The sequence below is a fragment of the Atheta coriaria genome, unplaced genomic scaffold (genome assembly GCF_025399875.1).
Source record: "Atheta coriaria isolate IRGN ID8LTWV9N9 unplaced genomic scaffold, Caltech_Dcor_3.1 hic_scaffold_7_pilon, whole genome shotgun sequence".
Classification (NCBI taxonomy): domain Eukaryota; kingdom Metazoa; phylum Arthropoda; class Insecta; order Coleoptera; family Staphylinidae; genus Dalotia; species Dalotia coriaria.
The window spans coordinates 4,200,859-4,311,930 of record NW_027045449.1 but is presented as its reverse complement, the minus strand read 5'-3'; the positions used below and the strand labels follow the sequence as shown (position 1 = coordinate 4,311,930).

The 111,072-nt window shown below is 38.8% G+C and overlaps 7 protein-coding genes and 2 long non-coding RNA genes across 15 annotated transcripts; 7 read left to right on the top strand and 2 right to left on the bottom strand.

Moving 5' to 3' along the window:
• Positions 1-35,340: 35,340 nt before the first annotated feature.
• On the top strand, positions 35,341-74,687 carry LOC135795265 (homeotic protein spalt-major-like). Of its 4 annotated transcripts, none has more exons than XM_065306877.1 (8): positions 35,341-36,279; positions 67,323-70,511; positions 70,608-70,741; positions 71,083-71,271; positions 71,372-71,738; positions 72,017-72,168; positions 72,369-72,542; positions 72,603-74,687. In XM_065306877.1, the coding sequence occupies exons 1-8, from the start codon at positions 36,195-36,197 to the stop codon at positions 72,855-72,857; spliced, it is 4,545 nt and encodes a 1,514-aa protein (XP_065162949.1). In that variant the 5' UTR covers positions 35,341-36,194; the 3' UTR covers positions 72,858-74,687. The 4 variants fall into 4 exon arrangements, with proteins under 4 accessions (XP_065162949.1, XP_065162948.1, XP_065162951.1 ...); XM_065306876.1 differs by having other exon boundaries at positions 70,605-70,741; XM_065306879.1 differs by lacking the exon at positions 72,017-72,168 and having other exon boundaries at positions 70,605-70,741; positions 72,603-72,740.
• LOC135796293 (uncharacterized) lies at positions 46,253-46,865 on the top strand. The gene is made up of 2 exons (XR_010549306.1): positions 46,253-46,421; positions 46,553-46,865. It is a non-coding gene; the product is annotated as an uncharacterized lncRNA (long non-coding RNA).
• A 205-nt stretch (positions 74,688-74,892) lies between the features above and the next one.
• On the top strand, positions 74,893-76,394 carry LOC135795267 (peptidyl-prolyl cis-trans isomerase, rhodopsin-specific isozyme-like). Of its 2 annotated transcripts, none has more exons than XM_065306883.1 (5): positions 74,893-75,054; positions 75,398-75,599; positions 75,680-75,885; positions 75,962-76,110; positions 76,172-76,394. In XM_065306883.1, the coding sequence occupies exons 2-5, from the start codon at positions 75,455-75,457 to the stop codon at positions 76,278-76,280; spliced, it is 609 nt and encodes a 202-aa protein (XP_065162955.1). In that variant the 5' UTR covers positions 74,893-75,054; positions 75,398-75,454; the 3' UTR covers positions 76,281-76,394. The 2 variants fall into 2 exon arrangements, with proteins under 2 accessions (XP_065162955.1, XP_065162954.1); XM_065306882.1 differs by lacking the exon at positions 74,893-75,054 and adding an exon at positions 75,187-75,343.
• Positions 76,395-76,945: 551 nt separating this feature from the next.
• Positions 76,946-83,487, top strand: LOC135795266 (solute carrier family 66 member 2). 2 transcript variants are annotated; one of them, XM_065306880.1, is made up of 5 exons: positions 76,946-77,387; positions 77,548-77,684; positions 77,818-77,883; positions 78,788-79,004; positions 80,421-83,487. In XM_065306880.1, the coding sequence occupies exons 1-5, from the start codon at positions 77,185-77,187 to the stop codon at positions 80,611-80,613; spliced, it is 816 nt and encodes a 271-aa protein (XP_065162952.1). In that variant the 5' UTR covers positions 76,946-77,184; the 3' UTR covers positions 80,614-83,487. The 2 variants fall into 2 exon arrangements, with proteins under 2 accessions (XP_065162952.1, XP_065162953.1); XM_065306881.1 differs by lacking the exon at positions 77,818-77,883.
• Positions 83,488-84,797: 1,310 nt separating this feature from the next.
• LOC135795759 (ubiquitin-conjugating enzyme E2Q-like protein 1) lies at positions 84,798-95,097 on the top strand. 2 transcript variants are annotated; one of them, XM_065307542.1, is made up of 2 exons: positions 84,798-85,145; positions 92,393-95,097. In XM_065307542.1, exon 2 carries the CDS (start codon positions 92,416-92,418, stop codon positions 93,181-93,183), a length of 768 nt encoding a protein of 255 aa, XP_065163614.1. In that variant the 5' UTR covers positions 84,798-85,145; positions 92,393-92,415; the 3' UTR covers positions 93,184-95,097. The 2 variants fall into 2 exon arrangements, with proteins under 2 accessions (XP_065163614.1, XP_065163615.1); XM_065307543.1 differs by lacking the exon at positions 84,798-85,145 and adding an exon at positions 87,802-88,066.
• A 1,084-nt stretch (positions 95,098-96,181) lies between these two features.
• Positions 96,182-96,904, top strand: Nedd8 (Nedd8 ubiquitin like modifier). Its single transcript, XM_065307160.1, has 3 exons — positions 96,182-96,393; positions 96,462-96,592; positions 96,668-96,904. Exons 1-3 carry the CDS (start codon positions 96,376-96,378, stop codon positions 96,771-96,773), a joined length of 255 nt encoding a protein of 84 aa, XP_065163232.1. The 5' UTR covers positions 96,182-96,375; the 3' UTR covers positions 96,774-96,904.
• A 34-nt stretch (positions 96,905-96,938) lies between these two features.
• Tango6 (transport and golgi organization 6) lies at positions 96,939-103,539 on the top strand. Its single transcript, XM_065307158.1, has 5 exons — positions 96,939-97,101; positions 97,283-99,513; positions 99,570-99,774; positions 102,710-102,861; positions 102,977-103,539. Exons 1-5 carry the CDS (start codon positions 97,044-97,046, stop codon positions 103,238-103,240), a joined length of 2,910 nt encoding a protein of 969 aa, XP_065163230.1. The 5' UTR covers positions 96,939-97,043; the 3' UTR covers positions 103,241-103,539.
• LOC135795478 (uncharacterized) lies at positions 100,080-100,626 on the bottom strand. The gene is made up of 2 exons (XR_010549080.1): positions 100,498-100,626; positions 100,080-100,441 (listed from the first exon to the last, which is right to left on the bottom strand). It is a non-coding gene; the product is annotated as an uncharacterized lncRNA (long non-coding RNA).
• Positions 103,254-110,306, bottom strand: LOC135795476 (uncharacterized). Its single transcript, XM_065307159.1, has 4 exons — positions 109,639-110,306; positions 104,354-104,704; positions 103,844-104,290; positions 103,254-103,779 (listed from the first exon to the last, which is right to left on the bottom strand). Exons 1-4 carry the CDS (start codon positions 109,709-109,711, stop codon positions 103,574-103,576), a joined length of 1,077 nt encoding a protein of 358 aa, XP_065163231.1. The 5' UTR covers positions 109,712-110,306; the 3' UTR covers positions 103,254-103,573.
• Between the last annotated feature and the right edge of the window lie 766 nt (positions 110,307-111,072).

Sequence of the window (111,072 nt, the reverse complement as noted above, 5' to 3'; positions counted from 1 at the left end):
TGCTTGATTTACCTACAAAAAGTAATTAATTATACTAATTTCTTTAAAATGTCGCCATTTTGATTTAACATAACAATTTTCTGTGAATTGTAAAATGTGAAAACTGGAAGTTCCGATGCGAATCGGTGAAAGATACGAATCTGAGTTATGGTTTACGGCAATGACGTTAGTTGGCGCGCACAACATACTCCCACACCCGCGGAGAGCCTTTCCGGCCGCCATCTTCGCGGCGTTTAATTAATATTCGTAGGCCGAGCGCGCGCGCTAATTACCGCCGTAGACGAGACGCCGAGATATGAGAAGAGCGCGGCCACGCGGTTGGTCGGCTTTATAAAATGTAATTATTCAAAAAACAGAGCAGACAGCCGAAGGAAAACGCGCTGGTAAAGTTGAGATATCTTCAGCCATAGCTATTCAACGTACTTACCCACTACATGCGCACATCTAGCAGTAGGTTATAGAAGTTTAGTAGGTAGTACTTGTGAGTGGTGCTATTTGTAGTCGTAGTCGGACGTTGATGTATTTCGAACGGCGCGCGTTTCATAGCGATTTCTTCGCTTATTTTATGCTTTAATTCGTGTCTCGCAATTAGTATAACTAGCCTCGACTATGCGCTATTAAAGCGACGCGAGTAAAGTACAAATACATGTAGTAGTGCTACGCTGTGTGCGCATGAGTTCGTACACCTTACAACTTACAATATCATTAAATAACTTCCTGGCGAATAATATTTCCAACAGGAAGAAAATCTATTGAAATTTTAAAGAAGTAGCATGCAATTTGAAAATGAATGATGATTAATGATTTAATGATTTATCGAATGGTGTACGCTGAGCGAATGCAGCAGCATGTAGACTTAACTGCGCCTCATCGAATCATCGTGTGTCCTGTTATCTAAAATCCTATTCGGTGGCGATTTGCAGCGGTGCACAATTCGGTTGCGAATTAATGCATTCGTACTTACATTCCGCACTCATACTCTCGCGCACTTACCGTCCGCGCACGGTATTCCGTGTGACATCCGCGTGTGAGTCGAATGACCGCGGTCAAAGTGCTGACATGATATTCACATTTGCCGTCGGCGATTATGGCCGTGCGCGGTGCGGCGCATCCTAGGCAGGTAGGGCGCGGGCAGGAAGCGGCGTTACACGATTACACCATTTACAAGTGCATCCGAATATGCGCATTGTGTAAAACACGATTAATAACTTAATTTTCTTGATTGCTCCCAAATACACCTACGGTATTCTCGCGTATATAACGGGAAATAATCAAGTGCACAATTGTCGTTGAGTGCAATACGCATCAACAATTTTATTAGCATGCATTGTTTCGGTTTCTTCAACTTTTTGTGTGTGTGGGGATTTCATAAAACATGTTTTTCCATCATGATACACTGAGTAAGTAATTAGCGTACGAGTTTGAATCACTTTGAGTTCATTCAAGTAAGCGACACGTGTAAGAATAGACGGATGGCGGAAATAAGATTGTAAAGAGTTTCCGGACAACGGGACAGACTAAGAAACGCACACAACCTGAACGAAGACGATAAAATTTAACAAAAAAAAAACCGCACTTGGCGATGAAGCGACAAAAGGCAAAAGGTACATAATAATTTGTGACATTAAGAAAAATACAAAATTATATAAACTGTGCAATAGGCAATTGAATTTTAGTTTTTAGTAAATTTTTATAAATTTTGAGAAGATTTTTAATCAAATTATTAAAAGATTATCTTTATTCCAGCTAAAATATAATAATTTATGTTTTGATATGTTTATATTACCACATGGTATTTAAGTCGACTAAGTAAAGTCAACTTAATGTAAGTTGTATAAAAATTAGCATATTTTAAGACTGTTTTCGGTTATATTTACGGTTCCGGATGGCTCTTTTTATTATAATACATTGTAAGTCGCACCGTTTAGACTTTTGGGTTGAAATTTATAATTTCACCTGCTGGCTGCGAGGTGCAACTGCCGTGTGCGACGTCTTGTAACTTTTGTTGTAGCGTGTAACCTTTTCGAGTTGGTTGCGCTGCGTATTTATTCTGTGCTGGTTTCTCGTGGGCGCGCTTGATTGTGTGACGAGGGTGCGCTTTTCCCGGATATAAAAAACCGCTAAAGGGTGAACAGGTGGAGGAGCGAAGCGTGCCCGTCTGCGAGCATTAGCACTATATCATTCTTCTTCCGCCCACGCTCTTCACACAACAACATATTGTATGCAAATTATTCAAAAATGTTAAATTTCTATTTTAATTCATACACATTGAGTTATAAAGCAGTCGTAAAATTCTATATATAGGTATTGCTAAATTGTAGTTATAATGTTGTTGTAATGTTGTTGCTTGTGTTCGCTCACCTAGGTTGGTCAGTTGGTCAATTAGTTAGCGAGCGATGTAATACACGACAGCGATTTAGATGTCATTAAATGATTAAGTGTATCATGCGCATTAATAGCGATGACGCCGAGTTGACCGGCACGAACACCGTGCCCCGATAATGATCTTTCAGATGGTCGGCGCGATGCGAAAAACGTGCTTACACAAAAAAACCGCAAAGCAAAACAAATCGCAATCGGAACTTTTTGGATCTTTTTGCGATGATAATGTATAAAAAGAAATAATATCCCATTTTGAGGCGAATTTTTCTTATTGATACATTGAATGTGGACAAACGTTTTCGATCTGAATGAATGCCTGGTTGGATTTCAATGATTCAACTGTAGGAAAACGATGAAATGCTCGAATGGCACAACATCCATCGATGCGGGTGCGTTTTTATTACTTCTTTTCAGCGTTTTCATCTATCGTTTTCATGTATGCCCAAAGAATCGAACCATAAAGTGCCTAAAGCGTCGCGGTTCCATATAACAAAAGTTGATGCTGGCTTTTTAAACAAAGAGACCTGCTGGCTGATCGACAACATTAGTTGTCTTGTCTCATCTATGCTTAAACAATATAGAAATCTAACGACTTTAATACGATGACACTTAAACTTTTCAATTTTCAACACTTGTGGGAAATGTCGATGAAATCGATCAATAAATCGACACGTCCAGACACGTTTATTGTGTTGTGTTCGCTTTCCAAACTGTCAAAAATGCGTCCATATGAAAAACACTTTGCATTCGGACACGCCGGGATTACGGAAACATCAATTTGAAGGCATCTAAATCTAAATGCATTGCTTAACGGCTCGAATTCTATTAGCAATCGCCTCGTACAGAGATAAAAACAATAAAACGAGCTATTTAAAGACACTTTAGAATCATCCGACGATCCGATACATTCAAACACTGTGAGTCCGTGTGAATTTGTTCGTTTTTTTGAAACGAGCGAACGCGCTTTTTGACGACACGAATAAATATTGTTATAAATGTGATTTGGTAGTTTGCGGCGTTGTCAACGCCACACGCGCTAATCGCTACGGTTTTTTTTCCGGCTGTGTTTCTGTTCGTTTCCCACACGATGCGCGTTTTATTAGTTTTATTACGCTGCGAACTGGCTCTGTTTATTTATTCACTCAACGTGTGTTCACCTCAAATTATAATCCTGTGACCCACCACCACATTAAACTCACACAAAGTGAAAATTTGAAACAATTTCAAACGATTTCAAACGCTTTGAAAACGTTTCAGATGCGCTCAAAACGAATGAAAAATTAACTCCAACATGACAGTTATTCACTGTTTACTTGTAATCCGCGTGTTTTTAATCTCGCGTTGTTAGTTTTTGGGAGCCGTGCCAGGAAAAATGTATCCACATCGAAATTTATTAATATCACAAGCAATAAACTAGCCAATAATAACAAGCTTATTGTTTGACTTGACGACCACGCCGAAAAAATAACACAAATAAATATAAGGCGTATTTTTTAGGGGTTTCTGGGGTAAAGATCATACTGATGTGTGCTAAACCAGGCAATAAATTTCATATTTGTTTTCAATATCCTTGCGCGCTGCAGAGCACGAAAAAAACGAGATAACTCAAACTCCGAAGTCAAAAAAGCGCGGAAACCAATAAAATCCGGGGCGAAAAAAGCCGGGTCATAACTTATGCTCGTGGCTTACATCCCCCACAATATGACGTTTCTTCTCATCCCTAAGGAACACGTAGACATATATAACATTTTATGGTTGGTCTAGTTTTTTTGAATTTTCTTTTTCGGGCTCGTTTTTACCTCGTTCATGTCACTTTCAAAAATTATTCTACATATTTTAGGTAAATTTTCACATCATAAAAATTGACTAGTGAGGGAGAGACTGGATATTCCAAAAAAATATAATAAATCCATATTGATCTTGAATCTCCTGAGACTGGAATGTATATGGCATAGAATCATGTTTCATGAAAGATGGAACATTTGTGTGAGTTATGATGCAGGTACTGATTGCTTGTTAATACCTGTAATATTTTAGTAATATCTCAATAAAACCCACACACTAACACGCAATCGAGGGTAGTTTTGTGGCGGTGGTGGTTTGTCTTGAGTGAGCTGTCTCACTCGCCATTTATCGATCCGGGCAAACATTCAGCCGCGCTTTGAATCATTGAATCATACCAACAAATACAGCAACGTGAAACTCACCCCTACGCCTACGCAATAAGCGCCTCTTTTCGTGCGGTTATCTGCGCGTTCTTATCATTTCTTTACCAACGCTCAGTGGGGTAGTTGGATTCATAGGTCATCCGTGCTGTGCGCCCCCGATTCCAAACTACGCCGTGTGTAAAACTGTTTGTTTTATTTTATTTGCCTGCGCGCTTCATGCATGCGATATTATTTATTTTTGTGGTGGTGAGCGCCATAACTAACGCGGTAAGATTATCATCGCGCGCTGCAGATGAATGATAATTATTTACTCGAGCTCTAAATTTATTTATAGAGATACGCGCTGGCGAACGTTTTGTTCGTGTGTGCCTTCCACCTTCGATAAGGGTGACCCGAAATAGAAAACAATTAATTTCGTACGTGTGTGATTTTATATCGCGCACGGATTGTCTTCTATACGTTTTTGTACTCGCGGGGCGCACACAAAAAATCCAATTATCTACACAATGTCCAGTTAATTATCTAAGCGGCAATTAATTTTCTTTAAAGTTAACATACTTAAATCTCTTTATTTTATAATTTTCGAGCATGAATAGAAGAAAAAAAAAAACAATACAAAGTGAAAACCTTAAATTGCGATTGTTTCCATTTTCATTAATCCTACCAAATTGATTAATGAAGTGTAATGAAATGAAATGAAATGCATTTCGGTCATTAGCGACGTCACACGCAGGAAGAGAAATAATAAATGTCGTTACCATTATGTATTTAAGGCTCGCCTAAGTGCACCCGGCATACAATAATGCGCAAACGTTAATGAACGCTTGAATCGGGGATACTACCAAGGGTTTGATTAATACTCTCGGTTGCGGAGTCAATACAATCAAATTAATAAATATATTTCCCATTGACGTTATTTTAAATAATTGTAAAACATATTTAATTCAAAAAATTTATGATTTAAAATAAAATTTTTTTTGAATATTAAAAAATTAGATACCACTGCTTTACACACTTTAAAATGCTTTTGAAACTTAATTAAAATATCATTTTCATCATTTCATGCAGCAATAAATAGGATTATATTAACTCGGGTCCCCTTTAGTTGATAATCCTTCATAGGTACGAATTAAACGTATGTAAAACGAGTCATACTGCAATCTCGCAGCGCAGACTCCTCGAGGGTCGTATATTAATGAGGGCGTCGAGCGTGAAATGACGCCGGACGCCGCGACGCTCTATTAACGGATTAGAAGCGGAAAGCGGCGCTTCATACTCGCTCATACGCGCTGATATAGTTTTCGGAAGGGGCGGCGCACAGGCGGCAATCCGATCTCCATACGCTCGGTGCGAGGCTTACACGGCCGACACACAAAAAGAGACAAAATTGCCTCGCATGCCTCGTTGCTCCCGAAGACTTCCGCGCGGATTATGCCACCTACCCCTCGAAAATCGTAAGCACATATTCAATCTGTGAAAATTCGCAAAGCCCAAGTTCTAAGAATTTAAGCTGATGATATAAATATTTTCCAATTTTATTTGCGAACGCCTCCAAACTTAATCAAGGATTATCTCAAGTTGGTTTATGTCAGCATTAATCTTGATCATGCAAAATTTTAATTTTATAGATTTTATTGATGCTTTTTTTTCTTCGCAGAGATTGATGAAAAATGTTGCTTCCATTAGGAAGATTAACGAGTGCACAATTTTATATCGCGCGCGCATTTCCATAATGAAATAAAATAAGAAGTCGTAGCTGGTTTTCCACTCTGGGGGCGGCGGTAATAAAATATAAAAGCAAACATGCTAAAATGCCAAGAAGACTGAAGGTTCTCAGCTCGCTTTCTCTTCATTTCTCGTCATTGTCCTCCTCAACTGCTAGTGCTTTATGTTTTCTTCTCTCCTTTTTTATATTTTAGTTATAAAGTAAAATACACGAGTGCAGTGGATGGCTAGCGATGCCCGGATGGCTAACAGCTGTATATTGTGAAATATTTTCATCGAGTTAGCGGAAAATGCTAGGAAAAACAGACGCGCCGAGTTGAGTGCTCCACATGAAACACATGAACATATGAAGCTGGAGCCTCGACGCAGAAGAAGAAGCATCGACAATAAAACCACCCTTCGTATATACGTTCTATACTGGTATACATTTCCCCACTTACACTTTATGGTTTTGGCGCAATGACGACGAGAAAATAAATCAGTATCAGGTGCACTAACCTTCCATACTTTTACACGGTTTTATCTTCAACGCACGACTCACATCCGAATATGTGTTGGTATCATAAAAGCTACTTTTTCTGATGACCAGCCAAACTTACTTTTTTCTGAAAAATTAATAAAAAATAGATTTATATTTTAATTACTGAAATTAACGTGACAACCATTTAATATGTAAATTTAAAAGTACGAATTTAAGCAGATGTTTTTGTTCTTGTTTTAGACAAGAGGGATATGTGTGCAATGTGCATATTACTAAATTAAACAGAGTGCAGGTTGCATTAGGTTCTGCAACTTAACAGCTTAATGGCTCAATTTTAATATGCACACATTAATTCACAATTATTTATGCCTCGCGAATCCATGACGCAGTGAGCAAACGCGCCCCTTTTTAGTCCACATTGAATGGATAAGTCAAAAGGGGTAGTTTTGGAGGGTTGCATTTTACACGTTTTATTATTATGCTTATTTGCTGAACAAAATTGCTGTGAAATGTGATGTGAAATTATGATTAATATATATGTCATACATTTGAATCGCTTGGTTGTAATTTTCGAATTTATTGTTTAATACTGAAACAAATACGAAACAAGTTCGTATTGTGCAGTGGCAAATAGAAAACACTGGAAACTCTAAATTAACTCGTCGAAATGTCTCAATGAAAGCTCGCTGGCTCGTTTGTAAGCCCATTGGTGAAGGCCCGAAGGCATTTTATATTTGTCAGTCGCGGCTCGTCGTCGGATAACAATTTAACACTCAATAGCCCAGGTAGTAAAAGTGCGATTGTTATTGCTCGCATCGACATAACGCGAATAGCTTCTATCTTCGGCGCGTCCTCGGGAGCCGCGGAGCTGGCGAAGGCTTCGCTGTGCGGCAAGCACTTATCTTTATCTAATGGCGATTCCGAAACGCGCACCGGTCGCTATCGCGCGACAATTACACACATACCCAGGACGCTCGACGAGCGCCAACGAGTCCAACGAGTCGCGTGAGTAAATTTTGAAGTCCTTAATGATATTCAAACACAAGCGCAGAGCACAAGACAAAATCACAATCACAGACGTGCAGCAGCTTTGGGAAATGATTTCGGATGTGTGTGTGTGTGTGTGTGTGTGAATGTACGCACACGCGCGCTCATGAGCTCGTTAATTAAATTTGTTAACGTGTTAATTCGTAAATTCGTAAATTTTTAGTGATTTCAGTAAATGGTGCGTGTGTAGTGGTAGTAGTAGGACATGTTGGTGTTTTGTAGGTAATTAATTCGAACGCTTTGTGGACATTAATCGCTAATTATTAATTTAGAGTGCAAAACAGCCATAAACGCGGATGTAAATCGAGAATTTATGTAAGAAACGTCGAGTGGCCGAGAACCGCGCCGGGTTTTATCGATTAACACACATGTTTCGACATTTTAAACAATTTATATTTAAATTTCAAAAGTTGAACACTTTTTTTTCTAATTAATTACTTACTGATTTTAAATTTTTAACAGTTACTCAAAATTGTCTTTAGTCAAAAACCGTGATATTATTTCTTGTCAATTTATTATACGATGAAGAAAAGTATCAATGCTGATAGAAATAAAATGTAAGAATTACGATTTGTAGAGACACGCATTTCGATGCCGATGTCGATGCGAGATTGAGTCGGTTTCATTATCGGGAGAGCTCATCATATTTTAAAGGGGAATGTAATTTCATTTGCTCCATAAAATCTAAGCCGCTCTAAATCTGGCGGCGCGCGCTTGCTGCCGCTCGTCGGGGGCGGCTCACAGACGCCATTAAATATGAGCTTACCGAAATGTAAAACAGTCGGAGGGGGTTTTGCATTTCGCCGGCATAAACTGCCGACAAAACGAGGCGCGGATTCCGAGTTTATGTGTGGACCATCCCGACGAGATATGTGCAGCTCGCTCTCGTATATTTTCGCACAGCGTATATACACGTGAGGCGCGCACCTTCTTATGCCTTCTTCTAATCGCGACCCCTTTTACAGCGCTCGCGCATCCGGGAGATCTTCATCCCGCATACAAAAGCGGCGCTCGTCTCGTCTCCGCGCGCGCTTTTGTTTCGTTTGAACGCGTGTGCTAGTTAATATTCAAACGGGGTAAGTAATGCGCAATACCGGCGACGACCGCCCCCGCGCGAAGGGTTGGCTGGCTGTCGAGGGCGAAAATCCATGTTTGCTGCATATTTAATTAATAGGCGCCGGGCTTTTATTCGTCGAATGGATGGAATATATAAAACATTTTCATCGCGCCCAGCGACTACCCTTGCGCCACCCCCGCAATAACAATTCGAGATAGTGGCGCGTATACGTTTTCTGCCCTGTGTGCCGCGCGCTTCCTTCATTTTATACAAATTTTCACACAGCGCTCAATGTCGAGCGCGCTGGTTGTGTTCCGCACGTTTTACGGCCGCTGACGTCGAGGCGAGGGTCGTTAAAATGTTGGAATATATATCGACTTTCGGCGAATTAAATAATTCGCTGCGAAACACGTGTGAGATAGAAGCTATGCGAGAATGTTGGAAAAGTGGAATCTGAAAGGATGTTATTTATAGATGGGAGGTGTTCATTTCTCTTGGTGAGCTACCGTCGAGGAGAGAAAGAAAGCTGCGAACATTATCTATTCGCCAACGCTGCGGCATTATCTATCTGGCTTTACGCTCATCCCGCACTCATATTTCGTGCAACTCTCTGGAGTAATATTCGACAACACTGTTTTTCACATCTTCTCCAACGCCTACATGATAGGTTTATAGCACAAGCTAGTCTATAAAATAGCATTTTCAAAAAATGCTTTTTTTCGTACAAATAAACTCGTATATTTATCCTAGAGCAAACACTGTCTGCGTTGAAGAATAAAACGAATAGCAAACTGTCGATTGTAACCGAGCGGTTGCAACCAGTTGCAGCACTTTATACACAATTCAGATTATGGGCCCGCCGTCTCGGATAAAACGCTCGCAGGGCTCGCAGCATCGGAGACGACGGCTTCCAAAACATTCTCGGCCCAGTCTCGCCGCCACTATCGCCTCGTCCTCGCGCTCGTGCCGCGACGCTCCGAGACGCAGTCGGATATTATCCTTACATCGATAACAATCCCGACTATGGCACCGACTACAGCTTCCAACGACTACAACTACAACCGACCAACGACCCGCACGCGGTAGGATGGGAGCTGCGAGTGAAATTGTTATGGTTTCAATTTCAATTTCGATAACGTTCAGTGTTGTTTTTTTTCTTTTTGCGTTTCACTTTGCTACTTCAATTTTGTGAATATTACCAGATATGAAAACCGGTATTATTTCTGCGTAACTGTTTAATCTTAACGAGTACCTCTAACGACGACTGAAACAAATAAGGCAACGATGAATTGTCAACTCGGAATCAGAATTTCTAGTACTGAGTGTGTAACTTGGAAAAATTCTGAAACTGAACCGCACGACGAGTGTATTGATTGCGTGCCGCCTTTGAATTCGTGCGCGCTGTCGACGCATGTATCTTGCAATGCTTCATTGTTTCGTATCTTCTGATTCCTGCTTATGTCGTTAGCTTGTAAAGCACGATTGTGTGGCCAGGAGGCTGCGGCCACTTTGCTCACCGCGTTGTTGTTACACATCGCGCATCAATAAAAATATCGCTCATGTGTAACTGATTGACGTGATCCACGAGCTTTCAACACTACCAACAAACAAGCACACAAACCAAATGTTTCAGAAAAACAACAAATCAATCAGTACAAGATAATAAATCATATTTTTTATAAATATATCTTTGTGTTGAAGAATTTATAAAAACATTTTAAACTCAATTTTGGATTAATTTGATGGATTAGTGAGATATTATAAAATTTGATTGCGGTTTTCGGATGGCAGTAGATTTCGTGTTAGTTATTCCGCCATATTTGGAGTCGTAATGTGCCAGGAACGATTGAAAATTGAAAAGCTGAACCCGGGGTAGCACGACGCACTTTGGGCATAACGAGCCGCAACAGCCGCGATTGCGATGCGCGGCATGCGTCCATGCCCCGGCAAACGAGTACAAACAACACAACAGGTGTTTTTATATACAGCCGCGACGCTCTCGTTAACCGCGCGCCGCGCGCGGAGCTTTTTTGCCCCGCGGTCGCGCATTTGCAATACGAGCTTGTCGTACCAGCCGGCTACACGGGTTTACAAGCCTGGGCCGCCCGGCGGAGGACACCATCAAAGAGCGCGTTATTTATTATTATTTCATTTCCCGATCGGGATTTTTTCGCGTTCGCTATCCGTCATACCAGACACAGTGCGCGCCGAATGAATGAATCGCGATATGCGCTGCCGATATGACCCGCTTTTCAATGGCCTTTCAATGGACCCCGAAGCATCCCGAGGTCCTTTTTATAAACGCGCCGCGCCGCGAGCATCTTAACACCATCTTCTTCGCTATCGGTACTCACGATCGCCTCCGCAGTGCGCGCAGCAATGTGGCATTTCGAAGTGACCAAACTGACGCGGTTATATATTTTTTTCTTTCATTTCTCATCCTGCAACTCTTGACCACAGCAACAAGTTTTGAGTTTTTTCATCGTCGGGATTTTTTTCTCCGGTTTAATTTTCGTGTGTGTGTGTGTTTTATAAATTTAATCGTCGATAAGTTGGGTATATAGTTGTCTGACCATAAAACGGTATGATTAATGCGAGTATGCGCGTCGTTGACAGCGCTATGTGTGACATTAATATGAGCGGCGGCGCTTTTTGTCCGATTGCACTCCGGGGCAAGTACGCGCGACTCTTGCGATGCGATGCGACGTTTTTTCGAGTGTTATTAAACGTCGTCGGACGCGCCAGGTGTGTGCGATGGTATCGGCCTCGCGGCCGGTGTCGAGATATGCCGACGTCGGAGGTCTCCACACGACTGCCAGCTTCCGAGACCGAACCTTCTTCGTGTAGGCGCGCGAGACGCGAGATCAAATCGTTTCAAATGGTCATCAACATCTCTAAATAGACATTTATCCAACCAAGCACCATTTAGTTATAACATAACCTCAACAGTGCTACAAACTCTATTAAAACCACGTCGTTTTTATACATAACCAAAATTTTGTTCACTTTGTGTGGGTTTGAAGTATCGGTGCTGTTTTGCTACGTGTAGATATGTTTCTTCCGCCTTGTCGTTGTTCTTGTTTATGACGTGTCCGAGTTATTTGTATGCAGACACTTACGTACTCGCAGCAGCAGGGTGAGAAAATGCAATATGTCAATGGGGGATACACGAGGGAAATATTACGGTAGCGCCGCACATCGCACTTTATTGACAGGCGTAGAGTGGATTGTTCCCCGATCAGGCGAATCCACCACCGCACTCGCTGGTCCAGCACCACCATCCCCATAACTCGTACAAACATTCGGACATTCGCGTATGGAAAATAAAAGTCCCAACAAGGACGTCGCCGATATTTATTTCCTTTCGCATAGTTTTATTTTTATTGGATATTGGATTGCTTTTGTTTTGGTGCGAGTGGCCAAAACGGGCGGACGCGTCCAGATTTTCAGGACCCCAGGAATAGTAGTAGTTATTGTCCGGTATAGTGGCGTGAATATTCGAAACAGAGCAAACGATTTCCAACTTTATTGGCCCTGTGTAGTGCGTACTGGACCCTTTTCATATAATTACTTTTTACTCACTCGGACGCACCATAAAAAAGTGCAAATATTGGAAAATATCACAATTCCCTCTGGAAATCACCGGCGTCGAAAAAAATATGCGCAACATAAAAATAAAATATCCCATTAAAACGCGGACGTGTAAAATTTTCCCACATATAAACAAGAAAAAAAAAACTGCGCGATGAAACAAGCCGAGAATTATAAGAAACGTCCACAATTTGCATTATACCCTTCGCGAAGAACTTAAGTAGATGGCGCGCCGACGCCGTCCAATACATCGTACGCGCCTCAATATTTATTACACAATTGTATATCTGTTATTTTTCAGTGGATGCCATTAATTTCGCGCGCGGGACCGGCTTTATTATATCTCTCTCTTGGTGTCGTTAGCGCGCCGCGGTGTCGTCTCGTAGCGCAGAAAAAAAAAGAACGAGGATAATGACACACACGTTCCCGGCGACTTTTCTTTAGGCAAAACAGCCAGCGAGGCGGCGAGTCGAGCCAAACATCGGCCGCATCGACGTTATTTCAATCGCGCGACGAGGACTAGGAATTTATTATTGCCGACCGGCGATAAGTTTGCCCAATACATAACGAACACGATCGAAAACGCACAAACAACCCACCAAACCAAACGATACATCCCATATGGATATGTTTCGAATCCGCACGTCCAAACACACCGATGGATGGGATGACTATGAAAGAATTCTTAGCAGCAGGAAAGCACACACTTTTTAAACCCGGTTTAAAAATTGGAGTTAACAAATATTCAGCTTTATCTAATCAGTATGCATAATGTTATGTTATTATTGAATTTATTATTTTATATTTGTTTGAATGGAATGATTTAACAGTTAGGTCGAGTTTGTCCAGCGTGTCATAAACGGTTAGCATTAATAAGCATCATTCGAAATGACAGAAATTAAATGCAGCTCAGGTGCGGTTTGGTCGTGTGGCCGCTCGACGATGGGAACGCGAACTTGACGATGCTCGATGGCACTTTCTGCATTTGTGCATTTCTCCGCGCGTGCGTGACTTGCTTACACATTGTGGAATAATACACAGTTTCGTCAATTTTGTATGCATAACCAAATCGTTTATTATAATTGCAGGCGCCACCACATACACCTACAGACGCACGTTCATAAAGGTTAAAACCCAATATAAAACTATATAATGTATGTAGTTGAGTTGGATTTGAAAAGATTTTGATGTAGCCTGTCATAATCTGATTCCCTGGAGGGCAAGGAGAGTAGTGCTGTTTCTGTAGTGGTATAAATATTTTATGGATTTTCGCTGTTCGATGCATTATGCTTATCCTGTTTGCTTCTGATCGGATCTTACGCTATTGACAACTTAAGTGTTTTACTACTACTATAAAAATATGTATGTACAAATCGGAATTTACTGTTTTTGTGTGAATTGATATGACTCAATAGATTGTATGACACAATCATGTTAGATCGTCCGGCTATTGACCGGAGTGGCATGCAAGGCGATGCATAGAAGAGGCGGCGGCGTTCCCGTTCACGTAACAAATCGGAAACTCATACATCGGCAATTTCTTTAAGGTTCCCTCGGGGGTGGCCGCGGCCGAGCATCAGCCATCAGCGTATTCTCTTTATGTTCTTAGGAAATTATACCTTATGTCCATCCCCAGATACCTCCGGACCATCCCGAAAAGCTCACGTAACTCGGGCTGTGGACATTACTCGAGAACACGAAAAAATCATCCCTTTCTAAGACGCATTGGGACATCAAGTACATCACACAAGAAGAATTCAAACAAAGTGCAGATATAAAATAAAAAGGAGCAAGCGATGCAAGTGCTAGTAATGCAACAGAGGGTGGATTTTCAATTAATAAAAGTAAATACAGAAAAAAACATGAAGATTAGAATGTGACAAAGTGCAGATTGTACTGTCGTTTTGTCGCATTGTCGAAATGAGCAAGAGGTGTACATGAGAGGGTGGTCCGCATATAGGAAGTGCGAAAGACAGCTGACCCTCCCTTTCAATAATGCAAAACGCCGGCACACTCGACGTATTTGTCGGCCGGGTCGTTTCGGCGATCTGGCTGAAATAAAGTGTTACAATTATGGGAAGCGCACATATGACAATAGCATCATCCGCATCATCCCTATCCGAGCGCCAACTACCCCTCTGGCTCCGGCTTAATCCTTCTCTATATGCATGCATGTGTAGTACATGAATCCACAATATGATGCATAAATTATATACAGACCCAAAAAATATGACAAATTTAAACGTACTGTATATTCGTCACTTAACGTGACGATTTTAAATGAAGCACGCTTGGGGGAGGGTTAAAGCTATGCGATTTTAATATTTAGATTGGTTACACCTTTTATGCGTAGAGGAAATAATTTAGCAGCATATTTACCCCCTGCAATGGGCTTCAGGGCGCAGACTTTATCATTTTCCAGCCCCCTCTGTTTGTTTTGAACACTTGTTCCTTTGACGAGTCGCGCTTATTGTTATTGAGCGATCGACGAGTAATATGCATGTGTAAAGTCGACACTACTGCAGTGCAAACAGTCGAGCGCTTTGTTCGCGTGCGTCGCGAATCGAAATTATACAATCGCCTACCAAATGGAATCGCACGCGCGGCTTTATTCAACAGCCAAGTGGAAAATTAAGGGATGAGCGTTAAAATTTAGGGTTTAATACTGCTGACAACTTTGTTTTATATTTTATCTTTTTTTTTACATTTCAATATAACATTTCAATCATGATAATTGTGTGATAATCAAAATTCTATCATAATTTGAGCACATTTGCTCACGTCCGCAAGGCGTTCAGTTAATAATGCGATGCACGTGAGGCGACGAAATAATAAATTGTAATAATGTCGAATATGCGCGCCGACACGCCGGAATCCGAAACGGCTAATTTACTCGTTTATTATGCGCTGCACTGGAGGTGACTCGCAGTGGGAAAATAACGCGCATGACGCCGTTAAAAAACGAACAAATTTCTTGAACGTGCTGTCAATACAAGTCCACTTGAAATGAACCAACGCATCATGCTTATATATCTGTACATCTTCTAATCAATTAAATACTAATGGCAAGACATTAAGGTTAGATGCACGGAAAGCTAGTTCAAGACTGTTCGATTCCAGCAGACACTATAAGTCAACAATTATCAGATTCCCAGAGGACTGCCGAAACTCAGAGCAACGCACGGCGGAGAAATCTTATTTTGGAATCATAGCATCTCACACATGCTGTCTTGCTGTCCGATTGGAAGATGTCTTAGTCAGGCTTTTGCGCTCGTGTTCTCGATCTGCAATCACGACGAGATGGCGCAATTAAATCTCCCTTTTATAGTTGATAGAAAATTCGGCCGGTTGTACAACACGTCGCACAATAAAAGTAAAAGTGTGTATGTCGTTCGCCAGCAGCGGGGGTGAAAATGAAGCGAGGGAAAATTACCTAACTAGCGGGCCAACTAACAACTTTTTCTTCGAGGTTCGTCGGCGGAAAACTAAAGGCGTGTAACGACATTGAGCCGGCGAAATCCCCCCCAAGGTAGTAGGGAAAAAACGGAAAACGCATATAGAAACAAAAACCGAGCAACTGGATTTAAACCTTATATGTATGGAAAAGAAAGGAAAAGCTACAAAAGTAGCTGGAATGGCTAAAACATCAAAAAAGTTTTCGCGAAAGAAAAAATAGCTAAAGTTCTAATTGTTTAATTAGCTTCCAATAGTAGGTGTTAATAATTAACAATTTATTTTTTCTGTGAATCACAGTAAATTCCTTTTCTTTAAAATATTTATTAATTCACCCTTGTCATAAAAGATTATTATGTCTAGCAAATACGTCTTCTAAAAGCATTGCCCCGAGGATAAAATTTTTCGCCCTGCGTTTACCTTCATCAGAAATAAGAAACATTAAAGATATTTATTTAGCTGCCAAAGATAAAAATCAAAACAATGATGATGAAGAAACTGAAAACGCTGGAAGGATGAAATCCGATACTAATTAATTAAGAAAACGCCCGCTTTAAATATGCACCTTTTATCTGTTATTATAATTTCTTTGTTCGGCCGTCTCCAGCTAGAAGGGGGAGATCGATGCAGAAACGCCGCATTAATAATGGCGCAAATTCTAATTGCCTCGGCGTTAATGTACGGATTATTCCATCCGTTACGAAGACAAGCCCACGACGCGAAAAGAAGATGGAAGCAGTTGCGTGGAGCTCTGGGGAATTAAGTTATTGTTGTTTATTAAAAAAGTTTGAGCGAAGAAACAAGCATGGAAACGAACTAATTGCACCTCGTTTGTTCGCCATACGCACGATGGGCACATTTGAAATTATAAACAGCTCCAGCGATTTTTACAACTTTTGAATATACACCATCATGAAAACAAGTAACATTTCTTAGAATTTGTAGTTAAAGCATAATTTTGTGGTATAAATGTTTTTGTTACACTTTGTATTATTCACATACCATGAAGAAACCTAAATGCGCTCTTCTTCATGTTCCGCGACCGCCTCGCACTGTGTAAAAAATATCACTTCCTATTTCTATATAATGAATATATGCATAATAATGTTGTCGGCTTGTGTAATTTACAACGGTCTGAAAAGTATTTTGAAATGAGCTGAGCAAACACACACTAATGCCGCCATCGAAAAATACAATTGGATGTTTATAACGCCATTGTTTTCGAAATGTTTTTGAAACGCAGATACAAATTGCCGTTCCATGCATAAACATAAACAATAAACGCAAAAACGCGCATCGCAGTTACAGTTAACACACAAACCTGTAATTAGTACGTCGGTGGAGTTAACATACAAATGAACAAATGAACAAGTTAGCGAAACAACCGAAGTAATTTTTTACCTCTTCAACTTTCATTTCTAAACTAATTTATTAAATTAATGTGTAATTTAAATGTTTTAATTCTTTGTTTTCTCTAATTGCTGCGATTTTTAGGATTTCTCTCCGTGGACGATAATTATTATCATTAAAACGCTGAGCAAAACAACAGCAAACATCAAAACGGCATGAATCGGGGCGGCGGGGTGGGCCGTCCGGACAAAAAGAGTAATTAACCCTCGGCATGGCATATAATCAGAATAAAAAACGTTGAAAAGACGTCGCTCCATTCATGCGTTTAGGACAACCTGTGCGTCCGCCAGGCCAGCACAAAAGCGAAGAAGAAAAAAAAGGGGTCGTCTGGGGTTAGCGCACAAAAACCTGCCAAGGGGTTAACTTATTTTGCACCCTCGCAAGATTTCTATTCAGTTTCAATTGCACGAGTTTAATACAATCCCAGAAATATAAACTTAAACAGAGAGGAAATCATCAGATCAATTTTTAGAAATAATTAGATAATGCCTTAAATGCGTAGAGGTAAATCTTGGTGATTTTTGTTGTGAATTATTTCACTTTTGTAATTAGCACCAAGTAATCCAGTTAACGTTTAGCGGCGTTAATGGTAATCTAATTTAATTTAAGAAAATCGTTTTTTGACTTTGCATTCATTCACGAGCTGGCGCGCACAGATCCGAAACTAGACGCATTCTGCGAACTCATTCATTGCGTTATTTACGACTGCATGCGGGCATTGAAAATGAGCACATAAAGTTGTTGAAACGCCGCTGCGAACACGGAAAAAGTACAAATGGAGTCGAAATAACTACGCGCGCACCGCGCCGAAGAAGTCGAATTAGCCGGACATAAATAAAGCGCAAAACGAAATGCATAAATGCCTCAATGCCTCGGGAACGCCGGCAGCAATCAAACGCGAAGAAAACTAAAACAACGAGCGAATTCACATGGAAAACCAAAGTGAAACGAGATGCAAGGCGCTTTGAAAACGAGTGCAGAAATTAAACTCGACTAGACTGCAAATCGGTGTGTGAATGAATGATTGAATAAACTTACTAACATCAAGAGATTTAAGAATATACAAAATTTAATTAATTAGTATTTTGATATACCTACATGATGATATCAACATTTTAGGTAACCTGTTTTTAAGAAAAAACATAAGAATGTGCAATGTTGTTATAAATCGGATTAAAACCCCAAACAAGTGAAAATAAGAAGGGATGAATAACCAACTGGTAAGAAGCTTAAACCTGAAATGCGAAAACCGAAAAGGACGTGCTCGGATTTACGGCTTGCGAGTGTCGGACACACTTTTTTTAATCAACGGATTATTACTTTCCTGAAAACTTACTTTCAGCGTTTTGGTTTGTTTGCGTTTATTTTCGTATTTTATCGCCGGCGTGTGTCTCCCAGTCCAACACGTCCATTCGCATGCTGATGCGTCGACATAAATCCCAATCGAACTTAATTAAATTTGCTTTGTTCGGACCAAATCGACGTTATGAACAGATTGCTGCTGGAGTTTTAATCAACGAGATGAGCAGATCACAAAGGTCAGTAAATACTAATTAGTGACCTGCTCATTAAATTTTGAACCAATATTAAGAAGACGAAGAAGAAGAAGAAGAGAATGGAGGAGAAGCAGTAACAAAAAAGAGGAAAACAATTGAGATACTAGAAGCAAATCTGTTGCTGATGCGAATGTGAACGTAAGTTTAGTGTAAGCATCGAGCATCTGAGGGTGGTTGAGGTTAGAGGTTGTGAGGGGTAGTGTTGTTCAGTGGCAATCAGTCCAAACTGAAAGCATACAAACACGTGGACATTTGTTGGGAGTCGAGCAAAACGCAAAGTAAGACAGAGCTGATTGAGGACGAACGAAGTGCGCTCATCTGATTATTTCCGAAGTGGAGGACAAGTGTCAAGGATAAAGAACTAAAGCCAGAATAACAACACAAAAAATCCACCAATTTTTTTTCTAATTTAAAAAAAATTAAATATTTCAATCAAAACTTACTGAAAAAAGAAGAAATATTTATTTATTGATAATATTTATTTAAACATACTGTAAAATACTATATGTCCATAAGTATTATTTGAATGTGTTCCCCAAAAAGCCGAGTAATTGGACACAGCTTTCGATGGAGGCGGCGGACGGCGGCGTGAGATCAGGGATCAGGTTATGACCCCGGTCGGCGCTCGTGTTTCCGCAGCTCTATCATTATATAAATACACCGCTGGGAACTGGAAGACCTGTCACTCATTTATCTCGCCGCCTCACCGCCACCCGCGAGGGCTAAGAAGACACCCCCGATCATCAGACTAGACTAGCACCACAAAACTAGCAGCGCATTTAATCACTGCTATCATTATTGTACGTCGGATCATTTTCGTTATTATTATCAGAACAGCTGTTTCGCAACAGTCCGAACATTAGTAGACTCCATCTATCTACTAATTAGCCGGTCTTCTACGAAATATTCCTCCATGATGAGATGAAGCGGAATGATCATTAAGCTTCAGTACATTTTTTCTGTTATTATTTTTATGTCGGTACTTTTGACACTTGACAAAAACACCTTCATGCATAAAATATTCCCAACACAATGCGGTCGGATAATATCCACAGAGCTACTGCGTAAAAAGACCCGGATCATAACTGTATGAGTTTACAAACATGCGCTAAACGACCGGCGATTATAAATAATCGCATTGTTAACGGGGCGGTGCGCTTCTTGTGCATTCTTATACAACACTGCTCGACTGCTACTTGAGCAGCAGGTCCCAGGACCGGGGCGGATCAGCGGCGAGAGTCCGAAAACGTAACACCTACTTAAGTCCTTTTCATAATAGCCGGTTATTATACATAAATACAGGTGTACAATGCTACAAGATATCTACCGCCAGTTATACAATGTAAAAAATACCTCAATTGAGTTCTATCCAAGTCTAACTCATCTCATATCAATTGTTTGAGTTTCGTCCTCTAAATCCCGAGCGAGACATTCAATCGAAGACTAACCCTTCACTAAGATGTTTGAAACATGTTTCTCGGGGATGGTTAATACTCGTGCGCTCATTCAGATCAGATGGTAAGTCTCGGATGATGGGAGGGTTGCCGAATGTAGCGAAAACACACCGAATCCGAATTTGATAATAATCCACGTACGATTCGACGAGGCAAAGTCTTGTTTCCAATTAAATGCACAGCGGCCATTAATTGTATCGCAGATTAATGAAGAACCGAAGTTTCGATGCGGTACAAGTTTGAATATCAGCCAAGATTAAGACGACCAACAAGGCCAAATGGACTTTCTAACAAGTTCAAAATCTATCCATCCACTACATTGTGTTTTATGAATTAAGCTTTCTAAGCTTCCCACGAGTGCTCAAAACGGAATTCGGTTTAACTCTTCAAAGTTCAGCTTGATATGATAATCGTTTGAGACTTGCTTAATACTAATCATCTGATTTAAAGTTATTAAAGTTATTAAAGTGATATTTAAATTATTGTAGCCGTGTGCGACTTTTGACAGTTGACGAGCGATTTAAACGCCATGTCGTGCTTCGACGACCGAAAATATATTTGAAATTTAATATCGGTGGGTCGGTATAATGATACATAATCAAAATCAGAAACAAAATTCAAATGGAATGCCCATTCAGATATGAAGGTATTACCTGACGTCCTGATGACCCCGAGTGCGGAGTTAATAGTCGCGTTTATCGCTTCTTTTGGGTTTTAGGAATGACAGCAGAAATTATTTTGTGCACGTATGGAAATACAGCATATGTTTGATTGAAGTTGAAATGAATGTAACCCCTTAAATTTTTGTAAAGGGTTAAACACGTCAGACGTGAACAGAAGGTATATAATTACACACATTTCGAATTTAATTTTAAACCAGAACAAAACGTTTCTTTCGCCTCGCATCAGCATTTTTTCGCCGAGACTACTCGTTCAGTTGTCGTTTGCATTTGCGCTGTATTTAGTTAATGCCGATATGCGAATTGTGCTCGCGCCTGAAAATCCGTCTGACAATGTCGCTCGTTTTATTTGCGCGCGCGCGCGGCGCTCGCGAATGCACGTCGTTTAAAAATGCGTATTCAAAATAAATTTCTTAATAAATCTGTCCGTGAACGATAGCGTTCGGCGCGGCGTATAAATTGCCGCCGAGCCCTGCGCGATGTTATTTTATTCTGTCGCTTCGTTTTCCTTCCTTTTTTCGCATCATTCTTCGATGCGCATGCAGCGATCTCTTACCCGTACAGCAAATATGCTTCAGTGTGTGTATGTGTGTACATCACGGGGACGCGAGAAAATGTTCCATCCCATTTTTTTCCACGATGTATATTCATTTCGATCTTATATTTTTCTTTCGCCGAGAGCGCTCCAACCCCGAGGAGAACACGCGCCCTTTATATTATTCGTTTTGCGTCGACCGTCGAGAAATGTTTCGTTTCAATTATTTTGTAACTCATTTATTCGCGTCGCAGTCGCCTTTTTTCCAACTCTGCGCTCGCGAATTTAATGCTCATTCTTTTTCAATTTATTTCAATCATCGCCAGGCATCCAGGTCCGTATCAAAACATATATTTCTACCCATATTGTTCAAATTTAAAAAAAAATCAATTTTTATCCTTCTCTGTGTAGATTTATAGAACAGAAACACAATTCAACTTTACATCTTAAATTTTAAGAATTTCTTGCAAAGGACGTGTATGCGGATGGCACGTCGTTCGTCGCCGCCGATATTCCGTAATCGAGTACATAAAGCAAGGCGAATATAAAACTCTAATCTCTTATAACGCACGTAATACGTATGCGACATACGCGACATGTCGCCGCCTCCCGCGTGACGTCGCTATCAGATGTCATACATGGAAATGCACACATTGCGCGCCCAACAAAAGCGACGCCGAAGAAAACGAAGAATTCTTGAATACGAATGTGCATCAGTGTAAATCACACACACAAATAACAAAAGCAAACGAAAATCAAACGTCAAAAAAAGTTAAATCAAAGTGCACAACGAAGTTTGCTGTAAGTGTGGTTATGTTATGTTAGATAATGTTTGGTTATGTTCGATTATGTCGACTGCGCGTTATTTACGGCCGGTGTTATTTGATGGATTGCTAATTATATTTGGATTTTCTTGACTTCTGGTCATGTTCGCTGAGTGCGCGGCGTTGTCCTCTTTAGCAAGCGGAATGAATGTATCCGACGCAATGGCCGTCGTAGCAGCAGCGCGCATAACGCGAACAAACGTCTTTGCCTTTCTCGGCGGCTGTTCTTGTAGATTGTCAAACGTTTAGCGGCCCCCAAGAAGACTTATTGTAATGAGCAATAAATATTAGCACAATTTATACACTAATTAGTACTTGTTCGGCGGAGCGACGTATGGAAATTCTAATAAATTCGGATACCTTCGCTACCACTTGCTACACACATAGGTATCATGCGTCTGTGTGAAGCGTTGAATGTTTGCAGCGTTTATATCGCTATTATTTGAATTTGCAGCGGTGAGATTTCTATGCGAACACTATAGGGCGCTGGGCGCCCTACGGCGACACTGAATATAACATGAAATACCAACAAGACGGGGGCTCCGGCTAGCCGCGCGCGCGGCGTGCTCTTGCTTCTCATACGCGGGGCGGTGTGACGAAAAAAAAATCGCCGCGCATATAATTTGAATTCTTTTTATTTGCGCCGTGCTCGTGTGCTCGATGCTCACGACGCCGCCGGCGCGGCGAAACGGCGATGCCGCGAATAGTTTTGCGAAATTTACGCCGGCGCGAGGCGATGTTCGGCGCGCCGACTCCTAAGTCTCATTGTTACGCGATGAATATGCTAAGCGACACTTTTTTCTCCTTCCCCAGACGCGCACACTGAGAGAAATCAACGCACGAAGCCAACTGCAACTGCACAATTCTATATTTACTCATAATGGAATGAATATTACCGTGAAACTTTATTTTTATATTTACAATCATTCTATGCAAATTTGTTGGCTGCGTAACTTTTTGACACACGCTAAATTGAATATTTAAATAAAAAGTCGTAATTTTCACATAGATTTTACATTCCTTTTATGCCCATTCTTTATTTCCCATTTGCTCTTCGCGATTTGCAATTTCCAATAAAACTTTTCAATCCATATGTTGTGCCATCGACATCGGGATGTTCGAGAATGGAGAACAGAATGAAAGTAATATAAGTGCGAAGCGCCCGGCGAGGGGAAGACGCGCATATCAGCATAACCCTATTTTATTTAGCATTCGCCCGGATGAGTATTGAAGGCATCCCCTAAATTCAACCCGTGTTCATATGTTCATGTCAATGTTATCAGTACTTTTGTACTTACGTACTTCTAATAACAAAAATATTCACATTGTGCCAACATTACAACGGCCGCCAGATAATCAGTGATACGAGTGCCTTAGATTTGTTTTTGATTATTTTCATGTCAATAGACATCATATTATTTATGCTAAATTATGTAGGTTAGCTAATTAGGTTTAAATTGTACGCAGTTATAAATAAACGATTAACATAGATTGGTTTTATCACATTTTATCAAAATTAGCATACTTGACTGCACAATAAAGTTGAGTAATTAATCGCGACCTCAAATTCCCCCCAAACAATAAAACATGCAACGAAAACGTTCGAAAAGCACACGATTCAACAAAATTTTCCTTTCTTTTTATTGCGATTACACGCGTTCGAAACCAGCAAATTTCTATTTTAATTGTGTGTTATTTGAATTGTTGTTCGAGTAACATTTAAATGAGAAATAGGCACAAAGAGAGAAACAAAAGAAAGTTTATTTAGTTGTTGTTACTTTTAGTAGGTACCTACCGACTGGAAATAATTCCGATTTGCTAATATAGAAATTATTCACTTAGAACACTCATTTCTAGATTTGGAGCGTGTTGAATGGTGGGCGAGTTTATGTAGTTATTATTTGTAAAATAAGAACGAAGATGATAATTCATTGAAAACAGCGCGTGCGTTTCGAATGCGGCGTCGAACGCGAATTGAGTCCTTGCATAATTGCCTAGCATTTGCACGCGCACCAATGGCCAATATCTTTTTAAACGATTCCATTGAATTTAAATGTGATAAGGTCTTTTGCACCGCGCGGGTCGAGAGCGCACGAAGAAAGAGACTCAATAGACATGTATGTACTTAGTACTCGTACATACGTTGTAAGTACGCGTACGCATTTTCTTTTTTAAATGTATTTTGCGTTTAATGCGCTGTGTTTACGTTTGTTTTGCTTGCATTTTGTTTACGCAGTGATAAAATGAAGTGACGATATTTTACAGATAGAAATTTTCCACAATTATTAACTAGTTAGAAAGTCTATTATACGATTATACACTATAGAATTATTTCCTGTCGTTGTTGAAGCAGGGAACTATGAAATGGCAAAGATATATTGAGGCTTTCCGACAGCGGTAATTATACCGAAACAATATTATGTGCAACACGGGGATTAATTATCCCCAATACACTGAGAGGGTGTTACAGTCTTCTTGTTACGGTACTGCTGACTCGCCGACTGCAGCAAAGGCGCCGAGATGCTGACTACTGCACTGCTGGGAGAAATTTCGACATTTCGACATTCGACGTCGACATCGATTGCCCGATTTCAACATGAGGAGGAAGTTGTGCCGAACTACCGAATTCTGAAATTAATTGCCCAAAGTCCAAACTAAATGGTATTACAATTACTTATAACTTGCATACGCCTAACTCCAACATAACCTAACAATCAATATTTTACTCTACAGATGGCGTTACATAAACATAGAAAAAAGTAAGTGCCTCCATGATGAATCCCGTGTTCAACTAAATAAATACGTGTGTATGTTTCTAATTGTGTGGCATTATTCTTTGTTGCCTTTGCTCGTGCATGTGACATCTTCCATACGGAGATAGATCTAAACAGGTATCTCATTATGCTGACTGACTTGTCAGCCCCGTCCGTGATTCCTTCCCCAAGTAACAGTACATGCGTGCGTTGCGTATGTCGCGCATGTACCGATGAATAATAACAATGCGCAATGCGCGACGTGGCGATATTTTTCTGACTATAGCTTCAGACGACACCAACCGTGACAGGTTTATTGCCTAGTCTAAACATCATTTAAATTCGAGCGCTGCGTCATCTCGGCGTGCAACTGTTCAGCAACTTGCTGCGTTACTGCGCTTCCCATGACATTGTTTTCTAGGCACATGGATGTGCACTTTGTACTTGTCCATTTTTTCCCGTTTTCCCCTTTTCGAACATTGATATTCTTCCCTCGGTAGCAGCGCGTCCAAAAACGAACGTTTGCCTTTCTCGGAAAATCTGTTTACCTATCTCAGTGCTCCTAATAATAGCCTAAGCTATTTAAATTTATGTTTTCAATATAACGTCGCAAATACCTGCTTTAATCATTTTTTCCTTCATTAATTAGAATAATAGCATTGTCATGTATTATATTGATTAAAAAACATGTTTAGTTACTTTTAATTAAAATTTAAACAATAATTAAACAGTAAAATGTGTGCCGCAATCGAAATTATCGCACTTTGCACACATAACTAACGCCTGCGCATTACAACTAATCATAAAAAGTTTAAACATGAACAAAGAACGCGAAAACACGAAAAACCTTTTATTTTTATTTATTATATTCGACAATATGTGCAAATGAAAATAATTGCGACATTAAATATGTGTCCGAGTGTCAGTAATAATTAAGCAATCAAAACCATTCTTATTATATGAGTAACAATTACTTTAAAACCGAAAATAAAACCCGCATTAAAATTTAATGTAAGTAGGTATCATTAAACTTAAATTTAAAGTAAAGTGATTCAGTACGTAAACATTTTTAATGTTTTAACTTTATTCTAAGATGTTCAATGTTCTCGTGATGATTAAAAATTCGAATAAAAACCCCGGGCATAAATAAAATTGTTAATTCATTCGTTGATTTTTTCTTTCCTGCTTGATGCGAGTCTGTGCTCTTTGACAGCGCGGCACTTTGAAGACCCCGCCGCCTTTTTTTCATCACCTTCCATCCGGAGTCACCACAAGCTCGCAGGATGCGGTATCCTAGGTAGATACGCATGTAGGAGTCGCCCCGACAGCCGATTAAGGCGACTTTGGTGGCGTCCACACTGTATCTTATAAGTGCTAGACTTTAATGGATACTACGCGAGTTGAATAATATTAATATGAACACAACATGTACACAAAATGAGGATTAAACATCCCGAAACGTGCACACGCTAAGTATCTGAATATATACATGCACATTGTTTGGATATTATGGACATTAGAGTGTTTATTCAATTGTCAAATAGTGCAACAAATCAACGTCGTGGAATTACCTGACTAGAATTTTCTTGTGTCTAAGATGGAATTGTTCACAAGAAAATAAAATCCATTTTGCATCTTTGAGTGATGCCTAAGGTTGCCCACTTGACGTTGAATGCTTATAAGTTGCCAATTAATAACTGTGAACTGACATGACGTTGCCGAGATTATGGCGAGAGTACCATAGTTCGATTTTCGATTGAATGTACAACTGTGATTTCAACTGCAGTCCAACACATCAACGACTATGGTAAAGAATGCACGTTTGTCGACTGGATATTGTCGATTAGATCACACTCATCAGTCGTCAGCGGTGAACACCTGAGCCGAGAAACAAGAAAATCACAAATAGAAAACGTAAGTTCTTCTGTGCGGTACGGTTATGGTAGTTTATGCAGTTTATGCGCGGTGTTATGCATTTCTGGAAAGTATGCAAGTAATGATTTTATGATAATGCTCGTAAAAACTTTTAAGGATCACATATTCACACGCGCACGTTGAAGTTGAATGGAACGTGAATGAGATAAAAAGACATCAGCGTGAAAAATCGAACGCTGCATGAAAAGATTAATAACTCTTTGCTAATAATGTCTGATTACATGCAGTGATAAAAATAATTGCGTGCGATTTGCATACGAACAATATAAGCATTCAATCTTAGTTTGAAAAAGATTTGCTGATTTACATAGGCTTTTAACATTCAATCTTGATATTTCTTCAAACATCAAACATCAAGTACCTACTTATACTCAACTACTTGTATTTCATTATTTTGTATTTTTTAAGGTTATGAACGCCGCTCGGCACAGGCGCATTAGTTTTCCATATTAACGCGTCACAGTGCCATCTGAGCGGCCAGAGTAATAACATGCACGACAATATTGTCTGGCACATTATTTCTCAAGTGTATTTTAAGGTGGTGGGGTAGTAAATGTATAGAAATACCTTATTTAATAGAAATTAATGTACTTTCCTATACAATTGAACATTTTCCCACATTTATTTGTACTTGTTTATACTTATATCTAGCATTTACAATTGTGTTAGCATTGAAAACCGTTTTGAAATGTGAAATCTACCAAATCTGCGAGCACATACCGCGAGAGAAGAGAAATCAATAAAGATAAAGCTATTTCTTTGCCCCGTTTCGTCGCACGGCGCATAAATAACATAAATGAATAGATAAATACTTGTTCATTACCGCAAATGGCAATAAATAGTTGTACTACACCTGTTTGGTATAAATTAAATATTGTTTTATATTTTGAAGGACACTTTCAAGTCGCGGAGAAAATGAATATAAATAAAAGTTGTATTTCCTATTTTTTCACATTACTCTTGGGAATAGAAACAAATAAGTAATACATTTGTATTTGTATCTATAGTTAAGGTTGCTCTACGTGGTGTGTAGAAATTTTTTATTTATCTAAACTAACATTAACAAAATGTAAAATCTAATTCAGTTATTTGTTGTATGAACTGAAACGCGCACTTTTTTTTCTAGTCAACTGTAAATTGTTAACTCGTTCATGGAATTTCATAAAAGTCGAACAATTACAAGTCCATATTCGCGCCGGTGGCCGCATGAATAAAACGCGATATGCCGATTTTACGACACGGTGCATCATAACCCGCCGCTGAATTTGGCATTTTATCGACGACGTGTGTGCACGAATATGGCCCGACCGCAATTAACACTGCTTGCCGACCGCCACATAAATTACTAAGTATTCGTTATTAATTACACATTTATTTTATTACCACCTAACTAAGTATCTAAGTTGCAATTTTAAATTCTCGTGAAAATGCTGAATCATAACCTTTAACAACCACCACATTTTCTGACATTTAAGTTTATATTTGGTTATGATGGGTTATGCAGTATTATGACCATAACCTTGTTGGTGTGCTGTCGCATTAGATTTTAATTGTTGTGGCCACACAGCAAGTACTAGTCCAATCAACTCCTACTTTTACCATGCTACTGAATAACATCTTGAGTTCAACCAAACCGAATGCATCCAATGGACGAGCGCATTAATGACCATTCGATGTTTGCTATAATTTATTGGCATCTCAGCCTTTTACATCTTGCTTCCTCACATATTGAAGTGTATTGAATATTTAATCTCGCTTAAAATAAAAGAAAATAAAAGCTTACATATGAAAATTTAAAGGTTTGAATTAAATTTCATTAAATTAAATTAATCGAAAAAAATATTCAGCATGAAGTGCTTCTAGTATTGAGGTTTTTTTGTGGGGCAAGTCAAGTTGTTCAAGCTCGACTTGCATGGCATATTTATCTGGGGTATTTTAGATATTGGAAATCGAATGTGTAACACGTATTTTAATTTAAGAGATTTTTAATTAACTCAGAAGTGACTTACGGGACCACCTGAAATGTCTGCAGCGCAGGATAATATACAATGTGTTCGAGTTTATGGTAAAGTAAAATTTTTATTTTTTAAACAAAACACCCTTAAAATATTTATTGCGTTAACTTGAGTTCTTCTAAAATTTAATGTGGTTCTTATCAAGTGTTAACAAACCACGACATACGAAGCAATAAAAAATATTTCTTTTCTTACATGTTTCTAGTTTTATGTGTTTGTTTGCTTAGTTTTTCTAGATTTGGTGGTTTTAACTTTTCTTGCTTTTTGTTGAATGTGTATTTCTGTGGTGTTATAATTCTAATAGCATTGCTTTCTTTTCCGATAGGAAAAAGGTCATTAAATTTTTATTGTCTCGATTGATCGCTGCATCGATGATGGCGAAGGTGGAAATGACTAAATATTTATCAATGAAACGGTGATAAAAAGAACGCCTTTGCCCAACGCCATTAAATCAAACATCGAGTATAAAAGACCATACACGAAACGAAATTCAAATTATAGAAAAAAACGACAGGATACAATATGCATTAAAATTTTCAAGAAATCTTTTACTTAAATCTCGAATAAAATACGCTTTGTTTTTTGTTTCTTTTTTGATTGCTTTGGGAATATTTGAATATTCCACCATTTTTAGTTGTTTTGTCCCGTCGTCAACTCCTTGGATTCGTTTATGTTTTATATCTTCGACTGGGGCAATAAGTTGCGCGCCGGCCATCGCGGGCGAGTCGTGACACTCTTCGGCGACGCACACCGAAAACTCTAATTGGATGGCCGCGGCGCACCGATATAATATAGATTTATGTCCTCTCCGAAAACTGGCTTCGGGCGTGTGATTTGTAGGGCGGTTTTCCGGCCCACAAACAACACGACGCAGAAAAATACTCAAACAACAAGCGATGACCGAATAAAAACTTAATAAACACAACAACAAACAAAAAATTAGCAAAATGATAAAAAGAAAACAATTAAATGAAAGAAGTTTAATAGCATATTTATAATAACATTAAAAATCATTCATTCGTTTAGTTGGAGTTGACGCATCATGTCCCTTTTTCGGCCTCATTATGAAATAAATATATTACACAAGAAGAGGACGCTCTTTAGCGACACAACAATGTCCCCATGGCTCATGTTCTCGTTGCGCCTCGAGCAGCAAACGAGCAGGTTGTATCGCGTCCGACGACGTTGCGGTCGCACTTTTGTCTTCTGCCTCTTCTTCGTCTTCGTATGCATCGATATTCATTCCCATGCATACGAAGAAAGGAGGAGAGAGGCGACTGCAGCCGAAACGAAAGGAAACGGATTCATATATGTTTATTAGATTGGGACCGCAATAAATTACGATTGATTAGGATTTTTGGTGTGATTATATCTGACGATTGTCTCCGAAATGAGCCATAAATAATGGCCCTATATTTTACCTGAGCGCGACGAGTATCGTCGCGAGACATCGACGACACAAGGCACAAAAAGTGCTTTTAGGAAACGTTTAACCATAACATAACTAAAATTGTAACTAGTGACCACTAGAAGACGAAAAAAGGTAAAAAAATAAAAATTCAACCACTCAGAAAACAGACCGGAGAAAATTTTTGATAATTCCATGAAAACTTTTTTTTTCTTTACCTAAACTAGTAGCTAATTTATCCAAACAAAAATTAAATATTTCTATACAAAACTCATTTTAACACATTAAATATTTAAATTACGGGACACCGAAAAGGGCCTCAAAAGATCCACTATGAATTTTGAACGAAAAAACCGAATATTCTTATGCCGTCAAAGAGACGCATGCGAAAGCGGTGGGACAAATTAATTCAAATATTCCAGCATAAATATTAATGGGCCGCTTTATGGAGTGGCATTATTGTTGTTCCGCGCCCGTCCGGAAGCTATAAATTATTAAATTAGATGCTTCCATGTCAGTGTACGCCGTGAGATGTCTTCGAAAAATTCTATTACGCCATAAACTTACACTACTCCTATGTTTTCTAAACGAAACATTTAGTTTCGTTTTGTTTTCACATTATTATGAGGATTATTAGCTTAAAAATAGAAATTCCACACTCATACTAATGTTGGTAAATAACAGTTACTTTAAAGTTGTTTTAATGTATCTCTCCATTTAAAAACGTAATGTTTTTTTCTTGTTTTCCTTGAATTTTTAGTTTTGTATGATGATGGTGATGGTTGATGGACATTGCCTATCACAGACATTAAACTATCATGCGGCGTGGTCATGGTTGATTGGACCAGTTGACTCTTCTTCCACTTTTTTTCGATTTCAACCGAAATGTGTAAACGCGCGTGAGTTGTTTCTGTCTGAGCTCGGCGCAGTCCACTAAATATCACGCTAGACGTGTACAATCACGATGAACAAGAAAGTTTCATTCATTATTAAACGCTGCATATAGTAAAAAATAAATTCAGCAATTTTTGCAATAAATTTCAAGGAAGTTAAAGTAACAACTGAAATTACATCATTAACTCAACTCGGATTGTTAGATAGTTGTAAGGTAGCCAACCTGTGTTAGCAGCTCGCGGGTCAATGGATGTCCATCCACTTCCACAGTGCACTTTGCAATGCAATGCCATACTTTACCAACTTGTTTGTACTTACTTGCCGGTCGCATCCATGCATCGCCGGATTCATAGCGACGTCCGAACAATTAGTTATAATGAAAAAGGGTTCTCACAACTTTCCGAACCCACAACAACCTGAGCTCTAGTGCAGTTCAGCAACTCTCCGCTGATTTCGCCGAGTTGCCAACAAAGAAATTGAATAATTATGTCCAAAGGGCTAACTTACTTACTCACCTTTCTAGCTGCTGGTCAGTGTAAGTATCTCTCTGTATATGTAGCGTAGAAAAATCGTTAAATTATCGCTCATTGCGCAGAACGCGTGTGCATACCATCATTACTTAACCAGAAATTATGCATTTCGTGTTTCGCTAACCTACGATCCGGACGTGCTCTGTGTGGCCAAACGCCATAATAACGCAACGGTAGTGCTCATATACACGTGTATGTGTGGTTATAAACCGAAAGCCAAAAGCGGCTCGCGGAAAATTATGTCTCGCCCGCATCGCGACCGACTTGTGCGAGTGTTGATGTTGAATGTCGACCCTTAATCATGCTACATATATACCACTAGAACACTATCGTCTATTTCCAATTGCATTACAATGCATTTACATCAGACAAAACGTTTGAAGAGTGTAATTTAATAGTGGCGTATGTAATTTACGTACCACAAGTTACAATTACACAATTAATTATAATATTCATATCAGGTGGGCGAAAAATAACCAGAAAAAAATAGTATTGGTGCCATTAATCATGAAACTTTCTATTTTTCTTATACAATACAACAATTGTTGCTTTTTGCATGTTTACCTGACTATTTAAAGTTTGCAAAACCTTCGCATCATCGTTTTATTCATATTCAAACTTTGAGTTCTTTCGAAAACCAGTTATAGTTAGAGTTATCTATTTGTGAAACTCTTCTTCATAATTTCCAACAAGTACGAAGCGTGAAATATGTAGCGAAAAATATTTCCACGTCAAAGCGTGTTTGGGGCACGTTTAGCAGCCGGGAGCGTGACGATTCTCGCATTTTTCGAGATTCTATTGACGCGCGCGTACGAAAAGACTGACTCATTTCTGAAATTCTTCAATTTTTCAATGCTGTGCACAGTGGGGGGACGTACTACAACGAAAAGGGTATCAACCCGTTACAGTTATACTTTTCCAGTTGCACCAAGGTGACTTTTTTTGTTCGAGTTATACCGAATCGCTTTCTAAAATGTAAAATCTTAAAATTTTACCGAAATATCGTTAAAAGTTGGTAAAAATCGTTTGAAACTAGTTTAGTACAAAATAATCTTAATACATAATGTTAATTTCGTGTTTACATTACTAAAGTATATTATTTATTATAAATTAACGCAAATTTAACACTTTAAATAAATTTAATTTTAATATAATATTTCTCAAGGTCGAAATGAAGATCAATATTTTCGATTCTCAAGTCCAAATATACAAGATTATTCGTTAATTTATGTGCGCCTATTAAAATTCACATTCTTTGCCATTTCGCATCAAGATAAGAAAGCGTTATTTATGTCCAAAACACGTTTTCGTATATTAACCAAATTAATAATGCGCGAATATCTGCTTGTATCAAATATGAAACTGATTAAAATTTAATTCGACGCATTTCGGTAGCTCTCGACATGTCGACATATTAATTAATAAATCAACGTAATTTACGTCCACAGCACGTTTCTGCATTAATTAATCCCGCAGTAATTTATTAGTTAGAAAACTTGTCACATCATATTTGCGTTTTGCGTTGAGTCGAAATAAATTTGTTCCAGTTTTCAATCGCATTGGCACTTGCGAGACGTGAAGTCACTTTGGTTGAGCATGAATTATTTATCGCGGAATGCGCGCCACGACAAACACCTCAAACTCACTTCTTGCTGAGCCGCGCTGCTTGATTTCGATGACCACCTTGACGCGCATCTTCCTCCACTACTGTATTGCTGAATGAGTAAAAGAAACACTGTGCGGCGACAAACGACGTCACGTCTGCAGACGAGAAGATGATCACGATGGACACAATACCATCGCGTCATCATTACAAACACTTCAGACGTGAAATCAGTAATAATGATTTAGGTTATGTTAGGTTATGTTATGATATGTTAGGTTATGCTTATATATTTCTGATTGAATCAGAGATTCAAATACATTGTGAATGTTTGCTCATTGTATCCAATACGCGTTGCACTTCAAGGGTGTTTGCTGTTTACCATGTAGCACACCATGTTTGCCATCAATGATATAGACTTATATATCGTCGTGTGTATTCGTCGATATTGACGCACGTCGCGCGCGTATTTCCATTTTCGTTATATTACAAGCCATCAAATCGATCGCGATCCCCTCGGCGCGGCGCCTCACAAGGGGTGGTAGTGGTGGTGGTGTGATGGTGGCTTGTGTGCATACACACGCTCACACACCGCCAACGACCCGCCACATCAACTCTATTACTTATATGAAACTGACTCGTTCACGCTTTTATTATATCAACACGCGGCACGACGATACACCTTATAACGCCGGAATGGCTTTCCATCCATCTTGCACCATGAGGGGCAACACAACACAAATATGTAATTATTCATCAATCGCGTGGTTATTTATTACGTGGCGTCTGGGGTGACATCAAAAGCATCAAATTAAATGTCGTTCAATCGCGCAATGAAAACAACAGCTTAGTGCAGTTAATAAAAAGTGGGCAATTTACGTACATACAAGAGGTCAACCAAACATACATTAATAACCCTAAGCAATTGTGGTTTTACTGCGTGCGTCATATTTTTTTGGTTATTTATTAAAAATTCTTTTCGGACAGTTTTTGGTCAAGTCGCTTGCTGTGCTGAAGAGTTTTCAATGTCATGCGACATTACAATAAAGGGTGCTCGGATACTCGTCGCTGGCTCGCCAGTTTTTTATGTGGCTGCTTGGCATGCGTGCCCGGCTTTTCGAGCGTAGACGAGCGAAGATGCGCACCAATAAATATGTCAGCCGGTGACGGGCGTCCTTCCCGGACATGCAAATATTTAATGCGATATGCACTCGCGGGCGCAAACTGCAAATATTAGCAATTCCGAGCGACGAGCGAGCGATTTACGAAATGCAATAATATGGTGTGTCTCCTTCAAGGCCCTCTAGCTTCATACAAACGTCATCGTCATCCGAAGACACACACCGAAAAACGTACGACATGCGGTGGTCGTAAACCGGCCGCATGTGCGCGCTCGCGATGACAGATACATAATATTATTATGGAAATATTAATACCGGTGAACACACAGAAGTCGAGCCAGGAGGAAGAAAGAAACAATAAATTTCGATTGTTGCGCGAGCACGTCATGCGTACCGCGCGGAGACAATAAAGAACATTCCGAAATACCTTCAAATGACAACCACCAGAATAGCAGCACACAAAAACGATAAAAAATTATCATATTTAATAAATTATTTATATCAAAGAGGAAGAGGTACCTTCAATTTTTTAGGTTGCAACATTTGAAGTTTTGCATTTTGGTTGGATTTCTGAATGAATGCGGCGATGTGGTGTGATAACTGGTATGACTAGAGCGATGTGAGGTATACCCGATGTTGGATTATCCCTACCATCGAAGTAAAGGTGAGGCAGCGCGGCCAGGTGAGTGAGGAAGGCGGGCCCGCACCGATTCGAGGGACGTAACCTCGCCGTCACCTTCTTCTCCGACCGGCTCGGCGTGCCCGACCCGGTGCGAGCTCTGTCAGTCACTCACTCACCGTGCCGCTGTCACAAGAGTCGCCCACGCAAAGCGCGCGGCCCGGCAAACAATAACCATCACGCGACATAGTAAAATTATTATTTCTGTAATACAACAAGTGACTTTAATACTGCCGTGTTTGCGTGTGTCTATGGATTTGATCAGTGCGGATGGTTGTGATTCAAACAGTGTAACGGATTGTAAGGGTTGAATGCGTGCTTGTAGCGCCGCTCAGCGTCGACGCAACGAGTGACCGCGGGGTGAGCACACACACACAATCACGCGCACAGCAGGACGACCACCAGCAGGAGGTGGAAAGGAGCGCGTCGGCGTCGTCGAGCGCGGCCGACCCGCGCCGAGGGTAGCGTCGGCGCGCAGCCCGCCCCGACGTCCGGCGTCCCGCCTGCCCCCACCACACGCGCGCCGCCGTCGGCAGACAGCATCCCGGCGCCGTCGAGCTCGCACGTCGCACCGACGACGACGCTCCCAGCTCAGCCAGCCAATCGCATCCGCCCGGGCAGGACGCGCGCGACGGCCGCACACATGAGCGGTCCATCATAACACCGCGCCGCCAAGCATATCATAACTCGCCGCCCGACCGCCGACGAATACGGAGCGCCGCGACGCTGACATACCCGCCGCCGCGAGTGTGAGTGTGACTGTGCGACATGTGTCCGGCACGCACCTGAGGACGGCAAGGACGAAGCGGCCGACACGCCGTGTGTGTGATTTCGTTCTGTTTTGATTTCCTGTGGACGAGTTCTGTGCAGCACAGTGCGATAGTGCTAATAACATGTCGCGACGCAAGCAAGCCAGACCCATCAAGCTGCAGGAGGACGAGGAAGTCGCTGGAATTCCTGGTGCTACCAAACCTATCGGTAAGTGCCCGCAAAACGGACATAAACAAAACAGAAAAATATAAACAAATCGTGTCGTGTTGTCATCGAAATACTGCGGAATCGTTTAAGACACACACAACTAGAATAAAATAATGCAGCTGAGAGATCGGCCCGATAACAAGAATCACACAGAACGACGAAACTGAAAACGTAAACAGACTCGAGCTGATATTTATTATTTATTAATAATGCGGCCTGCGCTCGTCGGTAACATAATATCGCGAGATTGACGATAATACCTGACCGGAGTTTATGTTCGTGCGCATCGCGTTCCCGTGTGGTACTTCTCGTGAACTCACATCTTGAACTTCTTCCAACAAACTTCCAGCAACTGAAAAATCAAAGAGAAAACAAAAATTGTACAAAATCAGTCTACATCTAAAAAAATTTCCGTTCGACATTAACTCGCGCACGTCCGTCCGCACAATGCTCGCGCGTCGAAAATAAATAGAATGGAAATTACAAAGGCGCGTGAAATGCGCGGCCTGCCCGCGCGCTCATGTTATTAATATGACAAGTGGTAAACGAGGTATTTAGTTAAAAGGACCGCGCTGGCTGCAGTGTGTGTCAGTGTGGAAAAACGCGGGAATAAATAAAGCGAAAACGAGCAGGATGAGGAAAACGAGGAGAAAGGAGATTGCGAGGGAAATTAATTTTCGACTGTCCGTCGAGATGTTCGGATGTCGTGGACAGCGGCCAAAAATTATTGTTTCACAAACTCACAAACTTAGAGGTACTCAACGCTTAAATGAAGTTTACCGTCGCTTGACGTTAAAATATCGTGAGTTAGCATTGAAATATATTTATAGCAAAATATTTTAATCGCAATAAAATAAATTGTTGCTAATTGGCGAGTGAAAAAAATTAAATTTCAAGAAATAGTTTTCTTGGATTTTTAAAATTTTCATTCAGCTACAGTGACTTTTATGTTTAATATAAACCTGCACTGTTTATCCGTTTTCGCTGGAAAATCCTGTCGCTGCTCGCGGTTGGTGACATAAAAATAAAGTACATCGCTAATTGTATCTGTCACCGGCAAAGATTCTTTGGCGCATTCCGCGGGCATCAAAGCAAAGCGATCGGGAAAAAATGATCGTCCGCGGAGCGCGCGCTCGCGATATAACTCAAACCGGCCCCGTGAGAATGCGCCAACGACAGCTACCCGTGTAACGCGTACATCAAATCATAAACGCTGCAGCTCCTCCAGTCGGCTTTTCTGATATTATAACAAAAACATATCAAACGTAAACGTAGGAAGCAGAAGAAGAAGACAAACTTCGAGGTAGCTGATCAAGCTGGCGAGCTGGTTGTTTTTTAATTGATGATGAACGATCGGCACCGGACAAAGGACCATAATTTGTTGTCAATTTCTCGTGCGCGTACGCATTGTATGTAGTGTGTAATTGGTGTCGGTGCGTTTTGATCTTCTTTTTGTGTCATGCGCGCGCGGACGCTGATTTTCGGTACGGCAGCTCGTAAAACGCTTGTTCGAAAATTGCTCCCGCTGGCGGGGACATAAAGAAGATATTGATACACGTTGTCGTCCGATAGGCGAGCACGTCGCGAGAATTAATATTACATAATTCGTTTTTAATAGCCCGATGGATTGACAGTCGAACCTCGACACGTCCCGGTTCTGTTCTGGTGGTCCTGTCACGTCAATCTGAACCTTGTGCAAAACCAGCAAAACGTCAATCATGAACATACAAACCAACTTTTTGTTTTTTCTTTTTTGCTGATTGTGAATGTGATTTATCAAAACCGGAGATCGACGAATCGTTTTTACCAACGCCGCAATCAAATTGACGTCGTATGATTAATTAATTATTGAAGCAAATATCCGATGATGAAAATGAGAAGTCGTTTGATCATGTGACACACGCATGGCTACTCAATATCGGCGTGTTAGGCAACCAGTTACGCGCTAATACAATTTCCAATTCGAACCCTTTTCGGCATTTAATTGCGTCCGACCATATTATTAACGCGTTTACCCCCTCTGTCTGTCTCGCTGCGGGGTTATAGGCCCGCGCTTCAATCTTTGATCACACAGGCCGCCCAGTTTAACCCCTTTTATAACCCGCTCTCGACGCGCGCGTAAGCCCGCTATTTATTTATGCATGGCCGAGTATAACAGACACCCTTCTAATGAGATTATGATACGCATACCGTACACATAAGTGTGAGAGAGATATTATTGCGGGGACACCGCCGCCATTTTGCAAAATTAATCTCAAACTCGAAATATATTCATCTGCTCATCTGTTGACATGTCGTTGCGTTGAAATTATGAGCTGAAAAAAATGTCTAGACGCTGCCAAAACGCTTTTGGCACACACAGCCACAAATAATTTGATGTCATATTGTGTTTTTAAATTTTCTACTAATTTATGATTTATCGATCTTGGCAATCGTTTAAATCTTTAATTTTAGATACTAAACATCAATCAGTGTTAATGCTGTGCAAAAAGTTGGTATAAGTTTAATTTTCGCCGTAAATATGCAAAATAAAAACATAGAAATTTTAATCACTGGTGTGTATGCAAAAACATTGAACATTAATAAGCGTAATGTCGAGAGGTTAATAGCCAAGCGCACGCCAAGTGGCTATTATGACGCAGAAGAAAGAATAATGCACAATGCGCAATGTGCAAGATATCCGCGCGTAGTCAAGCGTTGTTTCCTTCGTTTGAAACACTTTTTTAAAAAGTTTTTCACGTTTCTTAGCTTCCACTCGACGTCTTGCTCATATACCCAACTTTTTCTGCATTTTCTATGAATAATAATTACGACAAACATTAATATTTCTTTTTACGATTTGACTTAATTCGATTTTGGAAACATTTCAAGTTTTTTTTTGCTTTTGCTTTCATTTGTTTACATTCGTGCCGCTTTTATTCTTTTATGTGACTGTTTCGAAAACTTTTTGAAAAGTGCGAGTGATTTGTGTGGCTAACTATGTGGCCAAATTTTGACAATGCAAATGACAGGTATAGATGCAAATATTTGTTGCGGTCACAACGGGCGGTGGCGCTATAGTGTCACTGAATTGCGCAAGAGAAAAACACATTTGCTATCATGACGAAGGTTTACACGTCGGGTGAAAGTCGTCCTCAAGTTTTGGGTGAAAAGTTGGCAAGTTAAAACTTCTACCTCAAATATCGGGGTCGCCCTATCGGTTTTTATCATTGCCGGCCTTCCGCCGCGCGTTTTTCAGTGTTTTATGCTTTTTGGCCGTTTCGTTTTTGTTTGTTTGCCGTGACGATAAGACGTAATTTATATGCGTCCATCTATTTATGCATTATGGGCATTATAATTGCGTACATCCGCCTCAGGTTGACGAAAACGCTTTACATTTTTCAACAAAACTTTTAATGGGCTTTTATTGCGCCCGATTACGTCCGAAAAAAAAAACCAAAAACAATACTTGTACAAAATACAACGCAATGACAAAACACACACACGATACATAAATAATTAATAACGTTTTCTATCTATAAGTGGCAGCGATTTGTAAAATTACTTCAGTTTATATATCAAAATGATAATAAATATTCAACTAGTCTGTGTAATTATTTATTCTGTCTATTTTTAAATGTTCACTACATATATAATTCAAAAGTGTAGGCAACTAATAGATATAACCTATAATTAACCTTTAAACAAACGCACAGAAGTATTATCTTTATTTGTAGAATTTTTAAATTTGAAAATTTTTTCTAAGTGAAAATTTATTTGAAGTTTAAAGACGAAAAGGTAAACATTTTGCATCGCTAATGGAATAATGATTTACGTTCGAAAGAGTCGGGCTGCGTTGCTCCCGTTTTCCACACCGGAATTTCAGCCGCATTGGAAATTCTAAAAACGTTTACCGTAAACATATTAAACCACCCACAAGAATCTCGACGATCGTGGCGGCGCTATCCTTGCACTTGGTCGCAACAATTTCGAAATAACCACACAGAGTCGCCACCGCGTGTTAGTATAATGCAAAGATTTACACGCGCACGTTTCGCACGTTTGTCGCAATTTAGCACTCTCGACGCTCGAACAAAACCAACCGATCGGAATATATTACATATGCGATACATGCCGCTAAGTTTTCTTTTGTCTTCACGACGAAATTTTATGTTGAAGACTAATTATATTCACTAATGTATTTATGTTGACGGGGGATTTAATATTTTTTTTGTTTTCACGCGTTTTATGTAAAATTTTCAATAAATTTCATACTGATTTACGCGCGCGTGTTCGTCTTTGCGGTCGCGCAGAGAAGCGATTTGCACACAAAGTGGTTCGTGATTTAAAATCGCGCGCCGCGAATTGACAGGTCAGTCTCAGGCGAAACAAGTTTCTTTACTTTAGGCCGAACCTCTTTTCGCACACCGTCTTATACTACAAAGTGTCCACAAACGACAAACGACAAATTTAATATAATTTCTATCATTTTCAACTTTTTCATAATATTAAACACTCTGTATGGAATATTCCGTAGCAAATTTCGATTGTTGATTTTTCAATCGATTTGTACTACATTAACCCTGAAAATATGAATAATATTCCTTTGTCTTTCATGGTAGCGGCGATTTTTTATTCTCGCGCGCGGTTTTATTATTTCAAGCTGAAAATATTTCCCATGGCTGTCGTCCCCGCAAAGGGTAAAAACAAGTGGAAGAAATAAAGGACTAAACGATATGCGTTATAACGCACGGACGACGTCGGGTCCGTCGAAGATGGTGCGATGCGATGCAAAGCACGAAGCAACACACAACCAAAGAAGAAGAAAAGAAAAGAAGGTGTCCGGTCGAACAGCGTGGGCTTTCTGTCGGGACCGCGGCGACATTTTTCCTCCTCTCAGCCATTCCTTCACCCTGCATCTCGCTTAAACAATAAAATTAATAACTTGCGATAAGATCGTCCTTTTTCGATGTTATTAACAAGATGTATCCATAATTCGTTTCTTCACTTCTTCTTCATCCGAGTTTTCTCTCACGCGGCAATGACATTAACATTTCTTCGCCTGTATAATTCTTCGGCCGTATAATTCCTTAATTCCTTGCTAGTCGTCGTAATTTGGACACATTATACACCACCGGCCAGATGTCCCCAGTGTGCGTGCATTCGGAATGAAATGATAAAAACCATTTAATTCATATTTTACTTTTGCAGCACTGATTTATTTCGGATAATGTGACAAAATAACCGTTAGTAAACCGCCACAGTTGGTCCCCAAACTTTTTTTCACTCCTCACAGCGTGCAACGCAGTTTTTTTATTCAATCTTATTGTATTGCGATTTTCATTCCGCATATTTGGTTTTAATCCTCTATATTTATCTAAATCCTCTTCGTATTTACCACGCTACAGTAGCAAATTTTATTATTTTATTAGAAACGTTCATATGTAATGAATTAAAATAGAATCTGAGAGTTAACAAATTATGGAACGATGATTAATGCGCGCTGAACTAAATTTATACACGTGGTCGAACGATGGCGCGTGTTTAAAATATTTTTCTTGCTGCCGCCGTTTAGCGGGCGTCGCGACGCCGCTCATTATACAATGGGTTAGATTATGACGTGCACACTTAGACATTTAGTAATTCTTTGCGATGCCCCCTGTTTGTGGTCGCGAGAAAAAATGCCGACGGCTAAAAATATAAATAAACGCATTTTACCGCGTCGCGCGACGATTATAATTAAGTACGAACAAGTGAATGCATCACAAAGCATTAGACAAGGACATAAATTTGCTGGCTTTACCAAAAGAATTGAAAACATTCATGTTCTAACCAAACTACGAAAGAAAAAATAATTTCGGACATAAATAGTAATTGATATAACCTAGAAATTATTTTCCATGTTATTTAAGGTGAAATGGAGATATGCATATGATGTATTACACAAGTCGACTAAATGACTAATTACAGCGTCGTTGAGAGTTGCGACGCAAAGCTTTCGGAGAGAGTGGATTTTTCTTTCGAAGTCGTGATGATTTATCGTAGGTCTTCGCCGGTGTCGCAGCCTAAGCGTGACGGTAAAACGATATGATACAAAACAGCCGAAGAAATAAATTCGAAAAATTCATCCCGTACAATTATTCATCATATTATGGTAATTATTCATTTAAAAATCAGTCAACGAGTTAAAAGTTTATTATTCTACGCATGTGAAGCGTTTTCTAGTTTCTAGTATTTCCGTTTTCCGATCGGCGTGCGCGATTAGAGATTTTTCGCTCGAGTGTCGCGTTTGCGTTTTAATTGAAATCGATTTTTAATTGCAATAACCGTACGTTTGCGTTGTTAATTTATGTTCGACGCGTTTATCTGCGATCGCACTACATACTCGGGGAGAGCGCGAGCGCGTATTTATGCTGGCGAGCGAGCATTTGCCCACATTGTTGGAAAACGTGCGCGTTGCGCCGAGCACGCAGGAGCGTACGAAACTGATTGATATCTGCGTTAAAAGCTTGTACAAACTCTCGACTAAGCTTGGAAAACGGTAGGAATATCATCCTACAGAGTGTCATCACAATAATCAAACACTAATATCTCTAAAACACTAAAATTCAACAAATGTGCATGTAAAATTTTAAAATAATAAGGGGGTGAAGTTGTCCCCGGGTTTTATTTCTTTCTGCTTTATTCATGTCATGATGTCTCAATAAAAGAGAACTGGTACAATGTACAATGACAATTTCGTGAGCCGGTATTAATATTACCCTGATAGTGTAAACAATATGACAGGCAGGCTAATTCGGCGTGCATTCGCATTGTGCGCGACGCAAAATAGAAAAGCGGCGCGGAATTCGAGCAGAAAGATTCGCTCCCTCTTCGAGATTGCGACCCCCGATTTGGGCGATTTCACGGGCCAGCGCATCCCAATGCTCATGTCATCCGAACATCCAACGAAACATGTTACATGCTGCATATGCACACACGCGCAACAGTAAAAAACTAACGTAACAAATTGTCACAGCGAATATAAAAAAATAAACATGCGTTGTACCTCAATTCAATTTTATTTCGCGCGCAAGTTTAAGTGTAAAATTTTTATTTTCGCGCTCTGTGCGGGCTTGCATAATGCATAACACCTGCCTTTAATCCAAATATTTATAAGTAATTATTTGCCATCATTCGTCATTAATTCCAAGCGAAATGAAATAATTCCGTCTTTATGGCTCGAATCTTATGTTACTTCTGTTTCTTCCCTTCTTAATTCATAACTAGTCGAGTTGCCAGCCGTTCCTAATTACCGCCACGCTTCTCCTGCTATGCCATGCACTTACAGCAAGCTTTCAAAAGCTCTCGCACCACACACGTCTGTCATAAAAGCGCGACGAGCTCATTTGTCGCATCAACGTTGCGTCGCGCCTCATGAGCCCAACGCCAACTCTTTCTCTCGCGCAGATATCTCATAATTAATAACTGCACTTGTATGTCATCTTCGCATCATTACCTCTACAACAACCATCAGTACAACATCACTAAAAAACTAGTCATTAGGTGCATGCAGAGGATTATTACCAGTATTCCCGTGCTAATTTTGCTTTCTGTTAAATGTCACAGCTTCACACGACGCATAACTAATAACACTGCGATTAATATAAATATGACTGTCATAATTAACGCGTGTTCTTGCTTTCAATTAACTATGAAATATCTTGTCTCATAATTTAATCACAAATACTTTAGATTTATTAAACCGCGGTAATACTTAGTAAAATAATAAATTAAAATGTTTATTGGTTTGGAAAATTAATGGAAACCTGCAATTTATCCGCGCGTGCAAAATTAAATTGCGTTTTCTAGGAATTTGTAAGTAAAACGTGATTAAATTTAACAATTAGCTACGAATATTATATTAAGATGTCGCTACTTGCTACAAACAACTCTTCACTATTTTAATTAAATTCAATTTACATTATTACAGTATTTCATGTCAACATATGAATGTATGAAAAAGTGTCGTTACGACACGCTGGAACAAAATACTATGACACGTCTGACGCACGCGAGTATTTAATACGAAACAAGACATTTGATTTTCCACCGTCGGCCGCATTTAACCTCTTTTATTGCGTGCATGTGTGTGTGTTTCCACCTGGTTGTCACGCCATTTTCCACCGTTCCAAGCGACTAGTGCACGCGACCCGCTGTAAATTTCAATAAAGACGTGCATAGTGTTGAGTAGTGTTGCGCCTAAAACGTATGCACCCACACTCACATTCACCGCACTGGCTCTCACGCAAACAGTTGCATATACTTACATATTATGACGTGTTCGAGTATGTGGTTGTTGCTGGAAATGTTGGAAATGAGACGTTTTATGGCTTTATGAAATGAAACGCATTATTGCGCATTGTTTCGGACGTTTAGCTCGCCGCACGCGCACATAACTGGCGAAACGCTTAATTTAACATCGTGTACACTGGCAATATAAATATATATATATATATACCCATATGAATGGAGCAGGCATTTATAAGATGTCAAAAGTCAAATAACTTTATTGAAAAATTTTACTTTGTGATTTTATGCTTTTATTAATAATAAAACGCGTCGTAAATTTAAAAAAAGAGACTCGAATTTAAAAATTCCTTATTTATACAATGCGTCACTCAAGATGACCAACACACAGACACATATGTTCAGAAGAAGAAAAAACAGAGCCGAAATCTATGTTTTATTGTTGTGTTAAATATTTCTTTGCGTCAGCAGTAAACCTGCGAGTCTTCATTATGAATATTGTTAGTTTTGTTAGCGTTTCGGCGACGTGTCATAAAAAGTGGGCGCTGCGCCGTAATTAACAACACGAAAATTAAATTTTATAACGAATATAATAATAATATTCCTTATTCCGCTTTTATTTTTTATTATTCTCCACCGGCTTTGATCTTACCGACTCATCACAGTCACCGACTGCAGAATTTGTCAAAAATATATTTTAGAACTTAATTTAGTGAAAACTAATACGTTTTCATTTATGCACCTCATTGGTTGACAATTACATCATTTTTGTTGATGGAATTTTGAATGGATTGTCATTGCATTGTGGTGGAAAATATAATATAACACACGCCCGATTGGTTTTCCAACCGGGGAATCAAACATCAGTTTTGTCGTTTGTCGTCCGGAATCGATGACAATCGCTTGTATAATGGTATAATGCGAAATGGGTTTAACATGCTCGTTGACAAAACGCACAAGTTTTACAGACCTCTCTCGCAGGTATTGTGCCGCTGAACGATCGTCGAGTACATTCGATATTTTGTCAAGCGGCTATTCAGCTTGTAATAACAGAGAATTGATGCGACAATGTGAAGATGACAATGCCATCAATTCCATCAAACTACTAGAGACCTAGAAATAGATCAGGAGTACAAATGATGACAATAGTAGCTTATACTTGAGAAGAAATATCTTCATTCAAAAATTTGTGCCGCAGTTTATGGTGCAAACACAAATATTCAGTAAATCAAGTTTTATTAATACGATTCGCCGAACTACTTGAGATTGAACTTATGACTGTTCATTTTAATCAGTAATAATATTTTTCTGCTGCTGCCGAAACTCAATATCTAAACTGAAGCCTAACTGCCTGACTGCCTGAAGTAGTTTTCGTTTCAGTATTGTCTCAATATCGACGTTGCGATGTGTTTCTACCCCATTTGCTTTGCGCCCTAATATTCCTAAAATATCGTGTGCTCCGCCGGCGGATAGTTGCTGGCCGCCGGCGTAAACATGAAGGGTTTCTTTGGCATGCAGTCTTATTGAAAACAACATATGGTTCTTCCAGGAAATTAAAAAATCTCAGTCGTTCGCCATAAAAGCGCGCACGAGCACATTCAATATGTTTCCCCCGAAACATAATATTTTAAATACACGCGTCTATTTTTAAATTTCGTCAACTGCCATTTGTCATTGTTTGTCATCTTCTGTCACAACTCATCAAGTAAGATATGATGAATACTTGCAGGCGAACTTGATCGATTTATTTGTAATAGCACGAGTTGTAAACCTCATTCCGATTGCGATTCACTTTTTACCAGCTGCGTGAGCGCGCGCGTTCAACATTCCGATAATGTAGAAAATGGTTAATTAGGAATTCCTGTCGATTCCAGGTAATTGCGTTCGTGTGCGTCGGTAATTGGCGAATTGTCATGGTACTCGCGGTTTAAAGACCACCACGGTCGTACCACAACAATTAATATCATCTAAGCGAGTGTCTTTTATTACGAATAGCATTTTTTAGCAAAAATACTTGAAGCTGAAATACATCAAAACATCCATCGATGATGCCATTGAAATATTCTCTGAATGCCATGCACGAGCGAGAATTTTCCCATTTTGGTATTTTAATAACCCTTGCTAGAGGAAAACGCTCAAATAAATAAATATTTTCAATATGTGCGCGACTGGTGGAGGATGCACACATTGATGCCTTCCTCAGGCGAAGAAAATATACAAAGTGTTGTAAAACCTCAACAAAATCAATTTTTACGAATTTTTATTTGTATGAAACAGTTAGTTTTGAGAGGTGACAGAATATATTTTCCTGACGCGCTGTTCTTGGCATTGTAAATATGAAATTCGAGACGTGCTTCCCCCCGGAGGCGGCGTGTGCGATGGAGCTTTCGAAATGCTAATATATCCTTTACGCTTTCCGCAGCTAAATAAATACCGGGGCGCGTGAAATACAATATGAATGCGTGATATAACCTGCTGCACAAATACGAGGGTGAAGATGCAACATTTACAAACATAAAACTTTGAAAAATAAAGATTTCAAGAAATTTAATTTCTAACATGCTGTATAAAAAGACAGTAGCTGAAACTTTGAGTCGTTTGAATCGTTGGCAATATCATACGAGCAATCATCATACGAAATGCTATGATGCTGGGTGTGTGTATGCAGTTTTGCGCACATTGAATATGTGTGTTACGGCTATCGCCAACGGTTTGAAGTTACACTTGTAACGCAATCTCGAAGATTAGCGTCGCGAGTCGCGTACTCGAGGACCGGGCGCGCGCGCACACGCGGCTGCTGCCTGCTGCCGTGCAAGAAGCAGTCCGCAGGAAAGCTAAGCAGCTAACCGAGCGTTGCGCGCTCGTTCGTGCGCGCGTTTCACATCGTCTTCAATAAATGTTTCTGTCCATCGCCGGCCGTTTCGCCGAGAGGACTTACACTGCAAGCTTTGATTTTTCACCAGGTTTTAGTAAAACGAGTAGCTGATAGAATCAAATAAATGTTTCACTGTGGCTTAAATATTTTCAAACATAAAATGTTCAAAAACTACACATCTGCTGTTTTTGAAAAGCTTATAAATTTTATTAATTAGACTAAATTTCAAAAGGAGAATTTTTCCCCTCAAGAATGTGGATTGATTAAATTAAGATATTTTTTAGATTATTTTTGAATCTTCAGGTATAAAAATCTCAAAAAGAACATTTTTTGAGTCCAAAAAATTTAATGGTTCGGATTTTCAGACCCATCTTTTATTAATTTAATAATAAAAGTTTTTATACTCTAATTAATATGGACGACTACTAAAAACAAACAGTAGCATCTTTTCTATCCCATATTTTATGGCGTTTTTAATTTTTGTTTGTGCCTAGTAAATATTATGATTGGATATTTTCCGAATGAGTGGTTGCTTTGTATCTGAGCAAAAGTGAAGAGGGTCGCATTGGACCATGAAATATGTCGTTTTGTCAAACAATCAACGAACATGCATGTCAGTGCCATTTTCAAGTTGATCAAACATTACTTCATTTCTTACTGAACACATTGTATTGAAACAATATGTCACACATATGTTAGCAGCATAGACAAACATTTTATTGATTTATTTTAATGTTTAGTATAAAAATTAATGTTCCACTTGGATGGTTATGAAAATGAGTGAAAATAAATTTGCCTAATCCATGAATCACTCTGGCTTTATGAAGATTATTTATGAAAATCCTAAAAATACGCGACAAAAATGTAAAGTGTGCAAAGATTAACATGATAAACATAAAGAAAAAACAAAAAATAAAACGACAACGACATTTTAATGCAGTTTAATGATTCATGAAAGCAAAATTATGATGATCACATCCGTTTTTCTAAAATTAAGATTTCTTGTGAATTTTTTACAAACAACAGACACAAGTTTTGCGGTTTTACAATTTTAGCTACTCGAAAATGTGTTAATGATTAATAAATTCCAACAAAAACATAACATAACACATGTTGTAATTATTATTATAAAGTTGAAATAATCAAAATAATTTACTCAAAAGTCTATAAATATGCAATTTTTTGCTGGTGAATTGAGTTGTAATGGGTTTGTTATGTCATTTGATGTAGGCAAAGTTATAGATACGTCGATTACACATCGAAATTAATTCGACTCATCAATATACACACTACACTACACTCAGTTGTGAAGTGGTGGTGAGTGTTTGATGTGCATGTTCGATTCGAATGTTGTTCGTGTTCGTGCTCGCTGCTCATGTTGCACGACATGCGCGATGTGCATCGTGCAACGGTAAGTATTTTTGGCAGCGACACGAAGGTTAAAACTCGACTCGTCGTTATTTAGTTCCTGATGCCACTCTGAATGAATAGCAACAGTATAATATCAACTTCTTTCCAATCTGCCTACAGTAAGAGTATCTATAATGTTTTTTTCAAAAAACAAATGAATGAAATAATAATAATTTTAGCTTGTTATGTTGTCCATTCAAGAATCAAGTTTTCGGTGAGTGGTGAATGGTGATGGTGGCAATTATCAATATATACAAGAATAACACGTTATCGACGTTTGAGATCTTTATAGATTCGTGTGGAGAGGAAAAAAATGCTCGAATTTTATGACTTGAAAAATTCTTCAAAAAATTATATCCCTGCCTAAAACAATTTTTTTCGTCGTCGGGAATTCGAAATGGCTTTGGGAAGTCAGACGACTTCTTGCAAGAGGCCATGCCCAGTAAAACTGCAGCGGCCTGCAGCGGGCTGCAGAAGAAGAAGAACACCGCGTGTCTGTGCGCGAGCTTCTTATTCAGACGACGGGAACGCGCAACCGCGATTTTATCAGTAATGTGTGTGGGTTATTTTTGAGGTCGTATAAATCTTCGACTTCTCTAATTAATGCCGGCCAATGCTTAAAACTGAGCCGGGCACAGCGACAGCTCGACATCGAAAACCAAACAAGTCTGTTTACAATCTACACCGTGCACATTCTAAAAATTGTCTACGAACTGATATCAACATACTGTATATTTTGTATGTGTCTTATTATCGATTATAATCCATTTGCTTTTATTTGCATCTTCTTCATAATTGGCTGTTTATATATTTTTGTTTGTTGCATTGCTTCCAGACAATGCCTACGTTGAATGCTTTAATTTTGCGTGACTGTAATCGCACATCTTGCGAAAATATTTCACTCGTGTTTTCAATTTATAAAACCAAAGCTACGCTCTATGCATATGCAGGGAGAAGATATGACCGTATTAAATGAATGTATGAATGTGTGTATGAACATGCAATCTAGATACGGGGCGCTGAGGTGTTTCTACACCTTGCTAATCGCTTAAATATTAAAATGCGAATGAACAGGTCGGCAGCCGAAAGTCGACGAGTTGACTTAATTAAAAATTATTACAATATTATGAGCACGACGTCGACGCGACTGGTGCGCCGCGCGGCGATGAAATAATTAATTCGTAGGCGTGCTTCAGGTCGGGACACGTTTCGCCACGTGCAGCGTTGGTGCGCTGTGATCAATATTTTATACATTTATGTCACGACGCATTAAAATGTGTACCTCGCCGAGGAAAATTATGTTCTATTAACGTCCAATGGAACATGTTCACATGTTCGTGAACTTGAAATAAATACGATGTAGGTACTTACAAAAAATAAAGATGAAAAAAAGCATGTGACCATTTTGTAAAAAACGGAAGTTCATGGCCGTCTATTCAAAAATTATTTAATTAAACGTGTAAAACTAGGAAAACGTTGAATATGTTGAGACATTTGGAAAATCTAACAAATCATTTTCTCCTCTATCGTGGTGTTGGTGCTTAGTATTAACTAGCAACACTAGTATTGCTAGCGATATCTGGTCTTGGCGTGTCGCGATCATCCATCCACGTCTGGCCGCATTCGCGCGCGTAATTATAAATGCCAGCCAGAAAGGGAAAATGTGTAAACAACTAATTCGCGAGCGTAATAAATTTGTTTGCCGTTTAGCGTGCGCGCGCGTGAAAATTTATCCACCACTTGAAAACGCTGCTGCCTCAAGTAGCGTCAGTCAGTCAAACAAGAACATGACCAAACCTAACAGCGGCAGACGAGTCAACGCAGATCGCAGAACTCGTGCGCTGCACAAATTGCCAAAGTCGAAAACTCGAATGCTCAAACAGCAAGAAGAGAGACATTAAAGACGGCTATAATTAGCGCGACGGCAGTTGTCTAGAAAGGTCCAAAAAGAAACGATCACGAATCAATTTCAACCGAAGAAAGCTTTGGATTTCTATACATTCCTATAGAAAATTAAGTTTTTATTCAATTTCTAATTAAATCTAACTAAATGTATTTTTTTATGTTGCAGGTGAGTTTCCATAACAAAACAACACATCTACCTGCGCAGACAAGTCAGTTGTCCGCCATTATTCGGTATGTTTTACATTGATTTCCGGTTGGCGTGATATATGCAACCAAACAAGCGACGCGTGTCTTTTATTGACTCGACACGCCCCAGTCAAGAGTCTCAAAAACGCACGATTAGATTGATAAGTGAAATGCCCGCCTTGTGGTTGGACGTCAAACTAAGTTTACTTCCGGTTTGGGGCCGTGAACTAACAACTCCCCTTTGAGCCTTTAGCCTAATTCGAAGCGTGTAAAATCATAATGTATAACAAATTATGAGCGCGAAACAATAGCCCTTCTCTCCATGGGGTGACCCTACAGTAATATCCGACGTGGCGCGTGATGTATCGCATCCTGAATAAAATCGCCCACCAAAACACAGCGTGAGGCCGTGCCGGCGTTTACATCGACTTTGCCACCGTTTAAATTACCGAATTTAATCTTTGCGCACGTCACAAGATTAAAAAGTGCGTAAAATTCGTTACTTACAACGTACAGCCTACAAACCTACAGCACGCTCGTATTTTGCGTAAATAATTACCTCAATTAAAACGAAATTTTATCAGCGATGCTTCGAATTTAAATACAAATTATGTACGTGTTATTTTTAATTTAAATTTAAAAAAACCCAATTTTTTAAATGTAAATTAATGTGTAACAAGACTCGTGTTGACATTATATTGAAAATATGAATAATACACAACGAAGTTTGCGAATTTATTATTCGCCGCACTGCGGCTAATAACTAAATAACTATTTAATTAGAATTAATTGCCGCGGTACAATAAATAACGCGCGTTATGTGAGTGGTAATTGCGTCGATAACTCATTCGCCTATCGGTAACAGGGTTATGCAATGGTCAATGTTGATCATATTTGTGCACTCACATACCATATGTTTGCATTATCAACAAATTCAAATGTTTATCGCTTAAAACATTGCAAACCTTCAGCAATATTGTGTATGGTGATAAAATCAACGTAAATTAATACTAATTACGAATTATTAATAAATAACCTATTGGTTTATTGCGGTTATTACCGAATCAGCAATAATAAGTGTCGTTTCGTGTCGGAAATTTATTCCAAAGGCGTAAACGACGTAGATTCATAAATTTTCATCAAGAAAATTAAACGAAACGACCACGAATTAAATTAATATTTATCGATCGCGCTTGAAATTAACACACACAAGAATTTGTTGAATCATGTTGAAGGATGAAATCGAATTAATTATTTAATGAATGATTTAATGGAATAACAACGCAATAAATTTTCCTCCGCCTGCACAGTGAAAACAAAAAGATATAAAATCTGCGCGGTGCGTGCGAACAAAGAGGCAAGGCAATCCAAGAAATCCAAAGGGGTGCGGTTTTTTATTAGCACTCACTCACAACACACGTACGGCAAACAATAGGGGTTGGCACGTTAGCAAAGACAATCACTAATAAAGTCATCAATTTTCATGATATACTATCAGACTGCCATTTTTGATACCTTCGATGAACATTTAGTACTTAATTTCGTAATTGAAATCACAATCAGCGCGCTCTAACGGTTAACCATTGATACATTTTGATATGATGAGAACGGAAGTCTTGGCGGAAACGCATGGCAGTTTTACAACAGCGCCATCTGTCTGCAACAATAGAATTATGCATAAAATGTTGAAATCTTCACACAACACTGTGAAAAAAGTACTTGGGTGCAATAAAAGTTTACAACCCTTACAAAATTTCAAACTACATTGTTATATTTTGTTACGTGGAAACCCTTTGACTGAAAAGGTAAAATTTTAACCATGCAACAAATGCAGATCGTTATAGATTTGTCTTGTTTGACATCTTCGGGGGCATTTGCCAAAAAAATGCCTACCGTGCAAATGGCAAGCAGATAATTTATTACATTATTGCGGCAAGGTCAGTAACCGTAATAAAAAATTATTGTCAAATTTTCGAAGTCAAACCGAGTTACTCTGGATGCCATAAACAGGTGCGAGGTATACAAACCTTTCACAATTCAAAAATATTTCCAAAGAGATAATAAACAGAGTTAACTTTATAGTTTAAAGTGCAAAAAAGTGACTTCCATGGAAATTCCACGAAGGGTTTGCATCCTTTACAAAATAGAACTTTTTGTTGACTTGTCCATTTTACGTTCAGTTTTCGGCATTTTGTTTATTTTAATGTCGATAACTCGAAATTCGTATGAGCACGATGAATAAATTATGCATTCGTGTAGCGGACATGAAAATTCATCGTCAATGCGCCAGCGTCGCGTTTGCGCTCATGGACGATTTTATCGATCAGACCGCAATAACTATACGAGTGCGGTTTAAATTATGTGCGCCTCCCTATCGTCATACAAAATTGCGCACAGCACGAATTCGCCACACTGATTCGTTGAATTTTCAGAATTTGCTAAATTACTAAATTACAAAATTATAAAACTCTGCATATATACGCGAAGGACGGAATTGAATACAATTGGGTAATGCTGGTTTTAATTAAAATACGATAATTAATTAATTTTAATGTGTAATTTCGCCGAAAACACGATTGAAATATTTTTTTTTTCGTTTGGTAATTTTGTATTAAAACTTAAAGGGTTGCTTTAATTTGAAATTATCTATGCATGTTGTCGCCTGCTTAAGTTAATTAACCGCATACAATACTTGTGTGTTATCTCCCACGCTCCTTTTTCAGTGTATAGTCTAGTTTAACACTTTGTATGCGCGTTGCAAAGATGACCACTGGTAGATTATTATAAATTATCGCGATTGCCGTAAAACTAACGCTAAGCGCCAATTGTCGTCTACAAAGCGGGCAATTTGTACCTGTAGGTACAGGACGCATGCGTGCTGGTGCTAAACGTGAAAATGAGACGTTTTGTTTCCACTTTGTTTCGGTTTTGTGCTCGCTGTTTGCTTTTCCGTGTAATCCGAGTTCATAAAATAGAAAATCACGACGTGGCCGAACATTTGCTCTTGGTTAAACGTCTGCCGCCGCTTCGGAGGAATCAAGACAAGAGTATTTATGTCCGCGCGAGCATGTCCTGCGCGCACACGAGACACGGAGGCGCAGAGAGAGCGTGAGAGTGTCGTCGATTACGTAGTTCGCGCTTTAATTTTTAGTCGCCGCCGCCGCGAAGCTTCCGAGAAGCTCGTGATCATCATCACCTGCTGCAAAAGAATACCTACTGCTGGAGGCACGCGCGCGCGATCTCTTCAGCTGCTTGCGTTTCATTTGAATACTGCGCGCGCGCGCGCACACCACCCCCGCCTAATTAGCATGCAACAAAAGTATTTAAGTATTCCACACGAACAAGCAACTTTTGTTATGAAAACACCTGTTTACATTTATTCATTTTTTGTTTGTTCAGCAGACATATTCCAGGTTATGTAACTTTTTGACACTGCGATGGAAAATAAATAGATTTTCCAAGCAGGTGGGCGAAAAAAAAATAGAAAATGCTTTAAACGTCAATTATGTATATTACCTATACCTATACTATTGCAGTAATCGATTCGAATTGAATAAAAAAAAACCAACTGGATGTCGACAACAGAAAAATGTTCAATTAAAGATGTACGCCTGTGTACAGCGGGTTCGTAATTTACGACGCACGTTATTTATTAGTTATTTACGAGGCCCACATTTTTATTAATTCGATCGTTTGTATTCGGAGCGCATCCGAAAGCAATTTTTTCTTTCTGTCGGTTTTTCAACTCAATTCGAAATGATGCGATGTGAGAGTGCATCGTAATGTAACGTCATAAACTACTGCCTAATTTGAACGGCGACCAGCAAGTCAATCGCCATCGCATGTATGACAACCGAAAATCGCCTAGTTTATGGGGGAATAATAAACTGTCTAACATTTGTTTATCAGTTGAAAGAAAAAAAGCGACCGATGCGCTTAATGGACGTGTTTAATGTTGCGTTACACTTCGGAAAAGATAAAAACTGTGTTTATATTATTATTAAATAGAATACTATAGTTTATTCGTTGCTGCTGTCGTATTTGTATTGCTGTGTTGTGTGCGATATTATTTTACGATTATTGTTATGTTCATTGTTGGCTTGGAGCATGCGCGAAAGAAAATATCGATTCGTATCATATTAATGCATCCATTTTCCCATTGTCCCCGCCGCGCACATCTCGACGTCTTATCCAATTTTATCCAATTTCTTCAACGCCCGGCAATATATTTATTATAATCGAATATGCAGCCAGCGTCGTGCAATATCAGCTGATATTTAACAATATTGCCAGCAAATTTGAACCTTTTACTATTGTTTTCTTCATTCTTTCGCAACATTTCCTTCGCCATTGTTTGTATTAGCTTAGCACAACATTTCACGTCAACTGACAATCACATATTCACATATTAGAAAGCGAGTATTTATAACATTCGATCAAATATACAATTGAACTGACGATGCACGCGGTGAAATAACTAGGAGTAGCGATAAATTCGCCGCGTGAACGCTTTGGCTTCGTATCAATATTTGAAAATTGGTAAAACGTGCAGCTCGCGGCCAGACCAACAACACACAACTATGTCGTATATGCGAAGAGAGATAGTTATGGAGCTTTCATCTTTCGTCCAATAAATAACGCGGCGAATGCTTCATCTGCGTACTTCTTCGTCGAGACCCGCGACTGGGATGACGATATGTAAAATGCATGCATGGTTGGCTTCCATACTTCAGTCGATAGCATCTTGGGAACTTGGAAACTTAAATTTTTAATTTTTCTGTCTCTGTAATGTAAGCTAACATACTGCTTTTCATTCACATGCGTATAGATAACGGCGTACATGGTATGTGATATACAACCAATACGTAAAAATTGAAAATGTTAATTAGTACAACTGCTGATCGCAAGTCAACTTAACTTAAGTAAAAATTTAAGTAATTTTTCGTTTCTCGATTGATAAATAGGTGAATGGTGTGGAGAAAGGTGGATTAATATGTTTGCATTGCATTAATATTATCGACACTGAATAATAATACGTTTTAGGCTGTTACATTTCCTGTGTACGACGATTCATTCTGTGTGTCAAAATATTGTTGTTCACCTGTTCGCATTGGAAGGTTCGAAGCTTGGAAGGTTTCGGTCGTTGCGGTTGTGGCCCACGCGACTCGAGAAACCCCAAAGGGATTTATTCTTTCACTTCCTAAATGTTCTTTTGTGCGCGCACACGTCGCTACATTAAGACCATGTTAACTTGATTAATTGCCAGCGCACGCTTAAAATGTTACATATCAACTCATTTCAGATAAAAACGAAAAAGAAAACGTTGTGTGTGTGCTCAGCAGTTGTACCCTCCAGCAAAAGTTACATCTGTACTCATATCGCCTTCATATCTCAAGCTTTGGTTGTTACACGAAGAGTGAAAAATGAAATTGATATGGTAATAAGAAGCGAAAGCATAACAACAACTCGTGCTGAATAATCAGCTGCTGCAGTGCAGGGAGTTTCGGTACTAGTTAGGACAACTGCACAAACGTTGAGAGTTGAGATAGAATTACGATGATATTTTCGGGCACAAAACTAACTTTTCTCGAGCAAAAGGGGAGAAATTCGTTCGTTCGGTGTTTACGCAGCAAAAATCCCCATTCGGGTTATAAATAACTTGCGCATTTGTATTCTAATTCTAAAAGTAAATTAAAACGAATGCTGGAAACTGGAAAAAAATCGAAAACAGAGATCGAATATCTTCCTATAAGCACGCGCACAAAGTTATGCTATTTTTAACATTTGAAATCTTTTAATATCATAAAGATATATGATGTTGTATTTGCAGCTGCCGAATATAGTATTAATCCGTGCCACAATTCTCTGATTTGTGTAGTTAATTATGTCGTTTTGTAAATTGCATCAGATTGCACTTTTAATTTCTATTCAACATTCGTTTACAATTGATCGGTTGAAAAGTGTCACTATACCGTTCATTGTTAATTGTTATTTAGTAATGGTTATTATTATCCAGCCGCCCCGACCGGAGCGAGCTTTAATTGCGGCGATGCGTAGGAGTGCACGCGTTCGCGACAGCTGCACCATGTAAAAATCACAAAGCGCTAAGTACTAAGTACTGATAAATTGGAATATTTCGGAAATTCGCTTGGGCAGCTGCGCGACGATTTTTGACCGCTGCACCAAAAGGCCAAAACTGACCGCTGTCGCAGTTCAACTCCATTCACAGCTCGAAAATTTTGGATTCTTAATAGCCACGCGACAACACCCCCACATGTGTGAGATTTACAAAACCAGGGGTGTTCATAAGAGGGTGTAGTATACCTACGTTGCGATCGTTAATGACATTATTGAGAACTTTTGGAGTATGAGGAAACGCTTGCCATAGGTACATGAACAATGCGCGTGCGATTTAGCTGCGGATAATAACTATGACCCTTTTTACGATTGCAGACCATTTTGTGCTGACCAACGCCAACGCGGGCGTTAATTACAAGTCGTTAAATGAGGTCTCGTTAAAAGTGTGCACGATTTTGATGAAATTTATGTTCGATAATTAAAAGAAAAAAACTTTTTTGCGAATTAGTAAATATTTCTATTTAAATCATTTTCTACAAGTACAACAATTTCACTTTCTTTAAAAAGTCAATGATGCAATGCATTTTTTATGCGTTTTTCTTATTATTACTTATTACTAAACATAAAATCAAGTCCATTCCGAAACATTAAAATTTTAAATCTCTTAGTGCGAATATACGAGCAATTCTAATTTGATACACTGGATGACGCGCAATCTATATGCTAATAACTTCAACTCGCTTTGCACTTTCACACATACGCGCACACAGCACATTTAACTCGGAACGGTGGTAAAAAGGGTTTAACCTGTGGCAATACTAATCAATGACCCCATAACACGACGTGCGTAAATTGTTTCCACGCAGCCATTTTTTTGTTTTCGTTTTTTTCATTTTATTTTATTTACCTCCGCGTGAATGGTAAATGTTGGACGAACGCTCCGAACGCAAGACATTGATGGGTGTAAAGACGACGAGGCGATCGTAATTGGGCATAAAAAATATACTTATTAACGCGATTCGACGCGCCGAATAAACCCTCTCGGAGCACCCGCTTGTGTTTTAATTAACCACGCTTTGCCCACTAAGCACGGCGGAGTGTTCCCACGATTCGCGTTGCTATTTAACTTCGTCTGGACAGACCAACATGCACAAAACGCGAGTAAAAAAAGCATCTTCATTTGCGATTGGTATGACTATGTTTAGTTAGACTTTTACAGGGCTTTGCTATGGCTAATGTTGGAGTGAATGCTTTAAAGTAAGGTTAGGATGTGCGTACAGGCGTAATTTCCTAATGGCGTTCGCGTGTGCAACACAAAAATATGCTCTCTCAAGTGAAATATTTACGAGCAATTTTCCACACATGTTCCATATTTAAGAAGCTTGCTATGCTGGTCGGCGGCGCAAAGTGGATAATGCGAGTTGACAAGCGACAACTGAACCGCCTCAAGGCATACTCACTTCCACAGAGGGGAGTAGCAATATTTGGGGGAATTGCAAAACCTCTAAAGACGTTTTCACTTTCAGTCAACGTCTAGGGTTGTGGGGCTTCCACGTTGTGAGAGGGCAAAGTTCACGCCAAGTAACCTACCTCAACACTAAACAGCACGAGTAGCTACCGAATATTACAACTTGGAACTCGTGAGGTGTAAAAATAAACAATCAACGCACGCACCAGGTGCCAAATTTAAAAGTTCACGAGGACAACTTAAACCCATCTAAATATAACTTTTATAGAACACATTTTCTTGTTTTATGAAGAATCCAGAGACAAATTGTTGATATATTCCGATTTAGATTTCTGGAATGGTGGGCTCCTGGTGTTATCGCCTTGTTAAATGCGACATTACAATGCGGCGGATCGTTATCCGGCGCCGTTATTGCAGAATCGTGAATCGTCTACAACCCACGCGTCTATACCAGGGTGGTTGCCTATGTCATGTTCGGTAGCCGGCACGTTTCCTCATCTGCATATTACAGATTCAACACCTTAGGAGCCACAATCGTGATGATATGGAAAATTTGAAAACAATGTGAAAATTAGTCCTCGTGGTATATTTTTTGATTCGTGGTGTGTGCATATGCTCTGGGGGGCACGGGATGTGTAAACCAACTTTGTGGACAGAACAAGTCCGGCCAATATGTAACGGTTGAAGATATGGCGCGTGTACGTCGTTATTCACCGCATCCACAAGCGTCTAGACACACACATTCACACACCCATACTATGACACATACCTACCATGTGGTTGTACCTACCAATACTTTTCCGATAGCATGAGAATCGAATCGAGAATGAATCGCATAACTAATGCATGCGCTTGAAGCGCGCCATCAATTCACGAGTGCACACTGCATGGGCATACCCTCAACTCTACCACCACCACCACCACCAAGATATTCTAATGTACGCGGAGCAACACGTTTCGTTTTAATTAAACTCGATCATTAAACGATTGCTGCGACTTCTTTGGCTTGTTGCAGGTACTTTTTTCTTCTTTTTCTGTTCCTGTCCTGGTGGTATACCAGGTAGGTTGTGCCGTATTGATTGGATAATGCGATTGGGATTACCTTGGACGCGAGCAATGCCATCTCACTGCATTGCATTGACGACCTCGCGATATGCAATTAACTCTGTTGTTTTTTTTCGGTTCGTTCTTCGTTTCTGAACTTCGTACTTCTTGTATGGTTGGGCCACATGGGAACAGTTCCCATGTACCGATATGCCATGCTTACGCTCTGCACTCGGTAGTTCCGAGCTCTTTGTTTCGGGTACCCTTGTTTAAACCAATAGGGTACCATAACCATATCATGTAAACTGGTTTCGTTTGATTTTAATTTAATCCTTTTTAATAATATATCGCAGACAATGCAAAGGGACGTCCTTTATAATAACTCCCTGCTTCCGTTATTTCATTCCAATTCATTTTGGGAGTTTGGGAGGGTACCATAGTAATTTCTACGCCAAGGGGTATAAAATTTAATAATCTACCGACCTCCACATAATTATAGCCTATTAATTTGCATAACTATATAATGCATGTTCAACTTCATGCTTCGTTGAGCAGATTCAAATATATACCATGGTTGAAAGCATCGGTGGAAACTGCGAAGGCGGCGCTTGCTGACTCGGGTACCGACCAATCTCACCTGATCATAACTTGTTCTCCTCGCAATAGGGCGCAATGTCCAATCGGCGCACGCCGCACGCGGCACACCAGGTTCGTACCTCTTCGTCTACAGCTCTTCTTCATCAGTCCCAGGCACCCAGCGACTCGTGTTCTATTCATCCTGTACCTACAAAAAAGGGTTACGACGTAGTCTTTTGTTACGTTTACTTCTTGCATCTTCAATTTTCCCACTAACGATTCGCCGAACTTAACACTGACTTCCACTCTACTACATTAACTTGACTTCGGGTGAACAAGGTTAACCTTTAAGCTGTCATTCTGTCATTCTGCCATGCTGCCAAGAGTGTCCTTGTTAGCGTATTCCCATTTTATTTTCTCTATAATAATTAAATGTTGGAAATTGAACGCGCGTCACAATCTGGGCCAATAAAACAAAGTCATAAGAAAAATATTTATGGGTTTATTATGCTTTTTACGGCCTTGTAATAACCGCTGGCTGCATTTTTTTCATTGTGACTGAAATTTTCTGCCATAAAAGACCAAAGTCCAGCGCACACAATGAAAAACAGATTAATTATCGTAGTCTTATTTGTCGTGAATATTTATAGTCATTTCCTTTTTCTGAGGCGCTCACACTTGGATAGAAAAAAAGTTTTCCGAAGCGCGTGTATAATATAATTACGCACAACGCGCGTGTTTCACTAATTACGCTGCATCGGATTAATTGTTATATCTCGTCATAACAGGTATAATTAATAATTACGATCGCAGCCCTGGCTTTGATACGTCGATGCCGACGATCTGATTATGGGCTTTAAATTGGTCATTTAAATTATTAAATAAATTTGTTTCAGACATTGTATGTTGGTACTTATTTCTTATTACATCGGCGGTAGTTTTCTTTTTATGTAGATTTTCATGGAAAATATAACCGGCTTCTTTGTGTATACATTTATATACATTTAATTGATGTAGCATGCAGTCGATGTACAGTTATTAAATGGCCGACAATGCAATGCGTTGTTTTATTGCGTCTTTTGTTCTTCATCGTTGAAATTTCCGCGGAATTAATTAATTCGAAAAAGGAGTTTATTATTTCTGAAATGTAAATCGGCTGAAATATGGCCGAGGGAGAGAAGCGGCCGGAGAGCGAGTTAAACAGCATAATAACTCTTTCGTTCGGTGCGTCCCTTTTTTCCGCCGCGCTTGGTATGGGCCCATGGCGAGCCATCGGTTGGTTAGCTGTCACGTTCGGTTTCTGAGTTATACCAGCAAAAACGCTCAAAGTGCAACACAACGCAAACAAGCCCGCGCTCGCCGAGGCAGGAACAACGACGAGCGAAGAGGCAATAAGTAGTATGCAAGAAAAATAAATCTCGTACGTACACACACGAGTCTGCTTCGAGGGACATACAGAATGCAGCATACAGCGTACAGCGTCCTTCTACATTTTGCGATTTCTTTGTGTATTTGCGCGCATTAATGACCGCCATTATTTAAAAAAATAGAAAAAAATAAAAGTAAAAATTCTAATGAGAAATAAGTAATTAAATTTACAAAAGTTAAAAATGCAAATGGACGCTGGGGTGTTTCTTTGTTGTTGTTGTTGTTGTGAAGTTGGTTTGTCATAAAATAAAGTTTTACGCCTGGTCGATATTATAATGAACTTTTATATGATTATGTCGGTGCTGGGCTTTTATTGGTCTCGGGCCTGGACTGCAAACGCAATCGTCGAAAACCGATAAAAATTGTCCCGTCTATAAAAATTCAGATTTTACACCGATGCGAGAGCGATTTCGCTGAATATTCGAAAAATGTTAAAATCGCAAGTTTTACGGCAAAATGGCGGGTGCATTACTCGCACAATCTCGATAATAATAAAAAAATCGAGGAAAAAAAATCAAGAACTTTTCAGCTATAGTGCACGCCAATGTGTGATTTTAGTGTATTAGTATGTCGATACTATTATGGGACATATTTAGGGCACAATGCAACCGACATTTCGAGATGCACGCGCGATGACATTACGATTGACATAAATATAGCCATAGGTGCTGTTTGTCTTCGATAAATGCATAACACGCAATGCATCGGATGCGCGTCGGATTCTATGTTGCGGCAGCGACCTGCTTATTTATTATGAGTGTGGGCCGCCCCCACTGTGCCGCCGCCTCCGTCGTTGGAGCGTTGCCGATGCGGTCATCGCGAGCACGCAGTGGCACGCACAGCAGCGCGCATCCACCGCGCGAGTACGAATACCTACCGTTTACGTAATGCATTATCAAGATAAACATCTCGCATTACCATATACCCCATACGCATACCGAAAGAATAGAAATTACGCAGTACCAGCTTCGGGGGTTGTTCGTGGCATGGCATACAATGGCACAGTCTTACGAAAAATTTCAGTTTCCTGCGATGACATGCCTTGGCTTGACAAATTTGTGTGCGGCGAGATGTGAAAGGACCGAAACGTAATCCCATTCTTTTTTTTTTTTTACAAACTACTCCGTACCTACAGGCTTGTACTCTATTTGCGTTTATTTTGTCAACTATTATGCGGCATTATACAATACACAAGGAGTTTACTACTTTTTCTACCGACCCAGGTTTAACTTACCTTTCTAAACTCCAAACAGTATAAATCTACTGAGTACGTCAGAACAACGGTCTAAATATAGCAAAACTTTGAACTCTTTCGTAGTTTTTTTTAAATAACATCCAAACGCTTTGTGCTATAGCAATTATTTTTTCAGAAACATATTTTGTATTAAGTTCAAGATCGATTTTACGGATTATAATAAAAATTTCATCAATACTTTAATTTTTATAGACAAAAACAAAAATTAATGAAATTATTTATTCTTTTCCTCCAAAGTGTCAAGCTAAAATTTATTTATCTTTTAATTTTGAGATAGATACATTTAAAATTAATATAAAATCCAAATTTAAAAGAATCGTTACTGTCACTTATTCCATTCTCTTGTTATTTAAGAAAAAATAATCCAAATGGAGTTTTGAAAAGTTCAGGCTAATGTGGACATATAGATACAAACGGATATTGCCACACACTGTATTAAGATGTTTTGCTACGATAAGAAATGTCTAAAATGTCACAAGACATGTTTCGCAAACATATTCGTTACTAATCCGACCGCCGCAAGGGCAGCATTATGATGACAACTGTCATGACTTGACATGAAGCGTAAGTCAACCGTGAATTGCACGCATATTTCCACCGGCGAAAACAAAACATTGCCCTTCGGAATATATTCTAAACTAAACTTTTCAACAAACACACCTGAGGGCAGTTAATAACGAACTTTGCATTAAATTTTCGAAGCAAAATCGAATTGAATTGAAAATGCATCTGCTCCCACGCAAACTCAACCCCTAATTGATCATATACGCGGGGAATAAAAGGCATAAAAGCCCCAAATTCGGTGACAGACAGTTGCGCAACTTACGGTCTTGTAAGTGACCTCTATCCCACTAACTTTTTGACCAGCAGACGCAGTCTAAACCTACACAGTGTTTCAATAACAATGAAATAAATCGCGAGAAAATTTATATGATAAGGGTGAGAGACTTTTGATGTCTGGCACACTCTGTATTGACCGTGTGGGTCATTCGGACCATTAGGAGAACTCACCCCCGCAAAACAGGAGAGTCTCGTGCCATCGTGCAGTAATTTATTGTCTCGGGGTGACATTCGAATGGGACACTCATCCGAAGCAGCTCATTTTGCGACATATGGACGGACATTGGTCATAGTTATAAAGAAAAATTATACTTGAGTCCTTTTTTACGATGAGTATTAAATAAAAATTGTTTTATTGCGTGTGTGTTATAAAGGTGAAAGCAAACAAATCAGACGTGAATTGAACTGTGTATGATTAGAATTGGTCGTTTGATAGACGCCTGATTGTGTTTGATGGCATTTGATAGTCACTCATTTGTAAGGCCTGCGGATAATTTACATGCATGACGTGCGCACTCGTACAAGTTCGATTTATATTAATGACCCTTTACTGATGGCACAACGGCACGAATATATACACCGGTATTACTCTTTTTATTGATAATCTTTCCTTGTGTGGGTGGTTGCTGATAGGGCTTCATCAGAAATGCGGAAAGTCGATCCGTTGATGTTGCCGCCGATGACACAAAGCCTACGGTGACGAATCAAACGGAAAAGCGACCAAATAAAGGGTAAAAAATTGACGAGACTGAGAAACCTTCAAAACGTTCTGTATTCTTTGTAATCTATTGTCTTTTTTAAAATTTGAATATGTTTATACGCACAGAAAACTAACTAAACTGAAAATGACAGCTAGACTTGTTGTCGATATCACAAGTGAGACAAGATCACGTGTTTATCCGCGGCATGTGCGCAGCGTCGAAACGCATAAAAGTCGGGATGATTAAGCGCCTTCTTCGTCGTCTGCGCCTCGCGTCTGCTGCAACATTGAACATTTGGACCCGTTCCAATACTGCCGGGGTTTGTTGGGTAGAACCTTTTTTCCGCGACTAAAACTAGGTACTCAAAATTTCACAAAATTTTATGATAATTTCAATGTTTGCATCTTGGCACGAGGGTGTTGACTTCTAAAAAATTCACCCTCACAATATTAGGCAATTTAACGGCGAAGAAAAACAGGAAGTGGCGGGTTAAATATGCGCGGAATCTTCGCTGCCATATGACAACAGGCTGCCGGCAGCTTTTTCCAGCTTTGTGGAAACGGAAGCTAACGCACGAGCCCCATTTGTCTGTCAAACGACCCCCGAAAACGGGAATCCCGCAGATAAATATATCTCTCCCATTTGAGGCAATATAGAGATGTATTGATGGCAAACCCCGCGCACAACTGGATGTTACCCCAAATTCAAATATAGTTAATACTCACACCTCTAGAAACATTGTCAAAATTTCAACTTTTTGATAACATTCTGTATGCCGTGCGTGCGCTTAAGCTATTTATGACGACTTGGTTAAATTACCTTGACACTAACGAAGCCAACAATGCAAGAACAGTGCGCGCGCGGCGCGTCTAAAAATAATCCTGCGTTTTTGAACCCAAAACGACCGCATGCCTCAACTAAACATACACATTCACAAACAGACACGCGTTAGGTTGCATTCGCCGAAATACGAATGATTTATTCAATCATTTTGCGTCTAGGAGCATCATTTAGGTAATGCCTATGTTCGAAAATTCAAAGCGAAAGCTAAAATAATTCGATGTTGGAATCTAAAAATCTATAGATTTGTAGGTAGAAGAGAGCAGGATAAGATGACGACCTTAAACTTTTAGGGTATACGCTTCGTCAACTTACCCCACTCCCCCTCTAAATGTATATAGGGGAGAGTAGCCATATTTGGACCATTTTTATATTTTTTGATTTATAGAGCCACATATAAACTGTCAATAAAAATTAAGTAGCGGAAAAGTAACTCACAAGGCTTACCAACAAAATGATATTTTTGGTTTAAGTAAAAATTATATTTATACCCCTCAAATTTCATTTTAAAAAAATTGTGTTTTTGGTCCAAATTAAGAAACCGGTTTCCTAAATTGGACCGCGCGGTTTCCTAAATTGGACCATGCTTTTTTAACGGCAATTAACACAATAGTAAATTTTAGTTTTAGCAGTAACACAAGCACATTTTGTATAAACCAAAGTGCGGCATTTCATACAGTGGATCATTTCGAAGATTTGTGCTCGTCCACAAGCTTTTCTAGGAGGTCGAAAAAATGATATACGTTTTCCCTGCTAAAACCCCGGTGCCTGTCTTCGGTCCAACTTCGGCAACTTGAAGAATTTTTATTTAATTGTCAACGACAATCTTAATATAACATAACCTCTCAAAATTAATACTATAAATTATAGATAAATAAAGAAGCTTTCTGATGATAAAATAATAATCGGTAAAACTAACGTTTTAACGGCTTGACAGCTCTTGCACTTACGTCGTTATAATAGATTTGATAATCAATGATACACGAAGTTGTTGTCACGACGAAAGCACGCGGCAAGTTTTAACCCAAATAGTTGCATTAATTGTTTATAAATACGAGTAAAACAAGGGGCCAGTCAATTTTTGCATAAACTTCAACAGTCCGCGGATATCGTGGTGGTCCAACTTAGGCGCTGGTCCAAATTATGCTACCTTCCCCTATGTGAAAGTAGTGGTGCTACGGTGGTGGATTCCTGCGGGAATTGCGCGAATTGTGAAATATTGAAGATCCATCCGTTTCTGTTTGCGATATTCCGCTTTTTACGGGCTGGGATACGGGAAAACCTCGAAGAACCACTAGTCGATTTATATATCGGGGCGTGAATTAAATTTGAAACGGGGCGCTTCGTTCGGCTGTTCGCTGTTGGCGTTTTATTATCCAAAATCGATATTGCGTCGGTTATTTATACTTGGCGCGCATACACACGCTCCACCCGCGCCCGCGTCTTACACAAACATCCTCGACTCGCTTATAAGGATAAATACGCTGCGGAGAAAATCCATAAAATCGATGCGAGCACAACGCAACGTTTTATTATCCGTCTTGCAGGCGCTCGCTTTGTTGTCGGTTGTTTGTTGTTCTTTCCTGTTTGCATCCGGTATTGATTTATATTTACACGCTCATAAAACGCGATATTACATTGTGTTTCGTTGCGGGTGCGAGAGTGGTCTCAGTCGCCGGTGTGGGCGTTGTCTTTGCAGGAAATATTAAGGCGTGGATTATGAATGAGCAACAAGTGCGTCGACGTTGTGTTCGCACGCGCTCTTATTTATGAATCCTGCAATGCGCCGCCCAGCTGTCATAACCGGCTCGGCGTCGGCTCGTTGGCTGCGCGACGTTGCAGGAGGGAGAAGTCTACCGACCAGCCACATATCATATTGTCTGCATCGTCGGCACATTCATTGCGCGCGCGGTCGACTTGCCTCCCCCACTCGAATTCATATTTCATTTAATAACGTCTGCGGCTCGACCTATGAAGACGTCCTGCGCCCTTCCTGCGGCACACGAACTTATAAGCTCGCAGTCTAGTCGCGCCTGCTGTGACGCACGCATCGCACAGCAGGAATAATACACTCATTACTATATCGCGTCTAGAATACCATTTTAAATATAGAAGTTTGTTTTGTTTGAAAAATGGTTAGAGTTAAACGAACTCCTTTTATTCTTCCAGGCGAAGCCGCCACACAACCATCAGAAGAAGCGGTCTCACCTCGTCTGGCAGCTGAAGAAGAATTACAATACAGCGGAGCATTAATGTGTCCCCGTTGTCAGGAACAGTTCACCGAAGTGAATGAATTCCTTACGCACAAAGAGGAATGCGCAGAGAAAGCTAAGAAGCACGAGGAGCCTGCGCATTCTGATCCCGAAGACATGGTAGTTTCTGAGGATGATGAAGAAGAAGATGAAAGCACAGGCGGTAAACGTCTTGAACGAATGCGACGGCATCGTCAAGACGCTGCCAATAACAACAGTGTCGAAGATGGCCCTCAAGAGGAAACTGAAACAGAACCACAGGTTGGCTTTCCGTTTCCGGTACCGGCGCCTGGTGGTCATGTCACGTTGGAAGCACTCCAAAACACCAAAGTTGCTGTGGCACAATTTGCAGCCACAGCAATGGCCAATCAGGAGAATAACGAAGTTGCTCTACAAGAGTTGGCTGTTTTGCAAAGTACATTATTCACATTGCAACATCAGCAGGTGTTACAGCTGCAGTTAATTAATCAGTTACAACAGCAGTTGTCCATCAATAAACCCGAAAGTCCAGCTTCAACAACGCATGAGAATGATGATAATCCCACAGTGGAGTCACCACCACCCAGACCTTGCCCCACACCAACGTTGCTGCCTCCAAGAGTGACAACACCGGTGAATATGAATATTCCTCTGCCACCTCCGCCAGTCAGCCAACCACTGATAACTACTCAACCGTCTCCGAGTTCTGAGATTCGACCACAAGTATCCACACCAATTACAATGCCCCCGAATATTCAAGCTCCACTATGTTCCATATCATCATCATTGGCGTCTACAATCATTACACACTCCAACGACCCACCGTCTTTAGATGAACCAAACACTTTGGAAATGCTTCAAAAGCGTGCTCAGGAAGTTTTGGATAACGCCAGCCAAGGCCTTCTCGCAACAAATCTTGCAGATGAATTGGCATTCAGAAAAAGTAAAGGATCCATGTCACCGTATGACTCAAAAGGTCGTAATGAACCTTTCTTTAAGCACCGTTGCAGATATTGCGGTAAAGTGTTCGGTTCGGACTCGGCGCTGCAGATACATATCCGCTCTCACACTGGAGAACGTCCTTTTAAGTGTAACGTGTGTGGCAGTCGCTTCACCACCAAAGGAAACCTCAAGGTGCATTTCCAACGCCACAGTGCTAAATTCCCTCATATCAAGATGAACCCCAATCCGGTGCCAGAGCATTTGGACAAGTATCATCCACCGCTACTGGCGCAGTTGGGACAACAACCATCGTTGTCTCCTGGTGGTCCACCACATCCGCCACACATGGGTTTTCCACCTGGACCTGGAGCTCATCCGTTTCCACCATCGTCAATGCCTATGTACAGACCTCCACATGGACCACCCCCACCCCATGAGATGATGAATAATCGCCTGCCGCCTTCGCCGATTAGATCACAGGAGCCACCACCAAGGCTATTCCCACCACATCCATTCCTTTTAAAGAGAGAAGAACAAGAAGTTCCCGAGAATCTCAGCAAGCCAGTAAGGTCACCTACGCCAACAGAACGAAGTGAATCTCGTGTGAAAACTGAGAAGTCGGACAACGAAGATGAGCGGGAGACAAAACCACCTGCGGAGTGCGAAGACGCTAAAATGCAAGAAGACCAGATCACACCTAAACACGAGGTCGACACTGACGCTGAACACGAGCAAGAACCGGAACGATTTCCATCGCCTGCGGCTTATGATGAATGCAGCATTGACAGTAAGTATAGTAATGAGGAGATGGATCAAGCTGCGAGCCCTGGTGCTGAACAATCGGAAAACATGCAGGATGAACCTGAAAACCTCTCGAGTAAGAGCAACTCAATCACGCTGCCTTTGAGCATTTCTACTGGACAAAGGCTACCAGCAAACTTTCCTTATGGTCAAACCGTGTCATCACCACCAAGCAGTACCTCATCCGGTAGTCTGGGACAATTTCCCACTACTCCATTAGGCGATCCATCTAAAGATCCAGCCATCTACGCTAATCTTCTACCAAGACCAGGTAGTAATGACAACTCGTGGGAGTCTTTGATTGAAGTTACCAAAACTTCTGAAACCAGTAAGTTGCAGCAGTTAGTGGATAACATTGAACACAAACTTTCGGATCCCAATCAATGCGTCATCTGTCATCGAGTATTGTCATGCAAAAGTGCTCTCCAAATGCACTACAGGACCCACACTGGTGAGCGACCATTTAGGTGCAAAATCTGCGGGCGTGCTTTTACAACAAAGGGCAACCTTAAAACGCACATGGGTGTACATCGCGCAAAACCACCGATGAGGGTATTGCATCAGTGTCCGGTATGTCATAAGAAGTTTACAAATGCACTCGTACTCCAGCAGCACATCCGGTTGCACACAGGTGAACCCACCGATCTCACTCCTGAGCAGATCCAAGCCGCGGAGGTTAAAGACTTTCCTTCGCCAGGCGGTTTTCCGCCTCTACCCAATTCCATGCATCCATTCCTTAGTCAAGGTTTCCAAGTTCCTGGCCTTTCACCTCTTGGCGCTGGGGGTTTCCCGCTCGGCATGCGCATGGACTCCAACGACAAGGAGTACAACAATGACTACATGGACGATGAAGACGATGACGACGATGATATGCTGAGTAATTCCGAGCACAATCTATCTTTCTCGCATTCGCCAAGTGATCCTAATCAATCTAACGCCAACATGGGTTCGTTAAGTTTTTCCAATGAAGATCTTCGACGTCGCTCCGCATCGCCGGTTCAAAACGGAGAAAAATCTCCAGCACGATCAGGCGTTACCACTCCAGGTAGTTGTAATGAACAGAGATGCTCGTCGCCAATCCCACCAACCGTCCAAGTGCCGCGCCCGCCCTCATCGCAGCAGCCGGGCAGCCCCACGCCGTCCGACTCCAACTCTCTGGGGGCGCTCGATCTCACTCCACGAACGCAGCAGCAACCATTGTCTGCTACCACTAGCCCAGGACCGGGAGGCATTCCGCCACCACCGTCGTTGTTTTCGTCCTTTGGTTTTCTACCGCCTGGACAGAGCAGCTCTCCATTGATCTCATCGGCGTTGTCCTCGTTAACGTCCTCGGTGCTCACTTCTACGGCATTTAGTCCACTAAGGCTTGCAGTAGGGCCAACTGGTGAGTGTTCTAAGCACAAGAACTTTATAACACGCAAAATTTTACATTTTTGGTAACTAATTGAATTTTTTGTTTGTGGTGTTGATTTTCTAGTAGGACGTGGTAACACCACGTGTAACCTGTGTTTCAAGACGTTCGCCTGCCACTCGGCGCTCGAGATTCATTACCGCAGCCACACCAAGGAGCGCCCGTTCAAGTGCACCGTCTGCGATCGCGGATTCTCCACCAAGGTATGCGCCAATTCAATGGCACTTTCACTGCGCTGCCAAATTCCGCGTCTCCGCGTTAATCTTTTAATTCGAAATCAAAAGCAAACTGCCGAGTTATTTTCGACGAGGCACAATAGACGCGTATAGCTGGCGACATGACTTGTCGCGGCTCAAATTAACCGCTGGCCGCGTGCCAAACGTGAGTTATGTCAAACGTCTAAGTGGTCTATTTTCGATTAAGAATATTCAACCATCTTGCATTTCTACCATTTCATGGCGAACAATGACATTTTTGCATTTTCACTTATCTGCGTGTGTGTGTTAGCTGTGCGAATGTCAAAGTTCACGTGTGATTCTTGCAGGCGGATGCCGACGAGTGTGTGTGTGGCGGTCAGAGGCGTATCCAGGATGAAGCGGAGCCGGCCGCCGGCACGAAGAGCGCCGGCAAACGCAAAGCGCCGTCGAAGCTTCGACGGGGCAGTAACGCCGCGAAGTTTCGCCTGCCGATGAGCCCTGGATACGCCACTGCGCTGCACTGGAGCTCGCTTGCGGTAAGCCATACGCGTGCGATATACAGAGCGTTGGCACTGCCATCCGGCCGCCCTTCGGCCGAAATTTTAATCCTTGCTCACGTGCCCGATTCTTTTTCAGGGTAACATGAAGCAGCACATGCTCACGCACAAGATCCGCGACATGCCGCAGCACATGTTCGACAAGCCGAACAGCAACAGCAACGATGACTCGCAATCACAGCCTCAATCGTCGCCCCAGCAGCAGGCTCAGCAGCAACAGTCACAGCAACTACTCGCCGCAGTGCCGCCCCCGCCGCTGCAACCGCAACGCGAGTCAATTCCACGCGAGATTCCACCTCCGACCGCCGAGAATGATCGTTCTCCACCTGCTCCTCAAATTCCACCGCCTCCGCCACCATCCGAGCAACAAGTTAAGGAACCACCGCCGCCACCTCCAAAACGCGCACCCTCCGAGACGGACCTACCGCTCCCCAAGCGACCACCGAGTAAGTTTCCACTCAATTTAACGCGAATTTTCAAACGTATTAAAATACAAGTCTATTATCACATTTTTGTACATAACGTATCTACGATACGGCGCCATCTTGTTTCTTTCTCATAACGTTAATGACATTAACAAATAATATTTTTTTAATGGATTAATGGATACATATAAGGCGAGAGATACCATGTTGTGATAAATGCTTGATAATATGCCACTAACTGTTGATACGAATCGATTTGGTATTTGGGGGCCTCACGTGTGTTGTGTGTGTGTTTGCAGGCTTGCAGGCCAGTAAGCATTTGTGCCACGTGTGTAATAAGAACTTCTCGTCCAGTTCGGCCTTGCAGATACACATGCGTACACATACTGGGGACAAGCCGTTCCGCTGCACCGTCTGTCAGAAGGCCTTCACCACCAAGGGGAATCTGAAGGTAAGTGATCACCACCTCAACCACCCCACGTCGCTATTGATATTTTTTCTGTTACTAATTGTGTGTCATAACGAATATAGCTTAGCTGCTTTAAGCTTGCAAACTAATATTACTCACTTGCCATTTTTTGTTTAAATTTATATGGCGACATAATTAGTATTCGTGACTCGTGATTTTAATTGGATGTGTTTGTGTTAAAGGTTCACATGGGCACGCATATGTGGAGCAACGGAGCGTCGCGTCGCGGCCGTCGCATGTCACTCGACCTGCCGCCCATTCCCATGACACCCAAGGATTCCGAATTTCTCCAGCGGAGGCCCGATCTCTTCTACCCGTACCTCCCGGCACCATTCCTTAATGGCATGCAGCAAAAGGTAACAAATCTCCTACCTAACAAATTTACCAAATTACTTAACAAACTTTTTATTCAACAGTTGAATGATATCGCAGTGGGTCAGTCGCCACAAAACGGCATTTCAAATGCGGGAAAGTATAGTGGCCTGTTGGGTTTCGGTTACCCACCACCAGATGCACTGCGATCTGCAGCTGGTACGCCGGAACGGCCACCATCACGACCTGCGAGCCGTGAGCCTGAACGTCTCTGGGATATCCACTTTGATCGCAAACCATCCGCGGAGAGCGGCCGCGAGGAACTGATGCCACCGAGCCGCGAGGGTCTCGCCGCTTAACACCCTTGAAATGCGAGGCGACGACCTCCCCCGAAGCGCAGAACGAACACAAAAATTACAAATGTTCCTAATTAAATTAAATATTTATTATAACTCATAGGCGAACTTAATGCGCTAAGCAAAGTTATCGATACATGGACGGATCTTAGCTAAGCGAATAACCTGTGTGGGGGAGATTAAAAAAAAGATATGATTCGAAACTAGTCTACGAGTGGATCGGGGCAATGCATACTGTGATACACCAGCTGTAGGAGCGGCACGACCGACGCCACTGATTACTGCTGTGTTTTTAAACGAAATATAAACAAAATTAAAATAAAATAACGATGATTCAACTTCGGCGAAATCAGCGAACGCAGAACACACGGTGGTGAAGCAAACAAAACTGTATTATAGCTCTAAATGTATATTGTAATTACTAGATTTTAAAACATACAAGCATGGAGAGGAAATAAAAATTTAAACTCAAGAAGGCAAAAAAAATGAAACAAAATTATCAAATATCGTTTGCTGTGTCTCGTATAAATACAAATTTTACGAATAACAAGAAAACACTAAGGTTATTAATTAAAGTCTAGCTAAAGTACAGTTCGTAAGATAACTAAATATATAAATACACACGATGGGATAGATAATTATATTTATTGCTCCGACTAGACATCAAGTTCGGACAACTACGAGGGCATTGCCAGTAACTATTAGCTTTACACACCGAGGAACCGAATGAAATGCAAAGCAGAGGAAGAAGATTTCATCTGTACACTCAACACACACACAAACACACGCCAACACACAACAACGCAAACACATGCATGTACACTAACACGTTTGTAAATATATTATTTTAAAAATACGGACCGATTTTAATTATGATTGTAAATTATAAATTCAAAACTTGTGGAGTATAAATCGCGGACGTGTGTAAAAACAAAAGTTAAAGCCAGTCGTATTGAAACAAAAATGTTAGGTGTTGTCGGTATTACTGCATTCATACTATTTGTTAAAGTGGGTTTCTCAAAGCATCCAAAAATTAACGATTAAAAGACATACAACATCGAGAGGCAGGTTGTACGCCAGGCCGAGAGTAAAAGAAACTAAGAATCAAAAATGAATATTCAATCACAGACAAATTTGTCTCTCGATGGTTAACTTAACGTTAAGCACTTGTACATACATAATTTGAATTATTTTGTAATTACTTATACATATTATTATTCATATTATTAATTAATGCTAAGTGATGTATTTAAAAAAACACTATTATTAATATTACTCTATTTAATATCTGTGGTTTTTTCTGTTTAATGAGACTGTATAAAAAACGTTTATTAACGTTTGTTAAGTATGTACTAATCACGTGGTACAAAATTTATATCAAACAAAAATCAATATTTCGCCATTATCTTCAAACAAATACCGAAATACGTATAATATTGATGAGGGATCTTTTGAGTTGGTTGATTTTGTTCTTTGGTGTTTGATTTGCGGACGCTGTGAATCACGATTGACATTGGAGAAATGTACAAAAATATTATCGACTAATTATGTATGCAAACCAAAAGTAAAGCAAAGCGATGATAAGGAGCGAAAACACGAAAATTGTAATATATTAATTAAACAAAGTGAATCATCACGTGGGGTAGAGTACAGACGTGGGCGGAGCATGCGAGCATTTTGCACGATGCAATTATCGTTTCTGGGCGATCCTGTATGTATTTATAAATGATGAAAAGGTAAAAGTGAGCATGTATACAAATGCCAGTTAAAATTCTGTTTAATAATTATGAAATATAAATATTTATCACATTCATTTGTGCAATACAAGTAAGATGAGTGTTTTATTCATTCAAATAACCTTTATAACATTGAACCTATTATCTCTTGTGTTTATATTAGAATGCCTCAAATCGAACGTTTGTTTATTTACAACAACACTTCTACATACACCTATGCATTTACTATTTTTTACATTTCAATATTATTTTGAAATCAGTACAAGTAGCGACATCTGCTGGGGATTTTGAGAAGAACAAGCCCAAATGATCAACATAACCCTCACCGTTTACAAAACAGTGCACTATATTCATTTCAGTATCAACTTTTTCAAAATGTAGAACTTTAAAATAATAACAATCTTTATTACAAGATGTTAAATTGAAAAAAGTGTACCGAGTGAGTTTTCCCACATTTAACGAAGGTAAGTAATATCAATTGATATAATTGTATCGAACACTGTTTCATCCAAAAATAAGTAGACTATATCATATTGATTGTATTATATTCCTTGCTAATTTAATTACTATAATACATTATTGAATATAATCAATGCACTAATTTAATTAGCATTTATGTATATATGTGTAGTCATGTAATTTCAAAGTTTTCTCCACTTTGGCAGAACAAAGGAGGTTTTTTTTCATGAGTTAAAAATGCGGTTTCAAATAGTTCTTTTCATAATAAATTTATATTTAATAAATATAACATTTGTAATTATAAAATAATCACAAAGGTTCATATTTTTACTAAATCTTCTTTTTTAGTGTGATCATGAAGTAACTGATCAAGTTTACTTGGAAATCGAACATGAAGGCAAGTACATGGGACGAATTGTCATTGGCCTATTTGGCACAGTAGCACCAAAAACAGTGCTCAATTTTAAAACAATTGCCACAAATGGCATCAATGGTAAAACTTATGAAGGATCAACTTTTCATCGCGTTATTCAAAGATTCATGATACAAGGTAATTAAATAAAATATTATAAAATTCTATAGGATTCATGTTATTTATGTTGAGTAAATTGATTTAGCAAGAATTTTTAGGAGGAGATATCATGAATGGAGATGGTACTTCATCTATTTCGATTTATGATGAAGGTCTTTTTGAAGATGAAGACTTTAGCATTAGCCATAATGGAGCAGGTTATATTAGCATGGCTAACAGTGGACCAAATACAAATGGATGTCAATTTTTCATTACAACCATGGCATGTACATGGCTTGATGGACATCATGTAGTTTTTGGCAAAGTATGTAATTTGTTTTTCTACCGTTTTTTTCTTAATTAGAATGTACTTCGATTTTTATAAAACTATTATGCGTTAGGTTGTTCGAGGTCAAGATATTGTACATCGCATTGAACATGTTCGAACGGACACGGATGATAGGCCAGTCGAGACGGTAAAAATTATTCAGTCAGGTTTGATTGAAACACCTCGACCGTTTTATATTTCTGAAGATCCGTACGATTATAGGTAAAAAATTTGAGATTTCTTGGATTATTATATCTGTTTTATCTGTTATTTATGCTTTCAGTTTGATGCAATGGATTTACGATGGCATTTTACCGCTTTCGTTTTCATTTTGTATTCTGGGCTTTTTCCAATGGGTCCTTAGCAAATTAAATGGATTCAAAATAGTTTGAATGTAAATGTTGTTTCTTGTTATTAACAATTCATTGAAGTATCAAATGAAATGACTATATTACCTTTTTGTCAAATTACATTGAGCATTTTGAATAAAGTTATTTAAATTGTAACTGGGAGTTTTTAGGTTACAGAAAATCACATTGAATGAATTTTGATTCTGACTGTTCTTTAATCCGCAGCAAATGCAAAAGCCAAACCGAGCCAAACAGAAATAATTTGCTCATCTTATCGACGTAGAAGCCAAAATATACATTATTCGAGTGTCGCTAGTGTCGCTTCGCTTATAAGCGTCACTGACTTCTTTTTTTATTAAATTCATTATTGTATTAAAATATATTTAATTATTGTTCAATTCTTGTACTTGATTAAAAAGTTAACTAAAAATTTTATATTTATACCGTAGATGACATTGTGAGGCTAAATAACGCGGGACAGATAGACTACCATCTGTGGCTCGTTCAGTTCTAGTTAAACAACCCAATTAAAACGTAATTAGCACGGATTAAATCGATAAGGTAATCAGCAATAAATCAAGCGAACTAAACTGGAGAGGACATTTCAATGGTTTGAATCATAATCAAGGACAGGGACATGACAGGCGTTCGGTATACTTCGGTGTGAATCATTTATTATCGACTTTTAGCCGCACGCGGCGCGGCGTCGCATTCCCCGCATTCGTCCGCCAGCGTTTGACGCAAACACCTGCTGCTGGTGTTTCTGTTCCTCGCACGCGCCGAAAGCAATTCGCGCACAAACTCGCCGCTGCATGTGCTACATCCATTAGTTTTCCACGAACATCATCGCCCTCATCTGAGCGGTGAAGTAACAAACGCACTCTGGTATCTGAACAATGTGGCGATCGTAGAACATCCAACAAGTTGAGTACATCAATCCGTCATCATGGATTGGGTGATCTCGGACGAGCTGCAGCTGACCGTGGGTCACGTCGTCGGCTGGGTGAGCGCCGGTGCGATGATCGTCGGTGGTGTGATACCCTACATACCACAGTACAAACAAATTAAACAAACACAAGATGCAGAAGGTTTCTCGTTGCTCGTCTGTCTTGCCCTCCTCATTGCCAACACGCTCAGGATTTTATTTTGGTGAGTGATGTATTAACCACCCACATAATATTTACAAGCAGTAATAAAAACATGTTAAAAATAATAAAAACTATTTGTCCCAAGCAATAACATACGTGACCAATAACATTTATTGCATGTGTGCTTGATATTACCAGTCTAATATACTAATATGTTTCAGGTTCGGAAAACATTTTGAATATCCATTGCTTATTCAGAGTCTGGTGATGAATTTTACAATGTTTATGATGGTCCATCTGTGCGTAAGTGTCCGGAATAAGAACGAACTGCTGCAATCGCGACAGCGCATCTTCTCAGGTAGTTAATTTTTATTCTATCATTCTGCTCAAGTATGTAAGGACTACATAACTTGAACTTGAGATGTGTGGAAATGCGAACGATTTTTATGGTGGATGTGCTACTTCTACATTTTTTGTGTTTGGTTTGGCAGCTAAACCCCGTGAAGTGGTCAGATTGCTTCAGACAAAACCTCCACGCTCCTCACATAGTATTTGTGGTAAATTTTATTGCTTGCACTAATTTCTATTCTGAATATTCTTTCATGTTACTGTTCAATGCAACTTCACGAAAGCGTTTTGGCCAAATTTTGCATAACGTCTATAAATATTTTTAGTTATTTGTTTAAATTTGAAGTGTTTTCATACCGTCGACTAGCAAGATATTAACCAAAATGATTTCGTGAAGCACTGCTTTATATAAAATTCAACCAAAACTTCAAATCGATTAGATAAATCACACATGTGCAAATTTTAATCATAATATCTGTAAATTGATTGAATTTTATACTTATCACATTATACTTTTTTCATTTTGAAGTGCTTCAGTTTCATTGCTCAATTTATTTGCACTCTGTATTAAATGTCAGTGCACTTTAAAATCTGAAGTGATTTCATTGTGAGTCATAATATTCTGATAAATTTAATGATGCGATCATAGGCACAATGGATCTCATTATTAAATTTGTGATAAAACTGCACTGTTCTCGTACTTGTATATATATATATACGCTCTGTTAGCTTTAGTAGCTTAACATTCTTTTTAATTTTGGCTTCTTGTTAGCTTTATTTTTTGTCACAATGAAAACATTTGTGCACTTCAAGGGGATTTCCTTCGCACTCTGATCGAAGTTAATGATGTGCTCAAGATGAAACAGAAAACTCAACTCTCAATCCAGTTGGTTCAGTTCTAATTGACTTTTAAAGCAGTCCTTTTGTCATATTGCTCCACTCATGAATAAAACAATCGTTTAACGAGACTTTCATGGGAGTTGGAATTTGAGTCATCAATTAATTTCGTTAATTTGCATATTTGCATACATTCGTGCACTAAAAAGTCATACCAAGCATTTGTAAAAATTGTGAATATAACGTATTAATCTGTTTTCTGCGTTAATTTTATAGATATGGATGCGAAATATTTTTGGAACTGGTCGGACTTCCAATCCTACGTGGACTGCATGTTGTGTTTTACAATAGTGGCGTCCGTGCTGATGTACTTCTTTGTTGGGTACTTAGTTTTCGTGGAGCTGGTGGGCTTCATGGCGGTGTTCACTGAGGCGATGCTTGGCACGCCGCAGCTGGTGAAGAATTTTCGCAATAAGAGCACCGAGGGCATGAGGTAAGCGGTTGGTTTGTTTTATGTTTGCGGTTTATCTTGCGGCTATTTTTATTCGTGTGCGCGCGATAATGAAATTTCGCGTTATTGTATCATCAATAACGAAGCGAACGAAAGGCAAAAAAGGACGTAAGGGTGTGACGCGGCTCGACCGCTCCCTGGTTTTAGGGGATAATATAATTTTTACATTCCTCACGCCTTGTCACATTTCGTATTCGATGAAAATTTTATACAATATGTTTCTGAAGGAAGAAGAATCACTTGATTCATTTATAAATACATGCAAAACAAATTTAACAGCAATACAGGGAAAACTTTCATTGGCAAGTGGATTTAGAAATTTTTAATTTATATGTATATTCCAGACCATAGTGTATATATTTTTATATAAATAGATAAAACTCTGCGACGGCGAATTAGGACGTTCAGCTTGTCAGGATTAATGTGGTGGATCCCTAACCCATGACTATATTGACTATGTCTTACGGTCAAGGTGATCGGGCAAACACCACTAAATTGAAACTGATTTCTACGTGGTGACTTTCTCCGTGCGCACCTTTCGCATCCACACGTTTGATTGCGACTTTTTCGGTTTGCCACCTGAGTAAACTAATCAGAAATCGATATCCTGGTATCGTGGATGAGTCAATTGAATATTGCCTCACCACGACTTTTTCTACATTCATCATTTGCAGTCATTTCGCGTACACGCGCGCGACGCTGTTGCTGTGAGCTCGAAGGCGAAAGCAACGCGCTTGCCGCAAGCCTATTTTTATCAGCTTATCTGTCGCCTATGATTATGTGACGTCGGAGGCGCGACCTTTTCGACAAAGTTCAGCTCGACAATCCACGGCCCTGGAAAAGGAGTGTCGAGGATTTGTGCACAGGAGTTAAACACACAGATAACAGATCATTAATCATAAATAAATCGTACAACAAAAACAGATTTGGGCAGTGTTTACTATTATTGACAGCATTGCTAATAAACCAAATGTTATTTATTACTAAATGTACGATATTTTATCTAAAAAAATATGTAAATTGTTACTACTAGTGAAAATACTCGCATTTGAAATTATTACGACATTGTAAATATTACTGGTTCAATATTTGCAAATATTATGATTTCAGTTTACAAACTAAAATGTGATTTGAATAGCAAACAGTAATTAAACCTTAGGTACATTTACCGGATGTAGATATGATTAAAACATTTTGTTTGTAATTGGTTTTGGAAAGTTTGTTTGCCACGTGCGTGGTAGCAATGAAAATGTAACTAATTCTTATACCAATATTCGAAACGAGCACAGTTTAATTCAAAATAATTTATTTTTTGCTTGTTGTATAAGTAATTATTAAACTAAATAATTACATAATTAAAATATAAATGTGTTTGTATTTAATTGTTTTTTGTTTTAGTATATCAATGGTGGTGCTTTGGACATGCGGTGACGTCTTCAAAACGACCTATTTCTTCCTACGCGCAGCACCCCTGCAATTCTGGATCTGTGGTATGCTGCAGGTGACAATTGATCTGCTTATCCTGATGCAGGTATACATCTACCGCTGCAACCCTGAGCCGCAGCGGGTGCGCTCGCGTCGGGGGGATTGAGTAGTTATCATCTGGACACACGACATTGAGGAGGGCAAGACAACACAGCAAGAGCAACGAGATTCCATGTCGTCGTCAAACGGCATAACGGACGCTGCCGCCGTACCTGAGGAGCGCGTTCGTTTCCTATCATGCCGCGACGACGACTATTACTTCCGACGGCCGGACGTGGTGGCTAACCACGCCGCGATCGCCACTGCCGCAAAAGCGGAAACCGACCCACAATTACAAATGGAATTGTGTGCGCCGGCCGAAATAGACTGTAATGAAGATAGTGTGATCGAAGTGAACGTGCAGGTGCACGCGGAAAGTGAAGAACATTTCACGGCGAATCACACTGCTAATGGCACCGCCACGATGGTGGAGGTGCGCAAGCCGACTGGGCATCGCGTTCATGACGTGAATTCGGGCAACAACTTCAATAATAATAATAACAATATAGCGCCTATCATGCGTAAAAAGCCTCCGAATCACGTCAGCGTGCTCATACATCGGCATACGTTATGACGAGTTTCGATCTCGTCTGTGATCCATCATAAAGTTATATTTAATAGATTGTATACTTTTACCAGGGCGCAATTGTATTTACTTTTGTACTTCAATTGCTCGTTTTAATTCAGATTTTAAGTCTTGCTAGTCGATTATCAAAGGAGAAGATGAGAAATTAGATTTTAGTTTTTATCAGTAATATCTTAACAAATTATTATAGTCAATACTACCAACTAATAATTTAATTAATCTTTTTCCAACTTTTTTTAAAGGGTTACATTCACTTTTTAGAGGTTTTCTTTATTATGAAATATACAAAAAAGAATAAGATAATAATAAAACAACAAATAAAAACCAAGCAAAGGAAACCAAACTAATACTATAGTATTTTTTGGAAAATATTTTAAATGTTTAAAACTTTGGAATGTGCCATAAATTTGGATTGAAACTTTTAGATATTTTATTGAAAATTTATTAATTCTGTAAGAAGTAGGCTAGATTTGGAATCGTTTTGTAAAATTTTAAAATTTTTGTAGAATTTACATCTGTCTAATGAATAACATTTTTGATTTGCAATTTGAGACCAAGGCGTCGTTCAGATCATTTTCTTTCAAAAACATTGAACCAATTTATTAGTTTTTACAATCTCAGGTGAATATAACCCCTTAAAGTATAATTATATTTTTTATAGTACTTTATTATCAAAAATTATCGTTTTTTTTTGCACTAAATCCTGCGTGCAACATTTATTTTTAAAATAATTTGATGAAAACATAATCTATCACTTGTGTAGACTGAATTCTAGTCGTGCACACATTTCAATTAAAACGAACGAAATTTTATTCCTACTAGTGATGTTGAAATGTGAAAAGTTGAAAAATAAGGAAATGTTATAAGCGCACTAACGAATTTAGCAATTATGAACATTCTTTAAACATGTTTGATCAAAAATTGTGGCGCAAGAATAGGAGTTGTTGTTGTTAAAAATTACTATTGATGATAATCATTAGTGCATTTTGCAGTCTATGTAAATGTCGAAATTTAAGATCTTAAGAAACTATATATCATTACAGTACCGAGGGTAGGAAACATATTAACATCACAACGTTTAATTAGCTATGTTTCTTAGTGGTGCTACTACATTGATGTTAATATGTATTAACTATGAAACATTATCAGGAATTTCTTCATGATAGTGTAAAAGTTTCAGACCATTTACATTTTAGTCCCATACACAAGGTGCAATAACATCCTTCTGGAAGCAAACGCAAACACCGAATTGATTGAACAAAACAAACGAAGCAATAATTACTTATATCTTCTGTCTACAGTATGCTGAAGTTATCAAGCAAAAGCATTGCTACCCATTTAATTAAAATATTCGTTGATGTTAGTCGAAGAAGTTGTAACGAATTTGAATCAATTGCGTCGTGAAAGGCGTGAATACGAAACCGTAGCTGTGTTGATGTGTAGATAGAACAAAGAACAATTGAGAAATTACGTAAACGAACAAAGATAAAACAAATCTATTATATATATTATATGCAAGTCTTTTGCGCAAATCTGCCTTGTTATTGACATGATGGTGATCGTTAGATAGCAAATGATGTGTAATTGATATGAACATAGGACCATTTAATGATGAAGTATTATAATTCAAGTATTATGACTGGAGATATATGAGAACATGCCAATTCTAGTGTGTCGACCCAAAACTATCAAAAACAAAGCAATAACAACATTATCGGCCATTTTGTTTACTATTTGAGCCGGCACACGGCGAATTTCGTTTGCGAAATGGAGAAATAAGAATGTGATTCCGAACTTAAATTATGCACTTGGGTTCTCGATTTAGACGGACTAATGAAGAAACATTGTACCTAATTAGGTATGCGTTTGTGCTTAACGCTAAATTCCGATCGAATGATTTCTTCTTCTGTAATGTTCATTCAAATAGTTTAAATTTTGTGTACATTAATCTTTGAAGCTTCCATAGCAAGCGAGTCGATTGATATATTTCCTATTTGTAAATTAAATCCGCGATTGGCGATTTTTTTGAATGCCAAATAGTCTTCTAAATTTATTTGTATACTTAAGCAAAAGATGAAACAATTTATTAATGAATTTATGCAAATTCCAAGTTAGAAAGCGTTCGTCACAAATCATGTTTGACTTGTGGTGGTGTTTTCTTTGATTAATCGATACAATTGTAAAAGATATAAAAATGTTGCCATTTAGCGATGTATGATTAAAAGGTGCGCGTGGTCCTTTATGCTCGAATCAATGCTATTTCCGTTTTCATTTAGCACAGACGAAATATTATTGATTCGCATCTTGGTGCCACTCGGTAGTTATGCATAAATAAATGTTTTATTTTGAAATAAATCCAGCGGATGCAATGAATGTTCATCACGGCGACATCGGATAGATATGATTGATGACCTGCTTTTTTCTAGCACACAGTATCTATCATTGTGATAAGACCACATACCGCAAGACGAGATGAAACATTTTTGTTTAAAGCACATAGAAAAGGAATAATGTAGCTGTACAGCTCTAAGATGTGATGGTTGACATTTGTCATCAGGGATATTGGTCTTGCTTGCAACAGCTTTTGAATGAAAATCCTGCACCACCTCAAAAAGGAAACAAAAGCCTGTGTGTTGTAGAGAAATGGCAAAGTAAACAACTCCCGGAAAGATAAAAAACGACCCTTCAACTCCTCCACAAAATGAAAGCGAGGCGTAAAAACGCAGCGTAGCAATGGCCAACAATACAGACGTCGAAAAAAGCTTTTAGTTTAATTACGTTGGTTGTTCAACTTCAACAATCACGCGCAGTTTTTTACTTGACGTCTCGCACCAAATGCGTGTTATCTAAATACACTCTCGATTCGTTGATCGTTAAACTGGTTACTTCTAAATACTAGCATCGAGTACAGTAGTAGTGCAGTGATTTGTAAGTTTGTTGATGCGCTGGTTGTACAAACAGAGTAAAAATGTAATCCGATGACCCAATATGAGCAACTGTCGGCCAGGCAATGACGCAAATGCGAATGCAAATAAACGAGCCGCATTGTTCTTCGACTTTGTTCACAATCGTTGATTGGCCTGGCGCAACAATGAGCGATACAAATGCGCGCTCATTTCAATTCAGAAAGTTCGTATGCTATTCGTAATCGAATTGCCCTTTGATTCGATACCGACTTTTTATTATTAATTATATTAATTGAAGCGTTTAATTAAGGCAAGCAGTCAAAATAATTAGTTTACTCGTTCGATTTAGAATAGCTAATCTGTGAAGTCTTATTTTTATGTTTTCATGGAAAAGGTCATTCGTGTTGGATTAAGCAGTGTTCATGAACCTGGGAATTCGTTCAATGCGAACTGCATACATTTTGATTAATTTATTTTGAAATGGATACGAAGAATTCCCGGTGATGTTTACCTGTTTAATCTTTTTGCTTTGCCTCGTTAATTCAAAAAGTTTAATTTTTAGGTACATTGTTTTGTTTAATTGTAAACGAGGTTGAAGGATAATGATGGCCAAAACAAAGACGTCAGCCGGACGTGCCGCAGGAAAAAGACGGACGGATTGTTGTGGTGGTTGCCGGCGGCGCCACGACCACCACTGCCGCCGCCGCCGCTGCTGCTGGTGCTGCTGCCGTCATCGTCCTGCCGCTCTCCGGCTCTCGCAACGTCGTGGCATCGATCGGTTTTCAGTACGTTGAAGCGTCTCGCCCGCATCGCAGCGTCGCCGGCGCGTGTTCGTCATTGACGAACAGAAACGTTTTTCGGCGATTAGGAAGAAATCGAAAATCAGTGCGGTCCGGCCCCGGGGGCGCGTGACGCTTTAGAAGGGCGGCGGACGCTGGCACGAAATTGACGTGGGGTGGACAGTTAAAGTGTACAAAGAACATTATATGTAGGATTTGTTGTTGTAAACGTGACTCCTTTCTCAAAGTCTTCGGGTTTAGAGTTAATTATAAATAGGAGTGACTTGGTTTTATTCTTGTTACCTGGATTTGGATTGCTGACATTCTCGTAAGAAATATTATTAAAATTTATTTTAAGCAATTTTAGTTGTTTATATTAGCGAAAACAAATGGTAAACAAGTTAATGTATTTGTTCGTACGCAGCTGACAGAATGAGTTAAATGAAACTGTGGGATGTAATTTCTTAAACATGTCATTGTTCGTAATGCCTTGAAATCAATTTGAATATTCAAGCATTAGCGAAAAATTGCTGACGCTGTAAACTTTCAGACTTCTGACGCAAATTTATCACCAGAGGGTTTTAACTTAAACATTCATACTTTTAATGAATGCGCAAATGCGTCCAAAAACGATGACAAATCGGTGAACATTTCTCATGACGGTTTTCATTTGGGTTTTAATGAAACATTTAAATCTTCTGCCCGGCCCCTACCTCAACAAAAAATCTCATCCCACGGGAATAATAAAAAATGTAATGTTTTTACAAGTTAAGCGCACACATCTGTTTAATAAACCATTCAATTATTTATTATTTGTGCGTACACGATAACAAATCATTGCAAGTATACAGTTTGATGAAGTGAAGACATCGCCGATCGACGTAAACACGCAGAGAGCACACAAGAGCAAAATTAATTGATTGACAATAAGGCTGCGTGCGCCAGAAAGAAAATTGATGGCGTGCGCGCGTGTAGAGCGAATCGGACAGTCTCGTTCATTGATTTGTGTTCATGAACCGACGTGGATGTTGTCTTTCATATTTATAGAGAGTGGTGGTGGGCTATTGGGCTATGGGGTAGTTAATGTTGAATGTTGTCTTGCACAAGTATTGAGTATATATGTAGATTCTGCAAATGTGGTTTGTTAACAGTTGACACAGTGTTCAATGTATTTGATATTTGGGGGATGTTCGGGATGTTGGATACGTAGGATGTTGGTAAATGGATTGTGTATGAGGACAGGAGTTGGGCGGAGTGCAATCGGAGATGTAGTTTTAGTTTGTTATTGGATTATCGATGAAATGATTTGTGCGCGGGAGGAAAAATGTGAAATTCTGCAAATTCTGATATTTCACAGAGTTGATTTATGATGTGTAGAGTCCATTAAATATTGAAAATATGATGGAAAATATATTGATGAGTTTGTGCTAATAATTAATAATAATCATATTACTAATTTCTATTATAAAGTTGGGAATGTTTGTTGGTATCGCTGAGACACACAAACAAAACAAAACAGTCAAATAAAAGATCTATTTGTCTTTACGTAAATAAACAGAAGATAGTACAAAGCGTTTCGAGATGGCGCTAGAATGCACTTGTTGGCACTAAATTAGTGCAGGTGATCTCCTAGTACGAGTTTGTTCGTGACTGTGAGGAGTTTGTTAGCATCAGTGAGTTCACATCACTGATTAGATCATTTGGAATGAAAGTACGTATAAACTTTGAAAACCTATATTTAAACGTAATTAAAAGTACTGTGTAATATAATATAATATTATTAAATCGAGTTAATTTAGATTATTATTATTTTTTAAATTTGTTACAAACAAAAGCAACAATTATTAATTGAACTGAACAGAACTGGAGAAAATGTGACATTGATTCATGTATTTTTATGTTTTTTTTATTTATTAATTAATAGTGTAAATAGAATTTACAATATCGGTATTCGGTATTACTTTTTAACCAAATATGGTTTTAAGTAATAATTCATACCAATGCAGGTGTCAATAAGCAATTAAAATATACATTATTCCATTACAAAATTATTCCGAGATGGTGATGCACTATTTGTGTAAGTTGAATCTGGTGATTTTTCGGTACATGTTTGTTTGGGTTCGTGCGTTGTGTTTATATCAGCGAGATAACATTGGTAAGGAGATTCATATCACGAACAAAATAATCAAGAAAGAGTTCTTCCCAACAATAAATGGGTAAACTCATCTAGGCTACACGTATAATTAAGACCACCAGATATGTGTTAAAAAAAATAAGCCTTAAATGTAAAATATTGCATGATAGTATTTGTTTTTATTTTGGTTTATTCCCCTTGTAACGCAAGCGGACAAGGCAGCGTCAACATTTATCTCAAGGCAAAGTCACTGATACTACGAGTAACAAACATGTTTAGCAAGATTCTCCTTAACATTTTAAATCATCCCGAGATGGCGCATGGATGTACATTTTTGCATTAAATTTATGTTGATATCAGTACTGGTTTGTTTGGGTCAGTGACTTGCTGTTAGCTTGTACATACCTGTAGACTGTGATAAACAGAAACACATCTACTATTTATTTACTTACAATGAATGCCCAGTTTCTTTAGATTTCTTTGTGAAATTCTCAAGATTTCCAGGGAAAAAAATAACTTGATTTGAGAGCTAGATATTTAATTTGCATTTTCTAGTATGAAAATAACTAAAAAATAGAAATTTGAGAATATTTGTTTAAATGGAGCTGTCATCACTCAAATCTTAGTTGCGATTGCTGCTTCAAACAATGGATTAGCAACTAAACAATTTATATCTAGGATTTTGCAGGAATGTATGAGCACTCTGACAAACAATGTTATTTTTATGATTGTTTAATCTAAGTGGCAGCTAGAAAATAATATTTTTTGTGGAAACTACCAAAACTTGACGAGAATCATCCAGATATTATTTGTTGAACATTGTAGCTATGATTATGATGAAATGACGAGACATATAATGTCATCCAGACATTTCATTCATCATCAAAATTTTAATCGTTTACATCGTATCATTTCATTTTATTTCATTCTCTCAATCATTTTCACTTCATTTCAATCAGTGAATACATAAATTATTTGCAAGTGGTTGGGTATTTCTGAAAGTGTACTGTAGTTGCATCGATGTTTAAGTAGTAAATGAAGATTCGAGTTTTAATGTGAACCGCTTAGAAATTGAAGAAATTAATTGGCAATTAACAACGCATTAAGAAGTAAAGGTTAGTTAATTGTATATTTTTATTATGTTCGGTAGTCTTCAATTTCTTTGTTTTTATTTATCAGTTTACGGCCAAGAGATGTTAGATATTAATTACATCAATATAACAATGATTGATTGAAGTATACAGCAACCAATGCAAATTACTCACTTATCAAACAACAGAACCTTTATTACACTTGAAATCGTTTAAGTTTCAGACAATGGTGGTTATAGTAATGTATCATATTTTATAATCGGCTTAAATATAACAGAAAAAAAGAATTATTCAAAATTTTATGTTAGAAGTTCATTTATAAAATTTTAGCACAAAATTGTGTGAATTATGAAGTCACCATACAATGTATTAAGGTTATTATATCTTTTCATGACTTCCAACAAATTTTCACAGCTTTTAGAACTTTTTCACGACCCTGGTTCCGTGCAAAATAATGTTCATCCTATTTACAGCATTTTATGTCGTTTTCATCGAGTTCATTTATATTTATACTGTATATTTAGGAAATTATGATTGCAGTGAAGGTGATTCTTTTATAACCGTGATTCACTCCAAACAAGACTCTAAAATTGTCTTTAATTATGTATTAATAAAAATGCATTACTTATTTACTACTCAGAAGGTAATTTACTACTAACTTAATGAATTTGTATTTATGCGTGTTCTGTGGTATGAATGTAGAGGGTAAAAAGCATAAATTCATGACAAATTGAACGCAAGCGTGTCGATTAGATTAGATTCATAGATTTGTCGCGAAAGGGCGCTGCCCTCAACTGAGTCGACTTTAATTAACATCGCCGACCGAGTGTAAATACGCCCAGGAACGCAAACAAAAACAAACGAACCAAAAGCTAAAGCTAAAGAAACTAAATGAAAGAGGGTGGGTACAAAGGATTGCAGATTATCCAGAATATTTGCGGTGTGGGGTCCCATTCAGTAATTTATGGAATTTATGATTGGATAAAATGTTTATCTTGTACATAATCAATCGATGTTTTTATTATTATGCTAAACTTAGTTCATATTTTGTTTGATGTATGAGGTGAACGTCCTTTGATTAACAAGAAAATACTTTTTGTATATTATATAAATATGGCGCTCATGTAACAAAAAAAAAGTTGTCTAAGTTGTTTTTGCTCATTTATTTCATTGTTATTTGGGTGTTTGTGTTATTTTAAGCACGCAATGAAAAAAGCTGCTGTTGTGGTCGCGTCTGTTTCGCATTCCGTCTGCAAATCTAATACGAAAAGTCACAACTTTTCACTTAGGATTTAACTGTTTTTGCGGCTCAGCATGACCAACGAACACATAAGAGAAGGAAAAAAAACGACGCACTCAAAGTTTTAGGGAAGTCCCTAGTGGCGGACACCTAAGGTTATTTATAAATAAATCAAAAAATATTTGAAGAAATGTTAATTAAATTATGACATATAGTAGTTAACAAAGTTAGAAATCAAATTAAAATAACAAAAATGCAACCTCTGTTAAAAAATAATTAATACTATCAATCAAACTTTGGTAATAAAAAGTATAGTTTTAAAAAGTGGCACCTAGTACCGGACACATATTTGTGCCATACCCCCCTCACCGGACATTTCAAATATGTCATATGGTTAGGTAGGCTACCTTGTTTGGTATTATTTATGGGGCGGTGGGGGGGTGGGGTGATAGAATTTAACGATTTAATCAACGGATTTAACTCACTGACTAGAAGCAGCCCGTGAATGCATACATCCACTAGCTAATGTGTTCATTTCAGTTACAATGAATACTTTAACTACGAATTTTAGCGAATGTATGCATTGCCTAGTAAATGTATACATTTACTAAATGTATGCATTGACTGCAACATAGCCATCTCCTCACTCTCTCTCTCTCACAAGAAATATCAATATGTTTACTGTCCGGCGCTAAGGGACAACTTAGTGTCCGGTGCTAAGGGACAGACATTTTCGTTGATTTGGTGGTACCTACCAAAATTGTTTAAAAAATCTAATAATATTCTACCATTTTACGGATAACAATCAAGTACTACTTGTATCTTTGAATACCACTCAAATGTAAATGCATAAATATACTAGTATTACATACATTGATATTTAGGTGACGTCGTGATTTTGCGCCTGAAACAGCAAACGGCTGCTCCCGCCGTGGCCGTGTGCGTTACTGGCGAGCCACGACGAGTGATCCTGTACCTGTGTGCCCCCCGCGCCCCTTTCACTTGTTTTTTGAAATGAAAAGATTTAAACTAGCTTAAATAGTACGAGTGTCCGGTGCTAGGTGCCGTCCGGCGTTACGGGACTTCCCCTATTATATGCACATGCCACACACGGTAAAGTGTGTTTTTGCCGAATGTTTCATTTCGGCAATTCTCCAATCTGACAAATTCCCATTTTCTACATTTCCAGTTTCCACGTTTTCGCGTGTGCAATTCAGCAAATCCGTTTCAAATCGCATTGTCATTGTGTATCCAATCCAAGCGGATTTTACCCCTTCGAAAACAATGTGTCTCATTCTTTTGTATGTAGATTCAAATTAATTGTAAAAAAAATCACAAAATGTTAAAAATCGTTGTCTATTAGGCGATTGGCGGGTTGAAATCGACCGGAAAAACCGAAAAACGTTCGGCTCACGCACGGGATGAACGTAATCGACGATGACGTGCGCACCTTCATTCAATGTATGCGGCATACAATACGAAGCGATATGAATGAATAGAACCAACGGCGGCGGCTTTGGCGGCAGTGGCGGCAGGCACGAGAGACGAAAGAGAATGACATTATGAATAGGCTTCCGTGTTGGTGGCGCGCAGAATAGAAAATGGAGGCACAGCAAAAAAGCAGAACGTGCGCCAACGTCAAAGTCAATTTATTTCTCATTAGGTGCACTCTTCTCTTGTCGAGGAAAAGCATAACGCAATTTTGTCGGTTTACCTTTTTTTACTCCTCTCGCGCCATTTTTTTCCTTCGTTCAATTTATGCTTTATTGCATATCATTCAAGATGATACAGAAATTACACTTTTAAGAACCCAGAAAAGAAAATTAACTCTCTTTACTTTTATTACAAAATTTTCAGCAGACCTGGATCTTAATTTTAAAGTTTAATGCGTTAATTATAAAATATTATAAGGTATTTTTAATCAAAAAATTTCCTTAGATGGTAAATAAAAATCTAGTTTTATATGCGTCATATTCTCAGATAATGATCGTATGTGCACACGTCGGCGTCTCGGGCGATAAAAATAGCATTTTCCAATTTGTTGGAAATCGTAACTCACCGCAACTCTTCGTTTTTAACGGCTCCATTTCGAACCACCCCTCACCTTAACGCCGCGACGTGTCGTCGATAACCGCGTGAAAAATTGATATCTAATGCGATCGAGTGCAGCCGTTTGAAGATAAATATAACCTGCAACGATAAAAATAAACTTGAGAATCGATTGATGCTCGTCTGAAAATAACTCTCACTTATCAACAAATCACCAATCACATTAACGTACATCATACAAATGTGTAACACCTTTTTAATTATAACGAGTAAACCTACAAGAATCGTTGCACAAATATTTATTCTTATTTTAGAATCAATTATAAACTTATTTAATGACATCAATCTGTTTTGTGTTGCTTTGTGCGTGCGTTGATTTAAAACATAAATGCTTAATTAACAGCGCGGCGGGTCCATTCACGCGGGTTTAATCTTTCCTCTTGACTCGTGGGGGTCCAATTTGCTTGTGAATGCGTCTCACGTGCGGGAACATCGTCGAGGTCCCGGCAGTTTCGTAAGTTAACGCGAAATCCATTAAACGTGCTGGCAATTTGAACATTTTAGCCAGCGCCATTCTACCTAGCTGAATACATAGTCTTGCATTAACTCCAACTAAAACACGAGATGAAGGTGAGGACTCTTAGATGTGACACGGTGGAGAAATAGAATTTCTTGGAGTTTCATCATGTTTTGATCTGAGGAAAATGTTTGAAAATTTAACTGTCTGAAAATTTGTATAAACATAAATAAATATATGAATGCTCTGTACTCTGTAAGTATTCATTTCTTTTTCTGTTCTTCTTGATTTATTTTTTATTTGCGTTGTCTGCGACTGGTAAACGTTCGGTAAACAAAGAAGGACGAATTAAAAAGGCCAAAAGTATAAAAAAGACTTTGAGTTTACATATAAAAAACAAATGTATCAAATTACATTCACGAACAAAAAAAAACTCATCATGAAAAGTACATATTACAAAAACCTTTTATTGGATGCTTCGTTTCGATATATTTTTTCTCCTGGGATGCTGTAATAAAGTCTGAAATAATTCTTTTTGTTTTAGATTGTAATAAGTCAAAACACACAATGTCGTCACGCTCGAAAGAAAAGATGACAGCAATGTTCCGTAAAATCTTCCGCTCGTCGTCCAAGAACGACGAAGGACCGAGCAAGCCATCTCCATCTGGCAGTGGTTCTCCAGCACGTCGTCTATTACGTGGTTGCCGTGACAGTGTTTCCCCAGCGCCGCCCACCGGAAGTCCAGCGTTCAAAGCGCCATCCAGCACTTCCACCAGTAAGAGCAAAAAGCCCACGCTGGAAGAGACGCCTATCAATAAAACAGTACGCGCCCGACGCCTAATGAAGGAATTTAAGGACCTTCAAAAACTGCAGCACTCCAAGCCGGATCCGGTATTTACTGTAGATCTCGTCGATGATAACCTTTTCGAATGGCACGTGCGCGTACACAAGTTGGACCCTGAAAGCGATCTCGGCAATGACATGAAAGAGCTGGGTATTACGCACATTCAGTTACATCTCACATTTCCAGAAAATTTTCCGTTTGCCCCGCCATTTATGCGAGTTATTAGTCCAAGAATCGAGAAAGGTTTTGTGATGGAAGGTGGCGCCATCTGTATGGAACTATTGACGCCGCGTGGTTGGGCAAGCGCTTATACAGTGGAGGCAGTCATAATGCAATTTGCCGCTAGCGTGGTGAAAGGCCAAGGGCGCATCCAGCGCAAGACCAAAGGACAAAAAGGATTCACGAAGCGATCGGCAGAGGAGAGTTTCAGGTCGCTGGTCAAAACGCACGAGAAGTACGGATGGGTGACGCCATCTTTGGCGGACGGATAAATCCAATCGATTAGATAATTACAAATAAAACTTTCAACTGAACAAGAAAAAAGTCGAAACTTTTTAAAAACATTTTTATATGAACGAAAAAGTACATTCTAAGGAAAATTATCCCAATTAACGACTCACCGAATAAATGAACTTTAGCTAAACATGATTTATTTACGCAAGCAAAATTTTACAGGGTTCAAACTAACAGTTTCGTTATAATTGTAAGCATTTATTGAGTGTAGCGATCGCTGTAGGTGTAATTATCTCAAAATGTCAAAACAAATCGAAGTGCTGATCTAATTAGTTCGATTTTAACCGTCCATTATATTAAATTAATTAGTTCTCATTGAGAAGTTTGTAATTTGAGAGGTTTTAGTTTATTTTTCGAAATGAAAATTTACACAAAATTTGACAAAAGAAAATATAAACTAATATGACGTAATTTAGCAAATAACATCCAAGTAAACAAAATAGTTATATAAATAATTATGGTTTGAGTAGGTTTATGAATAGTTTATTAACAATACGTTTGTTTTGTTAGCAATTGATCAAAAAATAAAACCAAAAACCAAAAATATTGTACTACAACCATAAATTGTAGCAGAACTTAAAAAGTATGTAGTTAGTCAATTAGCATAAACATCAAATCTGTGTAATAATCAATATTTTATTGAACTCTGAGCGATTTAATGAAAACTGGCTCGTACTGGTTTAATTTCACGTCCGACGAGTTATTAATAAACAGTGATAACGAAAATACGCCATTCTGAATCAAAATCCACCACAACTGATCGAACAAAATGAAAAACTGAACGCAAATCAGTAGTAAATAAATAATTATCGCCATAAACAATGCGATGATACTAAACAAATGAATCTACTGTTTTGTTTTGTAATGACTGGTGTCATACAGGCCAAACGTTTATTTGTTTTACGCCTGAATACATTATATTGATTCAATTTCATAAAATAATAGCAATCAAAACGAAAATAAATCAAAATGCACATTGACTAAAAATGACTAAGAAATTAGAAGTTATTTTTGTAAATGCTTTGTTTATCAGTATTATTTTTGTGTTGATGTAATGACATAGTTTAATTTAAATTTAAAAACAGTGATTTTTAGTTGTATGAACAATTTGTGCCAACTTACCTTGTACATTTCCAATCATTCAATCGACGTTTAATGAAATGAATGAGTGTAATGTAATATGAAACTATAATTATTTGTATACTTGTCATTGAGTGTCTTGAAATCAAAGATCATCGACGTGCACGCAACAATAACTCAATTACTATAACCACAGATGTTGATTTAGTGCAATAGTTACGGTTAATTAGGAATATAAAGCATGTTTACGTTTATGAAGAAATACAAATTTGACTTATTGTTGCATGGATGGATAAAATCTATGAATAACTTCATTCGTGTGTATAAATAGCGCATTCTACTAGCTAGCCAATCAAAGACACCTTCTAGAAGAGTCATATATATCTCCTAATCATCCTAAACTATGATATATATTGATGTTGATTCATTAATTAATATGTATGAAGAACTAAGAAACTATTATGTATGAATGGTAATCATCTGTATAACATTCTCATGAATCGAAACATTTAGTGGAATTCCTCTCGAAATGCTACAATTCCATACAATGATGTTCAATTTATTGTATTTGATTGTTATTCAAGTGTTTTAGCATAAGTATAATAATGTGACCGGTGATAAAATACATAAGGATTTATTACACGTGTAAATGTTTAAAAGAAGAAAATCAAAATGATGATACTGGTAAATTATAAAACGTGTAACTTCATTGATATGTAACGTTATTCTTTTATTTTGAAAGAAGTGATTTTTTGATCTAGTATATTGCCATTTATGAAATTACTATATTGAAATAAATGTGTACCAAAACATTGTCGTTGTATAATTCTTTTAGTAGCGTATTCAAAGTGGAGATATTTCGATACATGTTTTGTATAAGTTTTTGTCAACACAACAAGTCACCTCATGTACCTCCCTACCCCTTCAGTGTGCAGATACGAAATTTATCGCGTGAGATCAGTCGAGTCGCGAGTACTGTGTGCACCACACAGCTTGTGCAGAATGTTCGTTAAAATTAGCGTTGTATTATGAATTCTGGTGGATCTTTTTGTGTAATACTGTCAAGTAAGTAGTGCACATTAGTTTCAGCTTATTACGTTGTGGAAACTTCAAATATGTCATACAATTCGCAACTTGTTGTTGATTTATTCGTCAATGTTGTACTTGATCAAACGCATTCTTTTCTTGATGCGCGCGCGTCCCGGCGATTTAACTACGCTGGCGGTTTTGGGTCTTATCATTTGTTAGTCAACTTCATACATCTTTCTACCTGCTATATGGCAGTAAACACACACAACTTTGTTGTTTTGAATTTAATAGACATAGCGTGGTATAATAAAAATTAATTGATCCATTCTTATGTTTTAGGTTTTTCGCTAAACGAATATAACAAGTCATCGATTATTTAACGAAGAAGTACTTTTTATCGTATTATTTAAATTTTAACTGTGAGTTATCGGGTACGGGTCGCGTGAAAATCTGCAATTCTAACATAACTTTTGAGTCGTTCTATTAATGTGAGTGTGAATCGGTAGTGAATCGGTACCGCGATCATAAGAATAAAGGTGCCAAGTCCACTTCGAACAGTATAGCAGTGTTTTGAACCAGAATTCAAGAATTGTCCACCCTAGCAGTGCTGTAAATCTTCAAGTAGTAAGTACACCTGACACCAAACTGGATGTCTTGTATTTATATGCGCCAATCACAACACTCGAGCAAGTAATGAAAATTGCAAAATTAATTTAAAATTAAATCTAAAGAAAATGTATTCTATATTTTAAAGTCGTTTCTGGCATGAATTGACTGTTTAATATTCAACGGTATATGGTATTTTGAAGTTTGTTGGCTTTTTAAATTTGACGTATGAACTGTTGCCAATGTTGGCTAGTGGCAAACAGAAAAGTCCCAGTTCTCAGAATCTCTCATATTCACTGCAAAATTTCGGTTTCATCGAATGTCATTCGCACCGGTATTAAGAAATTATATGTAATATCATTGTCACACAATCTCAACGCAAGAAAGACTTCAGCAAATACTCGAATTCATTCGATACCAAAACTCTCATAGAAAATCCGTAGCAAAGCATAAATATGTTGATCAAAGTGAAGGTGAGTGATCTCTAGGTTAGGTGAACCTACTAACCATCGTTCGGTTTCGCTCACTTTCCTCGTTCTAGACTCTGACTGGCAAAGAAATTGAAATTGATATCGAACCCACTGATAAAGTGGAACGTATTAAAGAGCGCGTTGAAGAGAAAGAAGGCATTCCACCACAGCAGCAACGCTTGATTTTCTCAGGGAAACAAATGTAATTTGCTTTTGCAATACAAACAATCATGATGAGACTTAAGTTTGCTCACTGCAATTATTTTAAATTTTTTAGGAATGATGAAAAAACAGCACAAGACTATAAAGTACAGGGCGGTTCTGTTCTGCATTTGGTGTTAGCCCTTAGAGGTGGGTGCAGCAGTGACACTGATACATTGTAAAGAGCTTAAACTTATTTAAATTAATCTTCTTTTGGTAATATGATATCACACTTCTTTAAAGCATTATATTTAAGTGCATATTGAGAGGAGTATGCTGGCTGGATAATATTCAATAAACGGAACTTTTTGTAGTTTGGTGTATTATTTTGCTTGTGAACAAGCCTACCAGTGTTGGTTGGATAGTGTGTGTACAGAGGTAGAACAGTTCATATTGAGGTGGCCTTGTGCTCTCAAGTTTTGTCTAAGCAAAGTATAAAAAAAGGGAAAATAATGGATAGAGCTAGGGTTTGTGAACATTTATGCAAGCTGAACGAAAATATTTCGATCGGTAAGTGAAATTAGCAATTTTACAACAGTTTTTATCATGAATAACAACTGATTTTTGTTAACCTCAATTAGTTCTAAAATTTGCCCGGCTGATGTCGGGCCATACACAGTTTAAACTGATAGTGTTTAAATGCGCCCATAGATGGCGCTGCATGATCTAAACTGTTAAAATTTTGTTGTAGAATCTGCAAGTTTAATGCAAGTATTGTTGAACAATTGCCATAAAATTAAAGAAGAGAATGAAATATCATTTAATGATCTCGATTTGGGAAAACTAAATATTGATTCTGATGTGGATACATATTTAATATTGAATTTTCACTTCTTGAATGAATTAAAATCATCTCTAATGGCATCTGATGATGCATTAAATGTTCTTAGTTTACAACAAAATAAAATGATTCGCGATGCATTGCATCAGTTGATCATAATTGGTATTCGCTTCAATTTGCAACCGAAGCTACCGCAATATATTAAACCCAATCAGTCATACGCCTCCGAAGCGAAAACGTTGACATCTTATTATAATCGCTTATGCTACACAACACGCTTCTTAATTTCATTGTTACAATGCGATGGTTTGCGCCCGCTTATTGTCGTTGTTGGATTTGATGCGATTTTGAACGCTATATATCAAATAATATACTGCCCGCTTAAGAAACCCGGAGACTCATCTGGAGGAAATCTCATTACACAAGAATTATATGATGGATTTAAACAAGACCAATGTGAGTTTTGCCAGTTGCTAGATCATTGCCAGGAGATAATGCCTAAAGAAATATTTATAAAAGAAACGATGTTATTATTAAGATCTGAATGTCGATGGTTCACTGCTGCGGTGAATAAGAATTTGAACAAAATGTTGACTGCTGAAAATGGATTAATGTTAATAACTAACGTCCTAATGGAACCTTCGAGGGACTATGAATCCAATGATAGCACCAAGAATTGGAAGACTATTGATGTGCTCACAAAACTGATTATCGGCATGAGAACCAGATATGGTATTAATGAGTCTGTTAAGCAGCAACTATTGAAGCTTGTATTAGAAGGCGATGGAAGTAAAGGTCCTTTTGAGATGATATTTGTTTCATGTGTAAAAAACTTCTACCTTGTCGACAAGGAATTATGTAGAATCGATCTGCTTGCACCTGTTTTTGGCTTAATATTACTGCAGTTAATTAATGTGGACGAGATAGCCATGGCTGTTATACCTTTTGAAGAACATTACTTTTTAAACAAAAAGGAGGATGTAACGGATGCTATTCAACGAACAATGCGGCTGTTAAGATTGCTATTTGTTGAAACTACCGTAGGTGCACCCGATTTACCCAACTGCGAATTATCGATTTGTATTGATGCAATTTTCCGTATTTATACGGCGACAACACATGGTCGCTCCTTCAATGCGACCATTGAGGCTATCGTGCAAGATATGGAAACGATCTTAATAAATTATCTTTGGAAAGCATCTAGAGGAATTGGTTACAACGATGCAACAATATTGAAGAAAATTAATAAACACATATTCGATACATGTTTATGTGGTTCCAGGGTTACGTTTTTCTACCGTGGTGTAGATACGCGATTGAGGCCACATGCAATCTTTTTATTTAACGAATTTTTGTCAGTAATATTAGCTGATAATAAATTTTTTGTTTCTCTATGTCCGCAAGATATTGCATTATCGAATGATGAGACTCTTCGAGCGCAGGCGTTATATAAATTACTGAAAAAGCCTGACACTCGTATCAGCGACAAGTTTAAGATGTCATTTTTTCTCCGTCTTTTGACTCTCTTTAATAATCCTCCCGGAACTTCTCGGAAAGGACAATCGGTAACAGAAGCCGAACGAAAGTTTACGGACATGTCGAAGAAATTACGCCTGTATAATCTGTTGACAGCGCTTGTAGAAGACAAGAACGTGCAGAAGATGCTCTCAGATGATTCTTCGGATTTTTTTGACTTTGTTGGCGATGCGTTGACGAAGGCGATCCAGAGAGGGGAGTATCGCAAGGATAATTGCGAGTCATCTGATTTCCGGGTAATATTTTTGTTGATCACAATCCTGCAAGCGTTGGTGACAACGACATGCAAAAAGAAATGGACAAAAGTTGCTGTTGTATTGAATCCATTGCAAACGATACGCGATCGGTGCGTTAATGACGAATTGCGCGCCTTGGCGACGAGCGTTATTGATGCCTTAGAAGGCCGTGGAAGTGGCATTACAGGTTCTGCCCAGGAAGATGACGGTGAGGCTAAATGCAAGAGCGAATTAGATAAAGCTATCGACGACGTCTGTGATCCATTGCTACCGGTGCGTGCTGCCGGGTTAGTAACACTTGCTAAACTCGTCGAGAATAAACATCCTGACGTATTGGGACGAAAAATGTTCATTTTAAACATTTTTCATGTAAGTGTAATGCAACTTATTTATACAACTTCATCAGATAGCGTTTGTTTTGATAGCAAAACATAAAACATGAAGATTCGTATATTTATCTGCAAGCGATTAAGGGGCTGGTGACGATGACCGATCTCTTTCCCGATACGGTGTTGGAAATTCTCGTAGACGAATATTCTGGCTTAGATCAAAGTATGGGCGGACCTGCGACGAGTCTTGAGACGCGCATGAAGTTGGGTGAAGTTCTAATGAAAGTTTCACGCAACTTAGGTAAGTAACTACATTATTCACCGTAGCGCGTGTGCGTCAGCCGTAATCAACTTCGATAATTGTTTAATTATGCCAAGCACGATTAAACATTTACGCGGTTTTACCGCCGATCGATTAACAAATTAGCAAATTATCGAATTCCTCAAGTTTCCTTCGTCTGGGGTTCTAGGACTTGAATGGTTTGCTGACGTAATAGGATTACTGTTTAACTTGATGAAGGTTTATTTAAAGTTTGATATTTGATTAACTATAACGAATTTTTTTATTCGAAAATGTGCTGTGAAGTAGGAAGAAGTAGACGAACAGATGCAAACATGGCTTTAATGATATTAACATTATTTAAGGTGTAACGCGCACCTGAGCGTGCCGACTGTCGACTGTCGTCGTGCAGTCGTGCACTCCACTTTCTCGTCGTTACCACACCACACAGAATGACATTACCTTTGTGCGCATTGCACTATTGCACGTGTGGCTATATCTCGCGAGCATCTTCCAGTGTGCATCGTCGCGCTCATTACTCGCACGCTGTGTGCCATTTGTGTCGTTTTGCGCGCTCGTGCCGTCTGTGCCACTATCGGCATGAGGTATGTGCCCTTGTATACGTGTGCCGCATTGGGCACGCTTGCCAGGTACTCGAGATAATTCGCCGCGCTTCTATTCTAGTTTTCTACGAAAGGGCGAAGTCTTAGTTTATAACAAACACGATTGTAGGTACTTGCTAACTCGAAACTTGAGAGTGAGTTAATATTTCTGGAAACTTGTCTTGCTATTCAAAACTAAAAATACTTCAGGATTTATTATTTAATTTAGTTTTAACGTATAATGGTTATGACTTATGTCAATTTGTTCCCGTATAAAATCAAAATACTTAAATTGAAGTTACTGCCAACGAAATTGTCGTTTACGTGCGAATGTGCCGGTATTATTTTTCTTTGGGTTTATTCCTCTGCACATATGATTTTATTCGCGTTCCTCCATGCCGGGTGTTGCTGTTTTAACAACTGTTTAACGGCACAATAAACGAGCGTGCGAAACACGTTTCATATTGAATTCTTATAGAGTTATCATGCGCGCGAATAAATAAAAAGCCTTTTAGCTATTTGCTGCATTTCAACCCATCATCGCGTCGACGATGAGAAAATGATAGTGTTGAACTTTACACCTTAGCTATAATAAAATGTACAGGAATAAAAATTGCATTTTATATGATCAAATACATAAATTTATTAAAAACGAAGATTTATTTAAAAAAAAATTTAATTCGTATTTTGTTTAAAGATTGTTTTTAAATTCATCTTCACATATAATGCAAATTTGAAACCTCGTAACGATCTGCTTCCTTTCTCGGTCATTATAGTCATCAACTTGAATTGACTGACTCGGACTTGCAGAATGAAAAACAAGCCCCGACCTCTCGACGCACGATTATTATTATACATCTAAGATTTTACCCACACACGCATGGCAGTTGTGCGTGGCGCGGCTTGAAAGAAAACTTTATAGTCGAGCGAACACCGAGTCACCATCACGCACAACGCTAAATAAATTATAAACGATGATAAACATTTAAATGCACAAGACGTACAAGGCATTCAAGATGCAAGACAAGCTTAACTGTACCTAACAAATGATATATCAGCAAAAAATCTATTTGAAGATAATCTTCTTGTTCGAAGTGATGGATTTGAATAATACTTATTAATATAATTTCTTAGTAGTGTAGAATAGTTCTTCTGAACTAGATCCATATGTCAACAAACTTAAGTGAATTAAAGAAGAGAAATTTAGAACACGCTACTTAAGTGCGACAGATGTATTAATAAGGCGATTTTACAATCGCGAATATTCAACAACGAATGAAGCAATAAGAAAAAAAAAGGGAAAAGTGTGTTAACACACATTGTTAAGTGGTGCTTGAGCATTTCAATACATTTATTCATCGCATGATAATTATCATTGATGATTGCAACTTCTAAGTTTTTGTAAGGGGAAAAAAAATTCTTTGGTTGTGATTTGATTCACAGGTCGATGACGTTTAAAATATGAAACTTTCTGTGTTCTTATTGTAATAATACAGATAATGAAGAAAGTCTCGAACAGTAATGTTGCTTAGAGTGCATTTGAATAAGTTTGATTTCAATTTGCTTCAATTGAAGATAATTAATTAAAAGTTTTAGATATTTAACATTTTTTATGTTGAATGTGGCTCAATTCTCCGGTGAAATATTCTGTGTCATTACATGTCATAATAAATACATTACCGAAGTGATAGTCGGGAGTGCACTTCAAAGTAATCTATGCGACTTTATGACCAAAGTGCTTCGAACGCATTAAAACGCACCAGACTTCACACACGAGGTGAAACCATTACTGATTGGATCGTTACTACACTAAGTGTTTCAGTAAAAAATCAAATGTAATCATATTTAATTACTGATTTAATGATTATCATTGAATTATTTAGTTTTTGAAGTATGATATTTTTCGCTGGAAGTTAATTTTACGATATTTTAAAACATTTAGCAAAATCGTCTTATCCTGTTCTTGCTCCACTTTGGATTCTCGCCGTGTTGCATCGTGTGCGGAAGCATGGGGCGACTCGAGCGAACCACTGTGACACTCTACATGACATTACATGCGCGACATGCGCGTTTCTTCGTGTAACATAACTGGAGTCTGACATTGCGACTACATACCCAGTATTAACGGTTACTAATTGTATTTGCCGGTGTCTCCCGTGCAAGTCGCGGCGGATTATAATGCGGTTTCGAACTTTGCCATGACTTGCATGAATTTGATTTGACGTTGTGGGCGAGCTTGGATAAAAAGTAGATGGGCAATAGTAGCTTAGGACACAATAAGCACGATAAATTGGTTGCATACAGTCCAACTAATGTGTTATAACCTCAATTGTGTGTTATTTTTGTTCATTTAGGCGACAGGGCGCTACAATATAAAAGTCTTCTATTGAATACGTTCTTATTGACCGCCAAGGACGACGATCATCTTATGCGTGCGTCGAGCTTATCAAATCTCGGTGAGCTTTGCCAGGTCTTGGGCAATAAACTTGGTACAATTGTTAACGAAGTAAGTGTTCATTTTTCAGACGTTTTCTGCCACATTTTCTCGTTAATTCAGTTTTGTATTTGCTATTGTATACGCTTGTAATCCAATTTTTGCCGCCATCGTGAATGATTAATAGGTGCTGGATTTGGTGCGCGACGTGATCATGACAGACCCGGCGGTGGAGGCTCGCCGAGCTGCTGTGACCGTCTTTCGTGGGTTGTTTATCGGCCTTGGACCCAAAACGTTTCCATTTTTTCATGGTCAGATTGAAGACGTTTACCGCTCCCTGCGAGAGATCTACGACAAAGACGACGATGCCGTTATGCGATTGCAAGCTCAACTTGCAATCGAAGAGCTTCAAGCTAGCAACATGGAAAGGTTTAATCAACTTCAATTATAAACACAAATGGAACTTTACTTTAGCAGTTTATTTTTGTATTTTTATACAAAATTTATATTTCTAGTAAAATAATGTAATAAGTTAAAAATCACTACGTCTACGTGCATACACCCGTGCGCAATTTGTCTCCATTGATTATCAAAACAAGTTCTGTTTGTATTTTTGCTTGAAAATTGCTTTGATGTGTGTTTCAAACTGCGCACGGTGCAAGCACACAAGTAAAAGTTAAACCACAACAAATGCGCATCACAATTTCACCTACATCAAACATAAATTTAAAAATAAAATAAGAGAAGAAAGTCGTGTTGTTTTTTTTGTTCTCGTGGTTTTATTCTACGCGATCGTGTTGCAACTGGACATGGAAGCGATTGAACGCGTGTCGCACTCCTTGAGTAGGCGTGCTTTAATGCGCAGCCGGACGATCTCCATCAGGCCGACCGCGATACCGACGAGCATCAAAAGGAAGACGACGATCAAAGGCACGCGGAAGTAGAGCGTGTCTTCGTCGGCGCGTCGAGACTTGTCAACGTTGGGATTTACTAAGATTCAACAAATTAACACATTAGTTTCGTTAACATTTATTTTTATCGGAATTTTTCTCACCTAAGGCTTCTGGTTTATGTAGTACTCTTCCGGTACGTCCTCTATCGCTTTTTTTATCATTCACAGAGTTTTCTTCTTCCAAAGTGACTTTGCCTTGTCCTTGACCGTGATGTTTCTGATTATTTGGTAAATTCAAACCTGCTCGAACAGTCAATGTTTCTGGTTGGTATGTGCACAGGACTAAAAATCTTCTTGTGCTATGCGTTAGAATGGGGAGATTTTCTTGAACCAAAACAAAGGTTGCCACAGTTGTTTCATTTACTGCACTTCCACATTCAGCATGATTTATACGCAAAGTGTAGGTGTCTCTAGAACTATGTGGTTCACCATCAATTGCACATCTTTCACCATCGGCTGCTTCCACAGCAATTCGACCACCAAAGTGTGGACCTGTTGAAACTTCTATTTCTGACGCGTGAGGAAGACATTGCGTTGCTTTTGCTGAAACTAATAGCAAACATTTTTAAAGATTAGTTTCAGTTTGCAATTTCCCATTATAATTATAATTACATCCTTTGGTTGGTATGACTATGATATTCTGATTGGTGTCATCACCATCGGCCCGATCTTCTCGTGTACCTTTGGACTTCATCTTAACTTCAAATGAATATGTGGTTGCCATTCGTAAACCGACGATTTCAGTTGAATATACGCGTAGATCTTCCCCGTCGATGTCCATCCCGGCGCCTTCGCCATTCATTTGGTCGTCAACTAATTTGGTGCGGCACCGTTGGGAACCCCACGATTGCAGCTCGCAGTACCTGATTTGGAAGTTGGCCGGCGCGGGGACATTGAACTTGTCCGTCTCCCAATGCAGCTGGACCTTTCTATAGTCCGGCTCGCCGATCAGATTCTTCACGTCTGCAATTACCAAAAGAAAGATGATGACAGTTAATTTCATGGATATATATATAACCTTATAATTATTGTGTTGCATATTGTGCGTGAAAAGTTTTTACTTGTTGAAAAAAGGCAGACCATTTATTACGTTTGAGTTTTACGGCTTATTACGTATTCGTATGTGCTAGTTGCTCGGGTTTTTGCTGTAATTCGTGTAATTTCTACCGATGCGTGCGTGCGGTTAATCGACGCGTGTGGATGTGGAAAACGACGAATTAAATACCGTTTACGGTGGAAATTAAATTTAAAAATAACTGAATCTCTCCTGTATTGCCTGTGGCTGTGTGTGTGCGGTAGTATGTGGACCTTCTAGCACGATGGGTGTACATGCCCATGTGGCAGATAATGACTTTTTGCCTTTTTTTGACGGTGACGAGGAACGGCGCTTTTTTTTTGGTTGTTCGTGCCGCGCGCAGGCCGTAATTCTTTTGCATTTTTCGTCGTGACGCCCGGTTTCGACACGAAGCGCATGACACCTTTCGGATGGACGGTACTCCGTGCCCACGATTTTTGAATTATGCACGTGAGCCTTTATTTATAGCAGGTCATAACCAGAACCAGAACCGAACGTCGGCCGAAGTCATAATTTGAAAGAACCATGCAGAAAGAACGTTTCTAGGTTAGGTTTGCGCTTAAATAAATTAAGTTGAAGATAATTTTACTGTTAGGTTATGTCATAACCCTAAAATCTGTTTGGTTTAAGTGAAATTATGCAAAAAGCGGGTTATTTTCTTTTGTATTCTAAGTTAAACCGACTGAAAAACGAATAAGTTGCTATTTACGTACTATTGAATTGCATAAATGTTGAATATTCATTAATTCAGTGCCTTATTACTAATTCATTGCAAACTTATTTAAAACATGCGCAAATTAGAGTTATCTATTGCATCTACCGTAGTAGAATTGCATTAAACACAACTAATGATAATATTACCGCATTCGAATAAACATTAATTAAACCATTATCCGAACCTGTTTAATAACGCTAATTGTCTTTCCGAGTGAATCTGTACGTGTATAGGTATGTGAGCACATCGCATCCCGGGATTCCGGCTCGCTACTCGCGCGCTCGTAAAATGAGCAGAATTAGCGATGAATTCATGCAAAACGCGGTTGCAGTTAAACCGCTAATCATTTCTCGCATTACAAAACACAACGAACAACGAGAAGTCATCATTCGAACATCATAATATTAACGCACTCCTAACAACTATACACACAATAAAACACCACTAAACAACTGTCCGCAAGCAAACTGGTTTATACGCGTTGAAATTGCAGTTGTCTAGTTTTTTACTTAGTCTGTTTTTCATGAGCGGCATATTCCTAGTTCAGGAATTTACATTCGTGTTATTTATAAGATAACTGCAAACTGCAGTTGCTGGTAAATCAAATTATGACTAATTCTTGCATCTACAGTTGTTATTTGTTGTGATGTTAGGAAATTTATTCGCATCGAATAGTGTTAAACATCTAACACAGCAGTTGCAATGATTGTTGCATTTGTAACCATCAATTAAGTTAGATCTAATGTACTCTTTCACACCTCGCAGAACGGATTATTATGATATATTATGATTGAAGTGTAGTCCTAATGAAATTCCCAACTGGCTATTGATAATTGCGGGTTTCGAGTTGGTGCGGAGTGAAAATTACGCTTCAGTCTAATAATTTTATAATTGCTTGCTGCACGAATAAGCATGGAGTCCATAGAGAATTTCTAAGAAAGAGAACTATGTAGTGTTGTATTTTCAATTATTTACAATTTTTCATAGTTTCTCTGTGGATATTTTTTTACTGTTAAGCTAGAGATATAGATTTTTAGCGCCTATATTTTTGTCACATAAAAGTTGGATTTAATTTCGACCTCTAGATTGTGTCTTATTGGTGGTCGGCGCCTAGCTTTCAATTTTTTTTAAATTTGGTAATCGTAATTTTTAATTAAAGTAAGTGAAATGTTTATGTAGGCCTCTTGCAGTTTGGTACAGTATTAGAAACGTACTTTTTTATTGCTTCTTGACATTCAATTTCATTAGAATTTTTTATGTGAGCATAATATGTCCAACACTCCAACAGTATAATGCAAGTGCGTGTTGCTTTCGATGAGCGATCTTGTTTGTGCGCACATGCATCGTTATTGAAAGGAAATCCTCCGATTTATTGCTTTCCGTCGCGTCGGGGCGTTCGGTATTCGGTTTGTTGCTCGTAGCGATTGATTCCGTCCGTTTTGTCTTGTCCGTTTGCGGCTTGCGTGCGTCAATTATTGCGATGCCGCCGATCGGTTACCGTAATTGCGACGCACCGCCGAGCGGACGGACACTTTTAGCTTCTCAGGTGTGCGTCCAACACGCATTACTCGAGTTGCAATCGCAGGCACACACGAGAGCAGAATAAATCGTGAGCGCCGATGTCGAGATGCTAATTTCTTCATCGGATGCGCGCGGCAAACAAATAAACAAACGGCGAACAAGTGCAAGCGGCGCCGTACAAAGACACTGGAATTGTAGCAACGACGAAACGGGAATCTGCATACTCTTCTTTGATGTATAATTTTCTTTGAAAGTGCACAAATTTACATTAATTTAACTTAAAAAACAAAAAAAAAATTGTTTCAAATTTTATAATAAGCATACAAATATACCAGTAAAATTTATTACTCAGAAAGGGATGTTTTGTTATTTAACTAAAGCCGAACTTCAATCACTAATTACGATTAATCATGCACGACTGGCGATTCGTTCAGAAAGCGAAACGAGCAAAACGTTTCCAGTCTAAAATCTGAATACGCCGATAAGACTGCGCACAAAGTAAATTCGTATTCGTTTGCGTATTGCTTGAATTAGCACTAGTACTCGTCAAATTGTAGGCAGTTGGAGAGTAAAAGTCAATTGGTCGTAATGATTATTCACGCTCGGCTGGTGCATAATTTCCATTCAATTCGATTCGGCACAACGTCCAGTTAGAAGCTGGAACGACTAGTTGATTCTGGGAAGAAAACGCGTACAAAAACATGAAATTTTAATCGTTTTAGTTGATTAATAATTTGATAATTTGATTTACGCTACAAAATATTTTTGGTTCAATTTTTCGCAGAATTAAATATATAGACATTTCAAATAATTAATAATTGGAGTGGACCGTGGACCTAATCCATTAATAACATTATTTTTCGGTATTTTTATCCTTTTATACGATGAAGAATGAACAAACAATTTTTTGCATGTTTTCGATTCTTAATTCTTCGACGAATGCTTTGTCCAAAAAGCAAAAAAGGTTGGAACACACATTTTCCGAAACAAACAAAAAAAGAAAACGTTTTCTGCTTGGCAATTTGTGCTGTTTTTGTTGCTCATGATTATGCATCCCAATTAGCAGCAGCAATGTTTTTTGTGTATATATTTAGCTAACATTTATATAAAATGTATTTACATTTTAGGTAGGTAAATACAACCTACATATGTATTAACATTTCGTTTTGCAAAACGCACTCAGGCTCGTGTTGTCCGCACAATGAGCGTTTTATCATAAATTAAAATCGTGTATTTTGCTTTCCCCCGCGTCTGCTCGCATTGTGATCGCGACGCGCATTTTCTGTTTCGCCATTTCGAAAATATTCCACATTCGCAGCATCGAGTCGTACTCGATGTGTGTCATCATCATCATCATCATGACGATTGGTTTCGCTTTGTTAATCAACTAGGACCAACTCGTTTTTTACGGTTCGTCTGAAAAGTAACAAAAAGTACACATTTGCAATTGTTTTCACTCGAATTGTATTCGCCCGTATTCAAAAAACGCAAATATTTTGCTAAGAATTACTTTTTACCTCCAGTAACTAATCAAAAATAGTAATTTGTTTTTATCACGAATAGATTATAAAATTTAATTGAATCACGTTTAAAAATCTTAATGTGAGGGCGTTAAAATCGTTTTTTAAACAAAAATGTATAAAGTATAAGTAATGTAATCTCGTTTCTTTTTTTGCCACACGAAACACGAACTGTTAGCTTGGTGTGCTTTGTGCTGTCGCTCGCTGCGTGACTCATGAATATTCAAAAACGTTTCGAAGAGAGTTCAAAGTTACAAAAAGTTAAATGCACAACACAACCCATACACACGAACATATTCATACGCCTGCAAGTTCAGAAAACCAGAACTGAAGAACTAAAGTACTAAGGTATTCCATCTTCCATCTATTTCTCAAGAGCATAGAACACAACGCCTCAGCGGAACAAAAACCGATTTTTTTTTTACTTTGAACTTGTTCCTCGTGTTCGGCAGCTGTGATACGCCCAAACACTCGTGTAATGAGTTGCTTTCAATCAATTAAGAAAAATTACATTACAAAATACTAAAAATCAATTATTTTCGTTAATTTTGAGCATTGGAAGCAATTTTTTAAATAATTTTATTAACCTTGATTTAATTTTTGAGCAATGCTTGTTTGAAACTTAATTCCCAGCTTTCAGCAACCAGCGTAATTTAAGTGTAATTACTAAGCGAGTTAATTGGCCCATTTTATCAACCGGTCGTTATCGCCACGAAGCCGAAAACGCTGACTTCTTTCCTTTTTTACGTTTACATCAAGAGTGAAACGTTCAACATGCAAGGTGTAACCAGCGCATCAACTCGCAATGTCATAACCAAACCAAACCACACATCGCGTCTGTGGTCGTGTGTGAGTTTATGGTCTTGACTTCTTGAGTAAACATCGAGGTGCTACCCGTGTACACTACTAGATTGTAGTTGCGATGCGCTATTAATTAGAATAATTGTCGGCTAATTACACAGCACGCCTGGCAGGAGCAGAAATGCAAAAAGATTCATATCTTACATGTTCTTACAATTTTTGTGAATATTTTTACAAAAACTCAATTTTATAATTATTTACTTACATGATTTTGATTTAGCCTGTGCAGCGTTATTAAACCCACAGAAACACACAACTAGCAGTAATAACTTTAACATTGTGAACAAGTTTATTAATTAAATAATTATTATTTAATAGTTTCGAATTTAATTAACTCTGATGAATGTAATTTAAGTAATTGTATCCAGCTATTTGTGTTTATCGCGGTTTGCGTTTTCGGTGAATTCGCTGATCTTTGGATTTCCAATTAGAGCCAATGTGCTCCGGCTGTGGCTGCTCTTCGCGGTCGTGGTGATCGACTCAATTTACACCGACCCACACATTGATGATGCTTTCCCAGCTGGTATAATCGATTCAATCAATTAGTCATTACTTGATCAATGTGTTCAACAATCACCCATTAACAAATCAACAATTTTATTTCATTTATTATATTCTGCACTTAATTTGTTTTAAAGCACAAAATATCTATATAATACGTAACTAATTAATTAAATGTGGCTTTCGCGATGTTTGTACCTATCAGTGCGCTCGCGCTTCGCCGTGGCACCGCGTTCAGCAGCAGACAGGTAACTAACTCTTTGGTTTGTTGACGATGGCCATGTGCGGTGGGTTTTTGCTCGGGCGGTCCCCGCTGGCGCTGAAGAAGAAGAAGAACAAGGAGGCGCGCCGTGAACGCAGGACGCACAAAGTCAAAGCCATACGAACGGCAAAGAACTTCTTTCTTCGGTGCGAACGACGCATAATGCTTAGAGTGTGGCGTATGAAGAATGAAATTGGCGTCGTTGAAGAGTAATCAACAGGTCGATGCAAGGGTCTATTATTTTCTTGCATGATAAGACATTTTTAAAAAAATCGAATCAAAATATATATTTGCAACACCTTGTATAAAGGTTCAAGGGGTCAAAATTCGGTTATCTTCACTGTAGGCCATTTTTGTCCGTATGATTTATCAACAAAATTATCATAAATTTTGTTTTATGATGCAAATTATATATTTTTGAAAATTTTTATGCTTGCACATTAACCATCTAGGTTAGTTAAGTGGGGTTTTAAGTCAATTGCCGGCAATTACATGGCGTTTAAAAGTAAATTTTCTTTCACTAGAAATTCCATCATGCATCATTATAGCTATAGCCTTCATCATTTAGTTGTAACAGTTCGTGCTGCATACCACACACGGTTTGCAGCTCATTGTTTCTTCTTCGCTGCTAATTGTTTAACGCAAATATGCTCATGGAACCGCACATGCTTATTTACCTGCACGATTTATGATTATGGCGTTGCTCCCATGACACCTCATCATAACGCAAACATAATGCACAACCAAGAAGCGACTTGAAGGAATAGTGAATTCTTTCCTAGTCCTCACGAGTTTCAAACTACAAACAATTCAATTCTAACATTGCAAAACTGTAGGCCGAAGACGACATCGACATGTACTGAAGTTAGTAAGTAC

Bases quoted from the DNA above. Each gene is read 5' to 3' on its own strand.
- LOC135795265 (XM_065306876.1), top strand. From the start codon at position 36,195: ATGTCGCGACGCAAGCAAGCCAGACCCATCAAGCTGCAGGAGGACGAG. The intron at 71,272-71,371 runs GTAAGCCATACG...ATTCTTTTTCAG, and splicing joins TGCACTGGAGCTCGCTTGCG to GGTAACATGAAGCAGCACAT. The intron at 72,543-72,602 runs GTAACAAATCTC...TTTATTCAACAG, and splicing joins TTAATGGCATGCAGCAAAAG to TTGAATGATATCGCAGTGGG.
- LOC135795267 (XM_065306882.1), top strand. From the start codon at position 75,287: ATGCGGTTTCAAATAGTTCTTTTCATAATAAATTTATATTTAATAAAT. The intron at 75,344-75,397 runs GTAATTATAAAA...CTTCTTTTTTAG, and splicing joins ATTTAATAAATATAACATTT to TGTGATCATGAAGTAACTGA. The intron at 76,111-76,171 runs GTAAAAAATTTG...TTATGCTTTCAG, and splicing joins GAAGATCCGTACGATTATAG to TTTGATGCAATGGATTTACG.
- LOC135795266 (XM_065306880.1), top strand. From the start codon at position 77,185: ATGGATTGGGTGATCTCGGACGAGCTGCAGCTGACCGTGGGTCACGTC. The intron at 77,388-77,547 runs GTGAGTGATGTA...AATATGTTTCAG, and splicing joins ACGCTCAGGATTTTATTTTG to GTTCGGAAAACATTTTGAAT. The intron at 77,685-77,817 runs GTAGTTAATTTT...TTGGTTTGGCAG, and splicing joins GCGACAGCGCATCTTCTCAG to CTAAACCCCGTGAAGTGGTC.
- LOC135795759 (XM_065307542.1), top strand. From the start codon at position 92,416: ATGTCGTCACGCTCGAAAGAAAAGATGACAGCAATGTTCCGTAAAATC.
- Nedd8 (XM_065307160.1), top strand. The intron at 96,593-96,667 runs GTAATTTGCTTT...TAAATTTTTTAG, and splicing joins ATTTTCTCAGGGAAACAAAT to GAATGATGAAAAAACAGCAC.
- Tango6 (XM_065307158.1), top strand. From the start codon at position 97,044: ATGGATAGAGCTAGGGTTTGTGAACATTTATGCAAGCTGAACGAAAAT. The intron at 99,775-102,709 runs GTAAGTAACTAC...TTGTTCATTTAG, and splicing joins GAAAGTTTCACGCAACTTAG to GCGACAGGGCGCTACAATAT. The intron at 102,862-102,976 runs GTAAGTGTTCAT...AATGATTAATAG, and splicing joins TTGGTACAATTGTTAACGAA to GTGCTGGATTTGGTGCGCGA.
- LOC135795476 (XM_065307159.1), bottom strand. From the start codon at position 109,711: ATGTTAAAGTTATTACTGCTAGTTGTGTGTTTCTGTGGGTTTAATAAC. The intron at 104,705-109,638 runs GTAAGTAAATAA...TGGTAATTGCAG, and splicing joins ACAGGCTAAATCAAAATCAT to ACGTGAAGAATCTGATCGGC. The intron at 103,780-103,843 runs GTGAGAAAAATT...GTTGAATCTTAG, and splicing joins ACATAAACCAGAAGCCTTAG to TAAATCCCAACGTTGACAAG.